At 39.4% G+C, this 113,802-nt stretch overlaps 1 protein-coding gene across 1 annotated transcript; it reads left to right on the forward strand.

Moving 5' to 3' along the window:
- Positions 1 to 36,042: 36,042 nt before the first annotated feature.
- On the forward strand, positions 36,043 to 94,304 carry CNKSR3 (CNKSR family member 3). The gene is made up of 13 exons (XM_008496901.2): positions 36,043 to 36,218; positions 64,938 to 65,101; positions 73,023 to 73,225; positions 74,580 to 74,667; positions 77,507 to 77,548; positions 79,361 to 79,480; positions 81,217 to 81,276; positions 84,021 to 84,089; positions 84,977 to 85,123; positions 86,840 to 86,964; positions 89,416 to 89,624; positions 90,094 to 90,183; positions 91,550 to 94,304. The coding sequence occupies exons 1-13, from the start codon at positions 36,167 to 36,169 to the stop codon at positions 91,846 to 91,848; spliced, it is 1,668 nt and encodes a 555-aa protein (XP_008495123.2). The 5' UTR covers positions 36,043 to 36,166; the 3' UTR covers positions 91,849 to 94,304.
- Positions 94,305 to 113,802: the final 19,498 nt, after the last annotated feature.

The raw sequence follows: 113,802 nt of genomic DNA on the forward strand, positions 1-113,802 counted from the left end.
GAATGTTGAGAATGCATGAATCATGATTTTTTTTTTTTGGTCCTACTTCCATCCCTGGTCCTTTGAAAGTCTGAAAACTCCTACCTTAACGAGGTGTTGTTGGATGCACAGAATACCCTTGAGACTCTATGGCAAGGAAGACCAATTAGGGGCATGGTAACACTCTACCCACAGATAAATTCATGAAGAAAATAACAACAGAATAATTTTTTGCCATGGAAGAGGTTGCATACATTACCTTGCAGATTGCCACTGTTCTATGCAAATGTTACTGTGCCTGACTGGAGTCTCAGAGCAGTGTTTGGGCATAGGGGGATGAAGGATGTTTCAGGACCATGGGCCTATTTCATCATCTGCTTCTGAAGCAAGGCTTTAAGCAATTACCTTTTTTGAGCTAAGGTTTGTAGGTGTTGTAATATGATGTTTTAATCTATTTTTAGAGATTGCTTTCCTACTAAAATGTAACTAAAAGTTTAAAAGTTGTACCCTAAGGTAACACTGTTGAATAGCTCTTGGTTGCCTCTGATTCTAAAGAAATGCCTTCAAATGGTTTTGGGGTGTTTTTTTGGTTTTTGTTTGTTTGGGGTTTTTTTTTCCTGTTGTTCAGGAAATTTTTGGCATTTTGAATCCTTTGTGAGGCAGTGGAATTTGTCCGAGAAGAAAATGATTCTTACCTTGTAATGTGACAAGGAAAGTGCTGGTCCTGGAAACCCTCTTTTTATGTATGAGCTGTCTTTTCATGTTGATTTAAAAGAACTATATAGAAGAAAATAATGATAGAAATAACAAATAAAAACATTACTTACAGTTTTTAAATAATAGCTTTTCTAGAAACTGAACACAGAACTGAAAGCTACTCTGTATGATGATTTGGAAAGTCTTATTCTTAAAAAGGACTCAAAACAAGAAAAAAGCAGAACAGGAATTTACTTAATGTTATTAACTGACATTTTACATTCAAATTACAAAAATTCAGATTGAGAAAGATAATGCCCATCCTTAGTATCTTGTATCATGCATGTTTCATGTCAGGACAGCTTCCCTCTGCAGGTCAGCATGCAACTTATGTGTTATATTCAGCATGCGTCTAAGATTTAGGTAAGATAACAGAATTTCTATATTTAAAAAGCATCTAAAAGGAATTTAAGGAATTAATTTCTTTAAGAGGTGAGATAGCCTGATTTCCTTTTTTTGCTTTCCTGCTTCTGGGCAACTGCATGATCATTTAGGCTTCCTGACTGCCCAAACACACAAAAAGTGGGAGTTTGTCACTTTGAAAAAGTTACTTTGGATGAGTCACTTCTATGCAATTCTACCTTAACATGGGGATCCCACTCTTAAAGAGAACCTCATGTGACATAAGATGGGAGACATGCAGTAGTGAATCAAGATCTGAAAATACAGTGAATGGATCAAATTCTCCCAGGATGCCAGCTATGGATGAAGAGAAGCTTGACCCTTGTGCTACCTCAGATTTATACCAAGTATGATGTGTCTGGGGTGGAGTACTCTGGTCATTATTGGTCACCTCTCGGGTCAGCACCTCACTACAAGAGGGTTACAGGTGATCCTAAAGGTCTTTTCCAACAATTAGAATTCTGTGATTCTGCAATTCTCTGCGACTATTAGTGATGAGAATGTGCATGTATGTTCATGTATCTGTACATATAGATGCATTAGATATTATTTACATATTAAATATTTCTCACAATACTATAATGGGCAGTCTCAAATCAGTGCAATACAGAATTCTCCTGTATAATGGTTCTGAAACCATTATTTTTAATTGGAACATTCTCCCATTCTTCATAGATGACCTGTACATATTGCAGTGGATTAAAGTTGTTGTGATTATGGCTTGAGAGCTAAGTGAAACACTTAATCATTTAATATTAAAGTCTATGGCAGACAGTAGCAATTCATAAAAGGTTTCTTTTCTTCATTGTGTCAGGAAACTTTTCTGCAAACCACTTAAAAATAATTTCAGAAATAAAATGTAAACAAAACATTATGATGGCAATAGTAGCCTTAACAGTTCACCTGAACAGATGTTCATGTTGAAACTTATCTGTTTGCCAGTTCCAAATTCTCCTCCGTTTAGATATCACTGGGATAATCATCTCAGTGACGTATCAGATCTTCATTTGGGTTGCTATTTATTTATTTATTTCCTTTCTATGTACAGAAAAAATACAGTGGAATCTGTTTTGCAGGAATATAATTTAAAGGGAATACTGATATATCTATATTTTCTTATCACTTCAGAGTTAAAAGAAATTATTTCTTCATTATTATTTATAGGGTACACTGGTAATAAAAAGATAAATCTTCAAGACTTAGCTGGTCTCTGTCAGAAAGGTTCTAGAGAACTGATTAGGTTTACTAGTCTTTCAATAATGACACGTCAGAATTGGCATATAAGAGCTACTGTTCATTGTCTCACAAAGTTTATGAGAAACATTATTTTTCTAGTAAATCAAAATTCACACCCAACACTAAAGATTATGCTAGCAATAGTTTGTTGGTTTTTTTCTCTGTAAAAGTTCCCTGTCAGAATATCAACTAATATTCCAGTGGTGTAAATCAGTAACATAGACCTAGGTCAGATGGTTTCCAGTGCTTGCCTGACTTAAAATATTGCCAATTTGTTTTCTAGATGGGCAGGTCGCCATTTGAAAACAGCTCTTCTTTCATGTTTGCTGAGTAACAGAACTGCATGTTGTAAGTATAACCATGTGACATTTTCAATGGCAGATTTTAGAGCATTTTAGATAATGAATCAACCCAGTGAGAAAACAGTACCTAGCAATGAAATTTTATGTCTTCAGTTTGTGGCTGGCCTGTACGTCTTTCATATGGATGGTTTCCAAAGCCCTGCTTATATCACTTGTAAATGTGTGCATTTTGACAAGTATGGGAAGAATTCAGGACATACAATGAACATTGCAATATGTTAACACATTGCTGATCCAGTAGTGTTTTTAAATTTTGATTAATGAGATTACTTCATATTAACTGCAATAATCTTATAACACAATATTAGGTAACTAATGAAGATGTAGGAAAGCATTTGCAGGGCAGGGAGAGGGGTTGGGCTGTCTCTGGGAGGTTCTAATGAAATTGTCTTCCTACAGCTTAAACTCTAAGATGTGAAGGCACTTCTGGTCTTCAAGCATCTCTCATACAAGAGAGGAAAGATTTCCATTTCAAGGTAACTGCCATGTCCCTTTCTTTCTGTCTATGGATGTGGCATAGGTGGGATCTAGCCATGTGCTAGAGAACTGTTTGTTCTATAATTGTTTTGTTCCTAGGGTTCAATGTTAATGGTATTTTTGTGCTCTGCTGTCTTTATGGGAGCTGAAAAATATATTACAAAAGACATGTTGCAATCTTTACGAAATACTCAAGTGTACCATTGTTGCACTAGCACTGTCCCTGTCTGGACTTGAACTGCACCAACACTTGTGACAGTGGGAAGTGCCAAAAACCTGAGAAGATTTAGAGGGCTCCAAGCAGCCCTCTTGAAGGAGGGAGCTTGGTTTTGTGCTGACTGTAGGACTTAATTGTGTTGCCTGAAGATCTGTGGCTGAAAGCCTTTCTTTTTCCCCAATAAAATCTATTGTAATTCACGACCCCCTGTTTTACCCCGGAGAGAAGTGACAATTCCAGGGATGGTGGAATGGACCACCAGCCTCACCCCACAATTTGTTCTCTATCTTCACTTCCAGAGACATATTAGGGAGCACATTTGGACACCTGTAAATCCTAGAGAGACAATGCAAACTGTAGTCAATCACAGTAAGTACTTGTGTTGGAGTGAAATGTGGAGACTCCAGGCAATGGGAATTGCCAGTTTTATGATATCCACTGCTGTCTGCCTTGTGCCAGTGCACAAAGAAGTATTTCCCACGGTTGAGTGAGATATTAAGTTCTGTGGGGAAGAGCAAGACCTTGTGGGAAAATGTGTCATGTCACATACCTAATAGTTGGCAAGTCTGAGGTAATAGTTATGCCAAAGATAACAGCAGCTAGCAGAGTAGAAGTAGGTTGGGCATGCAAAGTATTCATTACACCCTGAGGTCCTCAAACACTCCTGTTGTTAGATATGCCCATCCTCAGATCAAGTAGGGATTAGAGGAAAGGTGTAGCTGGCACATGTATCAAAAAGGGAAAAAAAAAAGATAGTCCTTAACCTACTGAGTTCACAGGCACAGGGAAATAAAAATAGCAAACTGAAACTCTTCCAAAAAAGACAGGTGTGAGAATAGCTCCTGCTGAAGGGAGTATAATACTGTTTACATTTCTGCTTTTAAGCAAGGCTTGACTTTGCCACCTTCCAGAGCATAAATACTGAGAATTTTAATGAAAGCAGCTGCGGGATATCTAAGAACAAGGATAGTATCTTTGGATCAGAATATACTGACACAGGCTATGTTAACCCTGTAAGTCAGGACTAATTAGTGAAGTAATTTACTTTTCTTGGTATATACTCAATAGCAGAGATTAGCAGGGCAGAACAATTTTAGACTTTTTTTCTATGCAGAAATCCCTCTACATTTTGATGGTTTAAGATAGATGCAAGTACATAGTGATTACTGTGAATCAAAATGCCCAGCTGAATAATTTGACAGGGCTTGTTTTTGATTAGATCTTCTGTTCCTCCAAATGGAGCAAATCTAGGGGAAACTTCTGGACAGAATAATGGTCAAAAATTGGGTGTTGCAAGCTTGGTAAGGACCCCAGCTAATCAAGCATGGAGAACTCCTTGTAAAGAAACATCTTTGGAAACCTCACGCAGTGGTGAGAAGCTGAAGGTTTTATGTGGTGAATGCTACAGGACATTGCATTTTTAAATAGACAAATACAGTAAACTTGTAAAAGCAGAAAAATGTATTTCTGTGCACTCTCTTCCACTATTTGCAAGGTGTAAAATAGGAAAAAAATACATAGAAAACAGTTTGTACATGAAATCATTTGGGATGGCTACCAATAGTGCAACTGAATTATAGCAGCCTCCCAGTACCTGAGGGGCCCACAGGAAATCTAGGGAGGGGACTTTTTATCATGCAGTGGTAGGAAGAGGGGGAAAGGCGTCAAATGGAAAGAGGGTAGATTTAGATTAGACATTAGGAAGAACTTCTTTAGTGTGAGGCTGGTGCGACACTGGAACTGGTTGCTTAGAGGAGTTGTGGGTACCCTGGAAGTGTTCAAGGCCAGATTGGGTGGAGCTTTGGGCAACCTGGTCTAGTGGGAGGTGTCTCTGCCCATACAGGGGGCTTGGAACTGGATGACCTTTAAGGTCCCTTCCAACCCAAACCAATCTATGATTCTGTGTTAAGACATATAAAACCTGGAGTTCTCCCAGCCCCATGACAGCTACACAGCAATCTTTCCTATTAACTTAACAGCCATTCTCCACTCCAGGGGTGAAAACAACACTCTGTCAGATGCTTCCAATTACCCCTTAGTGCTGAATATGGAAATCTTAAAATATAATGCTTGAAGAGGTAGAAAAATAAAACCCAGGACTTTATTCAGTTACCTTTATCAGACCTTGAGTAAAGGAAATGCTTGAGCTGACCCTTTGAAATCCCAAATCAGCTGTAAGTGATGGACAGGGAATGAGTAATCTTGCTTACACACATCACTGGTATTGGCAGGGTAGAAGAGCTCCATAAAAAATAGACTATATCAGCTAAATTAAGATTTAAATCAAACAGCACTACTGCTCAGCTATATTTTCTTAAGTAATGGCATAGGCATTGCATTATGGTGTAGCTGCCTGGGACACATTAAGAGCATGAACTACATTTCAGTAAAAAAAAATGATCTAACTGAATTTGGTTTTTTTAAGAACTATGTGTTAATGCATTTTTTAAGCTAGGGCCATGAACCTAGTGGCAAGTTTAAACTCAAGGCTCCAAATTCAATACACCTATTGCCTTTTTTATTTTTAAAAAAAACACCTAGTGATGTTAAGCTCCTTCATATTTGAGGAAAATCGATGCCTGGAGAGTGGAATGGTGTCTCTGCTGAGAAAAAGGCTGCAGTATAAGGGTGTTCATTGACTGAAGGCAATGTGAGTAGCAGCTGGCTGGCCAGCACAGAGGTAGCTCAGAGGCAGCCATGGTACCTCTTGCCCCTCCACAGCTATTAGTGAGGGAACACAGCACGGAACCAGAGGGTTTCTTTTGAGATGGGGGGAATTGAAGTGTTCGTGTAAAAGGTAAGCTATAAAAAGATGCCTGCAAAAAAAGGCAGATGTAAAAGAAAAAAATGATTCACCAGTTTTCTTTGGGGTTTTTTTGGTTTGTGTTTGTTTGGCTTTTTTTTTTTTTTTTTTTTTTTTTTGTATTTTAAAACATAAGTGTACAGAAATTTTTAAAAATTCTGATAGTGTAGCACATTACCATGCTAAGTTACCATGCTGCCTTAGTGAGCAAAAAAAAGTATTTTTAAATGACTGCCAGTTCCAGAGAACCATAATTCATACTGTCTGAAACACAGCTCAATTTCTTTTTGAAAGGAGCCTTTCTCACAAGATCCCTGGCACCCCTTGGGTCTAGCTGGATCAGAAATAGTCTCTCTTTGAATTCAGTGTTTCTTCTCTGGCCACAGTGTCAATGAGGAAGTCAGCAAGGGTGTGTACATGTGTGGGAAGATAAATGAATAAGTGAGATTACTTCAGTTATTTCCATAGATTCAGCTGCCACCTTTGTGTTGGTGACTCTAAAAAATCTCTTTCCAGCCTCTCCCACTGTCATATATAATGCTAGACATGTCACTGGTGTCTTCCTCTTCCCTAATCAAATCTTCTACATCTCTGTTCCTTACTCACCCCACCTGGGTTCCTGCCAGGTCACATAGCTTCATAGAAGCCCCAAAATCCATTTCCACAGCACCAATCTGATTCATACTATGACTTGTTTTCATCCTGGCTGTTGCAGGATCTTTGTGTTTCTGCTCCCACAGTCTGTAGAGCCTGTGCTTGCACAAGTAGTCATGGAAGTTACAGGCACTAGTGATGTCCTGTCCTTTCACTGACAGATGAGGAGGAAATTGAGTGCAATGAAATGGCTCTGGTTTATTGTTTATTCACCTTTGAGAATCTAGCCACTTCTATTGACTCTGATTTTCTTGATAAATGCAGCTTAGAGTGGCAGAACATGAAAAAGCTGAGGTGGTCGCTTCATATTTAGATAATATCAGGTCACTTGTGGGAGGCTAAAATTTACTTCATATCTGGTGGCAGTAGCCTGTGTGGGTCTAGGCAACTCTCTGAGTGACTGAGGATGGAAGTCAGGATTCAAGGGTGCTATTTTTGATATTATATCTCTACATGGAAGAAGAGAATTTTCGTTTATTCCTACCCACCAGCTATCTAATAACTCCCCTTTTTCCTTGCTGGATCCCTGGAAAACGAAAGCAAAAAGCATATTTTCTCATTTTTTTCTGATTGAAATGGCATATCTAATAGTGGGTCATTGTTTATTTCTTTAGGTGACATTTGGGAACTACTATCAAAAGAATTACTATTTATTATTCAGTATTTCCTGAAGACACTAGTGCAGATGCTGTTGTGTTCAACGGTGTTCATACATGCAGTATCTCCAACAAACTTGCCACGTGAGTAGCCAAATCAAACAGAAAGGCAAGGAGCTGAAAGGCACTGCTGAGTCAGACATGAGCTGTGGTTGGCACTTCTGAAGAGAAAAAAACATGATAATCCAAAACTCAGTTCCTGGCTTTTTCCACTGGCTTGTTACCATTGACAGATGACATGGTTTATAAATCCTTTAAAAAAAACAAAAAACCAAAACAAACCCAACAACAAAAGAAAAAGGAGAGAGACAGATGGAAATTGCTCTTAAGAACAAGTCTATAATAGCATTTTCCCAGCTCATCCTTCTAATTGTCCTGTGATGCTTGCCAGGTTAAAAGACAAGAAAAATTAATTAATATAGAGAGACAAATCCCAGTAATTAAATTCAGCTGAGGATTTTGGGTAGGCTGAGGAAATAGGCCTTGATTGCCAGGTTGTGAATGGACTCATGTTTTCTCGCTTGTTGATGTAGCAGAACACAGGGAGTGGGACAGAAAACTGAGCAGGGTGCACAGAGATTCTGGGCTTGAGTGTAACATTCTAAAGTTAAGCTGCTCCTTTGTTTTTTAATCTAGAAATTACTCATTGGTTCAAAAGGGTTATAGTCCTCTACAGTCACTGAACCCAAAGATTTGGCTTGGCCATGGATCAAGCATGTGAAGAATGTGTGACCTCAACATAGAGAACCTTTGCCATGCAAAGAACTCAAGTATCAACACAGAAAAGTTGTACTTGGATTAACTACAACCTCCCTGCTCCTCCCATGAAGGGATATATAATTCAGCCAGTGTTTGAAAGTGGAAAAAGAACAAGGTATCATAGACAATTGCCACTTTTTCATCTAAACTTTCCAGGCTCTCTTCCTGAGTCCTTTGGGTGAATAGTTGTTGTCGCATATGGAGAGGACACTCAATTGTTGTCACAAATACAGCCAAGGCAAGAATTTACTTTTTCTTATTCCTTCACTTGCTCCCATAGGCAGGCTCTCCGACAGTGAATGTGACAAGAAGCAATGTTGCAGTATCATAATTTGAAAGGCTAAGGACAAATGTTTATATCTTGCTGCCTTGCCACTCTGTTGCGACTGTAAACATCTGGCTGTTGTTTTTTTCCCCCTCTGCTGATTAGACAGATTCTGCAAAGGAGAACAACACTGATGCTGCAATAATATTGGCATGGAAAACTGGTCTGTAGACCTTCTGTATGAAATTCTAAAGCCTTCTTACAAACATTAATGAAAAGCATTTCACAACCTTCTTGTCAAGCAGGTAAATATTACTGTCACTATTTGATCTCTGCAAGAACTGGGACAGACACTATGTGTGTCTCTCAAAGTCAAGTGACAGAGCTAGGAACAGCATACAGCTCCCTGTGGCACAAATAAATAAAATGTAGCAGCTGCTCAATCCATTTAATTTCACTAACAAAACAGATTAGTGTAATGAGGAGGTATATAAAAATCAATTTAATCTATGTGGTGACACAGATAACGTGGGGGTTTTTTTGTTTGTTTTTTCCTGGTAGGAATTTTATGAGAATGCTTCAGAGAAGGCACAGCAGATACAATGGGTGATGTGAGTGCAGTGTCCCTGTGTTACTGAGGGCAATGAGACACTGAGCTTCTGTTTCTGTGTCCTCTGTTGATCTTCTGGTGAAAGCCAGTGCTTATCTGTGCAAGGATGCACAATTCTATTGCTTGATCCTTACAATTGTCCGAAAAGTCTCAAAAAGAAGTCTGTGTTCAGGGTTTGGCTACTGAAAACCTACTTGGACTGGCAGTATCCTTTTTGCTGGATGTAGGAAAAGACAGGAAGAGATGGTTGGTTCATCTATGCTTGAATTTTCTTGCAGCAGAAATAATCAGTAACTCCATTCCCATGTAACAGTTGCCACATTTCGTTTTCACCTAAAAAGAAATGGCTGATGTTTTTTCAGATATTAAGCAAGTTGCATCACAGTGGATTAAAATGACAGCTTGTTCTACAAATCCTTAAGGATTAAGAACTTAATTTCTAAACATTAAATCCCAGCAAAAGGACTGGAGAAGTTTGGTTTTGGTTTGAAGCGACATCACAGCTGATAGAAAAGTCACCAAATTAGAATATCATCAGTAAGGATAGGAAAATGTATAAAAGCAGAACTGCATGTCATTATAATGAAATATAAATATATTTGAAATAAATTCCTGGTAAATTTCAGATACTTACTCATTTGACCACTTGCATTGAAAAACAATGAAAATGCATTTTCTCTGAAATCAAGTGCTGTAAACTTCAAAACCAGATGGTGGATTATCTTTAAAATAATCTTATTATAAGGGTCTCTTTATGTTCTTGTATTATTCTAATTCACTGCACAATCAAGAGTCTTCTTTTCCCATGAGCTCTTAACAAATACCGGGGAAGTAAACTGTGAGCATTTGAGGGGGAGAGGATATTGTGCTGTGATCATTGAACTGAATTAACTCAGTACCAAACAGGTGTCAAAGTTTTCCAGGGTTTACAAAGAGCTCAGTTGCAATGGGCAAACACCAGCATCAGTATGTATACATCAAAGGTATACATTGATGCAGCTTCTTAAATGTAAGAATAATTTTTAAAAGTAGCTAAACTTTTGGGGGTTGAACTTCATGCTAGAGTGTATTTGCTTTACGTTTCCTTCAGTGTGTCTGACTTTGCCTTTTAGTCTTCTGATAAAGATGTAATGGCTGGGAGTCTTCTAGGAAAGATTTGGCTTTGAAATCCCATTTGATTTATAAATAAGGACTAAATAAATAATTTTAGGAGAAAAGACTAGAACAGTGTCTTCTATTCCTCCCCACCTTTTCTCGTTTTGTTTGTTATGAGCTGATACTGCCTTACAGCCTCAAGGCAACTATATTTCCATTGTTTTTTGTTTGTTTTGAAACCCTTTGGGGATGAAAAGAGTGATTCTCCTTAATTGTTACTAATTATATGTCCTTTCTGCTAAATTAGAAAGAATGCCAGTACTTGTTAGGTCTTCCAATGCGCAATAAGATGTTGTAGCATCTGTCTAAATATTGCATCTACATTATCTGTATTTTATTGTCATCTGACACTTGAGTTTCAAGAAAATCTGATATGTTAAGAAATCACTCAGAAGCCAACAGAGAAAGAACAATGAAATGTAGACATGGGAATTTCTGGCTATACATAGACTGTCAGTGTATCTGTAGCAGAGGTCCTCCTCCATTGCACCATTAAATGGCTTAGAGATTGCAAACCTCTCTAGATGTGCAACCTGTACCCATGATGTTTCAAATGGGAGCTTGTCTGCAAGCACTCTGACTTGACAGGGAAATAATTCACACTGAAATACCTCAAGCTGATGGGCTTTCAGTTAAGTATGTTGATGCTGCAACTTATTTGAGTTCTTAAAATTTTCATATAAGTCTAAATCCTCTTTGTGGGTAAAATCCTTAACAGCACTGAGGTAAAGAGCAGAACTGAATTTTCTTTATGCCCCTGTGAGGCTGTAAGCATTGGTGACATATGGAATCAGATATTCAGCACTCAGCAATTACTGCAAGAACCACCTTTTGTCAGGGCAGGCATTACAACATTGATGGGTGCTTTTGAAAACAATTTGTGTCCCATGAGCTGCATTTTCACCTTCCAGGGGTTCTTACAGTTCTTCTGATATGTTTTACTTGGCAAAGGGGCAGCAGGAGGTAAAAGTTTGGCAGTGATTGATGTGTCAGTGTGATGGTTCTGGCTATTGAAGATACTTTAAATGTCAACACTGAAGTACTTTAACAATATTCTTGCACTTCAACAGTTTGTTTTCTGAGATTCTAAACTTTTCCAGATGACCTGCTGAAAAGCAGTTTGGAGGAGAAGGATCTGGAGGTCCTGATAGATAGTAAATTATCCATGAGCCAGCAGTGTGCCCTTGCTGCCTGGAAGGCCAGCAGAATCCTGGGATGCACAAAGAAGAGTGTGGCCAGGAGATCAAGGGAGATCATTCTCCCCCTCTAGTCTGCCCTGGTGACGCCACAGCTGGGATCCTGCATCCAGTTCTGGGCTCCCCAGTTCAAGAGCGACAGGGAACTACTGGAGAGAGTCCATTGAAGGGCAACAAAGATGACTGGGGTATTGGAGCATCTCTCTTATGAGGAAGGGCTGAAAGAGCTGAGACTCTTTAGCCTGGAGAAGAGAAGGCTGAGGGAAGATCTTGTTAATGTCTACAAGTATTTAAACGATGGGTTCAAAGAAGATGGAGCTGGACTCATCTCATTAGCTCCCAGTGAGAAGATGAGGGGCAATAGGCACTAGTGGGAACATAGGAAGTTCCATCTAAAGATAAGAAAAAAATTTTTACTATGAGGATGACAAGGCACTGGAACAGGCTGCCCAGGGAGGCTGTGGAGTCCCCTTCTCTGAAGACCTTCAAAACCAGCTTGGATGATATCCTGTGTAATGTGCTCTAGGTGATCCTGCATTAGTGGGATAGTTGGACTAGATAATCTCTAGAGGTCTCTTCCAGCTCTGATAATTCTGTGATTCTGTGATCAAGGTTATACCCAGTCTGTGAGAGAGGTGTACTCAAGGCACAAAAAGATCCTGTTATTTTGGCTATCCCAATTGTCCATTGCTCTGTTTTGGCACTCCTAAAATGGTGAAATAGGAGTGCCTACAGGCACAGTTCAGTTGTTAAGTATGGTGAAATATGCCATTGAAGTAAAAGTTGTATTCTCACTCTGCACAATCAGACATCTCTATAAGATGGCTCCAGAGGGATACAGTCACTCCTCTGGCTGTGCTTGTGCCTCTCCTGTGCAGTTGCTGCTGTGCAGCTGTATCACTCCTACTGTAAACAGATTAGCTGATCCTCCATGTGGAAATACTACTGCATCATCAAATTATCTTTGATAAATTATATTGTTTTAATGTTCCATACGGATACCATTGCAAATCTCCAAGAACCTATAAAGACATGATAGGGGTGAAGGCAGTAGAATGCTGTAACTTAGTCTGATTCTGTGATAGAAGATGTTGTAAAAATATGAACTTTGAGGATGAAGAAATAAATATTTTCTTTGCCATATTTAATTAGCTTGTAGGTCCACTGCATACATCTAACAGAAGAAACACAGACTGTTTGTGCTGGATTTCCATTGCATAAAACAGATAATTTTTTTTTACAACAGAGATATCATTCCTACCAATTACCTAGCTCTTTTATGATGACTTCTTTCAGGTGAAAATATAATTCACCATAGTAATAGATGCATGACTTCTACTTAACAGACTGGAGGAAGCTCTGTGTACACTTCAGTCCTGTCAAGTGTTGTATGCCTCTGACTACCCATTGACTCCAGAGACAATTTGAGCATTGAAAAAGAATGTTTAGCACTTTTAAAAACTGAACTATGTTTCCCTTAATGGGGTTGCGGGCTGAAAAGTAAATGGTAGTGTTAAAAACTGAGGACTCTGCTGGCTGGCTGGCTAATTTCAGTGGCTGAGTACCAGACAACAGCTGAAGGTGAATTTCTGCTCTTCTGTGTGTTACACTGAAAGAAAAGAATTCCATTTCCACTGACTTCTTCAGGGACTTTCATGTCTAGAGCCCAACAAACATTTAACCTTTTTTTTTTTTTTTTTTTTTGGTGTCAAAATCTGGTATAAGTGTTTTCCCTTCAAATACAGTCTTGGGAACTTAAGATGTTTAACCACTAAAATGCAACGGAAACGCTATTACTCAAAAATGAGCTTCCACTGACTCAAATGTACACAGTATGTGTAAATGCTATACCAGTGATGCACAAATATTTGGACTCCATAATTACTATTCTCTCCATATCCTGTGTGAATCAAAATGGTCTAGGCCAATGCTTGGAGAAAACACCTTGCTGCAAATCATTTGCCTTTTCTAAGGTAAGAGTTTATTGTTCCTTATTTTTTCTCTGTAAAATAGATATGGAGACTCTCTGCTACACAGAACTTGTAATTACTGCACTCGATGTTCCTTTCTGTCTTCCTGTTCGTCAGCATGTAGACATTTCATCAGTGACATGAATTTTCCATGTTAATTTTGCTTAGTTTTAAAAATCTACCTGTATATAACTGTTTCAAAGTTATCTACTTTCAGAATCATTATTATGTTTTAAAATGCTTGGAACAAATATCCATCTATAGACAGATGTTTCCTAGTGAACAGTGTGTGCCATGGCCAGTTGCATGTGAACAGCAAAAATACAAACTTTTCAAAACAATACACATTTTGTGGTTGGGTTTCTCCAAAGTAGTGAGTGTCCCCACCAAAAGCAGTTTCCTGGCAGAACATAAGAGTACAGCAGCTGTTAGAGAAAAAAAACCAAACCATTCGTGTTGCTGGGGTGGTTTTGTATATACTCAGAATATATATTTTTTTAAAACCACCCAGATTTGCACTGGGAATTCACAAAATGACATGCAGAATGAAAAGTTACTTGTCTAGAAGTCAGGCACATTTATGCAGAAAGAACAATACTTTTTAAAGTCTATACTCTCTTAGCAGAGTAAGCCTAAATTTTGAAGGACTGTATGTATTCAGATCCCATTAAATCAATTGTAAATATTCTTCTTCAGCATCTCAGATAATTCTTTTTAAAAAGAAGTAGCAATTTATGTTTCAGAAGTATATTTTTTTAACAATTTGTGTTTCAGTGCTTTTAGGCATATACATGTATTATTATTACAGAAAATAACTTTAAAATCCATTTCACCCACCATTTATTGTGGCCTTCATGTCGTTGTCTTTACTTCTGTATTTATTACAGAAAATTACCAAAGTCAGTATATTACACAGGGTGCTCCACTGATCATCAGTATTTTTTCTGTTATTCATTAATACTTTTTCTTATGGGAAAGAAGAGAAGGCATACACTAGGTTGGTACTATAATGTTATAAAATGCTGCCTGAAAGCATTCTCTTAATACCAGAGTCTTACACATTTCTTTGGGTTCTGCCTAGAACAGAGAGGCTTTGGAAATACTTTTTTTTCAGAAGTGAAAGGCATGGATTTCTTTTTTTTTTTTTTTTTTTTTCTAAGCAGCACTTAAGGAAAACAGATTTTAAAAATAAGCATTATCCTTCCAAACGCAATTAATATGCATTCATTTGGATAGATTTATATTCACTTCTGTATTTTGATTTATTACTTGCTCCCCATAACAAAGAAGGCAAAGAAACTAATGAAAATCAAGACAGAGAAATAGCATGTGAGTGTGTGTATATGTTTGCATGCAATAATTTTCATACTAACTTCATTATGGTTAGTAATGCTAACCATCTAGGCAGCAATGCTCCTCTGCTTCATTGCACAAAAAAAAAATTGAGCTTTATGTTAGATCTTGATGTATTCATTGCAATATGAATCTTTTACCTCTTTCATTGTTCTGCTCATCTGAAATTAACATGTAGTTCCGATTTTGATCTCGGAGTACTATAAATCCAAAATAAGTCTAACAACTTCAAAGAAGTTTAGTTCTGCTTTACATAGTTATAACTAAGATACAAATCTGACCCATAGGCACATTCATTTTCTAGCAAGTTAAAACATATTCCCTTAGTGTTGGCAAATCCTTACGGTTCACAGACGTACTTGTGTACGTGTGCTGTTAGAACAGCAGCTAGAGTGCTGCTTTTCTTTCTTTCTTTCTTTTTATTTATTTTTTTTTTCCAGGCAGAGCTATTTTTGGTTTCTTCCCCTTTGACACACATTCCTGGTAACAATTAAAAGCAGCTCTTCTAAGTACAAAGTTTATGTATCAAATATGCTTTTTGTTTAGATGATTACCATACATGGAACAGAAATGTGAGGTTTGATCATTCTTTTACTTACAGTAGTGTAAACCAGCACAGATGAGGTGGAAGATGGTTGGGAAAATGAGACTGGGAATCTATTAATGTCTGATACTTGGCTGTCAAAAGAAGAAGGTGATGCAGAAAGAGGGACTGCTTGTGCCTTTGTCGGCTCTGAATGATCCTCATCCCTGCTCATGGGAAGTCTGCTTGGAAGGAGAAACAATGCACAAGGTCATTCACAGCTTTCCCCTTTCAAAAGAGGTAGATCTGACATTGCAGTGCATTGAGGTAAGAGGTTTAGCCTTGACCTACTTGGAGATGAAAGCCTTGGGGATCTAAGAAAGGCCTCCTACCACTGTCCATGCAGTCACAGATCCTGTCTCCCCTTTGGCAGAGTTATTACCCTTACAAACTGAGGTACACCCGGAACCTGTGCTCTGTTCTGACAGACAGACTGTGGACAGACTGTACCCCAAAGGTGAAAGGAAAAACAGATGATCTTGTCCATCATCAGTCCCTAAAGTGGGCCTTTAATCTGCCTCAGTCCCAAAATACTCTTACTGATGGCACTACTGAATGCCTCTGCATTTAACTGATTTCCTCTCAGAACTTATGGAAGGTATTCCAACTTTTTTTGGGTTCAGTTGCAAGGACTCAGGGCTCTCGTCTTTTCATATGGGCTGGGCTCACTAGCAATATTTCCTGGGATGATTTTAGGCTTACTCCCTAGTTTTGAATTTACAGGTGCTGGCAGAGGAAGGTTTTTAGTGGAAAGACCCCAGAATGTTGATTCATTTCCTCTTTTTTTCCATTAGGACTTAGATTTTCTGACTTTCAATGTGCGCAACCAGGAATACTTATATTCAGCATTCCTGAATCTAGGCAAAATGCCAGGAATTTATTTTATCAGTGGGTGGGGTGGGCAGATGGTGGCATAGCTTTGGGCATTTGCCAGCAGTTGGCAATTTCATTTGTTTATTTTTCGTTAATTGCACACACTGCCTACACATGGCGTTATGATAATAGGGGCAAATACCCATGCATATTAATGAAGGAGATCAGTTTCTAAGAAGACCTCCATTGGAGGGAAAGAATGATAAACTCACAGCCTACAGTCATCTTCCTGGACTCCATGCAGTCTATTGAGCCACTTCAACAATGTACATTGGGGGAAGTATCAAACCCCTGCTCGGGGAAGGTTTCCCTGTAAGGCTAATATGGAGGCTTTAAGCTTAAGTTAGTGAGATTTAAGAATGTGCTTGTTTCCTTTTGCTAAGTTCCATTTTTTCTATCTAAGATGCAATTTTGCTACTTATTTTTCAGAAGAAAAATGCAACCAGAAAGTACCTTTTCACTGAGACTAGCTCTTGCCCCCAGAACCACCGTGTTTCCCGGCAGACTGCAATTGTATTTGGAAATAGCCCAATATAGGGGTGAAAAGGGTCCTGTTTGCAGAGTGGGTGCTGGGACAACTGCTGACAGTGTTGTCACCAATGAATGAAGATTTTCTGTCATCTTGTGATGTGCTGCTGAACACATACTTCAATGTAAGAGCAAAGGTACTATATAACAAAGAGAGTATAAAAGTAATGAACATGTTCTTGTAATAGAGATTAGGTTACTTGTAGGCAGGCCACGATATGCAAAGGAAATTCTCACTTAGTGTCAGTAAAGATCATAGATGTGGGCCTTAGAAGCAGTATCTGTAAGACAGGAAATGTTATCTGTATCACACCGTCTGTGTGTTATTTATCTTATGACATGGCCTGAAATTGCCCCAGTGCTTGCAGCTTATGACCTTCCAGGAGACCCGGGTGCATACAGCAACACTTCTAGAACCCAGCACAGCCCAGAACAAGGTGTGGCAGTTGCCTGGGATGCAAAGGGCTGCAGCTTATGTTCATTGAAATGTTTTTATCGAGGCCACAAATAAGCAATTAACTGCTTCTTTTCAAATAGAACTTTCTTGTGTGTATTTGATTACTAGAAAAACTTGCAAAGGATAAATTTCAACCCAGCCTTGAAAGTCAGACTCCTACATGAACCTTACAGTCACATGTGACAGCCTGCATTTGAATCTCAGAAATTGTACGTGGATTTTTTCTAAGTACTGCAAGTACTCTGATTATTATTCCTGTAGTATAGTAGCCCATAAGCACTCAGTACAGTACATAGTCAACACTGCCTGGTGCAGCTGAACCTTGTGTTTACCTCTTGGTAGTTAATATTCATTCCATTTTAAGGGCCAAGCTTTCTAATTAAGTTCTAGACCTCATTATGAACTGTGTTTAAGTGAATCCTATGATGTACCACATTGCACAGTCAGGTGATGGCTGTTTTACATCACTGGAGGTGTTCTAAAATCACAATGCCCAGCCTAACCCTAAGACAGCAAGGTATGTTGTTTAGAGTTCATATGAGGCAATTTGCCATAGGAAAGAAAAACAATTTTGTTGACTTAGGGCATCTTGAGTCAAATAATCAACTGAAATTATTATTATTTTCCCAGAAAATGGCATTTAAATACCCTTTTCCCCTCTGAAAGCAACTGCTTTATGAGAACTGCATTTTATGGGAAAGGCATTGCAGAGAGAGATCTTTGATCAGATCTAATGATTTAAGCACTATAGCTTTATGAGGTATTATTGACTCTGGCAAATAAGCAAATCTGTCCTTTGCTCCTTTTTGTTTACCTGTAGTGCCCTCCTTTCCCTTTCTCTGCTTCCACTGCATTGGTCATAAAACACTGGTTAGACAAGCAAAGCATCTAACCTCACCCATCTAGTCATTTTTCAGCTAATTACTTTGTGCTCCCAGCCCCCAAGCACCTTTCATGTAAGCATGTTTCAGGAAGTATGTTTCATTGTGGGTAATTCCCTTGCCACCCTCAAGTTCAGGCAGGTGTTTTGTTTGTTTTTTGTACAGGTTCTTATTCTCTGTCATTAGTCTTTGTAAGTCATTATTTTTGTTTTAGCTTCTTTGATCTATTCACTAACTTCAAACTAGCCAAAGTAAAACTTGAATCTTTTATGCTTTCATTGATTGATTTTCATGTTTTACTAATGTCAGTTACTAAACGCTGCTTTGCTTCATTCAGCTTTTCACCTGTGCTGAAATTAATGAGATTTCTGCCAAAAATAGGACCCACAGACCTTTGTTTCCCAGAGGAAGAAATACAGATCATCATACAGAAACATCCATCCTACATCTCACTGGGGATGCACACAGTGGGTGATGATCTGCAGGAGAGCTTCTGTGGCTCTGCAGGATGCTCAGCTGAAGAAAGTCATCCTGTGGAGCTGAAGAACACCAAATATATCCAGAGTGACAGCCCCCTCCATATGCCAGTCTTGGGCAAGGGGGAGAAATGAGCTCAGGTGAAGCAAATTTATGCCCCTCAATATTCTTTCCTAGCTACAACTTTTAGCTTTGCTATCTCTAGTGTCTGACCTTGACTAAGCTTGGCTTATATTTGAAACAGGTGATGTTGCTTGATGGCTTTATGTTATTGTTCAGTATTCTCCAGCAGATGGATGTCATGGCCCTGTTTTCTCAAAAGAAATTCTGAAAATTACACAGCCTTAGAGGAATGGGAGAGCCTCTTGGTATACACATCTTATGAAGCAAATTTTAGGCATGATGCCTAAAGATGTGAGTTTTCAGAGACCAAATCACATAAAATAGACTACAAGGCACTAGTTTGTTGAGGTAGACAGAGGATGTCGAGCCTTCTCTCTAAACATATTGAAAGATGGGATGGCATGCCAGACCACTTCTAAATTAATTGTTTGGGTTTTTTTATTCACCCAAGGTCTCTTTAAAATCAGAAAGAAAAGAATCCACAACCTTCCTTCTTTAAAACTGCTGAAGGGAAAGTGTCAAACAAAACATTGCCAGGTTTTATTGTATTTAGTGAAGAACATCAAGAAGAAATGCAAAATCACTTAGGGATTTAATAGTATCTATCTAAAGCTTTTAATCTTTACACCAGGTCCGGTTAGAAATATATTAACCTGTATGAATGTTATTATGCTCTTTCTTCCTAAAATGAGGTAAGTTGGGGGGTTTTTTTGTTTGTTGGTTGGTTGTTTTTTTCCCGTTTGTAAAAGAGAAACAAAGGAGAGTGCTTAGAATAAGAATCCTCCATCATAACTGATATTAATAACATTTTCATTGTCCCCCAGTGGGAAATCTGTTTTCTAGAAATTCTGTTGGTTTCAGCTAGGAGAGCAGCAGACACTGCTGATTTCCAAGATCCAGCTGTCAAATACAGCAGCTGGAAACCTATGATTTAAAATTTCCTCTCTAGGGTTTCCCGGTAGAGTCTAAATGCAGAGTGTGGCTTAAGGAACCCACATTTTCCCCAGGGAGATAAAACAAACACACCCAACAGTCAGAAAAGAATCTGTTCTCATAGTAGTTCCAGCTTGGTTCCTAACCCTCTGGGATTTCCATGCTGTGAAACTTGGATTCATATGGGAATGACTGTATACTACTCTGACTCTTATTTTACTGTCAAGCTTTAGAGTTTTGTCCACCTGAGGGAATGTTGCAAAATGAAGTCAAGATAGACCTGGAGGAATAAGCATATCTGTGCAATGCATTTGCCTTCACAGGCATTCTTGATGTTGGGCTCAGCAATTCATTCATGGCTTTCATGGGAAATTTCACCTCTTGGTGCAAGGATAAAGAAATGCAAATATTTATTCCTTCCCAGAAAGAGAAGGTATGTGGGCATGATTTGACTTGACAGTAAAAACAATGCTGACCAGGCTGTACCACCAGGGTCTAATGGGCTAAAGCAACAACCCCATGCAGCGCTACAGGCTGGGGACAGAGTGGCTGGAGAGCAGCCAGGCAGAAAGGGACCTGGGAGTCTGCATCGACAAGAAACTGAACATGAGCCAGCAGTGTGCCCAGGTGGCCAAGAAAGCCAATGGCATCCTGGCCTGTATCAAAAACAGCGTCACCAGCAGGTCCAGGGAGGTGATTCTTCCCCTGTACTCAGCACTGGTTAGGCCACACCTCGAGTACTGTGTCCAGTTCTGGGCCCCTCAGTTTAAGAAGGATGTAGAGGTCCTGGAACAGGTCCAAAGGAGGGCAACCAGGCTGGTGAAGGGACTCGAGCACAGGTCCTATGAGGAGAGGCTGAGAGAGCTGGGGCTGTTCAGCCTGAAGAAGAGGAGGCTCAGGGGAGACCTCATTGCTGTCTACAACTACCTGAAAGGAGGCTGTAGCGAGGTGGGAACTGGACTCCTTTCACAGACGACCTTCAACAAGACAAGAGGACACAGTCTTAAGTTGTGCCAGGGGAGGTTTAGGTTAGATATTAGAAAGAATTTCTTCACGGAGAGGGTGATTAGGCTATGGAATGGACTGCCCGGTGAGGTGGTAGATTCTCCGTCCCTGGAGACATTTAAAAAAAGACTGGATGTGGCACTCAGTGCCATGGTCTAGCAACTGCTCCGGTGGGTCAAGGGTTGGACTAGATGATCTCTGAGGTCCCTTCCAACCCGGCTAATTCTATGATTCTATGATTCTCTAAGCTACTATGTCAGCTTGGCTTTCCCTTCCCAGCTTTGAAGAGAGTCAAGAGAGAACTACTCTTTCTCCTAATTCTTTATGCCAGCCTAATCAGTGTATGAACATAGCAGACCCCAAGGTATATTAGTACATACTTTGTTATCACTGTCTTCAGCTTAGTTAAAAAATGCACACATTTGCCTTGCTTTCTATTCCTTGATGCTTTTTTTTTTTTTAATATATTGGGGTATGATCTGCATTTCTTCCTATAGGGAGTTAACAAGTCTTTTCCAGGTGAGCATAATAATTACATTTTCAAAGTATAACATGATGTATTGCCAGCACTGTTTGCTAGTTCAGGAGCAGTAGCTATAAAACTGCTATATCTATGATGATTGCAGATAGGAGAGGATACTTTCTTGAGTGCTTGGGACTTTTCCTCTGTCTTCCACCTACATCAAACAAAGGGATCTTTTCCTGTAATGTAGGTTAGTAACCTCAGAGACAATGTCTACAGAATTTAATCTGTAACTAGGACTTTAGTTTCCTCCTTTCCCTAAACTTCTGAAACTAAATGGGAATTAACTATTTATTAAATAAAGCAGCCATTTATTTTCCCCTCAACCTGCATATCTGGAAGCAGACTGGAAACAAATCTGGCTCAGTGTAATCTGTAGTATTACTTGCTTTCATTTTCTCTTTCTTTCCTTGTATCTAAGGTTTACAAATCTGGCCCAAATTGGCTGATTATATTTTTCAATTATTTTTTGATGTAAAAGGATACAAACTAATATTTGTAACTAAATAAGTTTTAAAATATGTCTCCTATGACATGCAAAGCCTTGCTTTGTCATCACAAAATTTGCTTGTTCTTGTAAATTAGCAGTGCTTAACAGAACGCAGAGAATTTTTTTAAAGTGTGTTTTATTAGCATTATAGTGTGGTATTATAAGGTCACAGCAGCAGAGAGTTGCTTGAATTTACTCCAGATGTTGCTTTTCTGGGCCTTTTCTCTGCTGCTGAATTTTGAATGTGTGCTAATCAGTGTTTGTTGTTGTCTCTACTGAGATGTGGTTATATGTGAACTTCCTTGAGCTCCTTGGGTGAAAGTCTATGCAAGGGCAAATCAAAATACAGTATCATGACGTAATTTGGTGAAAGGAAAAAGTTCCTTCTGTTTAGCTTTGCCTGCTAAGGTCAGTATAATAGTTTTTTCCTTTCCATTTGAAACCACACTTTATGTCAGTGAGACCTCAAAGTGCCTTTTGCAATACTGCTCTTGAAACGTCTTCTAGTAAACAAATAAAGTTGTTCTGCTAAAAGGATTAGTTTCAACAGATGTTGCTCATGTTTGTAACATCATGATAAGAAGATGAACAAGGTCTTCTTTCTTGTCCACTAAAATACATGTGACATTGTGATATACATGAGTCTTCTTTCTTCTCCATGAATATACATGTGGTACAGATGGCCATCTAACTTGTTGCATGAGAATTTGGCTGCTCAGTTTCCAGTAGCATGAGGAATTGCTTATATATATTTGGCAGCACAGATTTTAATCTATGACAATACTGCTGAAGCCTTTTAGGAGAAAAAAAAAAATGGATAAAAGCCATTATCTTTCTATTTGAACTTGTCTTAAATCAAATGACAGAGTTAATTATATTTCTTGAGATTTCTCAGCCCAGTATGACAAAATAACCTTTGAGAAAGGACTGAATATACACAAATGGTCAAAGACCATGACAAATATCTATTTAGTATTATCCATCCTACCAAAAATCAAATTCTTCTTTTTGTTCTTCTACTTTCTCTGTAGAATGATTTTTCCCACACATTTCCAGAAACATGAGATACAATCCAAATGGCTGTCTTGCTCACTCCTTATATAGATGGGTGTTATATATTTGAGTGGAGTGTTTCTGGGGACTCATTTTTACATTATCTCATTCCTTGAGATTTAAGGGACAAAGGGCAGCTATTGGGAGACACAGAACTTTAAGTTGCTAATAAGTAAACATTGCAGGCTAACTGCCTGGGTACTGCTGGGTAGTTATGTATCATTACTTTCCTCTGCAGTATCTGTGGTTTTGTCTCTTCTCTTTGCTTCTCTGCTCTTTGATGTGTTGGGCCTGCCGGGTCCTTTCCCTAGAGTTTCTCCATTGCTCCATCACGGTATCCCTGGCAGTCAGAAGATCCTCCTACAGACAGCGCTGCCCTCTCAAGCCTTCTGTTCTTTCTCTGAAACACATGAATGTTTCAAGGCCAGTAAGAGCTCCAGTGCACTGCTAACTAAAAGCAGACAATCTTTGCTCTTTGGATGCCTACACCCTGGGGAAAACATAAATTCTCCATCACAATACCTGCAGTTAGGTGATTATCTTGGTCTGGTGAGCAGATGAGCTCCTTAAGGCACAGGTTAGCCGGAGGCTATTGTCTGTATCAGCCCAAGTACACCACTGGCACATAGCTCTGAGCAATAAATGTAATGCTTGCCCACAAAAATCAGGAACTGTTATGTTGTTAAAATCTTCACAAACTGCAGGTTTCAGAAGCAAAGTGCTTAAGGAATTGTGAGTCATACTGAAGCAAGAGGAATAAGTTAAGTTTAAAAGCTTATTAATGTGTGTAGAGAAAATATTTTCAAAATTAAAGTGAGCTCGTCTGGCTCCTCAAACCTGAGTACAGATTAAATATATATTGCTTGTCCTGATGGACTGTCATTCAAACACTCTATTTGCCTTAAGTTCTTTCTTTTTCTTTCCCATGAGTGTGTAAATAGCCAGAGATTTGGACAAATAAAACCGGAACAATCCTTTTGCAGACTTCTGGACAAGTTGAACGTATCAGGACTACAAAAGAACTGTCTGGTTAGAGATGCTGTCAGTTTCAGAAACCTTGTAAAAACGATCCGCTGAGTCTCTTCTTAAACCACTAAGAAGTTCTAAATTCTGTTTCCAGCAAACTCTGAAGCACAATTAAAATCACAAAATCAGTACATCACTTGTAAAATGAAATAAAAATCTCAATCGTGTGAAGGTTTTGATGTCAGCTACTACCCAGTTATCAAAAGACTAAGGAGTTAAATGGTGAAAATAAATAGGTGAGAAATCCACAGAGATAATTAATCAATGACAACTGAAGAGGGACACTTTACAAAAGATCCTGAGGCTCCATTTTGTTCAAATGACAAATGCTTAATAACTTCATTATTTATTATTATTTATCACTACTTTTTGAAGTGCAGGATTCTGAATCTTGTTTTGTTTGTACTGAAGTCGGTGAGAGATCATTCACTGATTGTCTGTACAAAATATTGTGTGCCAACAGAGACTACATGAGATATCCTTATTCCAGCATTTGAAAAATGAGATGTGAACAATGTCATAAATTGTGGCAGCATATGTCAGTCAGTAATTGCAGCTTTGACTAAGTTTCAGCAGACTGTGGCAAGGAATGAGACCAACATGTGATAGCTGAGATTACCACCAAATGTGGCTTAATTCATTAAAAGAGATCAAAATAAGACCAGGAGTCTTTAAAAACAGTTATTGCTTAGCATTTTAACAATGCTCAGTATACCCAGGAGAGTCCTGACAGGAGTCTGTACACTCTGAAGGGTTTACACAGAGCTTGCCATAAGCCACACGTGTGAAATCCCAAAAATGTATAAGGACAAGAACACTGCATGCTTTAAGAGACTATGGGAAAACTGAGGAGTGGTATGTATCCAGAGGAAGATTCACCTGGGATCTGCTCTTATTTCTGTTGGATTGGACAGTAAAATATGTCAACGAGAAGTCATTTAAAGGTTCTTAAAATCCTAAAGGCCTCATTTTTAAATTTATGAGCAGATCTTCTGAAGCATGATTTTAAACAGTAAAAAAAAGTAAATAACTTACGATGGCAAAAGGGGCCTAAAATCTTATTGTTGTACTGCCATAAAAATTACATAAATGAAATACAAAATCCCACTAGGTCCATCAATGCTTTCTGTACTTTTCTTTTTTAAACATAAATCTGTGTAAAATAATCCCAAACTGCAGCCATAGAAAACTTTGGTTTACTTGGCAGAGAAAGACAGTATTACTTTTACATGGAACTTTTTGTTTGCTAATTTGTTTGTTGTTTTGTTGTTGTTATTGTTGCTGTTCCTCTGCTCTTTTTGTTCCTGCAGCTAAGTTTGGAAGAGCTACCTGGTGGAAATGGTATTAATGAAAAAAACATAGAACCAGGGAAGGTTAAGAACGCACTACCTGCTTTTGTTTCTGAGATGTTTTGTGTAGAAAAACAAATACCAAAAGTAAAATGCCCACTTGAATCTTACCAATTTTGTAAACATTCTCAAATGCAGTGCTAAGAATTGTTTACACAGGTTGTGCCAGCTGTTAAGTGGGTAAAGACTTTACATTGAAGACTTTACATTAAAGACTTTCTTCACATTGAAGCAGCAGGGAAGGAGACACATAGAGGCGGAACTTGCAATTAGGAGCAAAGTAATTGATCATCCAAAGACCATCTGGAAAATTTGCCTACCCATGGACAAACTGCTGATAAAGGTTTCAGGATGCTTAACACTTAACACCCAACACTACCCTATGCTCCCAGAATTTATGGATTCATGGGGAAACTACCTGGCACCAGTACTCTCTGCTTGGCCTTTTGCATTGCTTAAAACCATGAACCTAAATTTTCAGAACTGGTTCTTCACTTGAAGTCAGCTAAATACATTGATCAGCTATGTTTTCCACAACGTAGTTTTTCCTTAAGAAGCTTAAAAAGTCTCTTATTTACATAGACTATTTTTTTAATTGCTACTTATGGGGCTAAATCCTGTAATGATATTACTGATGTTTGTGCTTCCTTACCTACAATGGTACAGTCAACCTTAATTGAACCTAATCTTTGGAATTTTAATAAAAGCAGCAATTTGATGACTTATTAGGAAGTGGAATGATTTTTTCACATATATGATTTTTCCCTCAAATGAGTCACCTCAGCCCAAAGCATTAAGGTTTGATGCCACAAAGTACTTAAACATAAGTGTAATTTTAAATATATGACTAGTGCTACTGTTTAAAAAATGCCCCACTACACATGCCCTCAATTTACAAATACTGAAAGACCTTGTTGAATCAGCATCTGCAGCAAAAGTGGTAAAACTGTATAACTGTATCACATTTTCTTGCTTTTTTGTGTTTGTTGTTTTGTAAGGTTTGTTTGTTTGTTTGTTTTTAAGCATAGGTCTACAAAACAAGAAAACCAGCAGGGAAAAATCCCATTATTCAGCTGACAGTAAGCAAAGGATGCGGTGATGATAGTAAAATATGCAGTACTATACCTTCTACTAGACAAGTACACACAAAACCAGAAAAAGGCTCATACGTCTCCAGGTAAGTAGTCCAATTTTAGACCTATTTTGTTCAAACATATACCAGCAGCCGTAACTATAAATTGAGTTACCAAATATACAGTAGAGCAATATAACTCCAGCAACTGATCTCAATAAAGCTAGAATTTTTTCAAAAGATAGTAAAATATTGCTATATAAAAGGATTTTCCAGTACAATGACATGAAGTGAAAAGGGAGCTGTGAAGCCTTTGGGATATATATTTTATTTTGCCATTGAATTTTCCTCCTGTCAGAGCATAAACAAAGGGTGCACAGTGCTGTCTGGCTCTTTTTACTTCTTCAGAAAAAAAGAGGTTTCTGTTGATCTCTTTCCTCTGCAGTATACATGCTCCCTTTTTTCATTAAGAGGAGGTTTGTCTTTTGACACAAACACTGCAGAAGAAATTGCCAGGGATCCAGAGGATGAAGCTTTCATACAAAACTGCTGTAGGCAGTAAATGAAGAATCTCATTCACTTTAATGTTGATAAGGTTTTTATAGGGCAACTCCTGAGCACGCTAAGTTCAGTGAATGGAGAAGATGGTCTTGGCCTCCAGAACCAGCATTCACCCTAGAAATCTGGGAGTCCTACATGAAAGTATGCCTTTTACACTTCTGATGTTAAAATCCTGTAGCATATTTTTCAGTCCTGATTAAATTACCTCCAATTTGGTCCCATGGGACCTGAAGGTGCTCACTTTTGTGAAACTGGCCTACCCCTAACATTTGCAGCTGCTGTGGGCAAAATAAACAATACAATCTTAGAGAACCCTCAATTTTTCTTTCTTGAGCAAATTTGAGTAAAACTTCCTTGGGCCTTCTTTGAAACCATCAGAAAATGTCCTAAATCAAGAGGTGTTTCAAGATCACTAGAAGTACTTAAGTGATCAAATCTTGTTGATTGTTGGTAAAATCTTACTTATTGATGGAAGATTTGCATGTAAATCAGTGGAGGAGGAATTCATCCAACCTCCTTCCCAATCAAACACATTTGCCTTGTGGTGATTGTGACCTGTGGTTACAGAAAGGGAGGAGAACCACTAGAAAAAGCAGACCTTGAGTGAGATCAAGCTTTGTCTTGGACTTGTTTTGAATACTGCTACTTGGATGGTCATACAGGTACTGATACTAGGAGGAGAATCTGTCAGAGGACGGTCTAGTTCAGCTGTGTGTTCTTCACAAGATAAGTCATTTTGGGAAAACACAAGCAGAAGTCCTTACAAATAATGTGTCCTTACATTACAGGGCTGCAGTGCTTAGCTGAGGCTCTGTAGGGAAAATGGGTTTTGCAGTGACCCCGACACAAAGGCCACTGCTGCTGACTTGCTCAGCACACCTCACCCTCTATGTGTTGCTCTGTTGGAGCTTTTGGTCTTTATGCCCTCCCCTGACCACAAAAATAACTTTAAATCAAAAGCAAATGCCAAAAATATATAGTGCCCTAAACTAAACCAAAACCACAATAAAAAAGTAGGCCTCAAACTAGTAAGTTGCAAATGCAGTTTTTCTGTGTGGGAAGGATGGGTAATTGAGGGACGAAAGGGGATTTTGAACTCGCACCAGATTCTTGTGGTGCTGTTTCTCTTTCAAGGAGCATGTGAGAGGTGCCAGACATCCAACAAAACACTAAATATTAAAAGACAACAACCCCACTCATCTTGTGGCTGGGTTTGAAAGAACAAACATCAGGCTATTGTCTGGCTTCTTCAGTCATCTTGTACACACAGAAAGCCAAAGACTCCAAATAATTTTGTGGCCTAAGGCATCAACAATATACAATGTATATTTTATATGTTGGCCTAATTTTTGTTGACTGAATCTGCTGTCTTAAAGCTGTTTCCATGCTTCTTTTTGTTGTTATGTTCAAGTCTTTATATGCCCTGCAATCTCTCTTTGTACTTTTCTCAAGTCTTCAAGCTACATGTTTAGGATGCTGTTACTGAGGAATGGGTGACCAAACATCTCTTTTTCACTAAAAGACCACTGAAACTTAATTCTTGCAGAAATTTGCTGTTCTAGTTTGGTGAACTCCTGATCTGCCACTACACTTTCTAATTATTTTATCAAATTTTGTGAGAAAGTCTTGAAAGCAGGGAAAAGGAAACATAATCACCCTTGCAGTGGAAACAACACTTAGTGAATGTGGTTTCCAAATTTTTTGCCAGACTTCTGCTATGAAAATTATTGTCCAGAAGGGAGACTATAGTCTACTTATTTTTGAAGATCATTATGATTCAAGAACTATTGTACTTCAGTTAATTACTTTACCCTTTCTCAAATGATTTATAAGGTCTTCCAACACTTGTGGTACCAACATTTGTTTTTGACTTTTATTGCTCTCAGAGCAGTCACTGATTCAAAAGACAGACCTACTCTTTGGTGTTTGCAAAGCTGTATTTTCAGAGGGTTAAATGACCCCTTCTTCCTCTTCATTCCTCTGAACTCTTCTCCCCCAGGGCTTCACTTTGCATCCCAGCCTCAACACAACCAGTGAGTAAGCTTGTTGCAGAAGCAAGAGTAATACAGACTAAGGAAGCATTGCACATAATGCAGTAATTTATCAAAGGATAAGCTTGTGATGTATGGACAGGAAAGATTTCAATGCTGCTCCTTGATGAAGGAATGACAGGTATAAACTTCTCAGCAGTGGTAATAAAAAACTTGTAATGTACAAAGCAAACTTTTGAGCATGATTGGTATTTCATTTTCCAGCAAGGTTTTGTAAAAGTGGTATTTTTCCAACACCAACAGCACTTGTCACAAGGGCAAGTGCCACAGAGCCAAGGCATTTGCTTTCTCCTCAGATTTCACAGGCAGCACGGGAAGAGAGATGGCTGTGTAAAGAGTATAAGCCATGAAATCAAAAAAACCTTTGAAAGAACTAGCTGAACCAGTCCACTAAGAAACACTGATAGGGCTAGACTTGGGAGGTGAAACTATAGCTAGAAATGGCCCCGGGAAGCAAACAAAAATCCTGTGGGGCAGAGGGGGGAGCTGAACTGAGGTGCCTCACAGCCTGGGTGAGGCTGCGGCTCACCCAGCTTGCAGATGGAGCTCCAGCATTTTTGCCCAACTGGTTTGATCAGACTTATTCTGAATATGCCTATTAATTTAAGATCCCCACGTGCCAGAGGAAAGTGAACAAAATTAGCAAGTGAACCCAGAAAAAACCCTGGTCAGTAGATAGTCATTGCTCTAGAACTTGGCCAAACCTGGCCTGAGGGCCTGGGCATACACATGCCAGGACACACTTAGAACATTGCCTTGTTCTAAGATATTATTGCTCTCACTCCTATCTCTCCTCTGCTTCTTCCAGCAGAGCCCCTGCCACAGATCATCCTTCTTCAGGGGACTACCTGGAATTATTTTTGGAAGCTCCTCAGGTGCTCTAAGGGACAGTCAGAGATGAGGCTCTCAGCAGCTGCAAGAGGGTTGTTTGGTCTTTGAACCCAAACGTAGCCTTAAATCCCCTTAATCTGAAAACATTTCAGCACATTCTTCCCTCTGAAATTAGCACCATTGCTCTCATGCCTAAATTTAAAGCACTTCAGGACCAGAGCCTTTCGTAGTCTCACATGAGCTGGCTGTGACAGCTAGACTTTGAACTTCTTTCTTTTGAAATTGAGTTGGGTTGTCTTAACCACAAGACCACAGGTATTTTGTGAGCCTGCTCATTAATGTTTGCAGCATGTTTTAGGATCTGAAGATTTGAGAATGCTATAGAAGATACTGTAGCAGTAGCTCACTTTCCAGCTTTCTAGAGAAACTGTTGCTAAAGTTAAGGGAGTCTTTAATTCCTGATTAGGTTGATTTTCCTGGCTGCAGGAAGCAGTTGTGGTACTGTGATACTGCTGCCACTTCTACTTAAAAAGTTTAAATACATGACTTTTCTCCTTCCAAAAAATTACTTCTACTTGTAAGTAAAGCTCTAGCAGGTAGAGTTAGTGCATCTTTCTTACACTTCAGAGTCTACAGATAAACTTAGGATACTGAAAAAAAAAAAAACGGCTGAATTAAAATTCTTACATATCTAACATTCTTTAAAAGAAGCTAGAGGAATACTGCCAAAGAGGGCAAGAAATCCTGTCTTCCTTGTAAGGTCATATAGCTTTCCAAAAACCTTGTGGTTCCACTGCTGCATGCACTCATTCAGCCATCCTGGCTTTGAATTCGTTTGGCTGCTGTTTCCTGGTGTCCTAGGACTTAAGTGAGAGAAGGAGGAGGAGTTAGAGAGATTTAGGCAGAACATAGGATTCTTGAATCAGAGTCTTTACATACAATATACAGAGCATGCTCCCTCTGTGCAGGAATAGCTATGTTTTTCCATCAGTAATTTTGTATCCCTTAGATCTTATTTTGAGTAAGTTTCCAGACAATCGTGAGGTGGGGTGTTTGCGCTATATGAGAAATGGTCTTTCCCTGCTTTTGGCTATCGTGTGCTCATTCAGCATGTGGATGAGGATGCTTCCACCATCTGTATGTGGCTTCAGGGCTGGTGGGGACATCACATCTGCCCTGGTGACCATTCTCCTTCACACCACTGGCCGATGCAGTCTCACTCCTCCCAGTTCCCCAGCCTGGAGCAGCACTGTGCTTGAGAGGTGCTGCAAAGTGCCTCTGCCTTCTCCTCTGCTCTCAGATGTGCAGTGTCTGCTTCACCTGCTGGTGTACAGCACTGTGTCACTTCCCACTCCCTCTGCCCCTTCAGGCATCAGCCAGGATTGGGTTTGAGTCCACTTCTGTGTGCCTTTGACTGCTGGACAAACCTCAGCAGCAAATGGGGTGGATGTTGCTCCTTGCTAATTTTTCAAAGTGCTTTCCCTGCTCCACCAGCATAACTTTCTCTTTGGGAGCATTAAACTCTCAGCAGTTATTTTCCATTTGGGAACATAATTCTTCTGTATGCGATCAAACTGATGGATGGGGTGCACTCGAGATAAATCTTTCTTCTTGTGTGCCATTTAGGCAGGGGGATGAGGATGAGGTGAAATTGTCTCTCTATTTCTGCATAGAAAAATCTTGCCATAGGACTTTATGTTTCTCTTTAAGCATTGATATTGGTGAGTTTTGTAATTTTAAACTTGTCACTCTTATGCTCTGTTTACCTGAGAGTCACCAGTTTCAAAGCCAAGTAAAGAGACTCAAGGTAGGCCTAAATACATTTATGATCCTATTTCTATTAACTATAAAATTGATTTCTAATAAATTTATATTTCACAAAACAGGTTTGTAATCCACTTCTAATAGATGCCACCCCATCACAAGGTGCAGTGGAGTAAATTATTTCTGTGTAGTGGCTTGAGTCTTGCTTAATAAAAAATTGTAGTGGATTTAAAATGAAAATATATGGCAATTTAAGGCCATATTTCTGCACACTTGAATGATAAAAAAAAAATTCCTCAATGAAGCTCAGAGGATTTTTCTTTGAGTAAAAGTTTGAGAGCAGGCCTTTCTACTCACTCGCTACATGTGCTTAGCTCAGTTAGAACAGTATCATCAGTGTACATATTTACACACATATTTTTATATGTAGACATATTTATATATATATATACACTTAGTAGGTTGTTTGAAACCTGAATGAAAGCAAAAAGGGACAATCCAAGTACGGGATTTAATATCTTAGGATTAATTTCTTAGGAAATAAATACTTCAGGAGGGTTACCATGAGGGTAAAAAAAAGTCTACAGCAAGTCTGAAAGAGCAATTGACATATGTAAGTATTCCTAACTTTACTTTGGTTACTGATAAACCAGTCATAGGCCTCTTTTACACAATACATGTTACAGTATTGCCAGCTGTAGGTAGATACAAAGCTGAATTAATTTAGAAAATTCATTGCAACCACTTTGTTTCTGTCTTTTCGTCTAACTATTTATTTCTTATGCCTTTGTACTTAGAAACATTTCAAGACTTAGAAACCCTCCTATTTACTGGAGCTAGAAATGTATTTTTATTTCTGGAGATATTTCAGTTATTTAGAAAAGAAATAGTCTGAAGAAAGAAAAAAATAATAATTTGGTCCAGGTCATGAGGAGAACAGGTGCCAGCACTGGGAAGAACTCGTATCTTTCTAATAATTTCCTTTCTCAGCAATCAGTTTTATAATTAAGAAAAACTTGTTATGTAATTGGTCCAATCTGAAATAACTATTTTTGTTTCACTGAAATTTAATTGCTTTATTTAAATAATTCTGAGTTCATGAAAGTATTGTATGAATTTGCACCTAGGTCATTCTGCTCTCTCTGGACACAGGGAAGGCATGGCTAGGACATTGTTTTTCCAAAGTGTGATTGAGCCAGGAAGACCCAGAGGCCATCATCCTTATCCCATTCAGCTGAAAAAGACTCTGAATACATTGTGTTCATAAAAGGACTAGGCAGACCTGTTTCTCTCAATAGGCTGCACCAAAATCCCCCACATTGTCATGTACAGAAGAGATCCATCACTAACAATTCCAGTTCCAAGGTGAGAAGTGGGATGTTGATTCCTGTACAACAACAGCTTCCCATTAATGTGAATTTTTTAATTATATGCTTAAAGAACCAAACCCAGTTCTGTACCTGACTCATTCTGACTCAGTTAATTTACCTGCTGCAATTTCCAAATGAACTTTAAATACTCACTGACCTTACTGGGAAGCTCTCTGTTCTACCGAGGGAGGGTAAAACTTTCTTGCTATTGTGCAAAAAGTCTTACAAACTTCTGTGAACTGCGTGTGTGAGTAAGGTACTGCTTGGAAAATCATATGTAAATCCTAATACTTTTGTAGTGACAGTAGCAGTGAGGGACTCTGAAGCATTAGGAGTGACAAAAGGTCGGGGAATGACTATTCCCTAATGAACATCTGCGGTTTGTCCATAAGGGCAAGGAGAGGATTTTCTGTTCATGCACTGCCTTTTGTTCCTTATACTTTAAATGTGTCAGTTTTCAACACTGAATATTAAATAATCTATAAGCCTTTAAAGAATGATGTACTAAAATACAGTGAAACTTCCTTGGGCAATGCTTTGCCAAACAGGATAATCATCCCTTCCACTCAAAGATATAAATTGCAATATGCTGATCCCTCTAAAAAATTTGATTCACTAAGAAAAATAACTTGTGACCCTGAACAGAAAACACACTTTTAAAACTTGGTATGTGAACTTTGGCTAAACGCTTGTTTATTCACCTCTCTAGAGATAAGTAAAAGCAGTTAACTCTCTTGGAGAAAGGGGCTTAAGGCTCAAGCCTGCATCCCCGCAGGTGGAGAGCTCTGCAGCTGTGCAGAGCGGCTGCTGCTGGTGTAAATCTGCACTGCCCAAAGGGACCGGCTGCACAGCTCTGGTAGCTGGTAGGAAGCCTGGTAACTGGGAGACTACGATGCAGAGGTCAGAGGACACGAGAAACCAGGTGATGTAAAGTGATAACCTGGTCCAAATTCATTAAGGTCCATTAATTTTGTTGTGTGCTCTCTGTACCAACAGGTCCTTGTGCTCCATCAGCCATTGCCTTGTGTCCTTGATGTCAGCTTGAAAATTGAATACTGTCCTTGTTGTACGCTTCAGTTACTTTGTCAGAATTGTGATCATCCAGCTATCACCAGATCCAAGCTGGTGTCCTGGGTGTACACAGATTTGGTACGGAAAACTATGGCCTGAGAGGCAGGATCAATCAGACTGTGCTTAGATAAAACGATAAATCTAGTATTAAGCCAGACTAGAGTCAACATGAATGCTGAGATGCTGCTGCTGAGTCTTTCCAGTGATTCAAGTAAGAGTTTTCCCCATTTCTGTTACAATGAATCATCTGCCCTCCTTCTGCTGACCAGATACCATGATAGAAACCTGAAGCTGACAAACACTGTAACTTCCTTTGCCAACCTGACTGGGGTTCGGCTTCGAGTTTGTTAACTCTTTTGTGAGTCTTTGCCGCGGGGTTATGGGAGAATGCACGGTGCTGCATCCATGGCTGTGGAACCATGATCCTGGTCCCCACTGAGTTATGTGTTGCCAGACTCTACACACGAACACACTAACCTGATGTCCCTCTGAAACCCTGGACTGCAAGCAAAACGAAAAGGAAGAAAACAACTAAAGTGGGGAATCAGCAAATGAGTGGTCTGAATCTTCTTCTCATATCAAATCACTTTTATTGTTGCAAAATTGTAACAGATGAAAAAATGCTCATTTCTGGAAAGATGGTAATCTGATTTTTGCCACAGTAACAAACTCCACACAAGGCTGGAAGCAAGGGAAGGAAACCTTTGCTGGTGCACCACAATGGCACAAAACTCATAAATTAACCCAGAGCATCTGAGGACATGCAAGGGGCAGTGTTATTTTTTTGTTTTGTCATTACTGGCAATCAGACAGAGGGGTTTTTTTGTTTGCTTGTTTGTTTGGGCTTTTTTTATAATGTGTTTTGACAATGAGTATTTTTGAACAAAAAAACCTTCTACTAACAGAACTTCTAATAGCATCATGCAAACTGACTTCTAGTTAATCTCATTTCAGATAAAGACAAGACACAATCATGAGAAAAATCAATACAACAGAACAGTTACAGTCTGGGTTTGGAAAGAGTAACACAGGTACTGGAGACATGCTGTCTTTCCCTGTCAACCCCATTTCATTTGTCCAGAGCAGGCTGTAAAGCATCTGGTTCCAGGGGACATAATGTAATAAAAGAACTGAGAGTCACTGCAATATCGTCCTGCTCCATAAAAATTAAACAGATTTTTCATTTTGTAAATTACAAAGAAGTGTAATCAAGGAACAATGGATTTATCAGATTGGCAATCTTCTAGCAAGTGACCAGATCTGTATGCCTTACTCACAAAATACGGTGCTCATATCTTATTCAAACCAAACACAAGACAGAGAAGGACTACAGCAGATGAACGCTCCAAACCCCAACAGCGAGACACATTTGCTTTCCTGCCTACAACCTTGGGAAGCATCTGTGTAGTTAAAGCAGAAGAGCTGGGACATTAACCCTTGTGAAACCATTTGCAGGGTGCATGGCCAAGCCCATCTGTTTACTCAGTTGGGGGTGGGGGGTGGGGTAGTGGTGTGTGCAGAAACATTTTGTTACTCTTTGAGTCTGAGTGACCCACGGTTCCACGAGGAGTCAAACTTTTGGTTGTTTCACCAATGTTAAAGCTGTGGCAAGCCGCGTTTTAAGTGACAGGTCTAATTATTTCACAAACTAATAAGCAAACAAATAAATTTGCTATAACGAACTGACCTCATAATCAAGACCTAAAGACTTGTCTTCAGCTAAAAAAAAAAAAAAAAAAAAAGAATGTAACAAAAAAGAATGAGCAAATTACTAGGTTATTTTTGTTACATTTGTTTATTATATTTTGGTTGTGTTTTTTTGTTTGTTTGGGTTTTTTTTTTGTTCGTTTTTTGCTTTTTTTTCAGGTAAACATGCGAAAAAGCCCATTTGTTTTTTTAACTATTAATTCCCAAACTAGAACTCGAGAAGCGTTGCTTCTTGATTCTGTGGCAAGGGTCTGCAGTTGCGATCACTCTACTCTTCCTCACTGTTTCTTCTCAGCACTTTGGCAATCACAGAAACACAGGACCGGACCGCGAAGGACCGGGCTGGGCCGAACCGAACTAGCCATTAACGGCGGCGCTCGGCCCGGCCGGGAGGGGACCCAGCACCTGGGGGCGGAGCGGCAACGGGGCGGGCCCGGCCGCGTCCGGCGGGAGGAGTCAGTCCCGGGTAGGGGGCGGCCCGGAGCGGTGCTGCCGGGATGGGAGTTTGAGAGGGGACGAGTCCGCGTCCGGACGGGAGCGGGGACGGTCTCCCGTGGGGGTTGGTGTTGGTGGGGTTGAACCCGCACCATGGAGCCGGTGACCAAGTGGAGCCCAAAGCAGGTGGTGGACTGGACTAAGGGTAAGAAGGCGCCGGCTCGCCCGAGTTTGCACTGAAGGGACTTTCTGGTGTCGGGCTCAGAGGTGACCCACAGCTCCGCAGGGTAGCTCTGGCCGCCACGGCTTCTCTTCTCGAAGCTGGGCGGCCGCATGGCCGATGAGGCCTTTGCCAGCGCCGCGCCGGTGCCAGCCCGGGCCCCGACTCCGCGGCCGCCCCGCCGGCAGAGCCCCGGGGACTCCCCGGACGTGCTGCTTGGGAGTTGGTGGTTTACTGCTCCCTCTTGGCTTGTGTCCTTACGAGTTGGTGCACTTTTGGGGAGTTGGCGTCGTATTATTAGTATTGTCATTATTATTTTTTTTAAATCTGGACGTGGGAGAGGGAGGAGGTCAACTTCCCCTTGGGCTGCGTGAGGGTGGCTGGCTCGAGGTGCGTATATTGGCGGTGAGGTCTCCCCGGGGCTGGAGCCTCTTCTTCTGTGGTCTTGCTGCCCAGTTCGCTTGTACTGAGTTTCTATCTCTGCCTGAAGGAGAATAGTTGCTAAGTTAACTTCCAAGTTTTCAAGCAAAAGCCGCCGACTTGTCGAAAAAACTTCAGTTTTGTAAATTAAGCTAAAACTTTGTAAACTGGCTCAAATAAACAAGAACTCTCAATCCCGCTTATCGGTGATGGGATTTAAACGCTGGACTCATGCTCAGAGAGTTGAATAGCGGCCCTTTCGTCTGTCTCTCCATCCATCCCTCATACCTTTCATCTCTGCTGTGTGCGCTTTTTTCGCTCCCACTCCCGCCCACCAAAACTTCCCACTCCGCTTCGAAGAGTCTTCACGATGCTGACATCAGGAAGACTGTGAGTTTGGGAAGCCTGTCCCCCGCTTTCAGCTCCGGGGAGCTCATGGATTGGGAGAGCAAAGGTGGGGACAAAGCGGGCGCTGGAAGGTGGGCTGCACCCGTGAGAGACTCTGCCGTGGTGAGTGTCTTCGGATTTGCCTTCGAAGCCAAGTTGAAACTTAGTTTTGTCAAGTGAAGTTGGACTCCGAGTGCTTTCTGAATGCCGATAGGGATACTGGTGTCGCAGTTCCTGCCCTTCAGGGAATAAATCGAAAGGGAAGTAGCTGTGACTTAGGGGAGGAGTTTAAGATTTAGGAAATGTACTTCTCTTTTCTTGTACGACTACATTGCAGCATGATCATCTGTTGTCACACAAAGTTTTTTTCACATGCTATGCTAGAGTTTGATGTGTAGTTAGGAACGCTTTCAGAAGTGAAAGTTTCCCTGGGTTAGAATTGGCATTTACTTATAGCAGCCATTACTCCTCTGTCTCAGGACCATAATGCTGATTAGCCTGCGTGCCTGTGGTCAGCACTTGGCAGTAGCTGGGCTCAATACTCGGGGAGATTTGGAAAGCAGACTCATGTTTTCATACAGGGCGAGATAGATACTCCCAGCCATCCTGAGCGTGAACATGTGCATGAAAGGGCCGGTGCCAGAAAGGGACCTTCCAAGCAGCTTTGCTTTTTTTTTTTTTTTTTTTTTTTTTCCTCTGATTGGTATTGACTTAAACAGGAGTGCATTGTTCCAATGAAATAAGACTTTTTCTTTGGCATGTGGAATATTTCTATAATGCTTTTACTTCTTTCTGTTTTTTCTCTTGGGGCTGAAAATGTGTTGCCTTGCCAGATTAAAGAGTAAAGCTGCTAATCATTTTAAAAGACTTTATTATACTTGAGCATGCTTGGCTTGCTTTCTTGCATAATTTATTTTACTCTCAGGTTCCTTGAACAGGTAACTCTTTGGCTGGACTGTCAATTATTCTACATAACACTAATTTGAGGGCTGGCTGTCCTTGGGAGGTGGATCTTCTGACTAATGCAAACACGTGTCCTATGAAATGCGAAGGAATAAATTAAAGGCTGCTGGTGACTTTTGTTTCTGCTGTGGGTTTTTTTTTTTTTTTTCAGTTTCTAGGTATGCTTTCAACCTCTTTTGTGCACAGCATCATTTTATGTCACTCCCTGTATGACAAGACTGTAGTAAAGAAATGAGATGTGGAAAATATTTTCTATGGTTGAGCTTTCATCTTTGCACATCAAACCTGACACCTTAATAGCTAACTAACAGCCTTATTAACACAATGTTTCATAGTTTATTTTTAATCTCAAATGGTTATGTACTGTGTAGTTCAACCACTGGATTTTGTTTGACCAAGATCCAAGATTCTATATCTTGCTTTAGTATTAATACTGAATTATGAACATTATATTTACTTCTTACAGTTTTGTAAAGCAAGTGATTGGAGGGGACCTTATGCCATTTGTTTTCCTACACATGCCATGATATTCACTGAACTGGTCAAGCTTTGGAGAAAGTATTTGTCTGGTGATACCCACTGCCTGTGGTGCCATGGAGATGTATTCTAGAAGAATGACACAAATAAATAGCTGTAGTAGGAGATGCCAGCTCTCAGTGGGGAGATTGGTTTTGCAGATAGTGATGCATGCCTATCATATAACGATAAAATAATCTTGGAAAAATGTAGGGAGCAGAGGAAATAAATAATCTGACCGGCATAGGCCATTTTAATGCTCAATACAAAACTGAGAATATTTCTTCAGGAACTGTGGTGGTGAGTTTTTTCCCCTTCCAAATATTACAGTCAAAAAATTCCAAAAATTAACAGTCAAACACCTATAAATTATTTTTTAAAGGTAAATTTTCCAATCCAAAAGAAGTGTGGAAACTTTCTCTGGTTCCATAAAACAAACCTCAAAAAAAGCAAACTTCTAAAATAAGCTCTATGACTGCTGCTTGGTTGTTGATGAACTTGCTTTTCTACCCCCCCTTTATTAGCTATTAAACTAACTTATTTTTGACAAGGTTAACTTTTATCCTGAGAAGTTTGCTTTCTATGATTTTTATACAGCATTTATCTAGACTTTAAAGTAGAATGTATGAAGGACGAGTAAGCCAAATATTTTTGGCCTTTTGTAATCAGGTTTTAAATAAAAAGTACTCGGTCCATTGTTACCAACAATGGTTGATACAAAATGCAGTTACTTGTCTTTTCTTGCTAATTAATTCTAGAATGCTGATATTTTTTATGAACAAGGGTGGGGTTTTTTTGTTTGTTTTTTTTTTTTTTTTTCTGTCAGGCTGTGCTGAGCTGACAGTAGCAGGCCATGTAGATAATAGGAGTAGATCCAGTTAAACTGAAGCTGCTGAGGAAGAGTTAAGCTTTCACTCGCTAGCAGTTTTCTGTATAGATGAAGTGTTTCTCAAGCTTTGACCAAAGCTGTGATAAATTCTTAGCTACAGCATCAATATTTGAAAACTACCTGTTATTCTTGTAAGCACCTCCTCAATTTTTGTCTGGAAGAAATGACGATATAGCTTTCTCTTACAGTGTGATATAAGTTCAAATTGATTTCACTTATGGCTGGGTTAACATGGTCTCTTTGATACAGCCTCTACTGTTTTCCTGACCATACTGAGAAGATGGTGTCGTGGGGTGTTGTTTTTGGGTTGATACTTGTTGGGGTATAACCAGGTATCTGGTTGGTGTTATGGTTGACCTGCCATCTGGCTCCTGTGCAGGTTAAGATACTTTTGGTCTCAGAGTCCTCACCTGTATTTCACAGCCCTCCCTCGTGTCCCTGCAAGAGTGAATACACCCAGAGCTACTCAGGAGAGATTCCTGGAGTTATTCAGGTTATTACGGGAGAGGTGGGTGGCCATGGAAGTTGCAGGACATCTGCAGTGCTAACTTTATTTATTTGATTGTGCACTTGCAGTTTTCTGCATTGCCATTTATTTCCAGATGGTGATGTGCGTGGGGAAATCTTCAACATAAAAGTGGCCTAATTTTACTGGCCTAGGAACAATTTGAAAGAAACAATGATCTGATCATATGGAGGAACTTCCCCTGGTCACAGAAGCCCCTGGCTACTGAGAGCCTTGCAGCTGAGGTCATCCCTCAGAAGATGAGGGAAGGAAAGCAGTGTATGGGACAGAGCCTCCTGTGTGAGAAATGTCACTCTCTTCTTGGAGAACATTGCTGTGCCTCCTCTTTGTTTGCTGTAGCCTGATCTGTCTCTTTCCCCCTGCCCCCAGGCCTCACATACTTATGCGAGTTGTGACTTCAAGCCAAATTTTACACGGTAAAGACAGTTTGACATGTTTGCAGTTAGATCCCTCTGTTGTTGTGAGGCTCCAGAACAATTAGGCTTTTGTAGCTGTAGACCCAGCTAGCCGGGGATCACTCGCCTGCTTCCCCCTGCTTTGGTGTCTTTATTGCACTCCAGGTTTGGTTATTCCCTTCCTCAGTAGCTCATGGATATCACTTATTCTGGCTCCTGTTATATAATGAAATACTCTGATTTACATTAGTAAAACTTTTGGGCTTATTTATTATATTTAAGTATGGTTGGGAGAAGAAGGGAGAAGTACTAATTTATTAATAGTTAGCAATTAATTGTGGGGGCCTGGTATTCTTTTTTTAGAGCTATCTTGCTTACCCAGGGAGATTTTGACAAGGTCAGTCAGTCAATTTAACTGTGTGTGCTGGGAGCTGCAAACCATGGCTGGATTATACAGACAATTAGGGGTAACAGAGCACTAAAAGTTTCTGGTTTGGTAATATTTATTTATTTTTTTATAAATCCTTACTTTCTTTTTAAGTACTCTCAAATGGATGGAATCCTATTCAATAGATACAATAGGTTTGGGTTAATATCACATGAATAAACTTTTTTTTTTTATGTGGTGTTTCAAAAATATTTGTAAGGAGTATTTGTTAACTAGCTCAGAAAATTACATTGAATTACCACTGTCTTCAGAGTTTAGTCAAAATTTTATCTAAAGGTGACCCATAATGCTTTATTAGCAAAAGGTGACTATTCTAAATATATCTATTTGTGAGTAGAAACACAGTAAAAAGTTGCACAACCAGTTTATACTGCTGCAGTCTTAAAATTACTTAGTCATTATTGCCAAGATCAATTAATGTATATTTTAAAAAGTAAAGCAGTGGAGCTGGCATCTCTGTTCATGTGTTTAGATCATGTTTTCATGTTTTTTTTTTTATCCTGTCTTACACTTTCTTAGAGTGGATTATTGGTTCATTTTTGTTTGTTTGGTTGGGTTTTTTTGTTTGTTTGTTTTGTTTTTTTTTTTGTTGTTTGTTTGTTTTGTTTTGTTTTTGTTGTTCTGGTTTTGTTACTATTGTTGTTGGTTTTGTTTATGGTGGTTTTTTGTCCCTCCTTCCTCCTCCCAGGAACTCCACCCTGTCTTTTCATGTTCACACAGTCAGCCCTGTTTATTTGTCATTAAGTTGCTGTTTGGTCTTAACCAAACATCAGGAAGTCAAAAATCTGAATGTTGTGGCATAATGTCTCGGAAAGCAACACTGGTAAATGTTAAAATCATAGACCTTAGTACAAAGTTGATTGTAACATTTTAGGTTACAGGGTAGTAGGTGATACAAGGTAAATTTATGTAGCGTGTACCTAGACATTTTTACTAGTGTTAACTGGCCCAACTAGGGATGTAAGGTTGTTTATTTATTAAGAGAAATTTATTCTAACTCAGAGGAAGGGGCAGAGATTGACCAGTGGGTCAGTTGCTTTTTTCCTTTTAATTCTTTAAAGCTTTTCTTTGAGTTACCAGCAGTCTTTTGTATAGGTATCTTTATAGGAAAAGCCTCATTTTAGATGGAAAGTTATGTCGACTTTCATAATTCTTGTGTCCTCATACCATCCACTTCTTCCTGGGATCCCATGTTTACAGCACTAGAGATCCCCTCTTCTGAGGATCATGCCTCTCTGTATACTGTCTAGCACAAGATGAAGACAAAGTACAGAGCACTGGTTAAAATGCAGGTTGAAATTTGTCATGTTTTTTTATTAAGTAAAAGAACCTGACAAAAGGCTGTTGTCCAACAGATGCTACTAGATGAGTTGCAGTTTTGAGTGATGCTTGTGCACAGCTTGTCAGCAAGTATTCAAAAATAGTGTTTGTTTGTGGTTTTTTTCCCCCTTTTTTGGGTGTTTTTTTTGTTTGTGGTTGTTGGTTTTTTGTTTTTGCTATTTTTGGTCTTTTTGTTTGTTTGGTTTGGGGTTTTTTTTTGTTTGTTGTTTTTTTTTTATTTTTGAGGTGGGGTTGGGGTTGTGTTGGTGGTGTTTGTTCTTTCCTTTTGATTTCTTAAATCTAAATCTGGAATGACTGGATTCAGCCATGGTCTGGCAGGTGAGCTCTTTCTAAGCAAGTCAAACAGATGATGACCAGTGACCTAGAGACTGCAGAAGAGGCATCGAGACTGCTCAGTCTTTGGTTTGCTGCGTTGTCTTAGGATAAGATTTTCACTTACAAGAAAGCTTCACACAGAAGGTATGTTAGTGATTTAGTTCAAACAGTGCCTTTGCAAATTAAGTGGAAAAAGTTGATTACAGTTGTCTGTTTTCCATAAAAGTGATGACATTGGTCTTAATTTGTACCTTGCATTTCCCTAACAACTTTACAGTCAGGTCTGATCTCCAGAAAGGGTTGGTATTTCTGCAGTGTCTCCTTGCTCTGTCTTGTGTATACCCAAATATGTAAGTCCTGCCAAGAAGAGGAGGTAGGGAGGTACTGATGTTTTCAAAGCTCGTTTGAGGAGAGGAAAAAAAAAGGGTGAGCAGCAGTTAATGCAGCTGAGGCCATTGCAGTAACCTTTCAGATATTTATGGTAGTTCCTTAGAACACAGCTTCTTGTGGTCATGGGATTGCTCATAGATCTTGGTGTATTTGTCCACAGGACTTCAGGAAGAGAGAGGAAATTAAAATAAAAATGTTGTTTGACTGGATCTCTTTCTGATGTTAGGGTGTACAGTGAGTTACCAGAGTGAGGTGACTTCTGAGTCTGAGGCTCTTGATTGGGTCTTTTCTTTTTCCTTTTTTTATTTTTTTTTTTAACAAGGAAATTGCAGGGTACAAGCAGTAACGTATCATGGTTTGGAGGACCTGCATCATGTACACAAAATCAGCCTGATCTGTTTTACTGGCTTTAAACACTCATTACCTATTAAGATATAGATTTATTATTTTGTGAAATGTAAATAATTTTCAGCAAACATGACACATGCTGGACAAACCCAAGCATCTGTGTTTGATTTGGTGAGATCAAGTCACTGACCTCTAACTTTGGTTTACACGCATGCATCCAGTATCTGTCTGAATTATAATATTGTATCAGTGCTGAGTTAAGGTAGTTTTTTTACATAATGCTCTGATATCCTTTTACATGAAGACAGTTCTTTGTCACTACAATGACAATCTAATTTTTTGGGGCTTTCTTTGCAAGCAAAGCATCTAGTGTGCTGTTGCAATCAAAGCTCTGTGGCATAAATGTGATCTTATCTTGCTTCTTGATCAAAGGAAGGAACTCAATTTAAAACTTAATTGGTGCTCATCAAGGGCTAAGGCTTCTGCTAAAGCAAGTGTTGGTACATGCTCCTAGACTAATGATCCTGATGTCTCTGTCTTGTGTATGCAAAATGAATGTTGCTTAGGTTGCTATACTTTTATCATGAATATCTTTCCTTATCTCAGTCTTGTATTACTGAAATTAAATTTTCTAGATGAATGCTCTATGAAAAATCTTTGCAATATGCCAATAGTGTCATCAAATAAAAGGTATCTTGTCTGATAAAGATGCTTTCCTAGCTGTAACAAAAGGAAAAGCAATTGCCCCCCTTGGTTATATTGTGAGTTTGCTGAGCCAGTGATGCAGACTGGTTGGGCTTTCCATCTTTAGTAGCTTGTAAAAGACCCTTATCAAATAAGGGGATTTTTGCCTTCTGTTTGTTGTAATATTACTGCTAGTACCATTGCTAAAGATGCATTGTTCTGAGCTGCAAGTCTTGGCAGTACATTTTTTCTCCTCCTAAAGTAGCATTATGAAAACTTTGCTGAGATGAGCAAAAGGCAACCCTCTGGTGACAGGTGGGCATGTAAATAGAAAAATGAAAGTCTACCAGCCTCTTTCACCTGGACAGCAATATCTTCAACAGCCTTTTCAGTGCCTTGAAAATTTAATTTTGAGTTGGCAGCTATCCCACTGTTCAGCAGGCAGAATACTGTACCTGTGGTACAGTACCTGTAAGATACCTGTGCTATCTTAGCACTACATTGCTGAGAGTGAGTCTGCTTGGCTGTGGGAGTGAGGAAGGAACCAATAAGGGATGGAGACTTTCCCCACCACCCTCTCCTACTTACGACTTCCCCTGAGGAAGGAGGGCTACAAGAACAAGTTCAGACATGTCTGAAGAATGTGGACTGAAAAGCATGTACAGGGAACAGAGGATGGAGCTGTGCCTGGAGGGTACTGTAGAGTAGAAGTGAGAACCTAGTAAAATGTAGATACCTACTCTGACATGAGTGTGGATTCTTACAGTTTGTATTCTGTTAGCTTCTCCAAACAGAATTTTAAAAGGATTATGGCAAAATATAAAATTTAGTTGTTGGCATTCCTAATACAAGCTGTAATGGAATCTTTGGAAGAAAGAGGAGAGAAGATAAATATGCTATAAATTTTGTGTGCTCGTTGTATTTGTAGTATTCCATGAAGTATTTGGACTTAGTCCATATTAAAAATTATAATCTTTAACTATGAATACTTCACACTATTTCAGACAATAATAGTAGATAAATAAATCCATATGTGATTGAAGTAAAAACTTGGAAATCAAGCCTGCCAAGAAACCTTTTTATGTTTTGCTGATTTTGGTGGTATTTCACAATAACACGAGCAACATTACTGTGTTAAAAAAAAAAAAAAGTTGAGAACATGATTTTCCCTCAGTTATGATTAGGATTTAATAGTAATCCTGGAAAAATGTGTAATGTTGGCATTTGACTGAGAATGAGATTCACTGCTTATTTGGGAGGGTAGGTGTGGGTTTGATGCAGCAGCGCCAAAGCTGGAGCATTAAAATGGACTTAAATGGATGTTTCCATAAGTACTTCCATACCAGGTACTCACTGGCAGGGGGGATCTTATTTTTACAGTTGCTTTTATAATAGTTTCATGCTTATTACATGTTTTGCTGCTAACTATTTTATTAGAGTATGTGCTCTGGAGTGATGCTGACTGGTAGGATTCTGGCTAGTTGTGGTATTTTATTCAGATTTTAAAAGTATCAAGAGAAGATGACTACAGTAGAACCTTGAGAAACCAAGTCTCTAGGGGCTGACAAATTGTCTACTTTGTGCCTTGTGCAGTTCTCATCTTGATTAAACCTTAACACATGATTATTACCGTGTCCCTGGTTCTGTGCAATCTTTATTCTTTCAGCATCGTTCTCACCAGGAATTTGCTGTTATTTTAATTTTAAAGATAGGGACTTAACGCTGTGAGGAATTTGGGGTGTGCCTATCTTACACAGTGCAGATCCACCTAACCTGAATAAGGTTATCTGTGTAGTGGAAATAGTGTTCACATGATTGCCTTGGCTATTTTCATCCCCTAGTGCAGTTACAATGCTTATAAAGTGAGACATCTGGGCTACTCCTGGTGTCCCTTTATGGCTCTCGTTTTGTGGACTACATGGTGAGAAAAAGTGATTTGCTTCTGTTGTACTGTGGGTGGCATTCAAATTGGGACTAAGGTGTGACTTATGTAGATGTCTATATTGCTGGTATAGTCACTGGAGCCTGGGAAGAGTGGCTCAGCAGCTCTTGTGTTCTGTGTCTATTCTGGGGTCAGTTGAATCAAGCTTTGGGCCCTGTAGAGTAGGTCTATGAGTTTTAAGTACGTCAGTCTCTAACTGGGTCCATTCCATCAGGCTTGGAGTGGATGAAGGTAACTTGTAGGCCCTGGTACAGTCTTGTAGTTACAGGATCCTCTCTCTACTGATCACCTGGGAAGGGTTGCATTGCAGCAAGGTGCAACAAATGAGGGGACTTGCCCATTTAAAAATTATGTGTGTGCTTGCTTAAGAACATGGAGCATGGATGCACCTTAGGGTTATTGAAGTACTACTGATCAATAGGTATGTGATGTACCAAAGAATTGTTGAATACAGTGAGTGTCATCTGTATGTGGGAGAGCTGTAATTACACCTCATGCTACTCGGCATTTGATGAAAAATTTTGTACTTTTAAACACAGTTCTCAAACTATTGCATGTGAAAATAATAACAGATGCATGTGTAGTACTAGTAACTGACCTTTCTGCTTTGTCTAGCCTCAGTGCAGTGTCTTTAATTGGTGAGCTACCTTGTAATAGTGCACAGGATGGGCAGCACCATGTGTTACTGCATGAAAAGGCAGCATCTAACAAGTGTAATTGGATCAGGTGTGGTTGATACTTTTTAGATCTTTCTAGTATAACTAGGAAAACTTAGAGGAGCCTTCTAGAGCTGTTCTGCATTATTTTTTGCAGCACAAGCCCTCCTATCTTGTGCTAGTCCTAATGGCAAAACCTGTAGGAAAATTTTCCATTGATGCTGTTGGAACCAAACCTTTGAAACAGATACTCTTGGCTGTTCTGGGAGGCTGTTTAGTATTTTGTCATCTTAGACCACATCACAGTGCCTGGGGTCTAAGCTAGTGAACATCTTTAGTGTATAAAATTGCCTCTTGAAACCAACCAGTTGACAGCAGGACAGTGCTATGTGGCCGTGGTACCTTGAGTAACACTGTATGCCAGCTTTTACTGCAGGAAGCTTTTACTGGCTTCTCAGGGCAAGATATCTGGAGAGTAATTCTAGCTTCCAGTAGTCAGTCCTGAACTAGACCTGTTTGGAGACTTCTGTTGAGCTGCTGTTAACAGAAGGACTCATTTCCCAGACTGTCAGCTTGTACATATGTTTATAGCTGTGCTGAAATCAACTTGGCTTGGTTGCTGTAGAGTACTGAATAGACTGTGTGGTTTCTACCCCATGTATAATTGACCATGATGCATGTAATTTTATTGTCCAGTATCATCCTCATTTCTCTAAGGATTAACAATATGTTGAAATGGTAGTTGGAAACTTAGTTAATTATCTCTTGTGACTTTACTGAGATATATTTTCTTCTTTGATATTCCCCACTCTCACTGGGTGTTTTCAAAAAATCTGTTAACTTTTGAAAACTAGTTTTCAATTAAGATTTAAACTGGTTTTATTCTGCCTGTAGCATCATCCTAGCAGCTTTGTTAGCCATCTATATTTAAGGGCCCTTCCTACAGATGTGTCTGGCATTTAGGAATCATACACAAAACATACCAAAAAACAACCAACCCTCCCCCCAAAACAAACAAACCAACCCCAAACCAAAACACAAAAAATCCAAACCCTAAAACAACAAAAAATGTCCAACCAAAATTCCACAACAACAAAAAAATCCCCAATTCAGCTGAAATGATGTGAAAAAGAAGCAAATTGAATTGACTGGCTTGCTCTCTAATCCTTGCTGGTGATGTACTGTGCCTTAAAAATATCTGGAAGACTTGTCCGAAGCTTCAGTAGAGAGTTAGAAATAACTTGTCACCATCCTAATAAGAGGGGTGGAATATCTGCTCATACTCTTGCATCTTCATAATCCCAGGAAATACAGTATAAGGGTGTCAGATGGAGTGGCTGACATAGATGTAGGGCTCTTTCTTGCCTTCCTCTGCTCAACTTTACATCTGAGAGGAAGGTAGGACTCCTGGGAAAGTTGGTGGAACTTTGGACTTGTGTATGATTCAGACAGAGCCCCCAGTCAGCTTTGCTGCTGTTGAGAGCCTTTGGCTTTCTTACAGTTGAGGTGAACTTGAACTCTGGTGAGGTCTCTGCTATTTTAGGGAGCAGCAGCATCACACATAACCAGGGCTGTAAGATAATATGGAATAATGAAAATGTGTCAGGCAGTTAATTGTTTAAAGCTATTGCTTTACACGTTTAAAACAATTATAAAAAATAAGGGGAAGATGAGAGATTTGAATGACTGCTTAACTGATAAACTTCTTGACACAGTCTGTTCAAAGGAAGTTGAGGTGCTTCAGTGATATGCTCTAAAATGTATATTGAATTGGGTGCCTCAAGGCAAGTCTCTTCTGGCACATGGGGACAATTTTATCAGCTTGTTGTACTGCTCTGAATTTTTTTGTTGTGTAGGATGTTTTTCTTCCTTTGTTTTGTTTTCTAGCTAGGTGTCCTAACCATATTGGTTGTCTTCCTTAAAGCTGTCAGCTGGGATGGCATCAACCTTTTCAGCCTTTGGCTAGTGAAGGGTGGTGGCTAGTGCAGTGAAACTGTCACCTGTCCAACCGAATGGAGTGTCATTCCTCATCTTATGTTCCTCTGTCTCAGTTTCAAGTTCCCTGTGGACAGGAACTGGATTTTTGTTCTTGGGTCTCTTTGCATGTCCTGGCTCATGGGAGAGACTCCAGTGCACTATCTAAAATAATTCAAACAATAATTTTTAAGAAGCTAAGGTTCCTGATGTAAATGTGGGGATTTTTAACATGAAGTAATATGTGCATCCAAGTAATGATATTGTTTCCTAGGAGGACCCAGTAGTGACTGCTGGAGATGTGTCCATGATGGATAGAGATATGCACCATCAGCATTTTTTTTATTAATGTCATTCAGGTTGCTATGACATATTAGTATGATTAGCAGGTGATGATGGCTGACAATTCTCATGTGCCTGTGCCTCCTTGGTGACCGTGAGATGGTAAGGTTCTAGTCACAAACGTTTCACAACAGAGTAGGAGGCTGTCATCTGGCTATCTGGCAACTGCATCAGCAAACTGCTCTCTGACTAGCTCATGGGTGTAACAATAATCACAGCCTTCACAAGGGTTCCTACACAAAGGAGATGCAGATGTGAGTAATGGACCTTGCTGCAATCAGCCAAAACAGTTCCACATGGTGGGACGAGGAGGCAGCCAAACAAAAATAAAGGGATCACCTCATTTCTTCTTGGGACCTAAGAGGCAGGCAGGTAGTTTTGCAATGTTACCTTTTGTTTCCACTGTGGGAACAGGTATCAGAGTGTTACTACTAGAGTTCAAGAAAAGGAGCTCTTGTGACTAATGAACTACCCCTTCAACCACAAAGACCTTGAAACTTTTCAATGCCAAGCTCTTAATTGCATGCTTGAAGTGAAGGCCCTAGGGTGTGGGGGGTTATTGGTCTGTGGTAACCACACAAAATTAGCAGTCACACAAGTGTCACGGGCTAGATACAAATATGTACAGTGTCCTGTTACTGCACTTAGAAATTGGAATGACTCTGGCCTTGACCTCCAGAAGGGTAGTGTGTATGTTTTTAGGGTCAGCAAAGGCCTTTTTTTGTACTTTCCATGGAGTATAAAAGTGACTCTTGATGGAAAGGTGTTGACCTAGTTTCCCTGCAGAAGGGGCCAAACCTGTTAAAGCCGACAAGCCAAGAAAGCAGCCACCTTAGGAAGTGTGCTCCAAAGGGCACAGTGCTTTCGTGTTGTCTTGTTTTCCATGGACAATTACTGTGATTAATATTAATATTGCTAGTGACTGAATTCTGTGCTTATGTTTGCTTCCATCCATTTTATTCCTTTGGAAGAGTATCCATTCTGTTGTGAAGAAGTTGTTAGCTACAATAAATCAGATGAGTAGAGGCTTGGTGATGAGATGATGAAAGTCCAGCTCTGGGTAAAATGGGCAGAAGTTTTGATTTTAATTTTGTCTTCTTATTTATTTATTTATTTACTTTCCCCTTCTGAGTGGAAGGTGTTGGTTGTATTTTTTTTTAAGTGAGGTTATTGCTTTGCCAAGGAGTACTGCAATGCAATTGACTCTATAGTCTTCCTTTGCTGGAGGTTTTGATGTGGAGCTGGAGAGTGAGGCTGGTATGGGATCTGCCTTGTCCCTGAATTTTCTTTCTAGGTCCAGCCAGTTCTCTATGTAGAAACAAGGTGTGAATTGCTACTTTCAGCTCTGGTCTGCAAGTAAGGGTGTGGTTTTGGTGGCTATGGCTTGTATTCCAGCATCTTTCACCAGGATTAGTGTGTGTGTGGGAGCAGGGGAAACAGTTGTTGAAGTTAAGTGTCTGCAGACCAAGAGGTTGATGACTGTTTCACATCTATTAGACTAAAAAACACTGTGGGTAAAATAAATGTCTGTCTTATTTCATGTGAGCAGGATGGAACATCTAGAGAAAGTAACCTGGTGATTTCTGTGTTACCCTTTTTCATATATGGTCACAATGCTCTTCTGTGGATTCCTTGCTTTTGAGATCTTGCTAGTTCTGTCAATTTGAAATAAGCACTAAGAAGGGAAAATAATTAAAAAGAAAATGCTTACTGTAGTTGAAACAGTGTAATTGCTTAAAAGTCAGTGAAATAATCTCTGGGAAGAGAGATGGTCCCAACAAGGAGCATCCTCACCTGTGCTGAGTATGGGGACGACCACTTCCTGTGTGCTGCTGGCTGCACTATTTCTGTTGCAGGCCAGGATGCTCTTGGCCTTCTTGGCCACCTGGGCACTCTGCTGCCTTATATTCAGCTGCTGGTGTTGACCAGCACCCTGAGGTCCTTTTCCTCTGGGCAGCTTCTGAACACAGTGAGAAATTTCTTATGATCTGGAAGTCTGAAAATTTAAAGACTAACTGGAGGTTGCTACGCAGTACTAACTATGTGGTGGATTAATTTGTAGAAGTCCAAGCTGTGGAAATGTGCTCTAGCTTGGAGAGGGCATTTTATCACTTTAATTTACTTAAAAATAATGCTCTGTAATACTTGAGAGGGGTTGAGCTCCAAAAATCCTAAACCTTATTTTAATAAAACATGACATTTCTAGATTAAATGTAGTATTTCTTTTACTAGTAGGCAAACTTCTCCTAAGTTTCCATGCCGTTCAGGTTTATACAGTCTACAAAACAATCAGATGGCACTTTAAAAAAAAATATTTAACTTTTAAAAATGAGGAGGGGGGGTGCGATAAAATTGTTGAGGGATTTTTTTAATCCTTTTATGTGTTTTGAATGAGTGGCTCTACTAAGTTCATCTGTGATTAAGGTACTCCTAACTCCTTTGAAAGATCAGAAGAAGAGGCTATATTTATTCTGTCAAGTTGAGGACAAGATAAGCTTCTTAGAATGAGGAGGCCAGGTTTCTTCTAAAGCTGTATTTCAAGGACCTGCAAAACCTGAGAATTTTACAGTGCTCATGAAGCATAATTTGCTATTTCTTCCTACCCCATTCTTGTCTTCAAGTATAATGTTAATCACAGAGCTACATGAAGCACCTGGTTTCACCTGAAGCCTTCCATTTACTCCTTCTCATAATTTCTGCTCTTTGTACTACTAGGCAAAAACCTCCAGAGTTAGGAATAGCTGGTAGTGGGATGCTTGATTTTTAAAAAAACTTAATACTATTTGAAAGGTAAATAGAAAAACACTAATTAGAAAAAAAAAATTATGTCTGGGAGGCACTATAAATAGAAATAAAGGAGGGACATATTGGATTTAAAAAACAGGTGCAAAAATTATTGCATTCACTGTTTTTAGGACGATGTTTCCATTGCTTTGTTTCTAGCCTGTTTTTCACCTGTTACAAAGACTTCTGGATGGAGTCCTCTCTTTGTGATTAGATACTGTGTTAAGAATAAATGCTTTCTTTTCTCTTCTTCTCTTGCAGTTTCTCTTGCATATCTTAAAAACCTGGGCAAGGTACATGACACTGAAAAGTTTTGCCTAATTTAATTGTTCACAGGTGTCTCACGATGTCAATGCCCAACTAAATAACTTGTGATTATGCACTTGGTGTATAGCTAAATCAGGGTCTACATTTAGGAAACTGCAATGTACTCAGAACCATCAACATATGTGTTCAAGAAGTATCTGAAGGGGGTTATTTAATCACCAAAAAGAGCAACCAAGAAGTGAGGAAGAGCAACTGCTTTTGATCTGAAGCAGGAACCTGTCATAGTGATGCAGATGTTACTAGATGACATTTTGATCAATGCTGTTAATACAGAAGCAGAACTGTAGGCTATTTTTGGTGTTTAAATAATGCTACAGGTATCAGGATCAGGGCCTCATTATAAAAGATTGCATGCAATCTCACACATACACAAGTAGTGTGCTCCCTAAGGACTAAATTGTGTCAGACATCAAGAATGCAAACCATTTATGGGATTTTCATCCCTTCATGCATCTGTTTTGCAAATACAGAACTCAAAGCCTTAAGAGGAGGTTGTCCACTTGCTACTCGCTTTGAAACAGGGCTGTTCTATTGTTAGTTTATCACTTCCATAAATGTTAACTATTTATCGGTCTTTAAGACCCAGTTCAGAGAAGTCTTTCCCTTTGTTAGTGTACAGCTGTAGACATGGATTATCTCAAGTTTGATGTAACTGAAATTGGCAGTAGTAGTATTTGGAATGAGGGACAAACATTGTCCTTACAAAGTGTATCAGCCACTGGGTTAGTACATGTCTTCTACCCAGGTGGCTTGTCATCTTTTAGGAGCTGTCTTCCTGTTCTTGCCTCTTGAAAAGGTTGCTCTTGTCTAACAGTTCCTGTCCTTCCAGAGGATTGCATGAAAATGATATTTTTTCTTCCTTTAAATTGGTTATTGATTAATTTTTTTTCTGTATGAAAGTCAATCCTGATTAAAAATGGTAACACACATTGTTCTCTTTTTAAAAAGACTGGCAAGTGACATAGAAAAAATGCAGTATTAGGAGACATTTACTACACATAAGAAAACAGTGATGCCATGTGGAAAAAAGAGAATTGTTAAATGCATGGAAATAATGAAACAAGCCCTGCTTTGAAGTGTCAGTAGGCAAAAGGTGGTAGAGGTGGAAATATAGGTGGCTGCATTTTACTGAGGTGAACTGCCTGTGAAGAAAACACATATTCTCTTTCAGACAGCTTTGAATTTTTGACACCTTGAAGTTTCATCTTGCATTGGTGCTGATGTAAACTGCTTGTTACTGTGAATGCATTAACATTATAATTGAAATTACAAGACTTTATAGGGGGAATGGCTAATTAAATGGTTCAGGAGTGCTCTTTTGCCTGGTGCTGTTTGCTGTTGTGAAAATAATTCTAATTTGGTTGTGAATTACTTCAAAGTATAGTAATAATGAAGTTAGGTGAGCTAGAGAAGTACAGTGGGGAGGGAACTACCTCTTAGTAAGCTCAATTTCATGCGTATGCTTCTTGGAAAACTGGGGCAAAGAGGTGTCTTGAAGGATGGGGTGAAACCTGCCAAAGGACATACCCCTCAGTAAGATGTGAAATGTTGCTTCACTGTAAGCAATATTGTAGAAATGATGGGTAACATTGGGATCCCAGAAGGTGAGTCTCACCAGGAATCTGGGACACTGCTGTGACAAAGCAGTATCCAGTTTTGAACACTTAGGCAGTAAATGTACTTGGTATGCCTTGAATATTTTGTATCTGGTGATATGCTGAGAACAGTGCCATACAGGAGGGACTTTATTGTTGTCCTGCCAAGTACCAATAGTACCAAGATCTTTTCCTAACCACACACTCCCTGCCCCAAATGAGATTATCAGGTTTACCTTGTAGGACCTCATGTGCTAACATACTAGCTGTGCCAACCTTCTGTCCCACATCATACTCCTCACTGTCCCCTACATTTTGTGGCATTCATTGTTTCTTGTCCCTTCAGTCGTTAAAGTGCCTTTTAAAATGAAGTCCATGACACTGAATACAGCCCCATGGCATCTCCCTGATTATTCCGATGTGAAACCTGTATAGTGTATTTCCCAAAACCTGTGCCTTACATGGTCTCATTTGCTTCTTGGCTGTACACTAGTGTCTCAGAGCTGGTGTATGTTAGAACTTATCTAGTCTGTTATCTGCTCTGGTGCACTGCCTTGCCTCCAGGAAGATGCTCAGAGTGAGAAAGGGATCAGGGATGTTAGAAGAGTGGGATGGATGATGAGGAGAATGAGACTAGAAAGGTGGTCAGCCATATAACATGATTTACAGACTATATGCTAATTCTGTAATTTCCACAGCTTCTAGAATTTTTACCTCTAGGGACTGAAATGGTTCCATATTCCTGCTGTGGATTAAGCTACAGTACGTATTTCACTAGAACAATAATGTGGAGTTAAATTGTTTCTACTAAAAATAATCTGGTTCCAGTAATCTTGTGGATGATTCCACAGCTAACATTGGGACTACTTAGATTCAGTGTTATTATACTTCTTTAAGTGAAATGGCAAAGCGTTTTAAATGTTGGCTTTCTTCTCTAAAGAGTGGGTTAGAGTAGTGGCATAGAAAACAAACTGCCCAACAAATCCAGCATATTCTGTGAGTTGGAAAATTCTGGGAAATGTATTTTTCTGTGGTTGCACTTATTTAGTGAAAACATCTGTATCTGTTAGCAGAAATATTCCTTTTGGGCTTTTCTTTGGAGCTGCTAATTAATGTGGCCTCTCTGTAAGGGGAGTCAGCAGTCTGTCCAGTGAGTGCCACTGCTGGGGGCAGGATCTCAAATCAGGTCTCTGACAGATAACCTCTGCTGGGCGTATTTATGCCACTTTCTGCTATCCCCCACCACCCAGCAACTTTCTGCTCTCCTCCTCTGCAGTAATTCCACAGCAAAGAAGTCACATTGGGTTGTGTTCTACATCTTCTCCCAGTTTACAGCCCCATGTACCGGATGAAGCTGCTGCTGATATTGAGCTTACAAAGGTCTTATTGCACTGGTTGAGGCATAGAGCATCTGTGGAGCTTGCCTTCCCCTCTTAAGGTGTTGATGCTAAGTGCTTGGACAAATCCATCTCTGATGGTGTGGGGGAACTTAGACCTCAGTTTTGGATTAAAGGGAGTTGGCACTAACCAACTGTGCATAGCTTTGTGCCAGCTGGCATCCAATGAAGTGAATGTTCTGAGAACATGTTGTCTTCCTGCATGTCACTGGACCAGCCTGAAGATGAAATGGCATATGGTCTACTACCTCAGTTCTTATTGCCACCTACCTGCAGAAGAGACAAATACTGTTATACACCTATGGGTGGCTTGTTTCTGAGGTGGTCATCCCATATGCTCTGCACAGGAGAGGGAATGTGATAAAGTGAACTGATTGCTCACAAGCACTAGCACAGTATGGAGAGAGGGGCAAAGCTTTTGTCTGTAGTTTCTTCTCAACTGTGGCTTTCAGTGTTGGCATTCCAGCCAAAACCCTCCTGTGCACAGACAAAGCTGTAATTTTGATCAGTGGAAGAAAGAACTAATTTTTCAAGGTGAAGAAAAAGCAGACCTACCTTGACTACAGAAGTTGCAAATTTGTGTTTAACTGTAATTCAAAATGTGTTGGCCTGCATGTGTTTGAAAGGCATTTACTATGGAAAAAAAGCCTTAGTGGGGTGAGAAAAAAGAACACTGGAACAATCTAGTTTTTTTCCACTTTTGATTTTGCTAGTTGACTTTTTTTTTTTTTTTTTCCTGCTGGAGAAAGACATTGTGGTCCTTTGAGCCCATATGCATTGGGAAACAACTTCTGAGCATCTAAGAGGATTTTCAGGCTAAGGGTGGAACAGTGTCAACATTAAGCTTTAGTGAAACTGTAATTGTCAGTTTTGAGACAGTATGTGGGGACGATGCTTTTTGTCACTAACAGCCTGTAATATGCATTAATTTGTCCTGATGTATGTGGAACTGCTCTTCACTCACTCCTTGAGTGGAATTAATGAGGCCATGGTGTAATACACAGTGGTGTAATAAAATAACTGACTTCTGTTGGTGCTTCTTAAAGCAACTAGTTATGGACATTAGTTGGAAGCAGCAAAAATAGACAAAAGAGCATTTTCTAGTTTGTAGGAAGATACCAGCAGTGTTTTTAGACCTTTTTAGATCCTGTTGCATCTGTCTCTCACCACAGCCATTTACTTGTCTTTCTTGCCTTCCCTAATGCATGTGTATAATTTTAAATTCACGTTGAGTTACTATTTTTTTTTACCATGCTAAAAGCTCTGTATTTGTTGACACAGTCATGTCTTTATGAGAAAAATGGCTGTGAAAACACTAGTCTATGTTCATTGGATAAAATGGCTGTCAGTAGAGTTTGAAAGAATGAGTTCAAGGAAAATCTTTTGTAGCAACAATTAAATGTGAGTTTTTCTGCCCTTGCAGTAGTCTACTACATTATGCAATGCTTATCTCCATGGGTTGAAAATAATATTTTGGGGTGGCAGATAAGTTGATTGCTAGATATGATGGTAAAACTGGGTGAAACAGAATAACAAGATGTGAGTCATACTGGCTAGAAGTACTTTATCAGTGGAGAGCCCTTCTAGACCCATTTATTTTGGCTATTTTAGGGGATGCCAACATAATATAATTTACCTATTTGTCTATATTATTATATTTGTCAAGGAGATATTTTCTTCTTTCATTTTGGAAGTTATGGTAGTTCTTAGGTGCTGCTTGAACAATAATTGTTGATTAAGTAGAAATGCCTCCCTACAGCTACAATATACTGCCATTTTATTTGATGTTGCCTTGCTCATGCTGTAGTATACCCAGGGTATGAATGCACGCTTCATCTTGCCATGAGTAGGATAGTTTTTACTGTGATGTCAGGGGCTATGTTGTCAGCAGTGTCCCTGAAGACTTTAGGGAGTGTGATGACAGAAAAGCCCCACTCGGGTATGGCCACCTACGTACAGCAGGGCCCACAGCTGTGTGCAGGTGTCCAGTCCAGCCTTCTGCTGGTGAAAAGCATGACTGAATGTCTATCTGATCCATCTGCCTTCAAATTGGTGGGAATGTAATACAATAGGTTGCTTGTTTGTTTGTTTCCTGGTATACTCTTTTTCTCTTCCTTTTGTCTACAGGGAAAACCCTGTCAAATTTAAAAAGGCTTTAATTTCCACCCTCTGTGGCATGGTGATACGTTTTTCTGTTTTACCCTCTATGTATGTGCTGTGTCCCGTTTTTTTTCCTCTGCTTTTTTTCCTCCATGTTTTTAGAAACGTGGCATGCCAGCACAATTCACTTTTCAGTATCTATAATATTCCATTTTAATTTTGCCTTTAATTAAAAAACTTAAAGGTACATCATAATATAAAACTCCTATGGGAAATAGTAGAAATAGGTGTCTCTTCCGTCAACCTTTTTATTTTATTTATTTTTCCATTAATTCCTTGAGAAAGAGGTATGAAAAGGAAAGAAAACTACTTTGAGTTTTAGCTGAAATGCTTTTGGAATTAAATACCATTAATTTTTAATTTATTATAAGTTTACTTTTATTTCAGCTTATTGTATGCTACCATTCACTCATGTCAAATGTATTTTTAAGTCCCGATGCAAGTTCACTCATTGTCAACTGCAGGTACAATTTCCAAATTAACTTGCTCTTGCAATTTCCTATTTGCTGTTAATACCTGTAGCTTGATTACAACCCACCAGAGGAGCTATCTGATTCACAGTGATTAACTCCTAGTATTATTAGGTTCTATTTTTTTTCTGTTTCTTTTACCAGTCTGTACAACCTCTAGTTATATCTCTGGATTAAACTGATATTGTCGTTCAGTATTAGTGTTTAGCCTTTTCCTCCATTTCCTCTCCTCACCTTCTATTTCTCTATAAAGGCTTTTTAAATCATAGAATCATAGAATTGGCTGGGTTGGAAGGGACCTCAGAGATCATCGAGTCCAACCCTTGAACCACCGTTGCGGTTGCTAGACCATGGCACTGAGTGCCATTTTTGAGAAAATCTTACATCACCTACTGTAATTACTAACAGCAGTAGTAGCTTTCACTAGTGAAAAGACAACAATTTTCTTAAGTCTTAAGATAATAGTAAATAACAAAGTGGCCATCTACATTTTGGTGCTGTGTATGGCACATTTGTGGAAGTCCTGTGTCCAGTGCTGTCTAGCTCTGTGTTCCATCCTGAATGTCTGCCAAAAAAAAGGATGTGTTAAAGAGATTCATAGAAAAGATGACATATTATATGTTTCCTTCTCTGGGTTCCCTCAAGCCTTTAAGTATTTATGTTTGAATCTTTTGGAGCTGAACATGGCTTCAGCAACACCTACTTGGATGAATCTGTTCACCTTTCACTGAAACCATATAAGCATTGCATACTGCTGTGTGAAGAATCACTCTCTTATTGCTTGTTATATGCTACCCCCATTGGCTCTCCCTAATTCCTGTATTAGAAGAGATAATACATAATAGATGTTCTTTGTTTTTCTATGCCAGTTCTGGCTTTATGGGCCTCTATCATGTCATTCTCCTCCCTATAATGTTTTCTTCTGTAAAGACTCCACACTTGACTCTTTCTTACTCTGTGTCTGTTTAGTTTCCTGAAAATATTCTGTGAGGTAAATCTGAGTGGTTTTTTCTGGCTTTGTAGAGCGAGGTCTGGCTTTGCAAACTTGCTGGAGCTCTTGGAAGGGTTTGGCAAGTGTGTGGACAAAAGTTATTTTAACTCTTCCTTAATGTACTTTTGTGATTTTTCTCTCTGAAGTGTTGAAATTTAAAGCTGTCTTCAGATTTCCTGTCTGGAGCATGGTAATGGGAACTTCTGGAATGGTCTCATTTTATGGTTTTGTAAGCAGGAGTGGAAGGCCTGTCAATCTGAGATAGTAACTCTACATGGAGCAGCTAAAGGTCTCCATGTCTCCATAGCCCTTCTGGTCAGGATGTCTTACAACCCAAGTTTACTCACCGAGTTCTTTTATTACAAAGCAAAGCTTTCAATTTTGCATTCAAAAGCAGCTAAGGGATTTATGGGTGGATTTGAATGGAATGAGTGGATTTATTTTGGGGTAGTATGACCACGTGTATATCGTCTGTTTTTCGAGGCTAAATATGCTAGTTGCAGATACTGAAAATAGGAACGTGTTGCAAAAGGCCTTCTGTGGAACTGTCAGTCAGAGTGGATTACAGAGGGGACAGTAAAGCATTGATTATCAAAGCTGAAGGCTTCACCCTTTCCCTCTGTCCTTCTCTGACCTCCGTGAGAGAGCTGCCCTTTGCATCCCTGCTGGCAGACAGGGGCCAGATATTTGTCTGATTCCATCCCTGTATGAAGTGTGGGGACAGACAAGAAGCTTCTGTTCTGTTCTGGTTGTTCTAGGCAATGCCTGTCCTCAGCAAAGCTAGACCTAGTGCCTGGTGAGGTGACAAGCCTGCCTGCATGGGTAGGAGGCAAACGATGAAACAAATGTGGAAGATTTGCTTACAGTTGCCTATGTGAGGAGAACCTATTTTACAGACAAGCTGGTTTATGCAGGAAACATTTTGAAAAAGCTAATAATAAGCAGCTCTTCAATTCTGGTTGTTTTTTTGGGGATTTTTTGTTTGTTTTATTTTTTGTTTTAGTGATTGATACTTAAGATGGTGGCAGTGTTACAAGGGACTGTGAAACTAGTTGGATTAAAATAATCAAACAAGTGGTTTTACCTCTATCCACTTGACAGTAACTAAAAAATTTCTTGAAGGCGTTTTTTGGGGGTTTTTGGGTTTTTTTGGTAGAACTCTATGGTAAAGAAAAATGTTAGTTTTCTTTACTCCTTGAACTTTTCAGTTTGTTCCTTTTCACCTTCTACCTATTGAGTTGCTTCAGCTTTTCACAGCTGTCTTGCAGAGCCTTTTCTCTTACTTTCAACAGCTTTCTCAGGTGCTGGCTCACCTCTCTATGAAGTAGCTCTTTTCTCCTTCTAGTGTTCCTTTGCTGCCTTGGTTTCCCCTTACTACTACTTTTATTAATTTCTTCTACTCCTGGAAATAGATGGAGGAAATAAAGGCAGGAAGCTATCACAATAACAGTTGTAAAATGGTGTTGAATGTGCATGATGGTATAATGGCATGTAACAGGAGATGTGTCAAAGGTTCTCCTAGAACTGATGATCTTTCAAAGCTTGTCAGGATGGATTGAAGTAGGTGTGTATAAGGAATCTTTGGAGACTAATAGTAGCAAATTAATAGACTCTGAAGAGTGACTTAGATTGGAATTTCAGATTCTTACAACATTTGAATGTGTGTTTCTTAGAATGGTAGGGCAAAAAAAGATTTTGGCGGCCTACCTAGCCAGCTATCCAAAGGCCAAGGAAGCACCTTGATGGTCTAAGGGCTGTGTTGCCCTGAGCCACCAGGTGCTGTCAGTTTACTAACAAGTCACCTAACAGAAGAGATAAAGTAAATCTTCATAATAATAAGGCTATATTTCCTTGAGACAGCGAGCAATGATCCCGATGGTGGTGCTACATGAAGGAGTGAGTCTTGTACTTATAAGCTCTTCCATGGTCCAAGAGGCTTCTGCTGCTCCCACTGTCTTCAGCCAGATTTGGCAATTTATGAGCTACCCTGAGAATGTGTTCAAGGGTTCAACAGAAATAATCCTTGTTACCTTCTAGTTCTTCCTCTCCCTAGTCCTTCTTCAGTTCCTCGTCCTGTTATTCTCCCTTTCCTGTTCCCTGCCCTCCTCCCCACCCTGTTGTTGGAGCATATAGACTGTGGTCTCCCAAGAGAAGAGAGGGTGAAAGAGGGAGGGGTGATGGGAGGAAAGAAGAGGTGGGAAGTCAGCTGGTTTCGGACCTGTGGCCATAACATATTAGTGAACTGTTTTTATGGCTTTACAGTATGTAAATTATTTGATTTTTGTCTAGCACAAAAGAAGCAAAAAAACATTATCACTTACTTATAAAATGCATCTCTAGTGCTTTGGGAGTCAGATATGTTGTTGCTCAAAGGCTGACATCTATCAACAGTAGAAATGTTAATTCTCTCTGAACAGTAAATTGATAGTTATGGCTTAGACCCAAGCTTCTCTCTTAAAGTTTTTTTTTTCCCAACTTAATTCTTATTCAAAATAACTTTCTTAATCTTGGAAACAGACTGAGATTCATATCGGTGCAAATCTGTAGGTACAAGCCCTATCCTAATGTTTTTGCATGAATGCAAGGTATTGAATATCTTCTGGGGTGCTTTTTCTGGTGGTGGAAGGTTATTTTAGACAGAAAAGTCTAGACAGCTCTTAGGATCTCTTGCACATCTCTACACCTGCCAAAATTTGTGAGGGAGTTTTGTTCAAGTTACACTGCAGTTTCTCAGAAGGGTTTTCACAATAGGAATAATGCTAACTAGACAAGCCTCTCTCTCTCTTCCTCCCCTCAAAATCACTGCTATTACTGTTTTAAAACTTGTGTAACATTCTACAATTGCTATTCCTATTTCCATCTTCCATCATTCTCTAAAAAATATGTAATTAGAAGGATGTTATCTTTTATGCATGGTTTTGATATGTGTTGAGGAATAATACAAAGATGATTCACATGCAGTTGATGCAAGTGCTTTTTAAACACACTTAGAGCATAAAATTACCAGATGAGACTTTACAAGGGGTCTTCAATGAGTAAGGGAAATACCTAACTTTCTTTTCCAGTGTCAGCCTTAATTGCTTTTTTTTTTTTTTTATAGAGAAAGTTATTTTCTTGCTTCAACTTGGTAATATTGTATTGTTGAAAATGACACATGTAAGAGAGCGTCTTTCTGAGTAATGTAGATTACTTTTTATTGGTTTTAATTCATGTCTCAAATAATAATAATAATATCTCAAAATAAATGACTCAACAATATCCAGACTGCTAATGGGCAGTACCAAGTCTATAGGAGTCTCTGAGGTTCAGAGAGAAAAGGCATGGAAATAAATGGGATGTTGGAAGAAGGAAAAAATAAGCAGTTCAATTAGATATTACCAATGACCTTTGAATGCTGACTTTTTGAACTCAATAAAATACATTTAATAGTTCTTAAGTAAACTGATTCGAGTCCTTATTTTCCTTGCTTCTTCTTTCCCTCTTGGGAGAAATTGGAATCTTTTTGGTTTGCATATGATTAAACATTTCATATGGTGTAAAATTAAACAATAGGCTAGAAATGTGGTTGTAATCTCAATTAAAATGTTTAAGATTTTCCCATATGTTTCTTAGTAAAAATAATAACACTTATGTTAGTCAGCTCCTCTTAAACCATTAGTGAATGTTTGCCATGAGTGTGTGGGTCTGTCTTCACTTCCTGCTTTGCATAGTTTTGGTCCCTTAATCTTAAGTACATTTCTAGCTGAGTGGCTGTTCCTCTGACTGTTTTGAATTAACATTTGTGTGATTTAAATATTTTTTTTTGGTAATACTTTAATTTGCAAAGTATTCTTATCATGTGATCTTGGAAGTATTGTTTTTAAGGAGTTATTAAAAAAAAATCTTTCAGAGGTAGCTGTTCAAGTTTTAATAGACCTTCAAGAACAGACAAGCATAAATTAAACCAAAATGGAACACAGGCAAGCTGAAAGCCAAAATTGCATTTCTTAGGAGGGATATATACATTTGTGACTCTCATTTTAGCATAGAATGAGGATCTGCAATGTTGAGTGAACACCTAGAAAGGATAGTAGGCAAAAGTAGTGCTGTGTCCAGGAAACTTAAAAAATAAGAACTTTGCATGCTGAATAAAGTATTTTAATTTAGTTTGTGAAATTTGTAGTGGAAACTATGGGCTTGCAATGGCAAATGATGGGAAAAAGTGTCTGCAAGATGGCATTAAAAATTGGGAATGCAAAATATGTGCACTGTATGTCAGCCTTGGTTGAGAATTTGTTTTAAAAAAATAAATTGTTAAACAATGAAGGCCAGATCTCTTTATTATTTTTCCTGGGAAAAGAGTTTGCATAGCCTAAGGGAGAATTTGGTGCCTGTGGGAAAGAGAACACTGGGGTCAATTTTCAAAATTTATGTGGCCTTGCCAAGACAGATGGGAAGAAACAAGAGTGAACCCCAAACAACTGTAGCCCTGGGAGACTCTGCTCGTCTCGCATGTGGCTTTTCCCATTCATAATTATGCTTAAAAATCAAGCTGCAGTCACTGGTAGCTCTGCACATGGAGGAATCAAGCTTGTTCAGCCAGATTTTAATGTACTGCAATAATTAAGCTTGCCCAGGTCACGTAAAGGGGTGACTGTTAAGTGCCAGGGTGTCTGTCATTATTTTCTAAGCGAGTGATGTCTTAAAGGCAAGTGATGTCTGTTAAGGAAGCCTGAACCCATGAGAGTCCATAACCCACAGATCTGCTGTGACCCAGACACTGCAAAACACCAGTGACTGCTCATGCTGCTCTTATGAAAAGAGAATGTTTCATGTGACTCTTAGAAACCCCCCTTGTGATTTCTTTCAAATGTTTTCTTGGCAGTGCTTGGCTGATGCTGTGGCTCCATGAGTGGAAATGAGTGCTGGTCTTCTGGCTCTCATTTTCTTCTATTTCAGGATGCTGTTCGTGTTTCTCATCTGCAGCATTCAACATCCTGTCCATCTCAATGGCTTCCTTTTGAGCCAGCACAGTGGATAAACATCCTTTATGCAGCTGAAGCTTCAATTTTATAAAACTTATCAGTCAAACAATGTAGCTATTGTGGATGTTACAAAGTAGATGTCAAATTTGTAATCTGATTATTTTTTTTTTGCCTTTTGTCAGCTATTTTCAGTAGACGTGATGTATTTCTACAAAACAGAACTAATTAGATCTGTTCCTTTTGTGCTGGCTAATATGTTGAAGTGGAATAGGGCATTAAGAGCACTGCATCATGTTTAAAGGAAAACATCCATTCAGCTGTTTTCCCCAGACTGTTGCTGTGCACAGAATCTTTAAGAACAGGAGAAATGAGCAGATGACAGATTCTTAAACAGGACTAACACATGAAGTTTGGTTAACTAAAATGAAAACAATAAGTCCTTTCCCTAATCACTAGGGAAAATATACTGTAAGGAACAGTCATAGAACCACAGTTTAAAGTTAGGATTTTGGGGATATTGCTGGGACAAAACACGCTAAATTGTTTTAAAAATACATCATAGATACAAATGTGAATTAAGTTTCTTATTGGTGTGTGCTGTTAATGCTCAGCAAGGGAGAAGAAATGGCTGTTTCAGGAAGCTGAAAGGTCTCTTAAATCAAAGGAATAATGAAAGGAGCCAAACACAATTTTGCTTACTTTGTTGCATTTTTCTCTCATCATTTATTCAGCCATTTTACATATAAGTGGATGGGGAACTGTGGAGTTTTGTGCTTTTGTTTGTTTGCTTGTTTAACTAGACTTTGGGCAACATCTTTCTGCTTGCCTTGCCTTGTTGAATTGTTTTTTCCCCCCATGTCAGTTGTTTTGTTGTTGTTGTTGCCTTCCTTGTCGTTCAGGGTTTGGGTTACTATCATAGCCGAGTCTGTGCATGCTCCCTGGTAGCTTTGACTATGCAGGCACCAAGTTGATCATAGAATCATAGAACTGGCTGGGTTGGAAGGGACCTCTGAGATCATCAAGTCCAACCCTTGATCCACTACCGCTGCAGTTACCAGACCATGGCACTGAGTGCCACATCCAGTCTCTTTTTAAATATCTCCAGGGATGGAGAATCCACTACTTCCTGGGTCAGCCCATTCCAATGTCTGATCACCCTCTCCGTAAAGAAATTCTTTCTAATATCTAACCTAAACCTGATGTTCTCACCTGCTGAGCTTGATCCCCAAGGAGCAGGTCAGTTGTGCACTGACAGGGGACCCACAAAACCTTGTGCCTCTCTCTGTCCTTGAGGTACAAATTCCCGTTCTCAATTTCACTGTAGGTTTCATTCATAATTTGTCACTGTAGAGTGTATGAATTTGTCTTTTGTGTCTTTCACTTATTTTATTTTTTTTAATTTGGGGGAGGGGAGGAAAAGACAAATTTGTGATTACATCTCCTCTTTTTCTTTCTCTCTCTCCCTTTTGTGCTTTGATAGGCCTGGATGATTGCCTGCAGCAGTATGTCCATAAATTTGAAAGAGAGAAAATAAATGGAGAACAGCTGTTACAGATCTCTCACCAGGACCTCGAAGAGTTGGGTATCTCACGGATCGGACATCAAGAACTGGTTCTAGAGGCTGTGGATCTCTTATGTGCACTGGTTAGTTAAGTTGTGAACAAGCATGCACAAAATTTCTTAAAGTGTTCTTTCAGGTGAATGTCTAAGGCATGTTCAATAAGACCAAAATATGTGTCTCTTGCTTTCTGCTACACATCATGGTAAATGAAAACAATAAAAATTTGTTTAATCCTTGTAAGCTTTGCATTAAATAGCTTTAACTTTTTCTTGATAAGATGCAAAGCTAATTCATTTGGTTGCACTTCTAAAGAAAGGAGTTGTTTGCATGGCATTGTTAGATCTTGTGGCTCCTGCTGGTAGCAATTTTAATCACTGTTTACTCAGCAGAGTGAATTTGTTGTAGAAGACAGAAAACAGACTGTTGAAATGACAGCTGCTAATGGTTTCTCAGGCCAGTTGAAACAGGTCTAGGTCAATTTTGTTGCATACAAAGAGAAGAAAATGTTACTGAAATGAGGGATGTTTTGCTAACTCGGTTACAGTGGGGTTCAGCTCTCACTGGGTTGGGAACTGAAGCTGTTACTGTGTCTTACTCCTTATGTATAACCACACACATACTTTCAAAACAAACACACTAGGAAAAGAACTATATTTTAGATTGTTTTGCTAGTGCAAGCATTATGTAAAAACTCTTGAAGATGTGTTTATTGTACTGCAGTGGATGAGCTCCAGAGGAGTATATGATTACATCAGGGAGAAGGATGGGAAAGGCCGCTTGATGATTCCTTGGCCAGCACTGGCCTGCCTTCCCTTCATTAGGCAAAGCTTTCAGCACCAAGCATATTCTTCTTAAAATGGAGAGTCTTTACTGCATGAAGGATACACACTTTATTTGCCTCAGAGAGGTGCTACAGGGATCATTCGTACTCCAGAAACAAACTGGATAAACCATGCTAAAGGAAGTGTATTTAGTGCAATACCTTCATACAATCTGAAATGTTTCCTGAAGAGTGACTGTGATATTTGAAAACCATTTTATTTCTCTTCAGTGTTTGATCTATGAAATTTTTAACACTTAGCTTGAAAATCTAATAGAAGAATGGAAATTAGCCTGAAATGCAGCTCATTTTGAGGGAAGGAATAATTTATTAGGTGAGTGAAGAATTTTGAATTAGTGAATGTACTCTGTGCTGTATACAGTCCTAACTGAAATAAAAGATGTGGCAGCCCCCAAAGGCACTTCTTCCTTCTTGCTTTTTAAAACAGTAGAATAAAATGAACAAAGCTGGACAGTTGCCAGAACCTAAAGCTGTGTTTTATCTCCTACAATTTCCTTCTAATTTCCTTTCTAGACAAAAGTTTTGACCTCAGACTCATTTCTAGAAATCCTTTGTGAAATGCAGCTCAAGTTAGTGCATTAGACAGTGTTCATATAGTGCATCTGAAATGTCCTTGTTTCCTTTTAAAACGTGGAGGAAGAATTCCTGTGTTTTGCTTATGCCCTTTGTCACCTTGATGCCCCTTTCCTTGAGTTTTTGGAATTGTTGTGTAAAATCACAACTGATTTTTGTTCCTGAGGTCATGAGATGTTCAAGTTCTCATTACAGCCAATTTTTCATTTTGTTCTATTCTTTTTGTGGGACAAAATAAAGGTTCCATCTGTATTAGTTCTTAAAAAGTGGGTCTGCTTGCTGATATAATTTAATGAATGTTTTTGCGTGCGTATTTACAGTGATGGTTCCCTAATTGTTGGAGTCTTGAATTAAAAAAGCTAAATGACAATTTTGGGGATTTTTTTTTTTTTTATCTTCTCCATCCCCCAATGCTTTTAGCTCACACTATGGAAATGTTGCATTATCTGGACCAGCCTGAGATCAGGCTTTGAACGCTGTCCCTCTCGGTGGTGGTGGCAATTGGTGGCAATTGGTGAGAGGGAGTTTTGGTGGCTCCTCAGGCCTGGACTACTCGAGAGCAATTTCCCTTTTTTGTCCAGTTTTGGCAGTTTTCCACCTGGGCTTCCTTCGATTTGTTGCTTAGGTTCCATCAAGCCACAAAACACTTCCAGCTCTAAAGACAGCAGAGCAGCTGTATTTAGACCTTCTTTCTTCTGCACTCTCTTGAAACATTGATATATACATTTTCCAGCCTCAGTAAATCAGGCATAAAATTTCAGTGTGAAGGTAGTCCTCTATTTGAGAAAGGACATCAAATACACTCTCCCCCACCCCCCTTTTCAGTTTTCATATGGGTAGATCCCTTTTTAGCAACTACACTGCCAAGCTGAAAAATATATCTGCAAGTTATGGGGTTTGCTGCCACAGAAAGTGAACTCTGGGACCAGTATTGCTGAAAGAGACATTAATAGATCTTTCTCTACTGCTTTGTTTCCTGTGTAAACACACATTTCTGTTGCTCTCAAGCTGGCCTAATACACTTTTCTGAACAGGTGTTGAAGGCTTATTTAAGGAATTTAGACAACATATCAAAGAAACTGAATTCCATGGATGGGGTAGAGCAAAACATCAACTTCAGTGCCTCTGCCTTTTTGTCAATGATAATTTTGCTTGAGGTAGAAAAGGGTTAGCAGAAAGATATTTCTGAGTTGACTGAGGTATTTGGGGGAGGAGGGAACAGAGATACATAAATATGCTTTTTAAACTCATGCAAAACCACAAAAGCAGGGGCAGGGATCCAGAAAAAAAGCTTTATCAACCAAATAATTGGGACAAAAAGCATATAGAGTGGTAGTGAAAATGGAATACTTACTCATCACACCCTCATGAGTTGATTTGCTTGTTTGGGCTTAATAAATACAGAACTAAGCAAGAATTAAGAGGAAACTGTATGCAAATATTTTCACTTTTAATGTGTTCTTTGGATTATATTTTTCAATCTTTACATGTGTTTATAGGATGCAAAAGTTTGGGAGCAAAAATACAGCTGATTTTTCCTGGGGTTAGAATGAAGAGATACTAGTTTTAGGCAACCTACAAAAAAATTCAAACAACAAACCACAAAAGAAAAAGAATATAATTTCTAGAGTTGTGCCTTTGATAATTTCACTGGTAGTAACATTCTGCCAGCACATTTGCAGTGCCACAAAATATAAGTTCATAAGATAAAATAGAACATGCATACATGGTTATTCTTTGTGGCTAATTCTTGTCAAAAGTTTTCAGCTTTCTAGAAGTCTCATATTTAGTGCTGTTTATTTGCAATTTTGGGTCCCCAGAGGATTATTTAGAATGCCATTATTTTTAAAAGGGAGAGAGCTAGAATGAGTGACTGTGACAGTACCTTGTGTTAACTCCAGTGTTTATATAGATGTGCAGTAAGTTGAATCACCTTTTTTCCAGGAATTCAGTTTTATTATTTTTTTTTTCCCAGAGCTGTTTTTCAGTTGGATCAGCCAGCAGACCCAGCTCATCATGCTACTGTACATGAGCACAGGTGTGAAGGGGAAGACAGTGCTGTCCCTGGGCAATAGCAGAGCTTTGGATCAGCCCAAGTCAGCTCTGACCCAACTGATGAGCTCTGTTACCTAAGCTTTTTTAAAATTATTTTTTAATGTTGGTTATCTGGCCTTCAGCAATTTTTTGGTTAGTGTACTTTTTCTCATTAAGTGCAATGGAGTTTGGAAAGAGTGCACCCCTGTGCACATGTGCTCTGGTGTATGTGTGTGTGTGCTGTCTCTTGCTCCTGCCCTGCATGTGGTTCCTCAGGTTAATGAGTAACAACCTGAGAGTGTTTGGGATAGGGTGCTCTTAATTGTTGGTTTCAGCCTGCTTTGATGAAAGCAACTTTGACTTTTAAATTGGGAGCAACAGGAAAATGTAATGTCTTCTTTGGTTCCTGAGCAACATCTGAAACCTTTGGATTTGTTAAATAATAGAATTGTTAAATATTGTAGCCTCAGTCCTGAGGCTGGCCCAGCAATTAAACTGAATGACAGATGCTCTCTATTAATCCTTCCCCCCCTCCTTGATAAAGAAAGGAGAGACAGACTTATGAGTTGGAAACTTAACTACACACCCTTAATGAAACAGTAATGATAAAAAGGAAAAATTACTAAATATATACAAATATACAGGAAAATTGATACCACCTTCCTCCCCATCTTCCCCCAGTAACTCTCACGTCACCACTGACGCTGCAGGGCAGCCCTGGGAAAGTCCAGGCTGGACTCCTGGAATCAGCAGCAGTCAGGATCTGGAGGCAGGAACACACAGATTCAGGCTGGCAGGGATCAGGACCACAGGCAGAAAAACAGAATCCTCCCAGGATGCCAACACAAACGGGGGCAGGTGAAGAAGGGGAAGCAGGAAGGGGTTTGACCCTCGTGATCCCTCAAATTTATACTGAGTGTGACGTGTATGGGATGGAATACTCTGGTTAATTTTGGTCTTTTATCTTGTCTACTCCTCCTCAAAGAAGGGTAGCAGGTGTGACCTTTTTACTCCTTTTCTTCTTCAAGAGGTCAAAATGTTCCTCAGAGCTGAGCAGTGTCCTTGGTTCTGCACATCAGTCTCTGGCTGTAACTATAAACATCAAGTGTTATCAGTCCTAGAAGCAGACATTGACTGAGAAACTTGCTGTTAATTTCAGCAAGTGCAGCTACTTACAAAAGACTCAGCTGAAAGCAAAATTACAAGACAGAAAATTACATTTATTTTCATTTTTCATTTATTACATTTATTACTGGCTTAATCCAGGACACCTGTAAAAATATTTCAAAAAAGCCTGCTAAGCCTTGAACTTCAGCTGTGTGTCTCTGTAAAGGCTGTTGGGTGTGCTGCCATGTTATCCACATTCCTGTATGTCCTAAGTTAGAGCTACAGCTGTATGACAAGTTAAATAACCCCAAGTCAGCTGCTGTCTCCACCTCTCCTGGCCTCCAATTCGTCATTTTTCTACTTGGACTCACCTGAGGTGAGCTACTTCAAGGGGCTAAAATGGCTGAAGGCTCACTACAGTAAGAAAGGGAATAGATTTTTTTTTAGCATGGTTTGGTTCCCTGAACCAGCCCTCCCAACAGACTGGACACTGCAAGTTAAGGAGAAGAAAAATTGCAGAATTAGGTGGTTATGTGTGAAGTGGTCAGTGTCAGCTTGCAGAGAAGCATTGCTATGTCTGCTGGAGGGGTGCAATGTTTTCTGTGTATCAGGTCAAAGTTGGAAAATTTGGTAACCTCTACTGGTAAGATAGATGCTGCCTGTTGTGCTGGATAGGTAGAGTGGCTTAGATATCTTGGGTGCACTCCATCAAGTCTCTGGGACACTAAGTGGTAGGAAAGCTTAGTGCAGTGACTGGAGAAATTGGTTGTGATGTGATGGGCTCTTGATAGGCTGTGGGGAAGACCAGTTGCAGCCATAAGCTGAGGCCCTGTTAAGTCCAGGGGCCACACCTGTGTTGCTGAAGTCCATCTCACAACTGAGAACTACTTTAGGGAATTATTTAAAAACTGGCCGAACTGGAAAAGTCACACTGGAGTGACCCACTGTATAAATAAGGTGTAATAAGCTTGTGAATGTTTTAGGGCCAAACCCAAAATCTAACCTAATATATCAACATGTGTTCTTTTAAGTGTTGGGGCCAGCTCTAATCACAAACACCCACAAGTGTTTGCCATAATTTCTACATCTGAATGACAGAAAGACCAGGAGACACTTAAATTTATGTAGACTTTCTCAGGTTCTGACCAGAGTGATAAAGTGGTTATATCATCATACAGACAAAAAATTCTCTTGTATTTTCTGTCCCTTTACAGAAGAAGAGGGTCAGCATCCTCTATCTCCTATGTTACAGGAGGAGATTTATGGCACATGACTACTTTCAAATTCTTGTGATCACAGGAACAAACCTCAAAGACAGGCCTGTTGGTGAAAAAGTAGTCATCCAAAAATGGACTAATATGCAATATCGTGTGAGGAATATGATGGTTTTTGTTGTTTTTGTTTGGTTGGTTTTTTCTGTTAAAATGAAATGTGGCAAGTTCACATGTGTGACAGTGTGCAAGTACTTCAACATTGTTTAATAATCTAAATCTTTCCCTCTCTGTGATCCTGGGAAATGTAAGGATATCCTTTGCTCTTGCAACCGTGGCATTTTTTAAATTAGATATATCCTCTCAGCCCCTATTCCTCTCTCCACTTGAAGGGTATTTCCTTGCCAAGAGCGATCATGGGGAGGCATTTGTAACTTACACCCACTGGGATGTTCCCCATGGGATGTGATAGGTATTTTAAAGTTAACTGAGTAGCTGAAACTTCTCCTTGCTTCCCTGTGTTTTTGGTGGAGCAAAGATTCCATTTAATATTTTGTAATTTACTTAATATAAGATGTTCCAGCCTGTTTTATGGGCACTTGGATGTGAAGGGAATGGACTCATGAGCCATCAGTATGCCCTGGCAGCAAAGAAGTCAGCAGTACCCTGGACTTCATTAATGGGAACATGGCCAGGAGAGGAAGAGAAGTGATTATTACCCTTTACTCATTAGTACACTCATTACCCTTTGCCCTCAAGTACAGGAAAGACATGTACAAACTAGTGGAAGGCATCACAAGGTTAGTCAGAGCTGCAGTACTCACCTGTGAGGAGAGGCTGAAAGAATGGGAATTCTTTAGCACGGCGAAGATATGGCTTTGGGGAGACCTCAAGCTGCCCCCCCGGCACCTGCCATGGATGGATGTGGTCTGGATGAACAGAGCCAGGCAGCTTGTGCTGGTACATGACAGGAGGATAAGAGACTTTGGAACAAGAAGCTCAGGATGGGTTTAAGAAAACACCTTCTCACCCTGAGGACAGTCAGGCAGAAGACCAGGTCACCCAGAGAAGCTGTGCAGTCTCTGTCCTTGGAGGTTTTCAAGACCAGACTGGATAAAGCCCTGAATTAGCTGGTCTGAGCTCAGTTACCTCTGAGCCTGCTGCAAGCAGGAGGCTGGACTGACACCTCATGAGCATCCTGCCAGCTTGGGTGATGCTGTTATCCTAAGTGGATGTGGTGGGAACCTCTGAAAACTTGAAATTGCATGAAATTGAGATTTTCTTTAGTTTTTTTAAGAGGGAAAAGAGAAACAATAGATAGTATAGCTCTGTGGCACCAAAAGGCAAACAGGTGTGTTGCTGTCTTTAGGCATTGCCTGGGTCTTAAGGTTTAGAAGATGCCCACAGCTGCTCAAAAGCAAAGATAATTAGCAACATATTGCTACATAAGCATAACTCACACATTTGCACACTGACAACAGAAAGAAGAAAATCTCAATTACGAAACCAGTTGCATTCAGAACAGAAATAATGTAACATTTCTCTGTTTGGGAGATTATTTGACTTGAATTTATAAAGCTGAATTTACAGGCTTGATTTATGGATTATTAGGTTTCAGATTTTTTTATAAAGATGCTGTTGCATGAAAAATATGTTTAAGAATGGTTTTAATTAATATGTATAGTGTTAATGCAGTCTTCAATCTTGCAAATAATTACACTGCTGTTATCAAGGAGCACAGTTACTGAAAACTTCTGATCCAAATACTTATTCCAGCTTTTGACTGTGAAATTACATTTGCTTCCTCTAGATGTTTTTATCTCTTGCCAGATCAAAAGTATCTCTAGTTGTGAATTAAATGTTATTTCACTGTTTATATGTATGTATACAAAACATCTTAAGAAAAAACAGCATTTGCTTTCTTTTAACAAAAAGAAAACCACCTAAATCCTGTTGCTCCAACTACATTTAAAAGTTAAATTGCATCTTATAGGACATAGAGACCTCATTCTGATTGGAAAGTGTCCTCGAAAAAATTGTCTTGATATCTCATTAGTGTCAGAAACTTAGGGGCTTTGGCACTCACAAAAGTATTCAGCAAAAGAGCCTCAAAAAAACAACCAATAGAAAAGAATAGGTAAATCTTTAGACCTTTCACCCCAGATGAGTTTGTAACTTGTATAATAAATAGCAGGACTCATTAGGGCAATTTATCAAACTTAATAATATTCTTTGCAGAACTATGGCCTTGAAACAGATAATATGAAGAACCTGGTTCTCAAACTGCGAGCATCATCCAACAATCTGCAAAATTACATCAGCAGCCGTAGGAAAAGTTCAAGTTATGACGGCCATACTTCTCGCAAGCCCCCTAATGAATTCCTTACTTCTGTGGTAGAGCTTATTGGTGCTGCTAAAGCCTTGCTTGCATGGTTAGACAGGTAAGAATAAAATATTCATATTTTAATTTACTGCTATAATGAATTGTTTCTCCATTCAGGACAATTTCCAGATGCTTGGGTTTAAAGAGCTTGATCTTGTTCAACCCTTTTTTGGTCTTGCCAGAAGGCCTCTAGCATAAAACTTTAATCTAGGGTATCTACTCTTGCACTTCAACTCTATGTAAAAGCAGTGAACCTGTTACCATTGCATCCAAACTTGTATTTATAAAAGTAGGAGTCTTCCTGTTTGAGGGAGGTGACCAGTTTTTAAGCCAGTTCCTCATACATGTGACTTCCTTCTCTCACCTTCTAATTACTTGTCATTGGCAAGTCACTTTCCAAAACAATTTTTAATGTTTTGCTGAAATTGTGGCCTTAACTCTGTGATGTGAAAACTGATCGGTGGGGGAAAGACTCTCTCTCTGCACTGATTAATTTTTTTTACTTATTTTGTTGACAAGAGCTGAAGTTGTTTTGTAACAGCTGCAGCTGAACCAAAGAGGCAACAGAGACATTTGGGCACTGAGCAGGATGCAGGTCAAGCTCAAGCTTCTTGCCAACTTTCCCGAGAAGGAAGGTTAGGAGGAGAGCAGCATGAGGACTGGCAGCAAGGAGAGGTTTTATTCTTCAGTATCCCTCCTCTCCAGGGAGGAAACCAGTTCTGTGTCCCAGCAGTGACATTAACAGCTTGTGCCTCTCACCTGATCCTCTCATCTCACCCTGTTGCTGGCAGCTCGCCCTAAATTTCTTCTGCAGCTCACTGTCAGCAAGGTGGCTGGCTTGTCTATTTCCAGATCTGCTTGGGTAACTTCTGAACCATCACTTCTAGGTCTTTAAGCTGTCTGGACAGTCTAAAGTGGGAGGCTATGGGCTCTAAAACTGTTCTACCTATAATGATCCTTTTCTAAGGTAGGGCTTCACTGTACCTTGGTGTGTAAAATGTGAAAATCCACTTTTCTTCTTTCAGAGAACTTTTGGGTGTTTTTCTCTCTAGCCTCAATTCAGTTATGAAAAATGTGTAAGTTAGAAATCTATTCACTGGCAAACTCAGGGGTGATTTTTACAATGCAGTGTGATCTGACTCAATTGCCCAGCTGAGACAACTGTATTTGGAGAATTAATGTCTTCTTCTCGTTTTGGTCTCCCAATGTGCTTTACCAGAGGACTAGATATTCACCAGCTTTGCTTCAAGGGTGTAGTGGGACTATGCAGTCAGGAATATTATATTGTAAAACAGTGTCTTCACATATGGATGTCAGTTACATCTCTTGCTTTCACTGCTATTCCTCACTGATAAGAAAGGACAGGACAAGTATTGTCCCTTTAAGCTAAGGTGATTTTTCTCTTGTTGCAGGACCCCATTTACAGGTATTGCTGACTTTTCATCAATGAAGAACAGTATCATTCAGCTATGCTTGGATCTCACTACTACTGTTCAGAAGGTCAGCTGATTTCTTTCTTCTTTGCTTTCCAAAAGGGAAGGATGGGGGTTGTTTGGGAAAGTCATGTGCTTGCTGGATTCAGAGTGCTAATGGGAAATCAGATCTGGAAATGAGCTCTTGCTTCAAACTTTGAAGGTCTGTGAAGGTCAGTTTCAGTTGTCCATTTTTCTAAATTTTTTTTCCTCAACCTAACAGTCAATTTTTGCTATTGCTGGCTGTATCATAAGTGACTTTGAACTCTGCTCATAGTTCCTTGAGCTTTAATGGAATGAGGATTAGTTTTTGAAATAACTGATCTTCATTTGAAGATTTTCAAGTTCCAAAAAACATGTTGAGAAACAGTTATTCATGATAACTCTAAACAAAAGCATGGCTCCATTAGTAAGTGTACCCATGCTTGCAGACTTCTTAAGTCTTATCCCATACAGAGTGTTTGAGCCACGAGATGGGCAATGCTGCATGCAATGGGAGGAGCTGCCACCTTTATGATACAAATCCTGCCAGCCAGGCTTCTTCCACCCATAATACGTGACTGCAGTGTTTTGCTTCAAGACTTTTCATCTATCAGCTGTGTGCTGAGCACTCATATTGGTAGCACCTAAAAGAAGATGTAACTTGTGGCAGTCTGGTCAAATGATGTCGTTTAGCTCTCTGAATAATACTGCTTGTCTTTGCAACTCTTCTGACAGTGTGCCACTGCTTTGGCTGTGAAGCATGACATGCAGGCTTCAGCTCCTGCCAAACTTGCTTCTAGCCATTAATTCATGGCCATATGTTGTTTGAAGAGTCATGTCCTGTGACATGGCTGTTTCCCTCCTCGTTCTGGGGGAATGCTGTCAAAGGACAGAAACAACCTGTTTTTTGTCAGCTTATAATGACACCCAATTATATCAGCTGGTTTGTTGTGAAAATACAGTGTTTGGATATTAGAAGTTCAAAGGCACATAAGTTTGTCTTGCTGCTAAATGCCCTTGCTTGAGTGCTGTTTACAATTGCAAGAGTCAGTGATTTACAGCTACAGATTTGCAGTCTGTGAAGTAGAACAGTAACCACTTCTAGCAGCAGATGGTGTTCACCCAAGGAACTGAGATATGAGATCACTGAACTGTATTAATAAAACTGCTAAAAATGGTGTCTAATCTGTTAGTTAATTCAGCCTTTGATGGCAGGGAAATGGAAGTTGGCAAATACAACCTAATCCTGTTAAAAAGTGTTAAGAATACTCTGCCAATTTGATGCGAGCTATAGTAAAGAATGAGGATGGCTGAGAAAACTCATTAATGGGGGAAGAATCAACACTAATTTGTTCTGGGACTCTGCAGGTACTTTAGAGTAATGTGAAGGAATCCACTGATGTGTAGGAGAGAGAGTTGCAGCTGTAAAAACTTTTGCTGAGTTTTTAGATGTTAAAAATCATTCTTACTGGGAAACAGTGTAGGAATAAATGATCAGTGATCCTAGAGGAGAAGAAGCCAGTGTGTCTCTCATGCAACTTACAGTGCTCTGCATAATCATAAATGTTGTGTGAAAATGGATGAATAATAAGACAAGACTGGAATGCAGTAGGAGCCCTGTTCACGGTAATGACAGCTATATAGATACAAAACAGTTTGCTCTGCAGTTTCTTTAAGTTTTGTGGCAAACTTTAAGGATAAAATAATAATTAATGGAAATAAAATTAAGAGGAGCAGAAGGATCTTGCAATACTGAGCAACTGGGCTGCATAATGCAAGGTAACATTCACTATTGATTTACGCAGATGTATTCAGCAGAACAAAATTATGCTGATGCCCACCAATGGAGCCTATATTTTGTTGCAGTGTTCAGGAAAGGTCTACAAGCTTTTGGTGACAAGCTGTAAAAAGTGTGACCTCAGTTGCTGGCATTACAAGAGTGGACAAGGTGTTGTTATGAAAATATTGAAGAGAATATAGCAGAGCTCTTTCATATATTGTTGTTGTGCCCATACCTGGAGGCCTGTATGCTTTTTTGATTTCTGTCTTTATAAGCACATGTAAGTAGGAAGGAACAGAAAAAGTATGGAGGATAATAAAAGCTGTGGAACAGCTTCAATTCACTGCTCGTGGATGTATCTCTTGGGCATATCTCTTGTATGCAGTTGTTTTGCCAGCTAAGATGTTAATGGCAAAAATCTTGGAGTTTAAACTTGCTTAAATGGCTGGGGTTTGGCATTTTGTTTTATCCTTAGAAATATTTTGAATCTTGTTTCATTATTTACTTAACTTTTAAAATCTGAGAATTTAAAACCATTCTGTAGTTTAGCGGTTCTTGTAGAAAACAAGGATAACTTCTGTAGCCTGTTACACGAACTTGTTTCAGTCTATAGACTTTTGTACCTGGGCTGTGTAAATAATGCTTTGTGTGCAGTCCTCTCACCCTCAGGAATGTCATTGATAGCATATATTAAAAAGTAGTTTTCATTGCATTTTTAGCAATATATTTTACATCCATTTTTTGACCTCTGGGACAGAGGAGTGCCTGAGCTGGTATTTATTGACATAAGACAAGCTTATGAGCCTGGCCTTCTGACAGCATAGTTTTACTGTGCAGGGTTCTGTTTTCTGGAAAAGTCTGCTGTAATTGAATGCCATGCTCTCTTAGTTCTCAAGGTTTATTATTGCTTTACACCAGGGTCAGAAAATGGATGTTTAACAGTACATTTGAGCCCTGCTGGGTGAGACTAATCTGAATAATCCCTGCACCATGAATAATTTATTTCATTTTGAGAATAAAGTAGCAGTTTTGCAGATTTTCTAGAGAGGATGTGTTTACATATTTATTGGTTAATATAGGACTTTTGTTCTTGTTTTGTTTATAGGACTGCACTGTAGCTGAAATGGAAGATAAAGTTCAGACTGTAGTAAGTACTCATTTCTTTTGAAACTTGGCTTCCCACATTCACATTTATTTTGGTGGCTTCTAGGCTGACTGTACTAACAACAGTTTTCCAGTCCCACACATGAGTTTATTTCACAGTAAAGATTGTTATAGGCCATTTTGTGAGCACTCTTCACTGTAGAGGAAGTCAGTGAAATTTGTGAACAGACAGGTGGTGTGCATAATAGCATGGAATCATGTTCTTTAAAGTTTTATTACACAGCTATTTTTTTTTTAGGAGAATTTAGACCTCAAATTTTCAAGGGAGGGATAGTACTGTAGAATAATTGTAGGGTAGGTAAACCAATTATGACTAAAGTGTATTTTAGTGCCTGAATAAGCAGAGACTATGCCTTATTAAGCTTCTTCATGTAAAAGAACTGCCCTGCCACAGAAATCAAACTCTGTCTCTGATTGTACTTGAACTTGAAAGATCAGGGGATGTCTGAAACAGCCTTGTGACCAAATGAGGAGCTTAATGGAATGCTTTTTATATTTTGTAACACTTAATCATCTCTTCCTGCTTTTGACATGACCCAGGCTGTGCTCTTTGATAAGGCCTTCCGCTAGCTCATAGATGCTTAGGAATTTAGCAACACAATACCTAAAAATATTTTTGTCAGTAAATAATCAGATCACGTAAAAGGGAGTTTTCTGTATCTTTTTCCATTTGTGCACACCCACTCTGGAACTGGGTATTGTTTGGAGTTCCCTTGTTTGAGCATTTCCTCATATTCACACTTAAGCATTGTTTTGTTTTATTTTATTGCTGCGCTATAAAACTGACGTAAAACAAAGCGAAATGTTGGAACTATTGTTTTCAGGAACCATTGTAGTCCAAACCCATGTCTTCCAACAAGACAGTTCCCCCTGCCCTGTAATTACATAGATCTACTTTGAAGGATTCAAACCCCTTGTGAAAGATGGATTACTTTGCTTGTTCACAGATTGCATTTAACTAACTACTGTTTACTAATCCTCCCTCCCTTCTTCTTTAAGCTTTTGTAAACGACTTTGAGTTTCAGCATTGCTTCAGTTAATGTCAAGACCCAGGATACCCTGTGGGGCTTCATCCAAATTTTTGTGTAGGGACAGCAACAATTTTTTAACTAAGATTTCTTTTTTTTTCCCTTCTGATTACTTAGCTGTTCTGCTCGTTAAAATGTACATGAGACAAAGCCATTCTGACTTAACTGACACACACACAAGGTCAGAATTTGCCTTTAGTTACAATGTTGGCTTAGGATCAGTTATGTTTTGGTCAAAAGGAAATATGAACCTTGCTTGTGTAAGCATTCCACAAAAGGTCAGCTCAGAGGCTCAGTGAGAGAAATGATGCTAAAATGCTGAAGTGCTAAATGTACTACCTTAAGCTGTAAAGCTTTGTATGGTTGAGTCAGTGGTCAGCACCTCACTTTTTGTGACACATTATCAATTTTATTCTCAAGCAGAAACAAAGAATAATATGAAAAACTGTCAGTTGTTCCCACAAGGAATCATCAAAAAGTTTCAGTATTTTAATAGGCATTTTGGCTAAAGCAAGCAAACCTCAACAACATTTTTTTGCTATGTTTAGTGTTTATTTTAAGACAGAGGATGTGTTGGCATCTATTATGATGATACAGTGGCACTAGTGGAAACACATTGTTTGTACTAGTTTACAGTAAGAAGATAAACATGATGTAGAATAGTGGCCCAAGTCTTAGAACTGATTTCCTTTCAATTTTTGAAAACTGAAGGAGAAAGAAACCATGAGAGAAATTTTGTCACTCTTCTTTCTATGTGCTCATTGTAGGCCAAGACTCTAAATGTTATATGTGATAAAGCCATTCGATCAACTACAGATCCATTGATGAGCCAGTGTGCATGTCTGGAGGAGGTTCATTTAACTAACATTAAACCTGGAGAAGGCCTGGTAAGAACTGATTCTGGAGTCTCCTGATGTCCATAATGTTTTATAGGTAATCTTAGGAGCCACTGTGTGTGTATGTATAGCAAGATATTTTAAAACCATCAATATCCTATGGGGGGCAGAAAGAGGTGTGGGAAGGACCTCTGAAGGTTGATTTTCAGGGGGTGTGCAGGAGTGGCTGCCAGAGATGGGTATGCATGTAAATAAGTTTGATTCCAAATACAATTTCTAATTATGAAATGCTGCAAATCTGTCTCTTAGCCAGGGTACTTGGGCATTTACAGATGTTTGTGAAGGCAGACGTTATTTTTGCAGGTTAATTTAACCATCAGGTTTTTGGAAGAGGGAGAGAGAAGGTGATGAGAAATGATGTTTGCTTATTTTTATGTGTGGTTATAGCAAGATTGTGAAGAATTTGAAGATTTTTGCAGTTTGCTGTTATTATTCAGTGGCTAGGTAACTACTAAATCTAGTTAATTCAACGAATACTGCTTATTTTACTGGTAGTTATGAAAAAAAGAGTTTGCAATCTTGCTTTGATTTTCTGTCTGAGGAACAGACATGTTAGAATGAGTTGGAGGGATTTTAAATTTGTAAGTGCATTTGTATTCCCCCCTAGTCCATGAGGCAGAAGACAGCAATTCTGTTAGAGGAAGCTTTACAGTCTTATTGTGCTGTATAGTTTTACTTGGGCCACTGAATTTGACTGAATTGGTCAGGCATTCTTGGAGCTATGGTGACCTCTTTCCTTCATTTGAGCTTGTGCATTAACAAAGTTAGCCTAGCTTGGACTAAGTAAGAAACAAGGATGTTGGTGCACAAAATTGGATACTCAAAAGCAAATAGGGAAGGGAATTGTCCAGAAAGGAAGGGGCAAAAAAAAAATCTTGTAGTCTTTTTTTTTTTTTTTCCACTTGTAAGCAAATGCAGTAACTTTAGGAATATATACTGCATATGGCTTCTGAATAACCACCCAGTTCTGAACACCTCAGTGTCAGTACTGCTACTAGATGTGTTCAGGAACAGTAGAGAGATATGGCATTTGTTTATAAACAGTGAAACTACTGTACTGGTCACCTCTTGTTGAGAAATCTATGCAATTTTTAGTTAATAGCCTTTTGGTGATTTTTAATTTCGTGTTCATATGGTCAACAAATTTGTCTGAGTTTGTTCTTTCCTTCACAGTTAGCATTAACATATAGAGCCACAAATACTTCTGCCAGAGCTTTTATTGTTTATGCCAGAGCTGTGGTTACATGGCAGTCTGTATATTGACTTGCAAAGAGAACTTGTAAAAGAATGTGTAGCCAATATTTGTAGCCCAACTGTGTAAGTGTGTTAGGTATGGAGTGCTGGTGGCCACCTAGCAAGACCTGGGTTTTTCTACCTGTGCAGACTGGGCACTAAGGAAATGAAGTTTTGTTCCAGGCCAAAGACTGACAGGGCAGCAAAACTAGTGGTGTTTGGTATTACCAAGCAGACAGTACTTCTAAAATGCATTCAATATATTAGTCATCTGAAGTCATTGTAAATATTTTAATTAATTACAGTGAAAATTATCTGTGGAGAGGTTTATAATATTGTAATATTAGAGTGCATACTTTCCTAGGGAAAATGTGTGAACTATTAAGAGTTTTTAATAATGTTTTCAGTCTGTTGCCAACAGTTGTTTAATCAGATAAGTTACATGGGGTTTTTTTTGCCTTTAAACGTGTCTTTAATTTTCTACTTACATATAGGGAATGTACATCAAATCAACTTATGATGGATTACACGTAATTACTGGAACTACAGAAAACGTAAGTGAAGTAAATGTATATCAACTCAGGCTACCTGACAGTAGCTTTGATTTAGACTCTTACTTCTTTTTGTTGTTTTACATACAACTTTCATTATATTACTACTTTAAATGCTGTGATGAATCATTTGTGTATGCACAATTTGTAAATATTTTGTTTCTGCATGTTTTACTGTTAGTCTAATTAAACCAGTTTCTGCAAGTACATGAGTTAGTTCAAATGCTTGGCATGAAAATAATTGCTTTAATAAGTTACTGTATCTGGTTTTCTGAGTACTTATGGCATCCTGCTTAACAAAGTCTTGGATGTATTTGGACTCTGCTGGCAAAGGCAATCTCCCTTAATGGGAATGTTTAGGTGGTAGTGTGCTTAATTCAGTAATGAGTAATGAAATCAATGAGCTGTCCAGTTACAAAATTACCTTGCAAAGTAAAAAAAAACTAGAAAAAGAAGGACTTTCAGAGCAGTCTGCTGGAAGGAAATGGTTGTTATGATGGGCAACTATTTTTTGCTGCAGATGGCTGCTTGTTTTATTCTTACACTGTGAGTTCTCTTTGGTTGAGAGTTTATTAAAGGCTCCTGGGCAGTCAGTGCAGTTGACCTGGCCAGCAGCTGAGGCTGGCAGGTGATGTTGTGCTGTTGGTGTCAGACATGCCACTCTGTAGAAAGAATAAAAAAGGAGTGGAGGAACTTGGCTTTTGCAACGATGCCTTTTTTGTTTGCATATGAGTAGGAAAGAACCAGTGGTTCTAGTTGTACCCTGCTGAGTCCAGGGGCCAGAGAGGAGTGGGTGGAAATCTGTGCTTGCAGTTCAGAGTGAAAAGTGAAATCTTTTATAGCCTTTATGCTATTACCCTGGGATAACTCTTTATAGAGTCTGCAGCAGATTCAAAGTCCACTTTGACAACAATTTCAGCATCCAATAAATGTGAAAGAACATAAGGTTGGCTGCCATCAAGCACACTGCATCTGGATCTCTCATTGCAAGCTTGAAGTGGGGATGTATTGTTCTGTAGCTTTGAATGTTGACATAAACATCTCCTTTTTAAATGAACACTAGTTCTTCCTTTGGGGAAGCTCTTTCCTTTCAAGAAACAACATTTGATGAGTGACTGAGAGATCTGCAAACACCTGTCTTTCTGGTGGCATAGGATCATTTAGATGACCCTGGATGGGTCTTAGCTTAATTTTCTTTCTAGATTTGGAATGGCAATTTAGCACCTATTCCTAGAAGCCAGTGTGTTGTAATTCAGTGGAACTGCACCCCAAAATCAACAGTAATGTTCATTGGAAGGACTAGGGAAGTCCATGCGTTGGATACTAGTCAGCCAAGAGAATTCTAGAGTTCTGCTGTGCTACTTGACTTCCCACATCACATTGGGCTAGATCTAAACTTTGCTCTTTCCTCCCTTCTCACAATGCCATTGCAGTGTCTGTTGTTCTGGCTGGTGCTTTTAGGAGTGTGCAAGTGTCCCCCACCCTCCTCCAGACAGGCAGTTGACTGCCCAAAGGACAGCTCAAAATGAGCTTTGTTTTTCACAAACTTGACTTTGGCCCAGCATTTTTCCATGGTTTTGGTTGACTCAGATATGTGCAGCCTTCCACAGAGGCATTTCCTCCCAGAGGAAGCAAGATGACAATGAAGAAATGGGGTTACTCATGATAGCTGGAGCCTCCCACAAATCCCCCTGTGTTGCACTATTTTTTTCTACAGTTCCGTCTAATAAAAGAAGTTCTGAAGGTTTGATGACAAGAAGAAGGGAGTCCTTAATAATCCAGGTGCTTAGTTCTGGAGTCACTAGGAAGAGCTGGCCTGCTGCCAGGTGGTTACTCATGGGGTGGGGGGAGTGGGAGGAGAACTTGTCCTGGGACCAAGGTGCAATAAAACAAGGTAGGATGCCTGTGTGCTTTGGGTGTTGTCAAGGCTGGTCAGAGTTGGTGTGTTATGGCAGCAAAACAGTTATTAAAAACTTCAGTGATAGGTGGTACATGGTATCAGTCACAGATAAATATAAATAAATATTGACAGGCTTAGCTGTTCTTCCCTAATGGCTTCCCAGAGGTTGGGTTTTGTTCCAAGAAAATTATACATTTAAGGTGTGTTATTAGGTAAGTATTTTTCATATAGGTATCTAAGCACACTTGATATATGCAAGAATATATTTTATCTGTTGACCTTGATGCAGGCAGTTAATTTCACATTAAAGCTGGTAGCTTTTATTTACGTTAGGAAAAAAAAAGGGAAAATGAAATGGGTCTGTTCAGTGGAGAGAAGTGTTTTTGTTCAAAATCTTAGTGTGTTGGTTTGTTTGGTTTCTTTTTAAATACATTTGTTTTATACATATATTTAATACATTTATTTTAAAGCTAAGTTTTAAATAGTTGCTATGTTAGGAGAGAAGTCTTCTCTTTAGTCCTCCCTCACTGCTGTCTGGAACTAAAGTACAAACTGGAGGTAAAAGGACAGTGGAGACTGTCCCATGACTTAATTACGATTTGGTCTGTGACAGATGTAGGCTATGCCTTCCTCCTTTACCCCTAGTTCTCTCAAAATAAAAAATAAACCCTTAGCTTAATTCATTTGCATTTCTCAAGTTATAAAAGATGTAATGTGGTTTTGCTGTGTAAAACTTTTCATCAGTTCTTTTCATTTTAGGTACAATCTTTGACTTAGCTTGGTGGGGGTTGTTATGGGAGGGAAGAAAACCTGCTGAAGCACATGCTTCTTGTTTTCCTCTTTGCAGTCCCCTGCTGATCGATCTCAGAAGATTCATGCTGGTGATGAAGTGATTCAGGTTAACCGCCAAACTGTGGTAAGTAAAAACCTGACCAATCTTTCCTTAAAACAGAGCACTGGAAGTTGTGGAGTCTCCAATGGGGACATTCAGAACCTACCTGGGTGCATTCCTGTGAGGTCTCTTCCAACCCCTAACATTCTGTGATTCTGTGACTGCTCTGCAAAACTCTCTCCCCACAAGTTCTGAATAGACAGGGCCAGAAGATGGTTCTGGTGTTGTCCTCTAAAATTCTTTGAGGGTTTTTTTGTTTTACTTTCAAGACCTTTCTCTTTTTTTTTTCTTTTTTCTTTTTTTTGCAATTACAATTAATTGTTTGCAATATTTTGATAAATATGCAGGGTTTTGTTTTTAAATGCTCAATGCATCATAGCAAACTTCTTTGTGTTGTATTGAAGGCCTGCTTTTTAAAATGTATCAGTGTGAACTACTGGAATGCAGGTACAAACAGCTTTAAAAAAACACTGAGTATTTATCAAATCATTTGCATCTTGAAAATTATTTTTAAAAAATTACATTTTTGCTTAATCACAGGTAATCAGTGCTCTCTAATGTGTGAAAAAACTTGACAGGAGTAGTTCACTATGAATCCTGGTGTTACTCAATTTGAACACATCTATGCATCCTTGTAGGATCTGAGCTGAAGTACAAAGAGCATTGCTTGATATGTCTGTGTTTAATTTGCATCTTAGGTAGAAATATTTATTTGAAACAAACCAAAGAATATCCTTCTAAAAAAAGAACTTTGCAATTTTTTTCCTCCATTCTGGCTTTTTTTTAGATCTGTTTTCTCCCTTTAAGATGAATAGTTTGACTTGGGGTTTTTTTTCTTCTTGTTTACTTGCTTTCAGAAAAGCAGTACTAAAGAATTTTTTTTTTTTTTTTTTTTTCTTTTTTTTTTCCAGGTTGGATGGCAACTAAAAAACCTGGTGGCAAAACTGCGTGAGAATCCTGCTGGAGTGAGGCTGCTGCTTAAGAAACGTCCCACTGGCTCTTACCATTTCACTCCTGCTCCACTAAAGAACCTGCGCTGGAAACCACCCTTGGTGCAGGTGAGAGGATGCAACTGTAGAACTGGGATGGGAATGGCCTTGATTATGACTTGAAAAATAAGACTACCAGAAATGCTCCGAAGTACTCATGTTTAAGTACAGTTCAAGGAAGGTTTGGTGAAATGGCTGTCCTTTTCTGGTTCCTAGATAAAAGGGAAAATGTTCCTGCTTTTTTTGTGTGTGGGTTTTTTTGTGGTTTTTTTAATGTATTCATTTATTTAGGGAAAAAACCACTGGTAATGCCCTTTTGGGGACTAGGTGTGTTGAGCATTGCAATTAGTCAGTGTGCCACAGGGAGAACTTAACTGAGGTAAAATTGCCAATATGTATGAAAGTCATCAGCATGGAGTAATAAATGCTTGCTCTGTTGAGCAGAGTAATAAGGTTTTGCTGGAATAGCTTAGATTATTCTGTATATTTATCCTCTTTTTAGTCTGGTTAAGGGTAGGAAAGAGCGAGTGCTGTTCAAGAAGTTATTTAAGCTACTTGCATGGGCAATTCACAGGTTGAGTAATGAGGAAACAAATTGAGGTTAATAAGTTAAACAACCATGTTGAGGAATGGCATATTGTATATCAGAAGCTTTGGGTTTAATGATTACAGGAGGAAATAACCTAATTAAATCTTCTGGTTACTAGAAATAAAGAAAACCAGAGAGATTTCCCATTCCTACTCCTGTTCTTATGCAAGTCTCCCTACAGCAGTGAGGAGAGTTTATCAAGCTGTGAAATGCCTGTGCCTATTGTAAGCCTCAAGGCAGGTAGATTTCTCTCAAACTGCATAGATGATGTGTGCTTGGGTCCTTTCTCATCCTTCTGTTCACCAATGCTTGTACCTTGTTTTTGTTGCATCATGCCTGATATTTAATCAGAGCCAAAGAAAAGAAAACAGCATTGAGTTTTCCAGGGTTACCCAAAGAGAGAACTGTGTCACTGGTGTGAAGAGGTGAGGTGGGCTGGAAAATAGGCTGTGGCAAGTATCCTTTTCTTGGGGCAATGGATGATTGGAGAAGCCTACTGGCAGTTTTGGCCTCCTACAGACTAGTAAAAGGCAGCCATCAAATGAGTGGTCAGAGTGAAAGCCTGGGCTTTATCCTTCACAAAAAGGTTAAAGTGCAGTCCTCTTGCCTGACAAAGATGAAAGGGTCCTCAAGCCTTAGCTGGCCTAGAGGGAGACAGGAGCCTGGCAATGTGCTGTGGACATGGACGTGAGCTGAAAAGAACAAAATGACAAACTTGCTCAGATGAGCAGTACTAAATGTAATTTTCCTTTCCTTCCCTTACCCTAGTTGTATCCCTTGATGCAATTTGTGGTGAATATACCACATTCCTACCCATGCCCCAGGTATTGGGCTATATAGAATCAGGATAGAGTGACCTGGCTTTGCAAGTGTTGCAGATCGTATCTGTATTTAACACTGAATTATTTTAGTGGATCTAAAAATAGAAGAAGGGGTTTTGTTGCTGTTGCTTTTTCTGTCTGTGGAATTTGCAGGAAGAAATGGAATTAGAAATGGTAAAATTACATTTGATGGAATTTCTTCAGGAGAGGCTGTAAAGCTAGCCAAAACTTGGAGTGGAGGAAAATGTATATGCTTTCTTTAAGCATAGAAATAGTTCACTGGGGGATGAAATAGTACTATTGACTACTGAAGTATCTGGTTTTTTTGAATGATAAATCAATGCTCAGATGTTTGATAGCTGTCTAAAATTTCAGACCAGTCCTCTGCCAACTTCAACCCAGTCACCAGAAAGCACCATGGATACCTCACTGAAAAAGGAGAAGCCAGCCATTTTGGATCTGTACATACCACCTCCACCAGCTGTTCCGTATTCTCCTCGGTATGTACTACTGAGCAAAATAATTCCTCTGTTACACTTGTTTTTGAGCTGGCTTGCTGTTAGATCTCTGAACAAATTAGCTTGAGGAAACTGCAGATCTTGAAGACTTTCTAGTTGTGTAACTTATGCTTAAATGCATAAACTACCAGGATTGTAGTAGACTTTATTGTTAGAAGGTTACTGTGTACCACATAGATCAGAATTGTTCCTAAAGCATGAATAGATGTCATCTCTAGTTTTGTTGCATGGTTGTTTTTTATTTTGTTTAAATCTGACTGCACACAGCAAGAAGTAATTTTTTTTTTTTCTGTAACGTGATCCACTGGTTTTTGTTGCATTGGGTTTTTTAAATTATTTTAATTTTTATTAACAAGTGATTTTTGTGGGAGATTGGATAGAAAAGATCTGGTGCTAAATTGTTGAGTTTGTGAGTTTTATAAAATGGAAATATTGCCACAAAAGGAAGGAAGAGTCAACTCATTCAACTTTATTTTTTTCCCCTGCAGTGTAGGCTGTAAAAATGCAGATATGTGTACACAAAAGAGGTGCTGGGGGCAAGTATGATGTGGCTAGCTTTTGTTTGAGTCCATGTTGACTCATACCAGAATCCTGCCAGCTGACCTGAGAAAGTGATGGACAAAGGGGATTTCAGGCATGGCATACTTTGTGGCCTGCCCTGACACTTTAGGTGACATTGTAGATGTCCCAGCACAGAAACTCTGACCCTTTTCAGCAGGACACGTATGTGAGGAGAGCTTGCCTCCTGTTATGTAAAGGCTAATAGTGAAACAGAGGTTGAATTACTGCAATCTACAGGGCAGTGCTACAATGGGGGGAGTGTTTCTCCAGTGCTGGGGTCTCTTTACTGAAGCTGGACTCAGCTAGACCTGCTGTATCCCTGTTTTTCATGTTTATCTATTCTCACTTCTTAACAAAACAAAACGTAAAAATAATAATTTCCTGGCATAAAGCTGGGGATGTAGATTAACAGCTGACTGGATGCCTTTGTCCTTTTTTCAGTTCATTACATTTTGAGCATATTGGTTAATTCTGTGTATGTGTTTGGTTTGTTTACTAGTTTTCTAAAGAGTCACAAAATTGTATCTAGCTTCAGCTGGTTGTAGATCTGAATCCCTGTTGACAAGGAAGAAAGTAGAAATGGGAGCTATAAAACTTGTCTTGGATGATCTGTGGAAAGAGGAAAGTTTCTTGACTTTGATTCTTAAAGTAAGCAAAAGTGGAAAGCTATGGCATCCAGAAAGAGGAGGAAGTGCAGTTCTCTTGCCTCTGTTTAATTTCTGTCTGTTTAATTTCACCTCTGCATGTTTTGGTCTTTTGAAGTTTTGTTGCATTTATGCAGTAATTCCTTTTCTCTCCCTTCATCACTTTGTTCTCTTCTGGCATGGACCTTCTCCAGTCCTCACTGGGGAGGCAGTGAGCAGGGGCTGGTTTCTTTCTCCATGGCATGGTCTCCTCATAGTGGTGTTATGGGAAAGTTCTCTGCATCCATATTGTTGTGGTGTTACATTTCTGTGCATTTTTTGGTCCCTGAATAAATAACTCCCTTCCGTTCACTGCACTCTAGCATTGTTGATGTAGAGCTGGAAAAAAAGTCATGTGCTGCACAGGGTTCTCTTGTAAAATGCTGGGGTGTGTATCTGGTGTGTATTTGCTTAGACAGTCAGCTGTGGTCTTTAGTGCCTGACCTGGCTGATGATGGCTTCAGGCATTAAGATTGCAGCATGTACAGGGATGTGGAACCACATATACGACCCCCACCTTCTCCTGAAAATTCTTAACTTTGGAGGGTAGATTTTCTTCCAAAAGTACTGACAAAGTTCTGAAAGTGGCTGTCCTTGGCCTTTAGAATGAAGAATTGCTCCGGGGAGCTCCTGCAGAAACTGGTCAAAATCATACGAATAGACACTAAGAATTTATGACTTAAACTTGCAAGGGGACCTCAGTTTTGGATGGAAACAGAAGGTGATGAATAACCAGTGGCAGTTATGAGGCTCTTAGAATGACTGAAAAGTATAATTTCTTAGATGGAGGCAATAGGTGTTGCCCTTACACAGAGATGGATAAATCTATTTATGTACTCCCCTTTCACAGCTGTGAAACAGGCAGTGTATCAGAAGCTTTGATGCCCTCAGGGCAGAAAGGGCTCGTTTCTCAAAAGCTTTTTCAGGGATGGTACCTCTAAACTTCTGTTTGTTAAATTGCTGGCTTATTAAAAGGGAATTATCATGAGATAGGCAGCTTGCTTTTTTCCTTGGTAAATATGTTTACAATGAAATCCTCTACCACCTGACTTCATGTTTTTCAGCTTGTTGGCAGTACAATGCCTGTTGTCAGGAACATGGCTGGAAGATAGAACTATCTTCCAAACCTACTTATGTTTGTAGCCTGAAACTCCTTTAAGCTACTAACTGAAGTGAAATGTTCTTTCAGAGATGAAAAGGGAAGTTTTGTATATGGAGGAGGAAACAAATTCAGTCAGCCACTGCCTGGGTCCAAGGGTGCCGAGTCTCCCAATTCTTTTCTGGATCAGGAGAGTCGAAGGCGAAGGTTTACTATTGCTGATTCGGATCAATTGCCTGGGTATCCCATGGAAGCACATATCTTGCCAGCCAAGATGAGGGAAAAAACACAGTCCTATGGTGAGTTCATTTCTCCTTTATCATTGCTGATATGATAAACCCTTTAGTTGGTTTGAAATAATTTGTGTTAGAAAACGCCTCATTAGACATAGTGCATATTAAGGTCAGTCTGTGCAAACTGTGAATGAAATTCCACTTCTGAATTATTTCACTTTAACGATATTATTTCTTTATTGCATGCTGTTCAGCTGGGCTCTGCTACCATGATTGGCCATTTCCATGTGTGCTTTGGTTAAAACTTCTGGTCATTATGTCCCTGCTGCTGTAAATGAGCAAGAGTGTAGCTGTTCAATCTCAGCACATTGCTTTCTATTATTTCACTGGTGAAAGTATCTTGAAATATTTTTTCCTGCAATTTTAACTGTTTATTGCTGTACTTTTCTCTTTGCTTAATAATGAAAAGAATAAATTTAAAAATTAGTTTCCTAAACTTAACGTAATTCCATATAACCTTCTCTCTTTCCTTTAGGAAAACCTCGTCCTTTGTCAATGCCTGCTGATGGGAGCTGGATAGGAGCTGCAGAGCCCTTCTCCAGGCCACGAGCACCAGGGAGAAAAGGTAAGGAGATTTTAGGTCTTGTGTTAATTTACTCTCCAAAATTTTTTTTGGGGTGAGCTGGCTGGAAGTGTCCGAATTAGGAATGAAGGAGTAAGTCTTAGAAGTCTTATGAGTGTTAAAAGTAGGCTATTATGATTAGGGCATTTAGTACTTGTCTCTTTATAATACAGGCTTACCATTTTGCTCTTACCCTCTCTCCCTTCCCCTTCTGCTGCATGTAATATTGATCATAAATTTCTTTTTTTTAATATGTCTTCCTGTTTAGCTCACTGTGAAGGCTGTTGTTAGAAGCAAGCTTGTTCTCAAAAGTAAAATTTAGGGTCTTTTAGGAGATGTGTTTTTTCTGTGACTGCTTTTAGAAAACAACATACTCTGTAGATGTAACAAAATGGAGAAACAAAAGCTGATAAGGTTGGGTGGGGTTTTTCCATCCCCTCCTTACTTTTATCTCCTTTAACCCTTTTGCATCTGAAAGGCTCTGAATCCTTTTAGAGTGGGAAATGAGAAAGGATAGCTATTTAGTTTATTTTTGAAAGCAATCATAAAAACTGATGTGTAATTTTAGGGAATATAGAAGCTGAATTGTATTATTTTAATGCAAGAATTGAAGCTAATCACAAGAAACAGCAACCTGGAGAGACATTTGATAGAATCAGGCTAAGTAACAATCTAACAGAGTCATCACCAGGTGGCAGGGCTGGGTTTTTTGTGTGCCTGGCTTTTTGTTTGGTTTTGCTTTTGGTTTCGTGTTTGCTTTTTGTAACACTTGAAAATGTACCTAAGCCCTGCAGGCTTTTATGTAAGCTGTATTGGGTCCAAACAAGGGCTTGTCTAGCCCAGTAGGATGTCTCTAGAAGCAGACATTGTTAGATGTCTAAGGAAGAGTAAAAAGAGAGAAAGAATTGCAAATCAATGATCAAAACCAGGGAAGTGTTTACATCTTTATCTGTAAAATTAATTCCTATTGTACAGGGTAGTATTCTTAGCTTTTAAGTTAGTCATGGGTTACGTTCAGATACACATAGATTCAGCTCTGGTCTATCAGCATCTTGAATGACAAATGAGATGAGGTTTGTTAGGCCTGATGATAATGGTTTGCATGAAGGTAGCCTGTACTAGAAGTTTGAGTGTTTGAATCAGGAATTTAGCAGTCAGTTGGCATCCTCTGTGTGAATTCTTTTGGGTTTTTTATTAATAAGTTGCATGAAAAACATTAAAGACACAAAAAGCCACAAATCTATTGATACTGCTTACTACCAAAATCTGGATAAGTTGAAATGTAATCAGCATCTTTATAAAACCAGAAAATGCCAATGGAGGATGTTGAAGTCAGCAATAATTGGTTTTCTTCCTCCTGTCTGTGCAGGTGAAGATGTCCTCTGCAGGTACTTCAGTAACGAAAGGATACCCCCAATCATTGAAGAAAGTCCCTCCACACAACACCCCCTCTCAAGGCCAGTGTCTGACAAGCACTTAGTGAGGGGAACAGATTATATTCGAGGCAGCAGGTGTTTTATGAATACAGACCTCCACAACAGTGCAACAATTCCCTTTCAAGAGGAAGGTGCTAAAAAATCCTCTGTTACATCATCCACAAAATCTTCCTCTGCTGAGCCCTCGCTGCTGGTCAGTTGGATCACAAGACTGAAATTGTTGACTCATTGACTATTGTTCACAGGACTGTTACCAAGTGCCTTTGCTCATCGGTCAGACTTAACTACTTTACAGCTTAACTGATGCATAGTGACTAATGCAGCATTCTTTTCCTGGAGAATCTTACATTGTTGCCTTTTTGTGATTTTTTTTGATGGATCAGAGGGTTTCATAGTGCAAGGAGGGAAGAATGACAAAGAACAAGTTCCTCTTCCTGGCCAGAAGCTGAGGGCATTTATTCCTTGGAAATGTGTAAAATTTCAGTGATACAGAAGCCACACATGACCTGAATGATGCACTATGACTATGCATGGTAAATCTATGCATTACCATGAAGTTCAGTGGTGCTTCAGTTGTCTAAATGCTCAGAGGCTGGTGTGACTGGCTGGGTATCTTGAGTTTGTAGAGCTCAGGAAAAGCTGTGTTGCTCTCCTGCCCAGGAAAGAGAAGTAGGAAAATGGCATTTTTATGCAAATTAGGGGTTCTGTTGCAAGTACTACATGAGATCAACCTTGTGAGGAAGAAGTACTAGTGTTGCTGTTCTTTCTCTGATATCCAGAGAGCTTAAGAAGTCTTATAGGAAGAGAGTTCTCTTATTCAGAGATCTTAGGATGTTGGACTAATTTAATTATAAATCAATCCAACCTGATATATAATCCATTTTTTTGAAATCAGAGTACCAGTAAAGAGCGCTGAATAGTTGCAGTGCTCATCCATATCCAAGTATCAATGGATTGCTACAACACATCAAGGAGATGCATCTGTAGAGGTGGTAAAGAATATATATATATTTCCTTAATTGTTTAAGAATGATTAGCTGTTAACCAAAGTACACTTCTAAAGACAGTCCTGTTGGACTTAGGAGAACTTATACAGTGGTTCATTTTTTGAATGATGTGTTGTTTTTATGAAAAATATGTGCTATGATACATTACAGTTGTAAGACACCTTGCTATTTTCTATAGAGCTCTTCCCCTCTCCAGGATTTTAAAGTAGAATTTGGTATTTTGGGAGGAGAATAAAACTTGTTTAACAAATAAAGAGGATATTGAAGAGATATTGTTTAAAATGGAATGTACATAAGATTGTTAGTAGGCAAACAGTTGTGTTTAAAGTAATTTAAATGTAAAATATAGTTCTGTATATTTTTGACACTTAAACAGATACAGTGTGTACTTTCCTGTCTGCAGTACTGGGCACAAATTAGACAAATGAAGAAGAGTTTTTTATCTTCCTTGATAATTACAAGACTAGCTATTTTCATAAATGGTGCATTGCCAACAGCCTTTACTCTCTTGGTCTTGCTGAAGAAGAATAATTTGTATTTAATAACTGGTGTGTACAGAGGGAGGTTAAACACTAGATGCACTTTGGACTAGGGCAGGAATCATATGTGATAATACAAGTGATGTTAAAAACATATTGTAATTCTGGCCATGAAGATGCAGCCCTGCAGAGACATAGGCTGTTAAATTCAGTCCTTAATTATGTTTGATTCTGGCTCAATGGTGACTGAGATTGGGACTGGCTTGTAACTTTTTGATCAAACCAGACTCTGTTATGACTGTGTTGCACCACTCTTTTCCACCTCCATGAGAGTAGTTTGTCCTAGAGAGCTGGCCAGACACAGCTGCAGTGTACTTGAATCCTCGACCAGTTTGGTCTCTGCTCTGAAACTGTAGTGTTGTAGGCACTGTGGTGTAGTCCAGCTCCAAATCGACTAAACTGTTTTAATTTAACCCATGTCGATAACTTCATATCAAAGTTAGAGATGTTATCTAATCAAAGCTTAAAAAAAGAGTTGTTGCTTGTCTTTAATGTCCTGTTTTCTATGGTTTAAAAATGAATGGGGAAGGATACATTTTGGCATACGCATTCATGCATATTGATGTGGAAGAACCCATGGATACACTTGACTTGTAACCAGGCACGTTTTAAGGATACTGATAAGTTTCCTGCATTTGGCCAGTTAGGTTTTCTTGAAATTAGATCTAAGATAGTGAAATAGGCTTGCTCTAATTTAACAAGTACATTTAAATCACTGCAGCTATGAGGAAAAAGCAATTTGTAAGCATTTAGGCAGAGGAACACTTTCAACATTTTTTTTTTTGTCTTTTTTGAAAATTGTTGCCTAAATACAAGCTAACTCTTGCTATGTGGAATGGCTATATGTGGTTCTAAGAGGTCACCACTAAGCAAGAATATTTCTTGGCTCAGGTATGCACAAATAATGTCTAAGTTATTTCTTTACCAAAGAAGGAAGCATGTAGCTCTTATTTCCTTTTCAGTGTTTATTACAAAATGTTAATAATACTAGAAAAGTCCTTTCAAGAGAACTGATAGAGTAGGTCTGGAGATGGGCTTGGTGTTGTATAGAGGACAAGTGTGCAGTTGCCACTGGATGATACAGTGCAATTGGTTGAATTTGCAATTTGGTGCAGATGTGCAGCACCAGCTAATAAAGTCCTATATTTTGTTTCAAAGCAAAGTGAAGTCCCTTACTTCTTGAGCACCAAATGAAGGGGAAAATAGAAGTACCAGCATAGGAAGAGAAATAAGGGGAAGTTGTCAGGAACTGATAGAAAGCAGACCATTAAGAGCAGTTTTTATACTGTTCTATAAAAAGCATTCAGACTTTAGATGGTTTGCTTCCCTGCATGACCTCCCTTCCATAGAAAAGAATAGAGATTAAAATCTCAGCTCTCTGTGTGTCTGTGAACATTAGGCAATACTAACCAGCTGATGTTTAGCAAATAGCAACACGGCACAGATCATTTACTCCCTTTGTTACCACTTGGGAAATATCATGGAATGTTTTGGGTTGGAAGGGAGATTGAAGATAATTTGGTTCCAACCCTCCTGCATGGGCAGGGACCCCTCCCGCTTGACCAGCCCCATCCAGTCTCTCCTTGAGCACTTCCAGGGATGGAGCATCTCTGACCAATATATTCCAGTGTCTCAGCACCCTCACACTAGAGAATTTCTTTCTAATCTCTAACCTAAATCTGCCTTCTCTCAGTTTAAAACCATCCCTTTGTCCTTCTCACCAGCTTTCTTGTAGGCACTGGAAGGATGCTATAAGGTCTCCTTAGAGCCTTCTCTTCTTCAGACTGAGCAATCCCAACTCTCTCAGTCTGTCTTGTAGGAGAGGTGCTCCAGTCCTCTGTTCATATTCATGGCCCTCCTCTGGGCTTGCTCCAACAACTCCATGACATTATTGTGTTGAGAGCTCCAAACTGGACACAGTACTACAGGTAGGATCTCACTAAAGAGGAGCAGAGGTGAGAGAATCACATTCTTTGACTGGCTGGCCACACTTCTTTTGATGCAGCCCAGGGTATGGTTGGCTTTCGGGGCTGCAAGTGCACATAGCTGCAAATGCCACTATTGGTTTGGGGGAATGGTTTTAAATGCAGGAAAGAACCATAGCTGTGCACATTGTAATATTCCTGAGTATGGTTATTTTTCTTCTTTACAGTAACAGATTCTATTGGAATTTAGTGCATGAAAAAATGTTAAAAATTCATCTTTTTCAGATTACTTCTATTGCTTTTTAATCTCATTTGTTAGAAGGTTAAATCTGTACACAGGCAATATTTTTCTTGCTTAACCTGAGATAAATGTAGATAACAAGTTAGAAATTTCTATCATGCCCAAACTTCACTCATCTCTTGCTATTGAAGGTACATGTAAATTTTATAATAAAAACTATGCCTAGGTTGACTTTCCTAATAAGTACAACATATATATCCACATAACCTGCTGTGGCACGGTGTTCCACAATGCTCTGAATACTCTGTCATGATGGCCAAACAACATGGTTAATTGGAAACCACACAGAATATTTTGGGTTTTTTGCATATATATGTATAGTGATGTTTCAGGAATTGTAATTCAGAAATATTGAGCAGGCTTCTATTTCAGTTTGTAGAGTATTTGCAAGTCAATACCTTGGGTATTCCTTTACATAACCATTGTGAGGAAACACTGTTTTTAGACTGTAGTGTGCAAGAGGAAATAGGATCCAAAATTGAATACTAATGGCTTATAGAGACAGAGTTCAGGGGAATTCTCCATGCCGTGTGGTTCCTTTAATATTACAGATAATGAAATTAATCAATGTTTGAATTTTGGATGACCAACAGAGGCTACTGTGTGCCTTATATTAGTGTTATACCAGTCAAAGAACTGATAACCCTTTCTTCCCCCTAAGCAGGGCTTGTTTCAAAAACAACATACTCCATAAGCTGGCTGTTCATTGAACAGAAAGAGAGGAAAAAAATTAGTCTAAAACTTAGCCAAACCAAGAAACAGATGGTGAAGACTAGCTTTGTGGTTGAAGGTGATAAAGAATTTTCTTTTTTGCAAAGTACTTTTTTGGTCAAAATCTTATGCCCTATTCTATTATACTTCTAACAGGCAGTCTTCACAGACTGCTCTATACCTGCATTCACCTCCTGAGTTGACCAAAATTTGGCATTTTAAGTTATTTCAAAATTATTTCAAATGTTTTCTGCCAGTTTTACTTACTCAGGTTCCTTTCTGCATTCGTTAGACTATATTTGGAGATTCTTGTGCATGATCAGGGCAGCAAGATTCTTCTCTTGCTTGTGCTTGTGTTTTCTGTACTTACCTAAGTACATCTTCTGACTTACACCATACACCCTAGGGCACCAACTCACAGTGTGAGTTAGAAATGCTTGGAAAGAATCATTGGGTCTTTGGGAGTAAATTGTCTTTGTCCTGCTGTACAACTGTGGTTTAATTCCTCTCTTTAGTTTGAGTTTTCCTTTGCATATGCTTGTGAAACACATGCTCCTTGTGGCCATCACATAGAAATAACTTTTTGCCTTGGGGCCTGTAAGGTTTTATAATGGACAAGAGCTCTCAGTAAACCCAACAAATTAAACTAAAATGTAGAAAGACTCAAAATGGAGAATGATGAAGCAGGGGTTAGGCTAAGCTATATGGATGGTTCTGTGTTGTGTTAAACATCCTTTCAGCATTATAGCAGTAACTCTTCAGAGAAAACAACCCACACAAGTGCTCCATGCCAATTTTTCCCTAGTGCTACATTTGTGTGCTGCTGGAATATGAAACTAGGGCTATCACCCAAGGTAGATATATATAGAGTTCTAGGCACAGCGCTTGAGCTGTAAGGTGCATGACAAAAGCAGTCAAGAGCTGTTGTCAATATATAATTTCACTGAATTCCACTGCCTACACTGCTGCTTTATCAGCTTAAAATAGTAACCCCTCTTTATCCTGTCCTCTGCATAATGTGAACCCAGCTCTCTGGCAAGCATGCAACCATCAGTTTTACCTTCTTTTGTGGCAGTCCTAACTACTGGTGAGATTGTATCATTCCCACAGGGCCTCACACATTGGTCCAAAAGCTTTGTCAGTTTGGGTTACTCTGGACTCAGTCCAGAAGTGGAAAGTCAAATTTAAAAACAAAATTGTTGGGTCAATATCACTCAGAGTTGGAATTTTTTTAATATATACTAAGTATGAAAGAGGCAGGAGTTGTCTGTTGTACAAACTTTGCCAGTAGAAAGAAAAATGAGGATTACATATTTGGTGGAGTAAAAAAAAATCCCAGACCTTTGGGTGTCCTCCAGTTCCTGCCAGTGAGAGAAATTTGTTTGTTTTAGCCTGACACAGAATAGATGTAAATGTTTCTTTTTAAACCTCCCTGTGTGGCCACCTCAGTTGTTGAGAATGATGTAAGCCATTGACTTTCCCCCTTAAGTAGTTATGGGGTTCACCTAATACTTTTTTTTTTTCTAGGAGAGGGCAAAGGTATATTTTCTTAGGTGATTACGTGATTTTTAAGTGGGTACAGAGATGGAGGACTTAGCCATAAAACAGATGCTGGGCAATGCTAATTTGCAGGGAAAATCCTTGGGGTCAACTTGTGATTGTGACTTCTGTTTCTTTCCTGGGTTCTGTTGAGGATAAATATTCACCATGCACGGGGGCAGCTGGCAACAGCCAAAGAGCTGGAGGATGACCAGATCCCATTTAGAGTGCTACATTCAGCAAAGTGCTTTAGTTGCTTAGGATTTTGGTGGGTTTTGGGTTTGTGGTTGGTTTTTTTCTGTTTTTGTTTGTTTTGTTGGTATATTTTTCTCTAAGTGTAGCCCTCCCTCAGTACAAATGAGCCACAGTAGGATGTTGGAAAGTACCAGTGAGATCCCCATGAAGCAGTAGCCTGTGCTTGCTGCTGGCACTCAGCTGCCACACATTTGGAAGTATTCCAGGAGTGCCTTTGCAGGTAGATATGCTTCAGACTCTTATGACCTTTGCTTGAAGGCTTTTTTGTTTGGGAAATACTGAGAGCCACAGTCTAAAGTGATACATTTATGTAATGGCTTTCCAAGTAACTGCATTCTTCTCAGTACTACTTATTAATGTGTTTCCTCCTTCTATCCCCCCTTAGTTGTTCCCAGTGCAATTGCTTCTAGTGAAATTGCAACTCATACTTCCAATGAAAGTGTTAATAATGCCAAGAAGAAAAACAGCCATAAAATTTGACCTATAACCTGCAAAACCCCCCCAAAACCCAACACAAAAACTGACCACAAAAAACCTCAAATTAAACAACCCAAAGAGCAGGAAGAAATGTTTGGGTTTTGTTTTTTTTCTTTTTCCCCTACCTTATGAATGCAAACTCAGTGAATTATAAAAATAATTAAACTGTGGATTTTTACCCCAGTGAAATTATCAGCCACTTCAGTGGATACATCTTGGAGGATTTACTTGGTGTCATTTCATGGAAGCAGGAGGTGAGGACAGTAGTTCAAGTGTTGTAGGTCCTTGAAGAGCAACTGTGGTGGTGCAACATCTCTCCACAGAACCTAAACAAAGGTTTTCTTAAGTAAAATGCTATTCCAGATGCAGCTGGCTTCCCTAAGCTCACTGAATGTCTCAATGAACACACAGATATCTTCATGTTTCTGACACCTGGCACAGCTCTTGGCCACCTACTTGTGGTGGGACTTTGGTATAAGTTGCTGTGAGTCAGATGAGTACAAGATAATTGATCTCCAAAATTAATTATTTCCCTTTCCCTATTTCATTCTTCCCCTCTGACCTATTCTTTCCTACATTAAAGACAATGGACTTTCCAGGATTTTCTTGCACAAACAAACATCTATAAAGCTTTTAACATTTATAGCATAATTTGGTTTGTTTTGTTGTCCAAGAGACTTTTAGCCAGAGCTTTCCAGTAAAAATAGCACTGCAGGCAAGACAGTATTTCTAAGCCTTTTATTCACATAAGAATTCCTCTCTGCTTAGTAAGCTGTCTGCTTGGACTCTGCTTTTAAACTGCTTAGACCACCCCAGGCAATCCTTGGCCCTCCAAACACATCAGCTTCTTATAACTGATGAGGAAGAGAGGTTTGCTTTTTTTCTTCACTCTTGAGTTTTGCAGTGCTGGATGGATGGAAAGATGGGTGTAGACCTAGAGTAAAAGCCTTCTGCCTTTTCCCACCTGCCCTTTCCCTGCTTTTAATGCTTTTGCTTGGAAGAGAGAAGAAGGCTGAAAGGTCCCCCCTCCCTTTCTTTCTCTCAGAAGCTGAATTTCAGGCCTAAAAATTCAGCTAAAAATTCATTAAAGTTTAAAGTTTAGCTAAAGTAAAAATATGAATGTAGAAAGTTTTTGGTTGCAGGAGAGATGAGTAATTGTTCAGGTATTTTTTAGAAGTAATAAAGACAGTAAGTACAGCTGTTTAGGAATTTAGAATCAGGTGCAGCTAATTGCTTCCCAGTCAGAAGGTTTGCTTGAGATGCTGCAGATGTGGCTGGGGATTAACCCTTCAGGCAGCAGCTCAATAGTTAGCTCCAGGGCTCTATCTCCTGCTGTCATGCAGGGACTGTTCTCAGGCTTTTTTAAAGGAATGGGATGGATTTTTATTAGCAGCATCTGCACTGACAGGTTCTTTTTGCCCTGTAGTCAAGTAGAGGGTTTCCTTCCTCTTCCAGTGTGGCTTTTTCATGATCTGGAAGGCAGGTGAGCCTCTCTGCAGGGAGAGAGGGATGAGCATAGACCTGTCCACGTCAGTGGTGCCATCTCCTGTGGTGAGCAACCTGCAGTTGGTTGCTGTGACAGTGGTCTCGATGAGTTGAAGGTCAATACTAGCCCTTGTGTATATGTAAACAGCAAAAGAATCTGGGACTAGAAAACTTAAAAACCAGGTTGAAAGGCTAATGTGATAAGATACGAGTTGTTCTTTGACTTGCAAAGTTCATTATCCAGTTTGGAGGGATGATGTGTCCCAAAGCAGAATGTTAATGCATAGGTAATGGGAGGAAGCCATTATTTAGAAGCAAAAAAACCCTGGCAACATAGAAGCTCCCTGTATGGCACGAATGTGATTCACTTAGTGCTGCACATGAAGGTCTTGATTATGTAGAAGTGGGGAAGTAAGGTGGAGCTGTCTAGAGGAAACTGCAGAGCAAGGCACTGAGGAAAATAGAATCATAGAATCATAGAATTGGCTGGGTTGGAAGGGACCTCAGAGATCATCGAGTCCAACCCTTGAACCACCGTTGCGGTTGCTAGACCATGGCACTGAGTGCCACATCCAGTCTCTTTTTAAATATCTCCAGGGACGGAGAATCCACTACTTCCCTGGGCAGCCCATTCCAATGCCTGATCACTCTCTCCGTAAAGAAATTCTTTCTAATATCTAACCTAAACTTCCCCTGACACAACTTAAGACCATGCCCTCTTATCTTGTTGAAAGTCGTCTGGCAAAAGAGACCAACCCCCACCTGGCTACAACCTCCTTTCAGGGAGTTGTAGAGAGCTGAGGGTGCTCAGGTGTGGGTAAACCCAGCCACCAGAAATTTAATTTGCTACTGACTGGAGTTTACTGTTCTGCTTGGGATGGGTATGGTCTGTGTGTTGGGGAATAAGACCTCTAGCAGGATGGGGTAGAGGCTCAGGTTTTCAGTATTGTGCCTCGTTTTCCAAGAGGCTGACCTAAGAGGGGGGAGTATAATGGGAAGCTGCGATGAGAAGTACTCCTGTTGCTATCAAGAAATTTCAGGGAATGAAAACACCACCACCAGAAATTTGAAGCTCAGAAAATGTGAACCACCTCTGTTAACTGAAACACATGGCACCTCCCACAGCTTATTCCTGCAAATGTGGATTTTTCATCTACTTTCCCATGAAGTATTTATTTGATGCGTTTTCAAAACGTGGAAGATTTTGGGCACCCTCTGGTGTCACAGTGTTTGCTGCTCAAGGAGCAGAGTGAGATTGCAGACATCTTGGTGAGGGAGGATGAGTCTGTCAGTGTTAACTTTGGGCAGGAGCTACAAGGTGAGAGTTGCACCAACCAACTTGATACCAGCTCTTTGAGGTGGATATGTATAACATGTCTGCATCTTAAAACTAAGTGGAAGTCTGATATAAAAAAGCATAAATAAAAGCCAGTAGTGGAAGAAGAGATGCTGCCAAACCATGGGTCTCTAGTTGCTTTCAGAATACTCTCACCTACTTTGCCAGCCCTAAGACAAAATCCCATGTGATGGCCTAATGGAAAGTGACACATTGGGTGACCCCAAATATTTCCTTCTGTTGATCAAAGCAACATTTCTGTTGGTTTTCTGTAGGTCTTAAAGATTTGACCAGTCCATTGTATGTGTTTTTGTCTTCTACCTGAGCTCGAGCAAGGTGACTTGGGATGGCATGGGTGCTCCATGTGCACTTGGACAAGAGTTGTGTGTTCCTCTGGATGGCTCCTCACTGAGCATCCTGAACATGTTCTGCACTTCTGCCCCTGCAGAAGGCAGTGTTGTGTTTGACTTGTTTGTGCTGCTTTTGTTCTCTAGGATAAATAAACATTTCTCCTGCTAAGCAAATAGGGCTTGTCTGGCCTGAGGTTCTGTCCAAGGCCTGATTCTTCTTTTTATTTTTTGTGTCAAATTTGTGGTTTATTAGAGCTGTTCATGATTAGTGGTTTCAGGAATGAAATTAAAAATGGGATTTTATTAATGAAGAGGATCCAAGTAAAAATTTGAACAAGTGTGAAAACACCAAGGAAATTGGAGAAGTAAAATCAGGCACTGTTTCTTCATCTTGGAGCAGTACTAAAACAAAAATACGCCAAGTATATGTGTATGTGGTTTGCATTTTTTTTCTTTTTTGTTTTAATTCTCAGTCTACTGTTTGGATACTTTTAATATTACTTTTTTTGCAAGTTTTTAGGTAGTGAGAATGTCTTGAAATTTCAAAATGTAGCTTCACATAACTTGCCATCAAGCTGCTGATCGTTATGCTGTTGTATCTGGGATCGCAGAGTGCTTGCAGCCTCTGGCTTTTCTGTTCCTTCCCAACCCTCCCACCCTAAAGCCAAGGCACATCACATCAGGTGACTTTCAAAATTATGAGCTCATTGCTAGATCCTCTTTTCACTGCCTTGTTTGATGCAACTTTGAGAACAATATAAAATAGATTTTTAAAGGATGGAGATACTGCAGTACATAAGCATGGGTAGATGTCATTTATTAATCAGTTAAGAACTGGAGCTGTTGTAAGGTAGTGGATATACTGTTGTATTTTAGATGGAAAGTTTTTCTTCAAATAGAAATTTTGTTGATATGTACTGGGACTATTAATCATGCATTTGTTTCCGAAATGCACAAAGCAGCATTTGTGTGCAGCTTCAGTAAAGTTCACATGGAAAAGCTGAATCGTCCAAGCCATCTGAATGATGCACACTATTGGGTGGTTGTTTTCTTCAGCAAGCAGCTGGTGATCTCTCTTCCTGTATTCGTAGTGGGGGGAAGGGAAGGTTGAAAAGGAAGATGAGAAGTCTCTGTAGGGAGGGAGCCCTCCTGGTTCATATGTGCAAAGCTCATTGTTTTCCTGAGAGATCTCTAGGTTTGTGGTAAGTTAAAACTATTCAGAGGACTGAAAAGGTGATCTTTCTTACAAGTAGGTTATAAAGTGTTTTTTTACTATAAAATATAATACTTTATATATTTTTCAAGCTTGATTTGCTTAGTGTAAGTTATATTTCAAGCAGTGCTTCATGGGGAGGACATGGGAGTTGTGCTAGGGCTGGGGATGCTTTGAGTGGCTTCTGCATCTGCTTTTCCTCTCTGAAAATCAGGTGAACTGTGAGATTTGTTACTTTCCATTGCAGTAAAATGGCAACTCGACTTACCTCTTGTGCTGCCTATGTTGAACACCTAAAACTTAATTTACTTCTTTACCTATGTAAACTCAGTGGTAACAGGGAGCTGTTTAAAGATAAAAAAATTCCAGTTAAGGAGTGAGACACTTAATTAATAGGGTTAGGATGGGGAACAGTTGTTTCACAGCCACAACAGCCCCTGGCCCCCTGCTCCCTGCAACTATAACATCTTTAATTTTCCTCATATAGGATGTAATCTAGTTTTCTAGTGGAATACTATGTTTAGTTGACCTTGGAAAAGAAGTTAACTGTTTTTTATACTCCATCCCTTTATTACAGCATGTCTTATCTATTTAGATAGTAATTTTTTCTTTTGTAGCAAGCCATAGCTTACAGTTGCAACTTGCTGAGCATGCTGGGTCAGTGACTAAATTGGCTTCTACACACTTTCATGTTATATGGTGACAATACAACTCAAAAGGCCTAAAGAGCAGCAGCAAGAGCCTGGGACTGGAATGGCAAAAGCAACATACAGGAGCTCCAGGAGGTCTGTTCAGAGTCTTGTTGGCTCAATTTTTCTTCTTTCCTTTTTTTCCCTGCCCAAGCTGAAGAGGGATGCAGGAGGCATTCAGATTTTCTTTTGATTCTGTAACAGCCTCTGTGACTGTCAGTATGAATAATAATCTTCCAAAAAAATTTTGGTAAAATGCTTATATTTCTAACACAGAACAGAAAAAAGGCTCAGGGAAGAGTCTCTCATTGACTATGCTAGGAGAGGACACTTACATTCCTTTTGGTGACTGTAATTTTAGGGCTGGCAGTGGGAGTCATATAACCTGAAGTATTCTCCTGCAGCAACTATTTCTAATGAGGGGGCAACAGCCTCCTTAGGTATCTTTGCTTAGAAAACATTTGCCTTAAGGAGATATTTAATAACATTATATTGCATAGTCTTAAGAACATATGTCTGAATGGTTGTCATAAGAACAAGCATAATAAAGATTTATATAAGAAATGTATAGGTCAAGAGACAGTAGGCTTAAATTACAATATAAAGCTTGAAGCTGGTAGAACAATTTAAATTCAAGGAGAATTAAGCACAGGTTTAGGCTGCTGAAGAAATCTGTGGAACTTCCATTATGTGGCGTCTTGAAGAACAGGTTAGGCAGCCTATGTCGGGGATAGCCCAAGTATAATGATCCTGCTGAGAGGGACTTACTTAATGACCTATTGATGTCTCTTTCCAACCTTATAAATCTCTGCAGATGTGAGTAGGTCCTATATAATTGCATCCTGGTAGAGGTTATCAAGTTTTTTCAGGTTGTTCTGGGTAAAAACCACCAAAGGCACTTCAAATAATGATAACCATAGTGAAGTTCTGAGGTTTAAAGGAGCCTGAGGCAATCAAGTGAATGCATGAGATGATTCAGTTCAGTGGAAAAGCAACAGTCAGTACAGTGGAAATCAATACCTTTCAAATTCACAGTTGTACTGAATAAAATAATCATCTTCTGCAATTACCATTGTAATTCCTTCAGTCAAGACACCTGGAGAACATTGGAAAAACTGTCATTTAATTTGAGGAACTGCATTTTTTCTGGCTTAATGAAAAGAGTGTATTACAGACTGCTGTAAAAATTCTGAGTCTTCAAAAGAGAGTATATTGGTAGCTCTAGAAGGCATTTTAGTCTTCAAAAACCAAAGATCTAAAAAAATCTATTCTTCTCTATCACTTCCTTTGATGTGATAGAGTTGAAAGACCTTCCCTTCCCCTCCCCAATTCCTCTTGTAATCCTTAATTTTTACAAAGGAAAATAATTTGTAGGTAGGCATGGTAACTCAGTGCTTGTGGAAGTAGCTTGTGTCCGTGTACAAGATTCTTGTTAAAAAAAGCTGTGAAGCAAAACCAAAATAACCACCCTCATCTTCTTTCAACCAATGGGTTGCCCAGGGATAGGAGCTTTGTGGGGAGACATGGTGATGGTATTATACTGAGAAATTAATTTCCCACACAGTGCAAGTCATCAGTGGCCAGTCTCCAGCAAGCAGCACAAGATGCCTTGAATATTTTGGCATGCAATTCTGTAGAAAACTCCAAAGAGAAGGAAGTGAAAGAATGATGACAAGTCTCTTGCAAGCCAATTTAGAGATATGGAACTTCATTTGCACAAGAGTCCTATATCTCTCTTCAGCAAAAAGCATGGTGGGAAGTGAGACTGACTCTGTCTTTCCTACTACTGAAAAGAATGAGCCCTCTGATTTTCCGTGTCATCACTGAACACAGTCTGGTCTGCTGTCTTCTCTCTTCTATGAACTATTAATTCTTTCCACAAGTAACACATAATCTTCTTCATGCCTGTCACTATAACCCTCACTGAAATTTGATGCACATATAAAGGCAGTAGTTATTTTTGGAAGCAATAGATGAGTCTGTGTTTCAGATTCAAAGATAGGTTCTTGGGCAAGCTTTCAGATAATCCATTTATATGCAATTAAACTGCTTTGAAGATGTGAAGTGCTGTGTTACTGATAAATACTGATTAGTCATGCAAACAAATGGAAATGTTTTAATTAGGACAATTTCAACATGACTCGTACTGTGGAAAAGAACCTATATAAACATATTAAGTAGGTAGTTTATTAGTGGGAACAACCTATGATTAAGGATGTTGTGTTTTAATTTTGGGGCAAAGGGGGTGGGGAAAAATATACATAGCAAAGTAGCAATGCAAGAGAAAAATAATCTGATAAACTAAACCCAATAACTAATAGCCTGTTTTTCAAAGTATGTAGAAAACTACATATCAAATGTGTGTCTTTTCAGCTCTGCTTGAGCCACTGTACAACTTGGAGTAGGCTGAGGGTGCCCCGATGTGTACTGCCTGAAATGTGGTAACTTTGCCAGCTGGTCACTGTTTGAGTCTACCTATATGTCCTATTGTTTTATAGTAGTTTTGTTCTATGATTTACCACCATTATTTGCCTTCTTTCTTGCAAAGGCTTTTTTTCTGGGTGGTCTGCCAGCATTCTGACTGGCAGTAACAGTAAGTGCCTGGAACATTCACCCTAAGGCCTTGTGGAGTTATATAGGAGATGTGTGACAAAGGTTGCAGGGTCATTTTATATCTACTTCATAGTCATTTTTGAATATGTGTGCAATTACATGTAAAGTGAATAGAAATTGAGGGCCAGGATAAAGGTGTTGTGTTGCTCTATAAATGTTCAGGAAAGCTTTGAAGAGTTAGAGCCTGATCCTTCATGTTCTTGCATGTGGTTGCACCCTAGGCTTCTGCTTCCCCTGAAAAACAGGATCTGGTATCTCTGTGATGGGGAATAGAGTAGGATATCAGACTAATATAATTGATATGTGTGTGTTTATCACCTTTGATAGCATATCTGGGTGAGGTAAGTGACAAATATCAGGTGGACTGTGGGAATAAGTTCATGAAATTATGCGTTGTCTTTTTGGTTTTGTGACAGGATTTGTTTATAGTAGGGTGTGCCAGAGTTCAATTAACCTCCAGCTAAAAATCAGGAGAAGCAAAGCATCATAAAGACTATGTAGTGCCTCAATATATTGTCTGCCAGCCAGTCACAAGACTCGTAGCCTGTTTACATTAAGCCTTTACATTTTATTCACAAATTAAAGTGAATCTTCCAGTCTGACTTCCTAGTTTCAGTGGAGTTTGCCTGAGCTTTATATAAGCACATTTATGTTTGTAAGTGTATGTATATATAAACATATCTTTTTGAATCTTGCCCAAATTTAAGCTACTTATCTATAACATTTTTTAGAGGTGGAATTGCAAGACTTGTCAGCTCTGTATTTCAGAGTCACTTTCACCTTTGCTGCAGCCCTCCCCAAAGGACTTATACTAAAAATCTATAGGCAAAGCACACAGATCTCCCAGTTGTGTCATGGCCCTGTCCCAGCAGCAAGCCTCCTTACCTAGAAAAGGGGTAAAATCAGGCTCAACTGAAAGGTTTCATGATGCACCTCATGCGTAACTTGCAACTTTACACCTGTATGAGAGATATATTTATCTGACTTTCTTTTTTCATTTAAACTGAGAATATACAACAATACATTTTTACAATTATAGGTATTTCAGTCTTTTTATGGCTGTCTACACAAAGTTCAGTGCAAAATATCTTGTTAATCATTGCTATTCTCTTCAATCCAAGTGCAGCTGTGTTTGTCTTTGCCTTAAAAAGAGGTCATATTGACATTTAGAGTTGTGCTTTGAAAAAACTACTGTGACTTCATGACCTTTGTAAAGCTGGTATTCTCCGCCTTTTAAATAGGAACTTTCACTTGAGGAATTTACAACAGATTCTCCACTCAGTCCTGCACACTTAGATCCTGGCTTTGTTCCAGATTATAGAAACTACATTTGTAATTGCCTTATTTACAAGGCAGATTTTCCCCACCTCGTTTGCTTTTGCTTAACTTGACAGATTGTAGACTATCAGGCACCACTTAACCATTTTTTTTTTTTTTAAAAAAAAGGTTTCTTTTGAAAAAATAAAAAGGTTGTTTGTTTAGTGGGGTTTTTTTTTTGGGTTTTTTTGGGTTTTTTTTTTGGCTTTAAAGTCTATCTGTTCTATTAAGACATGCCATCATGTGCCCTGTGCCTTCTCACTGCCCAAAGGAGCTTCTCTTCAGTATCTTCTTCCCAATGAACCTACCAGGTGGTCCTGGGCTCAGCATTTTCTTTAGGAAGAGATAGTTGATGGGTGAGAGCAGGGGGAATCCGGAGTTTGTTTTGAGACCAACAGGCTGTAAGAAAGGTCCCAAATGAGCTGATAGTCCTTCTGGTGTCTGTGGTTTCCACTGGATTCCTCCCACTGAGGGGGAAAAGGCTTTGGTCTAGGGCTAGGTCCAATCCATGACAGTGGAGGTGGAGGAGGAATGGTCCTCCTCTGTGCCATGCTAGAGGCTGAACTATGTCTGGAGGAGCCAGGGTGTCTGTCTGATTATGCCAGGAGCACTGGGTGTTGCTGAAGATCCCCGAGGAGGATTGTAGATTAGAGCAAAGAGGAGGATCCTGCACCATACGTGAAACATGATGTCTGCAGAGTCCATCCTCCCAGCACCGTCATCATGGGAGGTGAAAGCAGGCACAGTGTGGTAGCACCACTGAACCTCATGCCTCCTTACTCCTCCAAGATTGGCACCTTCTCCTCACTGGTGTCCTGAGGCATTTGTGCCTGTGGTTTTAGTCAGAAGGCCTACGGCTGAGGAAGATCTTTCTCTTGGATACAGTACTCTGGTGCTTGCAAGCTGGAGCCTCCTCACCCTGCTCCCTTCACAGAGCATGTGACAACATTAGAGGGACAGCTGGAGAGATCTGGTGTTTTTCTGCAGACTGCATCATCTTAAGTGGGCAACCCTGGCAGATCCTACATCAGCCCATGATGGCCTTGGACAAGATGGGAACTTTTGCGTGAGTGTGCTAACAGTGACCACCAAAATGTGTCTTACTTATATAGCATATTGTCCTATGGCTTTGTATAGATTTATTTCAAAAGGATCCATGCAAAAGCTAGCCTTCACCTGGCATTTCTGACAGGGTCTTGTTGCTGTATTATTTATATTTTTTTTCAAAAACCACTGTGCGAACAGATGGCACTTGCAGTCTGACTGGTTGGGCAGGCAGGCTTTTATCTGTATGATTGCTGTAGAAGAGCACAACAGTGCTGAACTAGCTGGGCTGCTGAGGAGGTGTCAGTGGTGACTAGGATTGGTTGGACTTGCTGGTCTGTTCATCCCTTTCTTTTGTCTCAAATAGGTAGCTAAAAGATTCTGAATCGTACAAATTGACTTTTCTCTAACTGTGAAAAGAAGCTTGTGTATGGTAGCTGGATATGCAATCCTTGGGAAGCTGCTTTCATGGTTTCCTGTTTATTGGTGGCATTTGACTGCATGGTGGAGCTATGTGGGTCTATCTGACTCGGCTCCCTGACAAACTTTTGAGGTGGCAGAAAGATATTTGTCCTCTATGGATGAATATGGGTATTCATACAAAGTGCAGACTGTCCAGTCATGCAAATAAATAAAAATCCATTCAAGGTAATGATGACGAAAAGGAACATGTATAAGTTGAACAGATCATCTTCTGTAGATCTACATACTATAAAGGCTTGTAAAAGCTTTTTTTATTTAGGCCCTGGTCCTGAAAGCATTTACCAGTATGTGAATACATTGATGTAGCACTGTGGACTTTTATAGGACTGCTTGAGTTTTTAATAGTCCGAAACCAGAGTAATTTTTTGTTAAATCTCCTTTATTTGAATGTGCTAGCATCTTTGGGCTGTAGTTGAATGTATTTTGTATTTCATAGGCAGTGGAGGGTTATCCCAGAGGTGAATAGCTGTTAACTGGGAAGTTGCAAGCTGTGAGCACAGGTGCTGGAGCTGCTGCAGCCTTCTGTTTTGTTCCTGGCAGTAGGAAAAGGAAGGTTATTGTAGAGAAAGATATTTTTAACTTTCATGTTACAAGTTTTGTAAGAGTGAATACTTTCAAAACTGTGAGGCAATCAGAAACTACTCATGGTTCTTCATGTGTCTTTTTTGAAGTCAACAGGGTGGCTGACTTTTGATGGGGCGTGTAGTATATTGTTCAATATGTTCAGAATTCAGAGTGAAACTGCTTATAAAGAAGCACCTTTGGGCTTGCCATCAGGAAGGAAATTTAGAATGACTTGTTTGGCTTCACCCACAAGATATAACAACCAAAGAAAAAGGGCTTTGGAGCTAAATGACTTTAATATGACTCTTGTAGACAAGACTGGATATACTGGATTTTTAAAATTTTATTTTTAAGAAAGTAGATTCAAAGCATGTATATGCTAAATATTATGGCACTGAACATAAGAAGTTTATAATTCTCCTTTTTCATACACTGAAGATCTGTCAACTGTGGTATCTCAGTAGACACTGAGCAGGAGAATGATGCTTATTCCTGCATCATCATTGCTGTTGAACTGATGTGTGAAAGGCCTGATGTGCCTTTAGGGAACAGTCTCATGCTTTATCATGTACATTATCAGAATACACAATTGAACTGATTCCATACCAGTGAAAAATAATATATATTGAATCACAGTGGAAACCTGGATGCAATCACTAAGAGAAGAACTTGAAGGATAAGTTTCTTCTTCAGCTTTTCTATGTATAGCAAACACCACAAGGGTAAGCACACACTGTTCAGTGTAAATACACTTAAAATGTGTTTTGTAGGCACATATTTTCAATATGTTGTCATGATCAGAAACACATGTACACTCCGAAAATTTATGTGAAGCATGCAGAGCCCTTGTCCATGCACGTAAGTTAAAAGATATACGTGGTATATGTGTGTAAATATTTAGCTGGAGGAACAGCCACATGAGAACTACTTCAGAGCAATCCCCAAGTCAGGAAGCCTCAAATTATAGGTCTGAAATTTACCACACTGTCATGTCTACATAAATAAAACCAACTGGAAAGATAGGAGGAAGGAAAAATGCATTAACAAACAGCATTAGATTAGAGAAGAGGAAAAATGCTGAACTCTTTTCTTGGTTCTAATCAGAAGTCAGGACGATTATTACAGGCAGGAGCTAGCAGACTTTAGCTAAACAGCCTCTCATCTCTGAGTTGGAGTCTTGATTTTTATTTACGTGTATGCATGCAATCAGGGCTTTACACATAATCATTATTTTGATAGAAGCAAAGAGGAGGCATGGTTGGATTAGTTCTTCACCTTTCCAGGAACATTGCCATCATTTTACTCCCTCTTTATCTTTGCCAGGTCTTTGGGTTGGGATGATGTCATCTTCTTTATCTACCATGACAAGGCCTTGATCCTGACCACGGGTGTTGGCTCTTTCATGAATGTTGAATTGGGAAGCAGCCATGGGAAACCTGAATTGCTATTGCAGACAGCAACACTTCAGTTAGAGTAAATACAACTGATACTTGTAAAACCCCTGAGACAACTGCTAGTTGTCACAAGGCCTTATACAGGCATTAGAACGTCAGCCCTCTTCCAGGTGTCCCACCCTTAATCTACAGCAGAGCAAACTCCCAGAGCTTCTCTCCCCAATTAGTTGTCACATTTGTAAGTCAAGCTAGGGTGCAGCTGGGCTGCTGGAGGCTTGGAAAAAGTAGCTGCCAGATCTGGGTGTTCCTGTAGCTGGAGGGAGGGCAGCAGGTAAAATACCTACTCAAAAATTTGAGGAGCAGGAAAAGGGGATGTCAGTAGTTCTGAAGGGAGAAAGGATACCAACCGTGCATGTTTGTCTGGACTTGTCTTTTCCATCTGTCTCTCTGAAGAGAATCACTGAGCAGAGATGTAATTATCTCTGATCTGGATCATAGACACATGGCAGAGAAAGTCAGACACTCACCTTGTCTCCTGGTCAGGTCTGGGAGGTTTGTAGCATGACTGGCAAGAATGTAGCAAGGATCCCTGCTCTTTCTCATGCAGACTTCTTGCATCTTTGCCCACACCCTCTGCTTCGCTGCCTTGGAGGATTTAAAGGAAGAGGAGGAGAAGGGAAACCATTATGTAAGTTGGAAAAACTCCCTTATCTAGCAATATATGAAAGTTTTAAGGGGCGAGGGGAGAAAGCATTATTTTTATTTTTTTTTTAAAGAGCCTGTTGTGAAACTAGAATTAAACCCACCGGTTCAGGTCAGTCACCTGTCTTCTCTGGAAAGGAAATATGAGGAGTTTATTTTGTAAATGCCTGGACTCTAAGGGATTGTTTAGAAAGCTGAATTCTATCCTTAAGCCCTGCTGTCAGAGATCATAATAAGCAAATGCTGCATATAACCCTAAGCAAAGGGATTGTCAAGAATGTGTTGGCACTGTTACATGGAAGCTCCTGGGAACTGGAGGGAGCACCAGGTAGCACCTGGACCAGGGATGCTTCTTTGGGATGGTACTTTCTGTTCTCACACCAAGAGCTTACTTCAATGTCAGTGTAGCTATGGCATTGTTTCCAGCTTTATTAATTTAAAATCATGAGTGTCTGGCCAACAATTAGTGTAGTCTTTGTATCTTTTTAGTTCATCTGGTTGAAAGGTTTACTGCTTCTGTTAATGAGGTAAATTGATCGTCATTGGCATCTAATAATATTTACAACTTGTTTTGGGTGGTACCTGGTGGCTGCAGTCCCCACAGCGAAGGAGCTGAAGTTCCTTTATTGTTTAGTGGATTGATGTCTCCTCTTCACAAAGCTTCTGCCTTCAGCTGTCACTTTCCTGAAGTGACCTGGAGAATGGAGACAGAAATAAGCCAAGCTTACCCAGCACTGCAAAGCAAACGTGGAAATGGAAAGCCCTGGAATTGTAAACTAGTGCTCTTCCACAAATGGACTTTCTTCCCTGCTGGCAATTTCTTAACTACTCAGTGTCTGTGCATCATTCCGAGGTACATAGTACTGATCCCTACCAGTTATTTAGTCCTTAGAATGACCTCTGCTTGCTGGAGTTCCTGTGCCTGCAGAGAATTTGTTGTATATTTCTCTCTTCAGTATGACTGTCATTTTTCCATTAAGATTTTTAGTCATCTGTTTGGAGCAATTCCACTTTCATTTTGCAGTAACAGAAGTGGTCAAGGCCAAACTCTTATTTCTGTCTCATTTTCCTGGATTAGAACGCTTACAGTTCTCCTTCCTGAAGAAGAGGGGAGGAAATGGTTTGAGCTGTGATACAGAATACTTGTGTAAAAAGAGTCTCAAGATTTGTGATTTGCAATGTTCCTCTGCCTGCTCCATTGGTGTATGTATAGAGCATGATCTTGCTGGGGACAGGATACACGTATTGTTGTCACGACAGCAGAAGGCTGAGTAGACACATGCTGGAGGATAAGTATCTGCTGGGTTGTAATAATTGAAACAAAGTTGTTATCTGCGACAGATTTTGGTCTTCTCTGATATGTCTTCTCTGACATATCTGGTACTTCTTTCATAATACCTTCCCATATATTTCCTCAAAGCTTTTTGGGTGTATATAATGTTCTTTTTGGGTTTTCCTGAATGTGACAGGGCAAGATTGGGAAAGGACATGTAAGTATTTAATGTGACTACCATTCATGGGATTAAAAATTTATGACTAGTGCTTTACTGAATACTTTGTATACCTGTCATACCTAACATTATATACAACTGAAAGTTGCTCCAGCATAACCAGCTTCTCTTGTCGTTTGATTAGGAGGAACTGTTGGACTCATGGACAGAAACAAGATGTCTTTTTAGATTCCTCATCTCTGATCTTGAGTCTCTTACTGAAATCTGAGCTCTCCAAAGCATCAGCCCTCCCTGCAAGCAAAGTCCCTGCTTCCCTCTTTACTGGAGGAGGGCACTCCATCAGCTGTCACCTTCTGCTCTTTAAACTCATGTTTCCAGCTGCAGCACAGTGGCTGGACCAGGAAATTTGCTGCTGCTGTAGATCTTTCATGGCCCAAGGAGTAGGTAATAGTTAAACACTCCATGGCTGGTAGAGGCTGGGTCATGCACCAGTTCAAATTTTTGATGTAAGGTTGGGCTATAGAGAAGTCTTGAACTGCTGCAGTTGAGTGTTTCTGGCAGACAGCCTGAGGGATGGGATAGAAGGTTTCTGTAAATACACTGCTGTACAAACGCATGCTTAACCTGTGCAACCATATGCAGTACTAACTAAGCAGCTTTGCATAGCAAGAGAGGTGAACAACTCTTCTGCATATGGCTGATGCAGGGTGCAGAGCCTGGCCTCAGCCCTCTTCTGCCAGGTGTCACAAGACACTGCCTTTTCCTGCCTGGTGTCACCAGCAGTCCCAGAG

The sequence above is a fragment of the Calypte anna genome, chromosome 3, assembly GCF_003957555.1.
Source record: "Calypte anna isolate BGI_N300 chromosome 3, bCalAnn1_v1.p, whole genome shotgun sequence".
Taxonomy (NCBI): domain Eukaryota; kingdom Metazoa; phylum Chordata; class Aves; order Apodiformes; family Trochilidae; genus Calypte; species Calypte anna.

Bases quoted from the DNA above. Each gene is read 5' to 3' on its own strand.
- CNKSR3 (XM_008496901.2), top strand. From the start codon at position 36,167: ATGGAGCCGGTGACCAAGTGGAGCCCAAAGCAGGTGGTGGACTGGACT. The intron at 74,668-77,506 runs GTCAGCTGATTT...TTTTGTTTATAG, and splicing joins TCACTACTACTGTTCAGAAG to GACTGCACTGTAGCTGAAAT. The intron at 84,090-84,976 runs GTAAGTAAAAAC...TTTTTTTTCCAG, and splicing joins AGGTTAACCGCCAAACTGTG to GTTGGATGGCAACTAAAAAA.